Source organism: Lepeophtheirus salmonis, chromosome 12 (genome assembly GCF_016086655.4).
Source record: "Lepeophtheirus salmonis chromosome 12, UVic_Lsal_1.4, whole genome shotgun sequence".
In the NCBI taxonomy this organism is placed as follows: Eukaryota; Metazoa; Arthropoda; class Copepoda; order Siphonostomatoida; family Caligidae; genus Lepeophtheirus; species Lepeophtheirus salmonis.
In genome coordinates, this window is record NC_052142.2 from 2,528,820 (window position 1) to 2,641,030 (window position 112,211).

The window sequence follows — 112,211 nt, forward strand, 5'->3', positions numbered from 1 at the left end:
ATTGAATTAGACATATGTATGTAATAGGTGGAGTTAAATCGTATTAATCGTGTGATATACGTCACCAAAGACATCTAGCGAAAAACGTTCAGAGCTTTCACTTAACCAATATATGTTAACGAGTGGTATTCTAAGAGTGAGATTACTCTTCAAATTTCGAGGGAAACCTTTATTTGGTATGTTAGATTTTTGTATGTTAGTTCCATCGAAAAAGAATATATATTTATTGTTTATATGTAAAAATATAATATGTTAGTTTGTTTATGAGACACATGAGGGTTAGAAGTATATTGTGCGTTTGGTAATTTTTTCCTATACATATTTTCATAGGTCTCTACAGTTTTCTTTTTTCATAAACATGTACCCATGATTCGTTACCAGTTATGACCCTTTTGAGCAAATCAGGATCATCATTGACGTCTATCAACAGCTCATTAGCCATGCTCAAATGACGATTTTTTTATTGTAAAAAATAAGCAGTTTCGGAGCAAACTTCTCTGACAATCTCTTCAAGCCCAAAAGAATTCATGGCACGACCAAACCGATATTTCAATATCCTCAGCGCAACTTCTCTGATAGTCTTTCTACTATTTTTTAAACATCACTGCTTCAACGTTTTCAACGTGCTTGGGCGTCCAGACCGTGGCTCGTCATTGGTATTTTAACAGCCCTCTTGGATGAGTTTATACCACATGTCAACATTGATTTTTAAATCATATACCGTTGTCAATATTTCAAGTGTTTCATTTTTTACACAAAGTTCCTTGCAAATTCTTTGATCCATGTTTTTTTCAATAGCAAAAATCGCTGGACACACAAAATACTTCCAACAATGATACCTTACACAAACAAACTAAACAAGTAATATAGCTTTAAACAATTAATATGTGTTCTTTTTCGAATGTACTAACATCATAAAATCAAAAAATCTAGAATACCCATATATACGTTGTCTGCAAAATTTGAAAAGTCACCTTACTGATGGTATATATATATATATATATATATTATCTAGGATCGACCGGCTATTGAACATCTGTAGATGGATTAAATGAGAATCATTTCTCTGAGCGCGTCGTCCACTGAGCTACGTAGTTCCATTATTTTCAATCTAACTATACGTTATAATTATTGGTTATCAATTAATATAAATAATGGCAACAAGAAGTTCATAAACTGAAATTAAAATAGACAATTCAATTTTGAATAAAAATCAAAAGGCTCTTTTTGATATCGAAATAAAATCACCATCAAGGTCAAGTATGGCTACTTTAAAAATTAGAAGTTACATTAGTTTCATAATATAAACATTTTCTTTCATTTCATCCATAATTCCAGTGTACATTTATGGGTCATTCCATGAGACATTTTCACTAAAAAAAGGATTCGACTAAAATTTGTTCTGTGGTGTTTAAGAGAGTAGATTAGATCAGAATTTAAATTTTGGATTTGTAGTGCAATTCAACTTGGAGTTTTGAAGTTGTATAGATGAAAAAATGAGTATTTTGAGGAATTTTTCATTAGCAATATTTCGTAAATTAAAGCAATGCTAGGCAAGTATGATAAATTGAAAATTTATCAGATAGCTTTACAAAACTTATGTTATTTTGATTTTTTGCTATGAACTAAAGAATTAAACCATGACTTTAAATAAATAAAGTAGAAAAAAAAACATGTTTTATGTATTTTGTGGAGATGTTTTTTTTTGTGCCGTGTAAATTAAATTCGGATTTAGTGAGTTCAAGGAGTATTTTGGTCTTTTTATATGTGTGAATAATGTTTGAAGTGCCAGAAGTCCCTTTTTCTGTGGTTATTTTTTAAATACAGTGTATTGGAGATTAGTTTTTGAGAGTCAACCTTACTTGCTCTACAAAATATAATTTTTAAGTTCAATATTGTAACAATACTTAACAAAAAAATTCAGTCCGGAAGAAAGTATTTCTTGTAGGAGAGGGAATCAGTCTTCCAGAATTGACTTGGCTTTGATTTCTCCTACATTGACTCATATGGTAAAAAAAAGTAATTTATAAACCTGAACCTTCCTCTGATCATAAATCGATTTGGTTGGAATTACACAAACCTTATCAAAAATTTCAATTAAGTATACCAAAATGGTTGATAGAAGACGATAAATACAAAACGAAATTAAAAAAAGAATTAGGGGGTTTTAATGACTCGTTTTCATCCAAGCAAGCGAATTAAAGGCTCATAAAAATAATTCATTCAACGACTTCACGGTTTCTTTAAGAAAATAGGAAAGAAACAGGGTTATACCCCAGTCAAGTGGATAATGTTCTCAATAATGGATAATTTTTTGGACTCCAGTATTTTGTGGCTTCTCTTAATTTTTTTAGAACTGCAGAAATTGATGAGGTCGCAATGAAAGAAAAAGTTGAGTTGGAAGGGTCTGCGTGCAGAAGACTTAAGAAAGACAGATTTTCTGCCCCCGGTGTTAAAAACATTATTCATGAAGAAAAAGTTATAACTAAACCGGTAGATGTGTTAGACTACTTTCATTCCCATTTCCAAAACAATGTTGGCACAAAAATAGGCCACTTTCCGAAAAGTTGATAGGTCATTGTTATTTCATATTTTATTCTTTTTGATAAATAAACGGAATAAAAAGTTGTTCTATACTTATGGTCTGTTTCCAAAAAAGCCAGAAATACAACTTTTGTTGATTCCTCGTTGTATAAATATATACGATTGGCCATGTCATTATTTAAATGAAGTAATTTTGGATATCCCATAGCAATACAAATATATAACTACGCTTTTAGTATAATATTATAACACAGTGTCGAATAAGATACTATGTAGGATTTTAATATATTGAATTAATAAATTTAATTAATTCAAGCTAAATATTGTAGATAAATTAAATGACAATGATAATCTAGGTGTACTTTAGAGATAAAAAACAGTTTGTATGATTGAAATATTTCACTAACTATAAAATGATTTATGGCCTTTTTTTGTTGCTTATTTCCAATTTCATATAATAATATCGTAATCGGGACGATACTATAATATAAACACTATAAATATTATCGTATTTATCCATTGTGAATAATGTTGTAATGCACCATCTTATTTATTAATTTATGTACTTTATTGATTTAAACTTCTATTTTTAATTGTTTCGCATGATATTATTATATTTCATAAAAAGTTTTGATACATTGCAGACTTTTTAATGTAATGTTTAGATTTACGCGATGATTAAAGAGTTAAATCAATTGAAAAATTTAAAGACTCACATCAAAAATACAATTATTTTTTTTGTGCTATAAGCCGTAAATCAATATATATCTATATAATTTGTTTCATATATAAATGAAAGTAAAAAAAGTAGCCCATGCAATCATGAAAAATGTTCAGACGAGGCATACCTTGAATTTTCTAGGAAGATATTAAGAATAATAGTGACACACCTGTACACATTGGCCCCCCTAAACGGTTAAATTAAATTTCACATAACTTGTAAACTTAGTAAGAGAAATAGTGAGGAATTGTATGACCGTAAAGTTCTTTTAACATATGGGAGATTCCAGCAGATTACCAAAAGACCATTACCACCTTTTAGAGAAAGTTAGGGAGATAACAAACCCAACGGAGGTTAAGGGTATAACGTAAATAACCTAGCACATTGAGTTAGTGTCTTTTTTTTTTGGGGGGGGGCACCGATCTAACGCTAAAAGAATGGACAACTAAAATACTCTGACATTTAAAGTGTACTCAAATTTTAGAATACTCTGATATCATAATAACTACCTTTCAAAGGGAGAGGGACTAAAAAATTAGATACAAGGAGTAATCCGCCTTACAAAGACTGACCAAAAGTCGTTTGTCACCGATGTAAACTATGGACAACCATACAGCCATAGGAAGCATAAAGTCCTAACACTCCAGTGTCGCCGTAATCCAGGAATCTGGTTTTTAAAAATGAGATGAGACGAAGCTGCGACCACCACTCTAATCATTATTATCTGTATCAACGAAGTCATAGGAGCGGTAACTACCATTATATAGTAATATAGGACGATCCATGCCTTATGCGATTCCTAAGGATCAGTCTCCCGCCTATGTAGCTCCTCCCTCACGAAACTGAAAAATGAAAAAAAAAAACCAGAAAACTGGGTTTAAAACATCATCCTAATCTAATATGGAAATAATCGGGAAGTTTTAATTTCGTTTAAGATATTTTAAAATAATTGCTGGCACCCATTTTAGTTTTTAGAAATTTAAAGTCACATGTTTGTGATGTCTTCATGCTTCACTTTGGTGCGTCTTCTACTCTTGCATTTGTCCTTAAGGTTGTTCCCCATCAGCCAAACGATTTTTGACCCAACAGACTGTGGCTTTGCGGACGGTTGAGGCGTTCATGATGTCCGAGGTGGTCCTCCTAGCGCGGATTAAATTGCCTATGATGGTTCTTCTTTCTCCATTACGACATCTGGTATGTATAGTATATTTTCAGCAAGTTGTAATATAGCTAATCTGAGTTGTAGATAACTCTGTTTTGTCCTTCATAGAGTTCGATCGTATTCAGGCTACTAATCACTGGCTCAAAGTTACAAAGTAATAATTACTCCCAAAGAAAAATCTTACTAACAACTTTTGGCTTTTGTTGAATATATGTATAATTAAACATAAAATCTCCAAATTCAATAGCCCTAAATTGAGAAGAAAATAAATTCAATATTTTAATATGATTACAAATATATCATATTATTTAACAAGTTCCTTAAGTATTATCACGGCTAACCCAAAAAATACCCTTATTTTTTGTTGTTACTGTCAATTTCTTCATCTAGCTTGATACGTAATAGCTATTTCATAATGTATTCTTTTTGATAAATCAACAAATTAATAAGTTATTCTATAAAGGAATGCAGTTTCTGGTTGATCCCTTGTTGTTTATATAATATATATATTGCCCATTTTATTATTTATATAAAGAAATTTTGACTATCATATAGAAATACAAATTTATAGAAACACTTTTAATAGAATATTACTAAGTAATATTATAATACAGGATCGAATAAAATACTATGTAGATTTTAATATTACGAAATGAATACTTACCTCAAAGGAAGAGAAAGAGTGCGAGAGGAGATACGGTATGGAGCATTCTTATGTTTTTACTTAATTTATATGTATATTATCATTTAGTGCTGTAAATAAGAGTATATATTTGTGAATATATTCAATATTAATAATAATATTGTCTATTACAATTAGACAAGCTAATTTTTATAAAGGTTGAAGAACATTATCAATATTACTAATGAAAAAATAATCCTTATATTTTATATATTGATATCCCACTATTCAATTTTTGAATCCTTTTTTACTATTTAGTTTTTCTATAAATTATCCCTTTGAATATTATCACATACATCAGAAACTAGTTGTTTTGTCATGCACTTGAAAATTTGACCGAAATATAAAATGATCAAATTGATGCTCTTCATCACAGTCAACGTCAATATATATAGCAAATATAAGTATTTGATATTAGTTTTAAAATATTTTATGATTAAATATATTCATTTGGAATTTTTTGTTGAAGATATAACTTTTTTAACTTATGGAAATATTGAACAACAAAACAAAAAGTAATCACAACACTGAACTTTTTTTAGACTTTGATGCCTTGTAACTACTATGGCATTCTGGAACTAAACAAAGACACCTATGAATTAACCTATCACTAATGAGAGTAGTCAACAAAAATCCTACGTTTTTACCACACACCTAGATATTTAGAAGTATATAAGTGTAAATCATAGTAAATTAATTATTTATCAAATATATTTTAAGGATAAACAATTAAGACAAAATAAAAATTTAAATTTAAATCCATGAAGCACATACATAAATACATATTTGCATTATACCATTATTTACAATTGATAAATAAGAAAATACGACTAACTAACTTTTAAAAAGTGTTATACAAAATTCATATTTTCCAATATAACTCTACTAAAGTTATAAGATCACCGATAATTTATTAACATTTATCACGTTAGAGGTCCATGAACTATTGATGTATATACATGTGTAGGTAATAGTAAGGGACTCTTGAATATGTTTTTGGCTTTGCTGATAAAGATATTTAGAAAAGAGGACTACATTAAATTCATGCTTTAGGATGAAGTGTCTAGAATTACGGAAATGATAAAGCCTTATACATGCACTCAGTGTCATAAATATGAGTTGTTTCTTTGTAATGTACATCAATGACACATAAGGGTTCATATCAATCAAAGAGTTTTCTAAGAATATTAAAGGACGAAATAGAGTAGAATTTGGAAGGAGTTTCAATGGAAGAGATGCACATGAAGGAGGATAAGTTTATTTGTTCCTCACTATACTTTTCATTCCAGTTTTAGTCCTCTTGATTAAACATATCCTCAGTTAATATAGAATTATACAACTATTCCATACAAGAAATAGAGGCAGGATGGGTATTTGAACCAATGTATGATGAAGTAACAGATGTTAACGGACATCTGTAAAATGAATAATACTTCCATTAAATGAGATGATACACATCGAGTAAGGCGCAATAAACTTTCCAAAAAGGGATGATATCCCTAAACATGATGGATATCCAAATGTCATAAATAATTAAGAGTTGAATGGAACTTTGAGTTGACTCAGATCCATATATTTGGATGTTCCGTGAAAAAGGTCCATCCAAACAATACTTATTGTCTTATAGGTAATTAATTTGATGACTAAAGTTTATCACAATCAATGTTTTCTCGCGAAAAAGTTCTAAATCATTTTATTATTCCTCCTCACCCGATGAAGTAGTTTATTTGTAGGAGGTTTTGTGACATATCTCATTCTCCCTTGCTATTATTGATAAATGTACGTCATTTTAAAAATGGTTAAAATGTAATATGATGGTAATAGTCTGGGATTACATAACTATAAGATATATAGCAGTTGGTATGATTGGTATATTTGGCTCACTATCACATAATTTCGGGTCGTTTTCTCTTTATTTTCGGATTAAAGGTTGTGTGATACGTTAAAGGTAACGACATGTTATACATACGGATTTACAATATAATACAAATAATTAAACATCATATTATATAAATAAAACATGAATATGGTATAGAACCAATATTATAGAAAAAATTAATTAATTATTCCTCACCACATATAAATATATTGACTATAATTAAGGCTAATTCCAAAAGTATAGACTCAAGAGTACTGAGTGAATTTTTTGTATGATGTGTATTTGTATACCAAGTTGATCAACGCAATTTTTAAGACATGTCTCTTCAAAAATCTAGCTATGACCAAAGTTTGCTCAGATGTATATCCAACAATGACTGTTTATATCGTGCAGTATAGACTGAAATTATGCAATAGATATCTAAATAGATTAGGATTAATTAACAGGAGAAGCTTCAGCTACCATTACAAAATTTAAAAAAAAATACTTATTAGACGATCTTATTTTATTATTTTTTAATTACATCACATAGAATTGAAAATTTTACCTATTAATTTACGGATAAGCTGTAATGACAAAAAAAATCCTAGTTGAGATATCTTAAGAGCATATTCAGCCATCAAGTATGCTTTATGAATAAAGGGTTGTTTTAGTTCCGAAAGAAAAACGAAGAACCATAAAGCTGAAATTGTATTTGCGGGCTTGCTTGCGCAAAACACGATTTCTACAACCGTATCGATAGTATTTTTTATTTTATAATCCCTTCCTTAAATAAAAATAAAGAAAAATGATTATGGCAGCTACAGCTGGTTAGCAAGATTATTCCCTTATCCGTCTAGCGGTTCCAGATCTTGAAGATCTACAACTGGAATCGACAAATTCGATCCAAGGCTGGAATATATCGCCACAATTAGCTTTAGCTTTGTGTCCATAAGCAACAGAGTATTAAATAAATTACCATTCTCTTCACAACTACTGTATCAATATCTAACATCTAGTGGCTCTAAAGACTGCAGGAGAAATTTTAAAATCTCAAATAATGTAAGTAGACTTATAAAAACGAAGGGTCTTCTGCTAATGAAGAAATTATTACAATCGATAAAACAGTAAAGGATGGTATTCTGCAGTATTCAACGCCCGTACACATTGATACGTGGAAGAGGTAATTAGGCTTGCTAGAATTTTCAATTTGATGTATCGTACAGAATGCTGGGCAAGGTAGACAGATCTTGACGTCATAAAAAATAGAAAAGGTACCCAACACAAACTAACAAAAGGCAAACACTAAGAACTGGAACTACGTTGTAGGCCAAGAGAGAGAAGTTTGATATCTTTGGAGTATGATATTATATTTTATTTACATTTTACAATAAATATTTTATATAGTTATCATACTTATTTGCCATTTGGCACAATGAAATGGTCAGTTATGCAGTTGCCGCTTGTGATTTTCATAATAACATGATTTATTATCCTTTTCCAAAGGATTCCTCAAGGAGAAAAAAATGGGAAAGTGCTTCTCATCGAAAGAACCTCTTAGGAAAAAAACCTAGAATTTGTGATAATCATTTTGAGTAAAATGCTGATAAAAGAGATTTAAAATGTGAATGGCTGGGACTACTTTTAAAAAGGAAATTGAATAAGATGCTTTCTCTTACAGAAGTTTTATGCCTGGAGAAGGATTTGAGCAAACTCCAAGGAAAAATAAAAGAATTAGGGTTGTAGACCATTTTGAAGAAGATTCTAATCAGATATGTTTGAAGACATTTGAGAAATCATCCTAAACCAATGTAAAATCAACTCAAATACTCGTGGTTAATGAATCTAGTCAAGCTTGTTTAACTTTGATTATAAAAATTAGTAGGGCTTCTAATACCAGAAAAGATCCACTCATTCAAGAAAATAAATTATTAAAATCTAAATCTAAGTTTAACGAAGCGATGAAAGGATAACTTGAAAAGAGGTTTTCAAAATTTCAAGATAACAAATGTTTTCGTATTACATCCTCAGTGATTGTCTTACAAAAATAATGCATCACAGATGCAAAAGGGAATATCTGATACTTTGTAGACTTTATTTTAGTCTATAGATTTAATGAGTGCTGTTCGATGAATTAAATTATTTATCCCAGCTCAAAATAGAGAATTTAAAAAAAATTGAAATGTTTGAAGTTGTATTCAATAGCCACTGGCAATGCACCAACTGTTTAAAGTGGGAATTGATAGCAATATTCCATGTAATGATGTCTTAAGCTCGATTAATATGGAATATATATAAATGAAGAGACGTTAGTATTTTATTGTAAGCAAAATTTTTGTAGAGTAAAAAATCTATTTTTCATTTAATTGATCTTATACTCTAGGACTGTTTATTTAATTGCAGATCAAATTTGGTTACAGTAATTCATAACTGATGTTTCATTAAGAATAATCCCAATATTATGTTTAATACAAATCGTTTAAAGTACCTGTTTTAAATATTTGTCTCATATTCAATATATTTGATTATTCTCTATATAATTCAGATGTTAGTCATTCACAATAAATTGAAGATAAGGCGTAAACTATAGATATTATTGAATTAGTAATTTGTTATCCGTTTCCCAAGATTAATACCAAATTTGTATTATAGAGTTTGTACAAAGCAAAGAAGATCAAAGCATTTGTACTTTGACAGATTCCTTTAAAGAATCGACAGGAAATTCATAGTAACCCAAACTTGACGGTGCAATTACAAAAGTGGAGTAAGGTCCACCAATGACACTGTACCCATTTCCATTTAATCGAGCCAGTGTCATATCCCATAAAAATAGAAATTACGAGGTTGTACACTTATTATTGCTTATGATGTCCAAAAATTAATTTATATATTTTTAATTAAAAAATAAGACTATTTGTATGATATAATCAATTTGTGTTTTATTGCAATTTAGTAATAAATGTCATTCTTAATATATCCCGTGCCACAGCATATATAAAATCCACGTGATTTCGTCAGCCATTCTTGAATTAGTTAATTTTTATACAAAAAAAAGATTCAATAAATATATATTAGCAGACTTAGGATGAATTCACTATAAAAGAGCATGACTTTGTTGCACTTTTTCTGAGAATAAGGTGATAAAATATGTTTTGACGAATCCGTGTATAACTAGTCTCGAGTTATAAACAAATTAAACAAGTTCACAAGTATCCATTTTTAGAACTCATTGCATCAAGTACAAAATCCTAGAAGAGTAAGAACTAGAAAGAAAAAAAATCATTTAGCGTTTAAGTATGATATACCTAAAGTTGATAATTCTGTGGACAAAAAAACGGGCAAGGAGAACGGGGGTGGGAGAAAGACTTATGGTATCATTGTTCAAAATACTGATGTGATTATCAGCTGTCTGCTTTATTATAATTTCTGAGGGTATAATGAAAGTTTATATTAGCAAAAATGTTTCATGAGGATATACAACGTATAATTGGCTTAGACGTTTTTTTATCCGTTACAGTAGATTTGAAAACGTCACACTCCATGAAATTGTAATTCATTATGAACCATATTCTCAGAATAATAACTAATGAAACGACAAAATAGAGTATTTCAAAATATATTTGAAGTTCCAAGCTTAAAAAAGAAGGCTTAAATTAAAGATAATCTACATACTAAAAAATAAACCATCATACATTTATGTTAAATACACAAAATTAAACAATTGTAATATTTTCTTGTTCTGACACCGGAATCAAGTTAAATATGTCATAACTTTAGGTTGCTAAACAAAAGCCAGACGTAGAGTTTAATAAAAAAGATCATCGCCCTTTTTTCCTAATGTGTAAGTTGCTATATATAATTGTGTACATGATAGATATACCTCAACGGATGAGATCTAAATAATTATTAATAATAAAGTAAATGTCAAAATCATAAAATTACAAAAAAAATGTTGGAATTAAATCCATCGTAAAGATTTAGTGCAAAAGCTAATTATGTAGTAATGTCCGGCGATATTACTCCTTATTCAAAAATGATTTCCCCTCGTTATTTATGCTTGTGTAAAACCTACTATTGTCATGAAGGATACGCACAATTGCTAATTATAATGCTACACCCAATGTAACTACCCCTATTGTTGTGACCATTTAAGCAGTTATTTTTGCCTTTTATGAGTTTTCTGAACACTATTTCTTTCTTATGAACCATATCTAATCCTTAAGTGATAGAAAAGTAATATTTATTGAATATGTAATATTGGAAACCCTAATGATCATAACCAAGTCTTTAAGTGAAGAAACTAGTGTCAGACAAACTAGTTGCTAACCATCCAAAGCTACCACCCCCGTTGTTGTGACTAGTTAAGCAGATATTTTTACCATTTAATGAGTTGTGTATCATAATTCTTGATATTTTTAGTAAAAATAGAATAATATTTTATTGTTAGATTTATAAAAAAAAAGAATACTTACTATTACAAGGTACAAAATTCAGAGTTCCATTTCGAAATGAGTAAATATTTTATACTTTTTACTAATAACTTTGATCGTTATTTGCTGTGGATGACTCAAAACATGCTGAAAATTATCTCAACTTCACAATTTACAATGGGGTATTTCTATAAATGACATCATTACCAACATCCTCCATTAATTTAATGAAGGTTCCTCGGGAAAGGATAGGTTTACCCGTATATTTCCCCATAATTTTTTTAAAAGTAGATGATTAGCAATGGATAAGGGTATATAAATGCAATTAACATCTTTGTGAGATCTAAGTTAAAGTCTGACTTGATGTATTAATCATTAGCTTGATTTTATTTATTTATTTATATTTATATCTAATTGTATTATGGTGATGTAAAAACTGAATGATATGGTTAATCTACTTAGTCCACGGAGTTGACCATGTAGCCATATCCACTTCTCTGATCCCTTTATCACATCACCAGACTATTTAACACTTTCAAACAAGGAAGATTGATATAGAAACAATCAATATATAATACTATTCATTTGATGTGTTAGAATTCTTGGTTTTTAGGCAATATCTGCTTGGTCATTCGACTGAAGCTATACAAAATAAAATACATCACTCCCTTTCTCACTATTTTCATGTTAAGTAGGGACTGATCTTCGAAATCCTGAGTTTACATCCATAGTCCTGCCAAATAGTGATCTGAATAATTTTCCACGCCAGTTTCTGACCTTTACAACACAATCTCCCCTCGATCCAATAACATTCCATCATCATCTCACCTTGCCTCCATTTCTCCTCTTAAGCCGTTAAGGAAATAAACTTCAGTCTCAGCAAATTGGAAGAGCAAGAGCTTCTTCCACTTTTCCAACACGTTAGTTTGGATCAGTGATAAGTAGTTCCTAACCTCTTCATTCTAACCACTAAGAGATAATCTCCTATTGACAATTGCGTTGCTCGAGGAGTGAGATATTTGGATCAAGATCTTTCAAAATAATACGAATATAGTTCATTAATAAATTATTCATGATCATGTAGTTGAGGAAAGGGGCAACATTTCTTCTCATGAAAGTCAAGATAATTTTTATTCTACAATGTTTACTCTCTTGCTCCTTTAAATAAAGACAACATCTATAAACAATTTATCTTCATACAATTTATATAAATCTAAATACTCGTATGTTTATGGGAGCCCTCTGATCTCTTATGCAATAGAAAGAAATCACTATTTTTAATATTTTGTTATACATTTTCCAGCATTTTTGAACTAGATATTCAGGAGTCAGGACTGATACTTATCAATTCAATTTTTCTTTTTCTATGTTAATATCACAATGCAACAGCATTTTAGCTCGCAGGCTGAAAGCCATACTTTTTAATGTTATTTAAGCCGTAGAACACGAATATGACCATTAAAACTTTCAATTCATGATGCTTCGGCTTTTAAAACCTTGTTTTAAAATCAAGTTTTTAGGGTACAACTAAGATTCAGTACCATATTTCAAAATGAAAAAACGATATAAATGAAAATCAAAGTAAATAATAAATTGATAAAAACATTTCAGTATTTAAAAACGAATTATTTATTACGTTATCTTCATTACATATAATAAATAATGTATATAACCACCAAAAAAATTGTGTAAAATGAAGGACCTTAATTAGATGCTAATATCTTTTTTGTATTTTCTTCAAATGCTTTATATCATAGTGGACCTTATAGAATATAACTTATATTTTAGTTTAAAAAAAAATTGTCTTTAAAAAAGGTCAATTTTGATCGATTTATGGTCAATTAAGTTTATAAAATGTATGAAAAAATTTAAATATAATAACCTGGTTAGGTTGTGTGAATATAGACTATAATAATATTCCGACAAAAAAAATTACACACGAGCCTTTTTTTTCTAATAATTTCGCTACAGACATAACAAAATGAATCTGCTTTATTTACAAATTCTAGATACCATGCTTCACTAATATATAATTATTCAGAGTAAGAAAATAATAATAAATTAGTTTGTATATGAAGCATCTATTAACTTGTTTTAATTCCCTTAAATATTAATTATGTAATTAGATAGACTGGTAATATTAGTGTTCTACGGCTTAAATAACATGTATTTAACATGTTAAATAATTGTGGGTTTCAGTCTACGGGCGTTCCAAGATCTTTATTTTGATGCACAGGGTTTTTAATATATACATGATGATATCCATATGGTCCTTTTAAATATATTTTTGTATTCTGAAATACATTTCAATTTTTTTATTTAGTAATTACCTTATAATTGTTTTTATTTAGTTAGGAGTTTAGATGTAATTATTTATTATAGAATCCATTGGCTGTTACTAATATCAAATTATTTGATTTAAATTTATTTCATCCTTTGTTTGAATATTACAATATTATTGAAAATTAATAAGAAATAGTGATTTCCATACTACACATACAATTTCATAATTTAAGAAGAGAAGGACATCAGAAAATTGATGATGAGGTAACACCAGTTCTTTTAAATATTTTCAGAAACAAAATCGGAAGTAGACAGGGAATTGAAATAGTCCAGTATGTTCAATAAAATATCACACTCATTAATATGATTATTGTGAATAATGTTTTTCAGTAGTTGAAATGAAAGTTCCTTGTTCCTGTACCTAAAAAATTGAAACACACATGATTATTATTGTATGTACATTTTAACAGACTAAAATACTAACCACATTCCAATTGATAAGTTTAAATTAACTTTGGCACAAAATCTGATGAAAAATCCATGTGAATTCGAAACATTAAGATTATGAAATATCAATGCCTGATCAATGGAGTCAAAGTGTTCATAAAACCCAAAAATACAATATATATACCTACATCAATCCAAAAATATACATTACGAATATTAAAAATATTCGTTCTAGTATTTGCACGGAAGTTAAATAATAATCAGTAATATTTAATTATTTTATATTTCTTCCCTTACTTCATAAAAAGATTTTCCTCATTATCTGTTGTCCAATTACATTTTGTACATTTGATTTTGCCACTCCACATAGCAGTAATTTCTAATACTTCAGCCACTTGCAGCAATATTTAGGCCTAATACTGCTTTATTCGTGTTGTAAATCAATATAGTGTTTTTGATCGTTTGAATATCCGAATTGGTTCGTTGGGCTACAATTTTTTTCAAAATGAAAAATATTGATTATATTCTTATGTATCAGTTGAGAAAAAGAACTTAAATGAAACTTTTGAAATTCAACAACATAACTTTATATTGAAACTTCTGAATCCCTTTACAAATGGAGAATGTTGTTTAAAAAAAAAGTAAACTCCAAGTGGCCATAGAAGAAAAAACGCTCTTTGAAACTTTACAAACATTACTTTTTCATCAAAATACAACAGGAAATTGAATTAAAGGTCACCCCCCTACTATATACGTTAAAATAAAATATTAAAAGAAGTTTACTTTTTCTGTGACCTCTGACCTTAAAACTATACATTATTAACTTAAAATATTATTAGACTATTGCTTTAAGTATTAATGATCTTTCTTGATAATGACATTTACGAGTTTCTTCTTATTGTTTTAATTTGAAATTCGATTTAAAAAAACGCATTCATGTTTGAAAAAGTAATTTTCGGGGAAGGGGTTGGGTTTTAGTGGCCTTTTTTTTTCTTCTAATAAACAAACATAGTCATTACAAAAGTTTGACTAAAATTAATGTTTTTCATTTTCATTAATATTAAGCAATACCTCAAATATTGTATTTAAAATAAAAGATATACTCTTTCCAAGTCCAGAGTCCTGCACCTTACCTGCTTCCAATAGCTGTTTCACATGCTCTTTCCTCTTGCAAATTTCCTTATGAATTGGAGGATTTGGGTTTATCTGAACTGGGAGAAGCAAAGAGAATATGGAGTGAGGGGATTGTATCACTTTTTAATTTCTTCTTGGCCTTTAAGTGAAGAAGCTCAGCCTGGAGATTCCACTCAAAATTATTGGATGTAAAATGCCTATCACAAATCTTAGTATTCTTAATATTATTTGAATCTTTTCTCCTTCATACTAAGATCCAAAGTCGATGGATCACCAAACTTATCTGAGGAAATACAAAATACTAGGCATCCCGTGGATTGGGACTGCAGTGATTGTCACAAACACGCTTTGAACCTCAAGATGAATTAATCTCTGAATTTTCTACCATCTAACAGTAAGTATTCATTTTTTTAATAAATCTAATCATAAAATATGATTCTAGTTTAGCTAAAATGATCAAGAATTATGACACACAACTCATTAAATGGCAAAAACAAGTGCTTAAATGGTCACAAACAACGGGTAGTAGCTTTGGATTGTTCGCAACTAGTTTGTCTGACATTAGTTTCTTCACTTAAAGACTTGGGTATGATCATTAGGTTTTCCAATATTCCATAATAAATAAATATTACTTTTTTATCACTTAAGGATTAGCTATGGTTGATAAGCCCCTAGAAATGGTGTTCAAAAAACTAATAAAAGGCTAAAAAAAAACTGTTTAAATGGTCACAACAACGGCGTTAGTTACATCGGGTGTAGCATTATAATTAGCAATTGTACGTATCCTTCATGACAATAGTAGGTTTTACACAAGCATAAATAACGAGGGGAAATCATTTTTGAATAAGGAGTAATATCACCGGACATTACTGCATAATTAGCTTTTGCACTAAATCTTTAGGATGGATTTAATTCCAACATTTTTTTTTATTAATATATTTATTGTGTAATTTTATGATTTTGACATTTACTTTATTATTAATAATTATTTAGATTTCATCCGTTGAGGTATATCTATCATTTGCACAATTGTATATCGCAACTTTCACATTAGGAAAAAAGGGCGATTATCTTTTTTATTAAACTCTACGTCTGGCTTTTGTTTAGCAACCTAAAGTTGTGACATATTTAACTGAATTCATGTCAGAAGAGGAAAATATTATTTGGATCAATCTATTATTTACATATTCTGTATTTATAATTTATTGTTATTATTAGTTATATGATTATAATTGTTTAATTTTGTATATTTAAATAAATGTATGTTGTTCTATTTTTTAGTATGTAGATTATATTTAATTTAAGGCTTCTTTTTAAACTTGGAACTTCAAATATATTTCGAAATACTCTACTTTGTCGTTTCATTAGTTATTATTCTGAGAATTTGGTTCATAATAAATTACAATTTCATGGACCTTTTCAAATCTACTGTAACGGATAAAAACATCTAAGTCAATTATACGTAGTATATCTTCATTAAACATTTTGCTAATAAATACTTGCGTTATACCCTCAAAAATCATAATTAATCAGGCATCAGTATTTTAGACAATAATGATACCATAAGTTGTTCTCCCCCCCCCCCTTCTCCTCGCACGCGTTTTTCTCTACAATATTATCAACTATACTGATAAGGCAATCAGTCCTAGGACTGATCCAACACTAATTCAAAAAAAGAAGGAGATTATAAGATATAGACATACATGTAAATCCGGTAAGTTTTTCGGCTGGCTCGTTAATCTGTCATTGGTAGTATGAAGAATGAATTTTATTTTCCTTAGCATTTGTCATTGTTATTCCATTTCTGAGTAGTGAACATTCTTTCCTAAATAGATTCAATTATATTCAAAACCTGTTTTAACGTTCGTGTGTGCTCATAAAAGACGGAGCGTAACCTTGAGGACTTGTTGCCAGATATATTTGTAAGTCCTTTTTTGACTCAGAGTAGAATGTGGATAGACATCGGAGTAATACTAGTAAATGTCATCGTTTATATTCTTTTTCCCTTGCTCTCTTGTCACAGCTGATTGTATGTGATCTAATGAAACGTCATGAGCATTATTCTTTCTCTCCTCCAAGACATTCTTTAAGTTGTTAGGGCTACCATTAAATTTTCAGTTTTTTTTTTAACATGCCCATTCCACACTGGATTTTTACCTTTGGGTATAGAGAAGTAAATGAGGAAAAGCTCAACCAGGGAACACCCGAATGAATATGGAACGCGCTCTTTTTTATTTTATTTTACAAGAGTGCAAAAAGAAATGAATAATTCATTTTTTATATATTCATTCCCAATAATTTTCTATTTTTTTGTGTACTTAGAGACTGGTTGTTAAAGTTGTTAACGTATTTTGTTTTCAAAAATTGTTATATATCTACTTTTATTTGGTAATTATAAATCTTTAGTATAATATACATACAGTGTGTCATTCTAGGGACCTTAATTATATAAAAAAATATATGATATATCTATCACATATATGTATTATATCCTTGCAGGAATTATCTAATTAATTTATTAACAATTTCATCTAATAAATTGATATTTTGTGTTTTTTATTTTAGACAGAATCATTTGCTATTGTCCATATTGTAGGACTGGTTATCTTAAGAAAAGACTCATCAAAATCATAATGAGGAAGAAATTGTTGAAGAAAAATATTATCTTCATAAGTTTTCAAAGGAACTTATTAAAGTATGGGTCAATTCCATCAACAGAAAAAACTAAGAGCTAAATCAATATTCAAAGATCTGTAACAAACATTTTCCTAAATTAGTATTTATTCATGGAAGAACGGATACAAATTCAACTCAGCCAAAAATATATGGTCCACATAAACAATATAAATTTAAATATGATGCTGTTCCAACAGTATTTCCGGATATTCCAAAAAACTTGAGAAAACTCGTACATAAAATTCTATCTGGATGAACTAGGAAATGGATTTTTTTCTAGATATATACTGAATTATTTTTCCACTTCCGAATGAAAAATATTTATGTTATTCGATTCCGTACATACCTTGAAAAAAATTTATAACAACTTTACTAGCAGGCAAAAATTATCATGTCCATCTTTTGAAAATGAGGATCTTATTCTTGAAGCAGAATTGGGGTATGTGAGCCAAATCTACAACATGGAGTTAGGCCAGGGATGGAAATTAGCTCACAAGCTTAATAATAAAGTAATTTCTCCCCAACCAATTGAAAAGTGTAATGTCGATCTTTGTCTAAAGCTTTTTCAGGAGTCCACTCTGAATGCTCTTGACCATTATTTGTCAAAAGATGATCAATTCAGAAGTTTCAAACAAACAACACAAGTTGTGGATATTCTTAAGCGCTTTTCGAATTGCATAAATATGAACTCTAATACTATGTACGTCCAAAAGAGAGAAGATTCATTAAAACCAATTTTTGTAAATGAGCGGGAACAAATTGATTTCTTGATTAAGTTTGCAGAATGGATGAAAAAATGGGAGACCCTTTCCCAGAAATATGGAGGTGGTTTATCTTCCGAGACATGCCATGCCACCTATTAAACAGCCCTAGAACTAGCCCATTTAACTATATATTTACTGGATAAAAATAAAGTAAAGTTTATTTTTCTTCGTAAAATTAATTCGGTCCCAATAGAAATGCGTTTTGGGTGGTATAAACAACTTGCTGGTTGAAATTACTATATCGGTTGTCTACAGTTTTTATAGGGTAAAAAAAATTGTATTAGACTACTTTTAAGATGCATATCACTTGCATCAATTTTAGTCGACACAAAAGAGTATAATTAAACAAGTGAAGAAGATGTTTCTACATTTATCAGCCTTATATCTTCCGATTCTGCAATGGAATTAGATTCACTTAAAGCTGTGGAGCCGCTCATTTATTTTGTATGTGGCAATGTTAGCCATTCTATTTAAAAAAAGTTAAATCGGGTGTGCTGCACCAAGTTCATATATTCGGATGGAGATATATTACTTTCTCAATGGAGGAATGGTGAAAATATCAAGAATTAGACTCCTTTCTTAATGATATTAATAGAGATCATATTTTTTCAAATAAAGAAAGGCAAAATGTTATTTTATCTATGGCTACTCCAAGAAGTTTTTTTGTAAAAGGTACATGAAGATTTTTGACTCCTAATCAAACTACAGCATGGTTTGAAAAATTTTCATGCAATAATAATCATCTTCTCAGCAGTACTTTCTTTAATTAAGTTGCATCAAATGTTTAATGTGTTAGCAAAAACTTTTTTCCTTAAGCAAACAGCCACCTTCATGTGAATAAAAAAAGAAAAAGTGATTACAAAAGTTCTGCTAATACTAAAAAAAATTCAAAGCTGAAATTAGATTGAATAGTTAATTAGCTCCTATTTTTCTTCAATGTCATGTGTATATTTTCTCGATAATTTGGATTCTGATTTTAATTCCAATTCTTTAATATTTTAAATAATCGGAATTAAAATCATAATCCAAATTATCGAGAAAAAGAGGAACACATCCTGATTTTTTTATTTTTCAACATGGGTCTCAGTTTTTTTATATTATATTTGTTTCATTATAAAATTAAGTTCAATTAAAATGATCTGTTAAGTTTTCAAAAAAATAAATAAATTTTTAGTAGTTTTAAAGGACTAAGTTATGACTTATTACCTGTTGAAGTTTTAATTTACTACATTTACTTTATTAATATGATAAATCAATTTGTACTCTAGTAAAAAAAGCGCACACCAATAGAAGATGTCGTTCCATATTCATTTCTTTGTTGCCCGGGTCAACTGCCATGTTAGGGTCAATAATCCTTTCTCGTTTTTTCTTTTTTCTTCTCTAAACCTTATAATCTCATTTCAAAAAAAGTGTACAAAGATAAATACCAACATGCTAGTAGAATCATTCTTAGAATTTTATGGTATTTATTTTTTGTTTTATATAAAGTAATATTTAGTCATTTTAATGTCGAATGGTCGCTACAGACAAGCTCTTATTGTAGCTACCTTTTCATAATACCACGGATTCTATAACAAGGTGATTTACATGTAACTCCAAAGTCCTCAAAATAAAATGGTGGAAAAGGGTAAAAGATGTTCACAATTGTTATAATTACCTTTACCTCAATGAGAAAAGTAATTTACATACTTCAGGGGTTTCAAGGGGAAAATAATTTGTAAAATTAATATTCTAACTCATCACTGCATATTTATGTCTTTTCTTAGGTCATCAGAAATAATGCACATTCAAAAACTTACAAGTTGTCCTTCTTTCAGTTAGTTCCTCATTTATAAATGAGTGAAAAATAGTAATTCTGTGCAATATGAGGGAGCTATATGAAGAATTCTGCCCTAAATAACATCATACTTAAAACACAAATTACTTATATTACAATACTAAAACTATTAGTTCATCATTGCCAAGTTTTTCTTTCAAATTTATGAGGTGAACTGTTTAATAGTAAGCTGCACAATATTATAATCTAATGTCAATTGATCTAGGAGGCTAAATAAAGTCTTCTAAAATTTTACTCTGCTAACTAATTCAGCCATATTAGTTGTGGCCCATAGTTTGAACGGAGTTTGAAGTCTTGTGTCAAAGTTGAAAAAAAAAAATCAAAGGTTAAGAAAAAATATGGAAAACCAAGGAAAACTAATTTTAGAGAGACCTCCCTCCTTTGTTAGGGGAGAACAGAATGAATATAAAGAGAGAAGATCCAATATACTTTTTGATGCATCTTTTTACAGATAATAGGATTGATGACCTAGTATAAAATACAAACCTTTATGCTGCTCCGAAGGGAAAAGACAACTTGGAATTGCTTTCAAAGGAATTCAAAAGATTTCTTGGAATAAATATGCTAATGTCCTATGTTAAATATCCAAGATTAAGGATATGTTGTTAATCTGAGATGGTTTTTTTTTTATCTAATAGCCGATGGAATGACGGTGAACCGATTTCAAATAATTATGTCATACATATACTTTACAGATAATTGCTCCATGGACCACAAAAATAACGATAGATTTACCCTAATCAACTCATTTTTAGACTCAATCAAAGCCATTTTCAGCTCTGAAATTGATACAGTAAAATTTCAGTTGTTCGATGAAATGATGATTCTTTCAAGGGACACCGATATATCAAGTTAAAAATGATTTTAAAAAAATCTTTTTTACATAACTAAGCTGTATAATAACAACTTTGTAAAAATACAGACTGAGTTATTCATAATTCTTGCATAAAAGGGTTAATACTTAACTAATTAAATTAAATAATTTTATTTTATATATTTTATAGACTACATCCATTTGATTTCCATATATCATAAGACATAATAAACCACAGGTGCAATAGGAGTCATTACAGAAATTATCCATATCCTTCTGTCAATTAGTACGTAAATAATCTTAATCATTCACGTATTATATATTTACAAGTAGTCCAATAAACAGACCTATATCCTAGAACGGGTATTTCAAATGAGTAGAAACTAGTGCTAGGATTCTTCTTTGTCTATTGACTAGCTTCAAATGAAATTATATATTTTTTTTATTTCAGCTCAAAATTTTAAATTATTATTATAATAAACATCCTTCAGTTGTTGAAAAATAAAATTTTAGTAATGTATATACTTTTAGTTCAATGGAGACACAAAGTTCAACGGCCGTCTTATAATTCCCTGTAGATACGGCATTACGTATACGTAAAGTTGGATAGCTAGTTTCGATAAACTATATTTTTGAGATTAGAAAAGGAAAGATGGTTGATGCGTGATCATTACGCTTTTATGTCCGTCCATGGCTAAATCAGAATCCAGCAATCCATGTAGAAACTGTTTTTTGAGCTGCAACTCGCTACTATCCTCCTTAGTACCAAGTGCAGTTCCCCAGAGTCCTCGTAAGATACCAAAATATGTAGTTCTTATTAGTTCGTTTTTATTTGGATCCTCTGCCTGAACTCGAACATCCCCTTTTCTCCATTATTGATGCCACTTATTGCTTTATCTAATCTTGACATCAGGTTCGCAAAAGTAGTAATCTTTTCATAGGGTTCTCCATCCGAATTGTCAAAGGTGTAAGCCACGTCCAAAATTATGGATCTAGTGACCTGCTCCGATGGACTTCTCAACGAGTTCATGACCCACTTAATTTTTTGCATGTCCTTCATTTCCAAACCACCCAGAGACATTGTAACCTTAGCCTTCCATGCCTGGAAGTCATAAGTTCCATTATATGTCGGGATAGAATTTTTCATATCCACCATCTCTTTAGGATCAACTGCAGCAATAGTAATAGTTTCTTGATCGGTCATAGTAAAATCTGGTCTCAAAAGAAATAGTAGCACTTACTAAAAAATGCAGACTAGTTTTTATACTATTTAAGATCTTATTCTCCCTAACCTTTCACTATAAACCTCTATATTGTTTCCCTGTATTATATTTTTATAATAAGTATTTATAATTTTCCAAAATACATCTTTGAGAATGTAGCTTAAGTATATATAATGAGATTAGAGGAAAGATTAAATACTAATTATCAAACATGGGGAAATTCACAAATATTTCAATACAAATAAATCAGACTTGGTAACTTAAAACATGAAATTGATTTTTCAATAGTTACATAACATTTAAAACATAAAATTAAAAGGAACTTAAAACCTGAATTTGAATTATTCTTATTATACATCTTTTCTTGAAGTTCTACTTAGTAATTGTACCCATGAGCAGTTAATAAGACGGTACGAATAATAATTATTAATTCTATTCTTGTTCTTGAATTCTTCTGGAATGAAACATAATTTCTTCTTTTCGTTTTATTTATAAAATAAGTATAGACATTAAACATTCTTTACTTTTTCACGCGCCTAGTTTTCTTCTATTGAAGTTGATTCTTTAGTTTATGTGCTCTTCTCATTTGCATGTCATTTAGCTTCAGGAATTGTGGGCGTAATTAATCTTTTTTTCTCTGCTTAAACTCTTGACTCTTTGGAGGCAGATTGCATTGTACTTGATAGCTTGCTCTTAAAAGATTTCGGTTGAGTTTTAGCTAATATAGTTGCCAACTCGTCAAAGGCTTCGTCCATCAAGCTTGTCTTACGTGTATTTGCATTTTGTTCCTCCATCTCTTCCAAATTTTCTTCTGCATCTGCTATTTTTCACTCAAATCGTAGTTGCAGATCCTGTATTCTATCTCTGGGAATGGCGTTGTTGATTCAGGCTTTGCACTTTCCCAGATAATATCATTATCTTTGCTTGTATTCTTCGTTCTTTCTTGTATTACAGGGACATCATTATGAATAACTATAGTTTTTGATTGGTCTTGCATTTGATTACCTTGAGGTTGTTGAACACTTTTACTTTGTACTATAGGCATATGTTTTTGTAGCCTTAACTCTGAGATTGGCCTTCTCAGTTCGAGTAAGAATTCAGCAAACCTACAAAAGATTTTCTATGAACGTTCGTCCGAGGATAAGATTATCATCGAAGAATCCGAGAATTCCTTTACGATCAACTTGTGAACCATAAACTTGACGCATTAACTGTTATGTTCCGATCACCTAAAAGTAATTTACCCCCAAGAGCTCTCATTATACAACTAACTTTATTCTATAATAATACATATGTACATCACAGAATATTTTATATTTATGTGAAGATAATAAATCTTTGATAAACTAGCTCGATACATGTCTAATATCACACCATTAACTGTGCGTATGTACCACACGTATTTTTAGGACCAAGAGGCATCCTAAGAAATTTATATGTTCCATAAGAGGACACAGTGGTTAACTTACTCTGATCTTCTTCTTTAATAGGCACAGCAAAATATGCTCCAGCCATGTCCACTGAAACGAAGTACTTTTATTTCCCTAGTTGTAGGTAAGTTAACAATTCCATAGAGTGTACAACTGAATAAATATCTGATTTCGTTACACTATTGAGCAATCTATAATCTGTCGCATATCTCCATGTTCCATCTTTCTTTTTAACAGGAACTAATGCAGATTCTCCATTCAATTAGACCTGGTTCCACAATTCTCTCATCAATTCACTGATCTAACTGTTCTTTGAAACACTCCTTTACTGTTGGATTCATGGGTCTTACTTTAGCTTTGACCGGCTCATTCTCGCCTGTATGTACTACAAATTTTAAAACACTTTCTTTAGCTACATTGGAGCAATATTTTGATAATACTTTATAAAAATGGTAGAGTAGATCTTTTAAAAGCTTTTGTTCAAAATTACACAAATATACGTTATTACTTATTTCCCACCCAAAAATTTCATTAATTCATGGGGTTGATATTATAATAACAATAATATAAAAAAAATACCAATAAAAATATATACTACATTTGAATATTATTTGAATACAAATTTAAATATAAACATTATTCACAATGATATAATCTTAAAATAATTTATTATTTTAAAGATATAATATTGTACTTCGTATCATATTCTAAATTAGTATAATATCACGAAGTACCCATAAATTAATTACATATATTTAAATGTCATTTTATCGCTTGAGATTTTCCTTCTTCTTCTTGCTATTCGGATGATAGGGTTACCACACTATCACACCATACGTATGAACAAATATTTGGATACACAACATGACTTTTATGTTTATTCGTAAAACAAGATATAACATAACCTAACTTACAACCGCAAAAATCAGAGCCAGAGTTTTCGATTTAAAGAAAATGCATAAACTCTTCAGATATGTTCGCCAATAGTAAGCATCAAAACAGATAGAAGGAATCAAAGGAAGATACTTCTATCTTGATCCTTTATCTCAAGAGATACTTTTATTTGGAACTCCGTATTCCACGGGCAACGATGGGATGAAAGTTCATCAGAGGAAAAACTACCTAACATAAGAGAGCAGAGTCGACTCCTTCATTAGCAAGAAGATTCTAAGATTATCACCATGAAGAGAGCCATTCACGATGAGTAAAGAATTTCAACGAATTTGTAGGAAGCACGGTATTATATTTTAATAGTGACATTGTCCCGTTGTGGTATTAAATATTATTATTTATTACGGGGTATGACGTTATCATTGCTACATTGAAATGGTAAACATTATTAAGATAATGTTGTATATTTTCTTGCACACCCCCATAAAAAATAGGATAACTCAAAAAATACAAAATCGAACCAAAATCCTTGGATATGCAAATTTTTGAAATAGGTATTTGTAAAAATAAAACATGGAGTATTTTTCTATAATATAAGGTATGATATTCCTTTTCACTCTGCATGATTAGTAAGTTATACGTATCTAACCATGAGTATAGTTTTTTTAATCCTTTTTCAGCCTAAAAATGGAAATGTGTCGAGTTTAGAACAAGATATAGAAAAAAAACACATTTTACATCCGTTTTATTCATCGTATTTCAATTTGGTGAATGTATTAATTATGAAAAATGAATCATAAAAAGAATAATACACCCGAATTACTATGATCTCAGATATTTCTGAAACCTGACGTGCTAAATAAAAACTGAGATCAGTTTTGGATTTTGCGCCCAAATATAAATCATATTCTTGTGTTCATTTTATTGGTAAAAATTTCGTGTTCCCATGCTATATTTATGTATGGAAATATTCATAACATTAATAAAACAACTGCTTTTCCAAATTTAGGATTAGCATGTTGCTAAATGTTCATAATCTCCGAGATAAGTTGTTAGAAAGTACAGAAATACGGTCAAGAGCAACCGTCTGAATGGTCTCAAAAGGGCTCAGCTTCAAATGGTGTACAATGTGTTTGTCTAGCATTAGTTTCTTTTCGTAAAGACTCCAGTGTGCTCCATGGATTCGATCATGTTGATGTGCAATTTATTTAAGATAAGTATTAGTCGTTTTAAATGTTGAACACATTAATTTACTTTACCAATGACTTAAGAGGATTGGAAAAAGTGGTATTCTATTTCTAATTATAATTTGTATAGTTGTTTGTGAATAAAAAATTATCATTATTTTTTGAATATATAAAATTTACATTTGTTGCTAATAATTGTTAAATACATTGTAATATTTAATATTTTTTATATGGTATAATTTTTCATTATTAATTTGTTTGATTTTCTGTGTATAACATCTATGAAAATTTGTAATTAAATTTTTTTGTGATAGTTAGTCTATTTTAGTAGTGTTTTTTTAAATTTTAGAATCATATTTTAGAATTAGATTTGAAAAAAATGAAAACTTACTGTTAGATAAAAAAATATCCTTCCCTTCGACTTTTTCTTTGATTTTGGAGATGCCATCATTACTAACATCTCCATTAACTTAATGATGGTTCCTTGGGAAGGACGGATTTACCCGTGTATTTCTCCATAAATTTTTTGAACGTAGAATGATTAACAATGGATAAGGGGATATTGGATGCAATAATCATCTTTGTGAGATCAAAGTTAAAGTCTGACTTGATGTATTCATCATGAACTTGATTTTTTAGATGAATATCCATGCTCTCGATATGAGATGAGGATAATGAGTGGCTTTTAATTCTAGACAGGTGACTAAAGGCACATTTACATCAACAAATCCGACAAGCCATTTGTTTCTCGTCCGGTAAGTATTTTCCAAATTCCTGGGCCTCCATTTCCAGAAATCCAGACAGAAGGTGTTGTTATTTTAGTTATTTTATTCAGTTCTCCATCGACTATCAGCATCTAATATTATATTGAATAATAAAGGCGGGAATTGATAACGTCCTTGATGGCGGAAGATTTTTATTTTTTAATCAATTATACCATAAGTATTTCTTCCCTTTTCCTCGCACGCTTTTGTATCCTTACCAAAATTATCAACCTTCCATATTAGTGACAATAAGGGAATAAATTTCAGAGATCTCAATCTTAATAGACCTAAAGTATAGAAATATGCAAAGTTAATATAAATACTATTTCTATAGTATTTCTTTTAACCTTGGAAATTTGGAAGTTTTTTCATGAATTTCATGAAGCAGATTAAAGGCGCTTTCACTGAAGTGCATACTCACAATTTTTAGTACTTAAGAAAAAATAATTTTAATTTCTGGACAAGCCCCCCTTCCCCTACCCGAAAATTAATTTTCCTTATAAATACTCATTTAATCAAATTTTACTATATGTTTGTGTTTTTTTTCCCGACATTTTTATCAAGTATTTATATTATCGATGTTTTGAGATATAATTTAAAGTACAGGGCCCACCCCACTGCCAGGCCCATAGAGGATATTACCCCTCACTTCTTTTCAATTTAAATTTTAAACGACCATATTTTTGAAGTAGTTAATAGTTATACTTAAATTATTTTTTGGCTTAGACATAGGCTCCAAAAAATATATATATCGCGTTCCTGACGACCACCATGAGTCAACACAATAGCAGACAAAAACATTTTGACCATTGTAGCACCAATATTTTATTCCTGTTTTTAAATAAAAATTAGAAATTAATTTTTATTAATTTTAACAGAATTTAGTGTGATGGTTTACCCTTGTGCCATGAATATGTACCTTTATCTTTTACTTAAGATATACGCGGAACCCAATAAGTTTTGCGTGCATAGTCAATTGAGGGACTAGATTTTCTCCTAATTGATCAAATTGTGACATGTATTATGAGAAACCTATTCAATATAATTTTTCCTAGGATTCGCAACATCCACAAATGTTTGATACAACCAATAAAATAGGTCAATTAGAGGAACTTTATCTTGATTTGAAAATATAAATCATTGAGATATCTTAAACATTTCCCACCCTATTATCTTTTAATTGATTCAAATAGAATAGTAAAGTAATTGCTTTTTTCAAACTAACCAAATGATTTCATCGACAGAGGACATATGTCTTAGGATTTGAAGATTTTGATCTAACAAAAATAAGTTCAGAAATGTATTATATGATTTCTTTGATGAAGTAATGTGAAGTTACGTCATACGAAGTTTAAACTATAATGAAATGACAACTTTTTTAATATTATTACCCATCTACTGGACATAGAAAATTGAATATAAATAATCTGGAACCAATCATTTTGAATCATACCCAAAATTGTTATTTTTACCAAATGGCTAATATTGAACAATTCCATCTTTTAAAATAAAAGTATAGGCTAAATAAGTCAAAATTGATTGTATTATACTATGGAAAGGGGTTTTTGACTACATATCTATGTACATTGTACACCTTTAATCATAATTAGGGATGGGTATCGAGCAAATGCGTGTAAAAAGCGGGAGCAAGACATAAGGTACTGTTGATTAAAGTTACGGTTATGGAGGATAGAATATCACGTGATTCGACTATAGAAATGAGAATCTTCTATATTTAAAATTACACAAGAACAGTTGACATAAGAAGTAGTCGAAATTTTCAAATTCAAGAATACTGGATTTACTTCGTGAAACTTATAAAAATAACTTTCATATTAATATATTATAGATCTATTAACAACGAGATCTCCTAAATGCCTTCCCTTTAAGTCGCTGATATGGTATGTTATACAGTAAGTAATTTAAAACTAATGACTAACACTTAGGAATAAAATAAAAAGTATTATAAAGTATGCTTAGAATAATAAGTTAAATAAGTATGGATAAACTAAAAAAACAATTATATTAATTATGACTAAAAGTCATAAGCAGGGAATCAGAAAATGTAAAAGGACAAATAATCCGATGTAGAAGTTATTAATATAAAATAAAAAAATAGATTTAACAAATTATTAGTGACACTATACATATAAAAAATTGAAATGAGACATTTTTATAAAGAAATAAATATACTTATAAGCAGAATAGAATATAAACTGGCAATAGAGACAAAACTAACTTATATAACCTGCACCCTTGATTTCCTTATTACCTGTGTACCTCTAGAACCACTAGAAGATAATTTTAGACACTTAAAGATAATGTGCTATTCTTTTTTTCGATAGTTTTGTCTGTATTGTCAAAAAACTTAAAGAAACTCCAGAATATACAGAACTCTATATGGAACCATATAGATCATACATCACAAACTCCACCTTATAAATGGAATTGTGATTGAGATAAGTTATTTTTGTGTTATATACATGAAGGAAACTGAAGAACTCTCATAAATGAAATATTTTTCTTAGAGTAAGAGACGAAGCAGAGTTGACTTAAGAACTTCAGAATTTCAATGAAGGAGCAATGGATAGACGATGAAAAGTTTTTCTGTTCCTCACTTGGGCTTTCAGTTGATTATTCTGTCTCTTTTTATGGGACTCATCAGTTCGTACAGTATACGATTATTCCGTAGAAGATTTGGAGGAATTTATGTATTTTTGAAAATAGAAGCAATGATTCACGAGGTCAGAAGTCACTACCACAGACTTTGAAAAGGAAGGGGCATCTGCAAATGAACAAGCCTTCCATTGAAAAAGATGATATCCATTGAGTGAGGAACACCGAGACGTGATCCCTTGAGCAGAACATGAAGAGAGGATCAAAAGTAGTGTTGCTGGGATATCCAAATGGAAAAATATGAGTGCGATGGAAAGTAAATAGATGGAGATCCAATTAAATACAATCCAGGCAGAGGGGGAACTTTATAAGGCATTTTACTAATAAAATTAATTATATTCAACATTACTAGGATAAGCGACAAACTATAGTCTTTATTAAAGGGAAATGTTGTACACAACAAATATTAATAAATAATGAAGGAAAAAAGGAAAATCTACCAGCTGTTTTCCTTTTCTAATCTCAAAACATTAATTTATTTGACCAAACAGCCCATCTTTAATCATCATTAATCTGGATGTCAATTTATATTTACCTAAATCAATCCAAAAATATACATAAGGAATATTAAAAATATTTTTTTTTAAAACTTGCTGGATGGATGTAACAAAAAGCGACAAAAAGCTTCATGTAAGTCCCAGCAAAGAATCATAATTAAATTTCCATAGCTGTAGTAATCAGTAAGGTATTTATTTTTCTATGGCGTAATGGTGGTAATAGCTTTATAACGATATGGTTCAAACTTATGAGTAAATCACACTGATTCGAACATTAAACTGATAAAACCGTTCAATTTTATGCTTATCTTCTCTTTTATCTAGTTGATAACGAATTTGATGTTAGCAATATGCGTAGAATTGCATAATTAATGAAGATAAATTTTATTAGAAAAGTGATGATAAAGATTCTAACAGTTCTTCAAATATTTGATTAAAAATGACTAAAACTTTTTAAACCTAAGATTGAGAGCGACAATAGTGATATATATGATAATAATGTCTAAATATTAAACAATATCATTTTCAAATCTCAAAAGTACAACTTATCGTCAGTTCTTATTACATATCTAACAATCTAAATTTCTTGAACAATTAAACAAAACTTTATGAAAATAATTTTGATTACATAACTGTAAGTAAAAAAACTTAATATAAGAAATCAAATAGCAAAGTATTGTGTATTTATAAAGCTCCTTATACCCGTAAAGATTGAAATAGTATTGTAAAATAATAAATAAATGCAAATTATTTAAGTATGTTTAAATTTAGGAGTTCCGTGTTTATTTATGTATATATTAAGTTGCGTTACATTTTATGCTAAGTCATTTCGTATATATTATCTTGTATATAGTATAATAAAGAAGTAGTTCAATAGGTGAAGAAGTGAAGAATTATTCCTTAGTGCAAGAACTTAATCACTGCAATTAATTACATATCATAAATATACACATCATAATTAAATTTTTCGTAAGCAATATTGTAATGCTTCATTGAATAATAATAGACGCAAAATCCTAAAAAGTATAAAATTAATAATTACCAATTTACTCTTACAAAGAAAAACTATTTTTTGAAGAGGGAACACGCGTATTGCGTTCATCTGTGATTTAAATTGTTTTCTCATCGGTGTTTGAATTTGTCTTTTCGTAGTGTGTCACTATTTCTGAGGAAGTGTCGAACTACTTAGTTTAAGGCCACCATTGGGGGGTTTATCACAGTGATTGATATCCATCCTTGGAAGTTGGGTGACTCCTAGTAAGATAATCTTATATTTACCTTTTTAGGATGGGGGTTTCTTCTAATGGGAATACAACGTCCAATTCTAATTATTTACAAGTTTTAAAAAAAAGCGCTTGGATGCGAAAGGTAATAGAAATAGGTTTATTATAGATGTGAAATCTTTACACGATGGTCAATTTCCTGATATGATTGCTGATGAGGATGTTGAAAACACTATATTTGAAAGCTTGATCAAAGAAATTGTCAGGGAATTCACATTTGTCCGAGATATAACAATATGATAATTGTAGAGCTTAAGGATACTATCAATATTGGAGGAGTGTTAGCTCATGTAGAAGATGACTTTACTATAAGAAGAGCAGAAGGAAACTTGAATGGATTAAGAGGAATGTGAGAGATCTTAAGGCCCAGCAAGGATACAGTGATGGAATTCCTATTATTTTAGAAAAGGGGGTATATACACACTCACTTCATGAAGATGTTTCCTCTAATGGTATTGTAGACATTATCATGAAGTTTGGAGAGGTAGCAGTCCCTGCAAAAGAGTAATGTTTTCCATGATGGAAGACTTAAATTAATCATGTCATATAAATTATATGATTATGACTTTGATATCCGAAATATCTAGTTTTCTTCCTATTAAGGGGTTCAAAACTTGAGTAACGTATGCAGGACAAGAAATAACATTTCCAAAATGCTATAAATCATCCCATTTTGCGAGAGAATGGACCAAGAGTTTGTCAAGTGGCTACATTTCATACAGATAGTCGAAAATATAAACACTACCCTTCATTAATACATACTAGCAAGAACTGTGTATTAAATAAGTCAGAAAATTGTACTGCTGTAGAGGAAAAGGTGTAGAAGCAAAGTGTATGTTCTTTAAGGTTACTGAAGAGGATAATATTAATACAACAGAAAAAGATGTCTCCAATATAGTGTTTAGAGTCTTAGGCAAATGTATCAAATAAAGACGGTAGTTATACGCAATTGAAGGAAAATTATACTTCTGAATGCTCCATTTCAAATTATATCACTCGTACAGATGCTGAAGTGGAAATTTTGCCGTCTAATAGGATTAAAGATGAGGCCGAGAAATTGCCAACCCCCCAAAAAAAAAAAAAACACGTCAAAATAAGTGATTGCATTATTCCTACGTGAAGCAGGTCAGGATCTAATTTTAAGAGGTAAACTCCAAACTCAGGGCTGTCGCCCGATGACAAGGAAACTCTACTCAAATTTTAAAGAATTCAGGATAAGGATTTGGATCCCCTATTATAGATAATGGATACAAGTCTCTGATAAAGTTGTAATTGGACTAGTATGGAGTAGAATTTATGTCACAGGCTGTTATTGTAGAAATTTCGTAGTCTTTAATAATATTTCTCAAAATGAAAAAAAAAAAAAAAAATCAGGTTCGGTATAAATTGAATTATCGTATTCCACCATCATGAGGAAGAGACAGAAAAGTTAGACAAACTCTCATTAAGAAGTTACTTTTCCTAAATTATAATATAGCTGCAGGATATCAGGTCTTCTTGCAAAGAAGTGTGCATGGTGCCCACCCAAAAATAAATTCAAATACTTCACGCGAGACGGCTCAAGAAGGGGTGTGCTTTCATTAATGTCTAAGAAAACTGGGTGTATCGAAAATAATTCACGTCTGTCAGCAATTGGCGTATCATTACTATCTCTCAAGGGGGCGTTTTATTTAATTCATTTAATGCAAACTACCTTAATATAAAAAACTCGTAATATTCTCGTGTATTACTAATAAAAGATCTAAATGTAAATTCGCAAAAAATAGAAACTAAAGCCCTAACCTAAAAGTTGTTCAAAAAATGATTCCAAGGCTAAATATAATGACATTTTTAAAGTGAGGAGGCCAAATTATAGGATATCCTGGAGATCAGGAAAGAAGTCATTAAGAATAGATTTCGCATTACCTTCCCTGGACGTGTTCTTTAGGATATCTAGCGTGGAGTATCAACCCGAAGCCTCCTTTGTGTAATACAATTCATACAATTATTGAATATAATTATATGGCGCATTCGGTTGTTTAAGAAGAAAAGAGCTTGCACCGTGACCCCATAGGTACCGAAGAAATCGATACACACCACAGACCCTGAGATACGCGAGAGGATGCCAGACGAAGAGAAGACCACCAAGTTAGTCACTGTGAAGAGATCCCGAGGTGCCCGGAGAAGATCCTTCAATACACAATCTGAAAATGTAAGAAAATTACTTCGATAAGATAACTCATGTCCGTTTAAAGTCAGTAGGAAATTAGAAGCTATTAAAAAAAAAACAGTTAATATTTATAATGAAAAAAAAAAGAGGAAGTATTTACATTTCTGGATGAAACGTCAGAACAGTATACAAAGGAGGTGGATGAATTGATTTCGATGGAGGACTAGCTTGTCAAAATTGAAGAAAAGTAAAAAATAAATAGTAAAAAGGTGAAAATGGTAGCGTCAAATTACCTACAACCATAATGTATACATATATATCCTGATTTCCTTAACTTTCTTTTAAAAACATTGATAATATAAAGAAAAAAGAAAAACAGCTTTCTAATAAAAATTATTAAATAACTTTCCCCAGTCTTCTTCATCTATAAATCTAAATACATTTCTTAAACGAGTTATAGTCTATTTGTCGATTAAGTGAAAATAATTTCTATTTACGACTATGTCCATAGATCCTTGTGTCGAAGTACAATATGAAGGTACTGTTACTATGAAAAATGGTGATGACGAGAATGATGAAATAAATTATAATTCCTCTTTCTCTAATCTTGAAGAATATAGAGATAAAAAGTCTCTTGAAATAGCCCGAAATATTTCCATTGATGAATTTGATGACAGTAATATTTTTGAAAATAAGTCAGGCTTAGCAGAAGACTTAAGATTTTTAGCATCTATGCCTGAGTTATGTGACGTTACATTTCTAGTTGGGGATACACGGGAACCAGTTTGTGCAGTTAAAGCAGTATTAGCAGCAAGGAGCAGGTAATTCATTTTTGCTAATTTTTCCAATATTTGTAATGTCTAATTTAGAGTGTTTAATAAACTGCTTTGGAAGAATACTCATAGCTGTGGTAACTATTACACAAAAAAAAAAGAAATTTCAAGACAAGAGAAGAGTAAACTTAAGGCATTGATTAAAAGAAGCTCTGAGCCATTTTTGAACATGCAATCCCAAATAGTGAGTACTGCTGAAAATACAATATGTTGTTCTTATAAAATAAATCGATTATAACCATTAGAGTTCTCAAAATCTACATCAAACTTTGATTATCGAAGAATTTGAACCCGACGTATTTCGACAGTTGATTGAGTATATTCATACAGGATGTGTTACTCTACAGCCTAGAACTCTATTGGGTATATTAACTTTATCTCATTGGAAAATACATGTTTGTAATGAAATTATATCAGGTTTAATGAACGCAGCTGACTATTACGGCTTAGAAGAACTGAAGAGAGCGTGTTCTGGTTTTATTCAGTGTTGTGTTAATGTGGATACTGTATGTGCATTACTAGCAACAGCAGAGAGATATATTCAATATAAATGCACAAAATGTCTAGTACAAAAAGTATTAGAGTTTGTTGATGAAAATGGAAATGAAGTTCTCAATTTGGGATCGTTTGCGTTACTACCTCAGCATGTGGTACGTTTAATTATGGCTCGTGAAGAACTTAAAGCTGACGAATTTTCCAAATTTCAAGTAATTTATAATAAATTAATTTGCTACAACAAGAATTATATACTTTAGTAATTTTTTTTTATCGTTCAAAAAAAAATTCACAGTATAAAATTTAATGAGAATTAAATTTTATACTGAAATACTAATACTAATTTCAACGAAATTGAATTCATTAAATTAAGGAAAAATAAGTTTTTCTCTAAAAAGTTAATTTTTTTTTTTTCTTTAATTTATCGTGATACTAAACATATTAAAAGGTGGGCTCATTGACGGGTTTACACACACATACTTCCTCTATTCTATTATTATTACACAAGTAATAATTAGAAGGGGAAATTTTTTCAAATGAATTAAAGATAATAATTGTATTTATGTTTAAGTGCAAAATCCAAAACTGATCTCCGTTTTTCTCCAAGTGGTCTAAATTCTGAAATATATGGGATTATAGACATTTGAGACTATTGTCGTTCAAAGTCATTTTTTACCCCTAGAATAATCACCAAGTTAAATTTTCAATTAATAAAACTTATGCAAAGTGTTTGTTATGACTACAAAAGTGTTTTATTGAATCTGTATCTTGTTCTAAACTTGATAATGAATTTCCTTTTTCTTTTTGCTGAAACATGATGAAAATCAAAACTCTTCTTTAGATTTTTATAAATAATTAATATTATAGATCTTACCTATTAACTCAAAATTTAGTTACTAAAAAGAATTTACGAAATGTCAGACGTTACATCTTTTAACAAATGATAAAATAGATATGTTGATTTGGTAAATGTCAAGTCATAAGTTATTACCATAAAATTACTATAAATATATATATAAAACACACATTTAGAAAATTCAAGCATTCTAAGAAAGACATAAATGATATTTAAATGTGCTCTAAATTTATAGTTGCCAGATCATTCTTTCAATCATTAAGACAGGAACAAGTTGACTTCTATGAGGAATAAAAGGATGAAAACTCATCCAAATAAAACTACCAGACCTCATACGGGAGTAGAGTGGACTCATTCCTTGGGAATGATATACTAATCGAAACAATGAAGATATTTATTGACAATGAGTTAGTAATTTTAATATTTCAAATACAATTTATTATTTTTAATTTTTTATTAGAATTTGTGTAAAGTACAAGGTTATGTTATGATATTTGTTATTATTATTTATAATGGGAAATTACCTCATGCAATTGACATTGAAATTGTAAACAATATTATGATAATGTTGCATTTTTGCTAGTACACTCCCATAAATAATAGAAGCAGTTAAGAAATAAATAATTGAAATTGGAGATAGATATGTTTTAAATAAATCTTTTTTTAAATTAGAGATTGGATATTTTTCTATATTATAAGCTATAATATTACTTATGACTGTTAATGATGAATTAGTTGTAATAATCAAAATAAGAGCGTCGTTTTTCATCATTTTTAAATATAAAAAAGGAAATATATCAAGTTCAGAACACAATACAAAATAAATAAAATCCTTTTTACATAAGTTTTATGAATCGTATCGTGACTTTGAACGATAATAGTCCATAATTAATATGATCGCAGATATTTCTTGAGGGCCTACTGAAGAAATTGGTCTTTTTTAAAATATTTATCCCCCAAAGCAAAAAAAAATGAAAAAACTTATAAAAATAAGTAGAAAGAAGATGTAGACGAAATTGGGCATGAGCGTTGTTTATATTAGTTTGTAAATAAGGCGACAGTGTTTGGTGCCGTATTGTGATAAAATAATACATTTTCCTGAATGATAATTATCATTTTTACGAAGAGGAAAAAAACATCCCTCTCAAGCAGTCCATACTTATATTAGTACATGCTACAGAAAGTCACACCCCTTGCGGAGAATATATATTTTTTTAATTTGCTCATGCCCTATTGGAACGGTTTCAATGTTCAAATCAGTGTGAATCAAAAGTTAGAAACATAAAATTATAAGACATTTCAATTATGTCATATAATATTGAATAGAAACAAAATCATTCCTCGATTTCATTTAATTAAATTATGATTCTTCGTCAGGAATAGAAGGAACCTTTTCGCACTCCTCGTTACATTAATTCAAACAAAATAACTTAGTTCATAATATATTTTCTTAAATTTTCAGATAAACGCAATTGTTGTACTTTATCCCTGTTGAAAATTCATTCAAATATTCTTCATGGAATGAATCATTTGATATTAAAATATTAGACCCTGTTTTTAATAACAAATACAATTCATTATATGAATAAAATTTCTTTTAATACAAGAATATGATTTATTAATTAAAATATAAATTTTTTCGTTATTAAAAAATGTATATAGTTTTTTATTCACTTGTATTGTATATAATTCATATTGAATTAGATGGATATTATTGGAGAAGTACCCCATTTTATGATAACGTTTTACAGTTTATAATATTTTAAGCAATACTTTTTTATGAAATTTTTTCTTTATAATTACTTGATAAATAAAATTGTATAATTTTTTGTAATTAAAAAGATAAATTAATATAACCATGAGTGTCTATTCAAAGATGACTTTTATGTTTTTCCTTAGATAATGACGAAAAGATTCCTTCAAGTCTCGGCGAAGAATCATAATTTAATTTAATATAATCCAGGAATGTTTTTGTTTCCCTTCAATGTTAACTATATGACGTAATTTTAATTAATTCTCTATGATTATATGGTGTAAACACTGATTCGAACTTTCAAAACGTTGAAACCATTTCAATATTATCTGCACCTTCTTTTAACTTCTAATTTTTATTCGCTTTTCATTTTTTTCAATATACAAGAAATTACTGAAATAGAAGAGATTTTGTGCATAGAAGAAGCTATTGTATTAAAATTGGAATGAAGGACTATAATAATAAAAAAAAAGAAAATACGGGCGTGTAAGTATATTCAGCAATTCACCTTCACACATACGATGAGTTGATCTCGGGATTACATTAATTAGGTGTATTAATTTTTATGAATCAATTACTCATAAAAAGATATTAAATCTGTTGTGTATGATATTGAACTACCTTAGTTAACAATAATACGCATAACATATTTTAAAATGTCTAAGATGCTTAAATTCGATAGATATGAACATTCTCAATTGATTAATTATTCATAACCCGTAAAGTAATTTATAACAAAACAATTTTAGCAATTTGTAAAATCTAATTGGTGTATATATCGTGTAAAACTTGAAATTTTGTTCAATTTGTAATTTATTCTTTGATTAAGGCCCTGAGGTTGGTTATGTACTTACACACGCATTTCACACACATATATTGTGAATTAACACGACAGTAAAGTAGATGGATTTTTTCTCAAATTGAGTGTAGGATGAGATGGCATTTTTCAATCATTTATCTTCCATTTCCATTAATACAATATTCTGATTTACCTTGTAGAGTAAAATATCCAAAAGTCTTGAATTTATTTCATATTTCTCTATTTTGGCCCTTTTTTCCGAACAGTTTCCAATATTTGTAATGAGTGCTCTGAATTCCTTCAATTCAATTTCTGCTCCAACCTTTGACACATCTTATTATTTATTATTGAAAGGAATATGAATGACAATCTAGGTATGATACATATGGCTCTTTATTGAAAGAGGAAGACGGCGATTCCTTTGTTCTAAGCATGGAATAAGTATCTAAGTATTTCTTGTTGAAGCTGAGAGAATTTTTCTGCATTCATAATTTTCTTGATGCTCTGAATATTGGATACATCATTAAACTATATATACATGCTCGCACCGGGCGATCAATAATCCACCACGATACATTGGAAAAGATGAAGAGTAGCTTATTGAAGATGAGAGAAAATGGTTACAGTTAGAATCCTTATGTTTAATCTGTATTATAATATTCTTTGCAAGTTACTTTAATACTCATTATTATCTAATATTAATATTAATCTACATCACAGTTGTTCACCATCTTTAATGAATAAATATATACGTTCTAAAAAGAGGGCTTTTGTTTATGTTGAACAAATATCAGGATGTCACCTAAAATGAAATGTCAAATTACCGGTTGCCAAGCGACGATTAAACATGGGTCTAAGGCTGCAGCTATAGTAATGTATAACAGCCACAATGTGAACTACAATCAATTTGGAGGAGAATCTATCAAAACTTGTGTATCACGACTAGAGAGGCCGTCGATAGGTCTACATACGTCGGAAGAAACTTGGATAAGCTTCAATATCGGATGGGATCTGTTAAAGCAAAATACACGATTGAAAAAGAGTGGGATCATTCCAAAATTGTTTCAATGCTGCAAAGAATCACTGGGTGATGTTTTTGCTAAAGAAAGATCCAAAGATTTTGTCACAATGCGAGGATAAAGTTTTAGAATCAATCTGTAAACTAGCTGTAATTCCGGTGTCATTATGTATCAAATGAGCCGGGCTACTGAATATAATTCAATCCACTTGTGAGACGGTCATGAAATTCTTTGACCATAAGTGTCCTTCCTTGCACTTTACTCCCACAACGGCGATCATGTCAGAGTTTAAACTGTCCTGCATGTCCTGTCAATGAATGTGGCAACAAATGCAGCTTTAGGATTGTTTGACTTATTCACAGATATAGGTAGAAATCGAAGTAAGCGACCACATAAAATATGTCTAGAATACTGGCAAAAGGAGGGGACGATGTCAAAGACAGAAAATATAAACACTCCAAACTGATCATCAAATGAGACAAACCCCTTGGTACTGAACATGAGCGTATCGATACTATCATATACTAGTTATAAAATCATCACAGCTTCCATACCACACCTAACATACTCTGGGCACACTTGAAAAAGTGTAAAGCCAGAAAACTATCCTACAGCCACAGTGTCAATATCGAATAAAAAGTAGAAATATGAAGAAATAGAAGCAAAGGATCCTCGAATTTCCCCATTCCCATGTGATAGTGGTGACCGACACAGGGGCTCAGTCTTGTCTTTGGCCAAAAAAAGAATTATTTAGGTCTGGATTCCATGATTCTGACCTCATCACAGTCAAATGTGATACGTTAACCGCAAATGGGAGTAAACTTGAAATAGATGGAACTAGTGCAGTCAATTACATCCTGAGAATGTTACCTTACATTCTTTTGTAATTTTCTATTTTCTAATAGTGAGCCCAGTAAAAGATTTTGATATTATTTTATACTGATCGAACTACTTCTACAAGTAGAGCAATTATGTCTGAATTTGAAGTAATTGGAAAATTACAAATATCATATTTTCTTCATGGACTCCAAGATTTGTTCTTTATCCATTGAGGATGTCTCTGTTATCCGAACTTCTGAAATGTAGACGTCACATTTCGTTATGTGGATGTAGAAGAAGAATGTAGAATTGAAGGCAATCTAGAAAATGGTTGTTCCTGTTCTCTAGGGCCATTTTATCCATTAGAAAATATTAACATATTTTCTTGTCTTCATTGATTTGATTATGAATGTGCTTCTTATCGCCCAGATCAATGCATAGAAATGTCTTCAATTTCTCCATTCAGTCATGAAGCCATTGTGTTTGGACTTTTTGGTGTTCTGGATAGCAAAGATAAAAAAAAAGCAAAATTAATTGATGGAGAGTTTGTCTCACAACTTTATATATATATGTATTTCATAATATTAAAATCTTATTTTGTATTTTTTCGATACTGTATGTTAAAATTTAAATATCTTTTTTTTAACTGAGTAAAATGATCATTCCTTTTTACGAAAATAAAAAAGAAAGAACAAGAAAATGAATACAATAATTAATATCATTTATACAAGCCGAACTCCTATACTACTCTAGATCATACCAGCTGTTTTAAGTCTTGATAAAACCACGTTGAACGTTTTCCAATGCTCATCTATCGACTCTGAAGCGGCAAGGATATCATCAAAGTACACTAAACTTTTGGAATTCCTAGAGAATTGAATCAATGAGTCTCTGAAATGTCTGAGTAGCATTTTTAAGACCAAAAGGCATATTCAAATATTCATATAAACCAAATTATAGATCTGCTATTCATAGGTATTTGGTTATACGCTCTGTGTAAATCCATGTTACTAAAAACAGTCATACTTTTTAGATTAGCCACCAAATCTCTTAGATTTGGGAGGGAATACAGATCAAGGTCTGTCATCCTATTTAATTGACTATAGTCGCCGCACATTCGCCAGCTTCTTGTGGGGTTTGGAACGAAGTGAATAGAGGAAGAAAAGTTAGAAGAAGACGTTTGTAGGATTCTGTTCTTCAACAATTCGTTATTTTGGTCTTGCATAAATCCAACTAATCCAACTTGCGTAATTTTGTAAAGCAAGAAGGACTTTTCTTCTCGATATGGTGTTCAACTTCGTGAGCTGGATTTGTTTCAGTTAATCTTTAATTATCAAAGAAACCATTATACTTCGATTTGATTTATTGAGTCTTTGATAGTTCTGTAATGAAGCACGGTTAATCTTGGAATAACTTTTTATTGAAGATATCAATTCTAAATCTGAAATTATATAAAAAATCTACACTCTAAATTGGACGATCACTTTGTACCACAATAAATTTCCATTGGAAATATCCTAGATTTTTTAGATTGAGAGTTAAAGTTGTTATACAAATAACATCAATGAGGCTCCTCTATATCCAATAATAGGGGAGAGTTTTTCTCGAATACGACTTATATTTTGTAAATGGCATAACTGAGACTTGGGCTTATGAATCTACCAGAAAGTTAATCAAATTTGAATTCTCTTTGATGAAAAAGAAGTTTGATGGTTTATTTACAACCTCAGTCCCGTGCAACCGAGGGAAATTTTGTTTTTTGAAACAAGTATGTAAAATTCAACTTGTTCCTGAACTAGTAGTTGCGTTCATTCCAAATTTAGAATGATAATAGCAGATATCTTTTTTTTTCCATAGATTTAGTAAATTTGGACGTATTATGAAGAGGTTTTTTGAAACATGATTGATAGGAGGCGAAGTGGACGACTCTTCAAGAATGGAAATATGTGTATCGTTAAATTGTTTGGCTGCAAAACTAATTTACTTCAACTCTTCAATCGAATAGCACTGTGCTCTAAAGTATCCTTGCTGGCCTTTACGTACATTTGTGATGAGGGCCTCCCTAAGTAAAGATGACGCAAATCATGGATGTATTCCTCATTAAAGAGACGCTCAACTTTACTTATAACTTCCCCAGGAGAAAATCCCGATGAATTGCACAGAATTTCAGAATTTTTTTAAATTCTGTTTAATGGAGAGAGACTATATTTCTGTAAAATTGCCTTTTTTGCACCATCATACATGATACCTTCCTTCTTTATAAGGATAGACTTAAAAACTACACCAGGTAATGCTGAAGTTATTAAACAAAATTAGGTTGGATCTTGATTGATCTTCCTCATAAAAAAATCCAGCGTAATTCTTCGAAACCAATTTTTCGGATCCATCACTGAGAATTTTGGAAGACGTAATTCTGCAACAGCAAGAGTTAAATTGTTGATCTCTTCTGCCACGTACTTTTGTTCGATCAGAGGGACATTGTCCGAATGGTTTTGACCATCAGAATGAGATTTTTTAGGAGGCAGGATATGACGCCTGGTTCCCCAATGTTAAGATTTAAATATCTTTACTTAAACTGAGTAAAATGATCATTCCTTTTTACGAAAATCAAAAGGAAAAACAAGAAAAGGAATACAACGTACTATGAAGAATAATTAATATCATCTATACAAGTCGAATTCCTACATGTATTATAATATTGCTTCGTAATATATTATTAGAAGCGTATGATAATACAACGAATGATTAACAAGTAATTGTATTTTTGGAAACGGAGCATAAGTATTGTTTATCTTATTATTTCGTTTATTTATCAAGAAGAAAAAATTATTTAATAGCTATGATGTATCAATTTAGAGCAGGGAATCGATAGCTAACAACAAAATACAAAAGGTATTTTTGTGTTAGTGAGGTTTTCTTTGATATGTCCTTGCACACTTTTCTTAAAAGGAGATTACAAGGTTTAGAGGGGGGGGAGGGGATATTCAAGCGCCCACCATTGAACTTTTGTTCGCCCAACCATATCATACCATAAACCTGTAAGCAAAGGTTTAAGTAAGCTCGCTACCAATGGTGTAAATAAACTGAGAAATTACTACAATGCCATAATTTAAGTTTAAAAGGCAATTTGTCGATTATTTGTCATATTTATTAGATTTAAACATCACACATATACCTATATAAAAAATTAGGCCTCTGAAAATAATAGATTCCAGTTTTTATGAAATTATTTAGTTCCAATATCAAGCCTATGACATGGCTCCTTTTTAGGTATAGATAGTTAATTAGATATTATAACAAAAAACATGATTGAAATGTTAACATCTTCAATTTAATAAGCTACGAACTCATGGTTTGATTGAATGATATATCCAAAATCTTATTTTTGAGTAGTACTTATATCTAACACAAATATGAAATAAGTCTGACTTTTTTTTAAAATTGATCATTGAATGACGCTAAGTTTTTTTAATTAGAATTTGTATCCATAACATAACAGCTATCGATTCCCTGCTCTAAATTGATACATCATAGCTATTAAATAATTTTTTCTTCTTGATAAATAAACGAAATAAGTTACACTTTAACATCCAATTCGAAAAATTAAATTGAACATTCTCTAGGCAATATGTTTGATGATTAGTTGGAACTTAAATTGATTATGTCCTTAAGTTGTTATCATATATATTAGTATTCAAATTTACCTAATGTATAACAAAAATTCATATTCTTTTTGTAAAATGAAATCAATCAACATGCGTGGATATCTTTTCTTATATATTATCTGATTAAAATGCATAATTATTCATGTAAATATTGGTTATATAGGCAGTCTTGATGTGGAGTAAAAAGTATTGTGATTCTGCAAATTCAAAACTTTCTGAAGTTTTAGGAACTTTTCTGGAGTATATCAATTTCCATATGATTCCTGCTAACGTGCTGATGAAAGAAATTCATCCTTTAGGAATAATCCCGTATCATATCATCATGAATGCCCTAGCATATCAGGTACAAGTATATGTTATTTCATTATTTTGTAATACAATTTTTGTTCAATGTGAAATATTTGTTGTACAGATTACAGTTTTTTTATTTAAAATTTATAAACCTTCAAGTAAGCGCTTGAAGTTTAATACTCAGCTATTTTTTAATACAAAAATGAAATGATAAAAAAATTGGGCATTTACTCAACTACCGTGAACTATCATAATACCGTCAAATAATAATATGTAAACATAATAAGAAACAATGACTGCAAGGTTGTGCCATTACCGGTCTAGCAGTTCAGGTTCTTCAACTGCTAGAACCGGAACTGACAAAGTGGAACCGATATTGCAATATATTACTTATCGTCCTCGGTTCTTGTGCTTTGTTCCTATATAGAATATAAATAGAAAATATAATATATATTATAAAAAATAAATTAGTTTTAATAAAAAAGTCAATTTTCTGATTTTTTTATTGTTGGTGATACAGTTGTATCTGAGTTTCAAAAGACTAAGGGATATAAAAAAGTGGTTTTAGGCACCAGGCGGTGTAAATAATAGAGGGAAAAGGTAGGGTAGATTATGGATCCAGACCCGCCACTAAGCTTGTTAGTGTCCTATAATATTTCCTAAGTCAGGGTTTCTCAAACTTTACTATGCTAAGGACCCCTACACTAATACATCTTTAGTCGAGGCCCCCTTTAAATGAAACATGTGTACTATGTATGTGTTAAATGAAAGCAATCCTCAATTCTCCATCTACGTGTGTATCCCTCACGAGCCTCCACTCATGGCCTCACTTTGATTTTGTTTTGTTTTAAGCAACATTATTTTTCGGTTCCCCTGCTGGAACTTGGGTACTACGTATAAGGTAGCTACGGCCCTGTTCGTATATTATAATATTTCTTGGCCCCAAATGTTCTAGCGACGCCCCTTGCTTTTAGTGCCTGCTACCAAACTGAGCATGTGTAAAAAAGAACCGAGACCGAAGACCGGAACGGAGACGATAAAGCTGAAACAAGATAGAAACTGTTGAATTGAAAGAACCGGGACCGATAGAACCACTGAACCAGACACAACCTTGCTAATGAGTTTTACTAATTTGTAGATTGAAACAAGGCGCAGTAACTCAATCTCATATAATATGAATGATTTTTTTTCTGCTTGAAATCCAAATTGGGAAAGCTAAGTGAGTTTGTGCAAATTTTCATCTTGTTTCAATTATTATAGAATCTAGATAAAGTCACATTCTAAAATGAATGCCTGTTCCATCTGAACAACATTGTTCAAATGAGAAATAAAAGATTTTGCATAAAATATTTTTTTAAGTAAGTGTTTAGACGGGAGGACTCTTCATAATTTCCTTTAAATAATATAATTAAAAAAAGTAAAAAATAAGTTTACCGTTTAAAAAAATAAATGGTTAATGAATGCTCTTTCTTCTTTTCTGTACATTATTTAATAAGTCATGAGTGAATTAACATCTACCACTAAAAAAAAAAAATATATCTATTTTTAGTGTAAATTGATTTAAAGACAAAGATAAATTCAAATATAATTATAATATTTTTCATGTACTAATACTATTTTAAATGTATAAGATTCTACGCCTTAAAATAGTAATTTATATCTTGCTCATAAATAATGTAACAGAAAGGTGATATCAACTATGGTCTTAATTCGTAATACCTTATGTGTTACTTCCGCCTTCTTCTTGAGCTCATATTAACATCTCATTATTGTATAAGTCCATTACAAAAAAGTTAGCAAAAATTGAATTTGTAATCTTTAAGTTAGGGATCATCTTTTTATAAGAATGTATAATGTGACAGAATATAATAGAAACAAAGTTATTAAAAATTATTTTGTTTAAGTGCCTACTTATAACTTTATTTTATTTATAATATATTATTAGTTATTTGTAGATATGTAAAAAAAAATTTTCCTCCTAATGCGTGTAAAATAATAATAAAAAATTAAGTTGGAAACTGCATAATACCCTCACTCATACAATGTTATTTTAATCCCTGGCACCAATATTTTTATCGTCTGTACGCTTTTTTGTAAAATCATTACGTCTAAAAAAAATAGTCAACTCAATTTTAAACAATTAACAAATTATAGAACACCAAACAATGTTTATTAAGAACTGAATATTAATAAATAATAACCATCAAGTTTAAGAGCCAGAACTATAAATAGCAAAATAGCATTTGTTGAGGTTAAAAAGTAGTGATGTGCGACGAGCAAAACTTGTAAATTGTTACTCGAGTTTTATGAAGTAAATAAAAAACAACAGAGAAATAGACCAATAGAAATACGACAAACTTGGTTCCAGTTTGCAAAAATGTATGTATCTCTATGTATGAGAGACGGTTTGCTATTAAACATAAATGTTCATGTTCAAATTTTTATTTTCAATCTTATGACTACTAATTCATTTGAGATTTAACATTAAGCATAATCTCTATTCCTTCAGCACTTAAATCATTTCAGTAGTAAAGTATAACTTAGTGCTATAATTATCTTCTTAGTTTAAGTAGTAGTTACAACTTGAATATTTGACGGTTTCCAAGCTTTTATCGAGTTCCAAGTAACACTCAGCTTTTTATGGCCACCAGCCGAGTTTTTTATTTACTTCATAAAACTCGAGTAGGAACTCAACTTGTATGCCTCTTTTGTCATTAGAAAACAAGTGGAAGATGATTCTAGACTTTTAAAGATAATGTGCCGCTCTTTTCTCAATTGTTTTGTCTGCAATGTATATCGTGGCACATAACTACTATTTAACTTCAACAAATGGTATTTTGCAATTTATAGTTATGTCTCATAAACCTTTTAAGCCTAAGACATCCCCCCACCCCCATTTTGGATGCTGGCCGCCTTTGCAAGCCCAGTAGGAAGTCAAATGGATCATATAAATAAAATTTTTAATTGTACTCAAGAAGTCATATAAAAAAACAGTAAATTGGTGTTGGTTTATGAGCCCACTACATGCCCCACTGGTATATTGCAGAACTTGTGGGCAAAAAAAGTAAATAGAGACTAGAATAATGAGTTCCTTTGCCAATTATAAGGTATGAAGTCACTATAATAGACCTTGATGTTTGTGGTAATCAGTACAATGAAGGATCCTTTTATTAAATGAGATGGAATGCACTGAGTGAGGCACAAATAGGTGGGATCCCTTTGAAAAAACATAAAGTTTAAGAGAGGATCAGAAGGAGTGTGGCTAAGCTATCCAAATCGAAAATTATGTAGTCCTAGTCACAATAGATAGATGCACATCTATTAATTGTAATCCAGGCGTAAGGGTAACTGCTTTAAGGCATTTAATAATAACATGAATTAAATTCAATATTCCACTAAAGTAAGCAACAAATTTGCTACAGTATTTATAATAGAGGGAATGTTATCACAGCAATGATTAACCAAATAATGAATAAAAGAGAAGAAAGAGCAGACGCGGACAAAAGTAATTTGGTGTTAATAGTACAATGTTTATATTTCAACAGAACATATAAAAGGGGCAAAACTTATGTTTCCTTAAAAAACATGTTTGTAAAAAACTCTCCTACGTAAAGTAGGGAAAACAAAAAAGGATAAAAACCTCCGCAGGAAATAAGGAGAAAAAAATGCAACTGTAATAAAACAACGGAAATACCCACTCTTTTCAGGGCGGGAAAACTATGTGCATGAATCACTCACATTCATGATTCGATGCATTTTTGGATATGGGAGTGTGCCAGATTCCAACAAAACCCCAGAAAATGGCGCTTCTGAAGGAACACGACATTTTCTGCCTCTGGTGATCCTGCATATCTAACGCAATTTCAACTGGAATTAAGAAACTCCCAGGTTGTGAAGTTAAATATCCTCCCATGAAGCCTAACTAATTGAGTAAAGTGTGATTTATTGTTATTGCCAAACTAATAATACAAAACTAATCAACTGAATAACTGTACGACATACCAAAACTAATGAATTGCATCATATATACCTGTGTTTCTCATGTGCTCCTCTGCTTAGAACTCCATTGCTGACACTGATTTATCCTCAGGTTCATGTGGACTTATCAATATGATATGAACTATAGACATCTGTATATTGAGTACTTCAGGAGTTATTTTTATTTACAGAATTAACATTACATAAATCAATCAAATTTTTGCCTTTCCTCACACTGGACTTATATTTTTGAGAGGTGAAGGCCGTAGCTATTGATGTTCATATTTATTCACTCTTTATCGTTGCCATTTTAGCAAAATCTACGTGTTTATTATCATATTTCCTCTTTAATGATCTTTTAGTGGTGTTGTTGTCATTGGCTGATATTTTATTGCTCAAGGGTCTTGCCCGGGACTTATTTTTTAGTCACGCCAGGGGTAAATGATCAGAACTGTCGTAGATTTAACACTGCATAGATGACCCATGCTTTATGACTTTAAGCATTTTAAACATACATTTTTGGACCGACATAAATTTGCACCTCTTTATATGTTATGGCTAGTGCTTCCAGTCATCTCCATGTGATGTGATCATTCTCGCATAAAGAGAAAAATGGTTCCCTTCTTTCTGCTATTACGAAGATGTTAGCCGTAGCTATCTTTTCACTCATGTCTGTGCAGGGGATCTGAACTTTATACAATCTAAGCCAGTTATTGAAGGACTCCAAATTTTCAATCCTTCCAGTGGCCCCCGGGGCCTTGGGATGCTCCATTTTTAAACTTATTTTATATTGGAGTATATAATTTTGCTTTGCTTTAAATTTATGTCCTTCCCAGTCCGCACGCATTTTGGGCGAGATTGCTGCATAGAATGTGTGTATCAAAGCAAACTCGAACATGTAAACTCCTTGATTACTGAGCTGCTCTTTTATAACTTTAAGAGCTTGCGATGATTTTAAGATGGAGACTTCCATTGATTCTTCATTCTGTGATGGACATATTGGCTTTTTAAGGTAGGAATTTGATAACTTAATAGGATCCTGGTATGACTCCGTCAAGCATACATTGCTTCTACATAGACCGTAGGGGATGACGTTGAGAAAATAGATACCAGGGACAATGCATGGAAATGAAGATCTTTTCTATTCAGGAATAATTACTTTGTAGCTCCTACACAAAAACAGCAACAACATTTATCAATAATTTTTTTCAAGTATTTTATTTTAATCTAAATACTGAAATTATTGAACAAGGAGAGGTTTTGTCAAAAGCTCCTGAAAAAAATAAGAGGAGCTATCGCAGTAAAGATTGTCTGAAGGATAGTTATAATGAAAAATGAGAAATCATGCGTGCTAAATATGACCAAAGCACTTCCGTGAACTCATCTTAACTAAGCCAAGCAACTAAGATAAAATCTTTGTCTCCTCTATATTTTTCTGTATCTTTGTAAGTCACATCTTCTTATTACTTATTCATCATTATTAGCACAATTCAAAAAAATTTTACTTGTTTTTAATCTTTTAAATTCCATTTCTGATTCTACTAGTAGTTATTGCGCTGATAACAAATCTGTAATTAGTTTTTTTATATCAAATATGGTTTTCAAGAGTTTTCCTTTGGAATGATGATTTTCGGCACTTCAAAACTTTTTATACTTTTCAGCCAAGTTTTGAGGAAAAAAATCAATAATTACGCAAATTGAATGGTAGTATTTGAAAAGAAATAACGCCTTGGTTTTTAAATTGTTCTTATACAAAGAAGTTTAATGGAAGCGTGTATCATAAAAAATTCATTTACAAAAAATTGTTTGGTTCTTAAAGTTTTAGTTTAGTTGCAATAATGGTTTATTTTTTAATTAAAATTACTGATTTATTTTCATTTTTATTGTGGAAAATAATATTAAAAGGTTGTTACTATAGTCATAATAAATAAATTATCCATTGTTTCATTGAATAAAATATACTTTTGTAAATGAAGTCCCAAATTATTTATAATTTAAATGAATTCTTTTGCTGTTAAAGCAATTGAACAACTGCAAAGTGACTCATTTTTAAACAAAACCCTTAATATATGTGTGGTGATGACATAAAAGGAAGTTGGGATTTTTTTTTTTGATGAGAATGAAAAAGTGCATTTTAAGTTTTTACTTCAATGAGAAACAGAAGATGATTTTTTAAAGAGTCAAATACAATATGAAACCCCTAAAAAACTGTCTAACTAGTTATTAATATTTTTTAAAATATTTACATGAACATATTATATACAAGTTCAGTTAATTTGATCGTGCGGTATTTGAACTTTAAATTGAATTTTGACATCATCAACATAATCATCAGTAAGTGAAGCTTGTTTTTAATCAGATAATCCCTTTCTTCTGTTCGTTATTCTCGCAACGTGAATACTTATACACTTCTCATTAGAAAAATTTTTCTCATCATGGTGCTTCAGTATCTTTTATGATCAAAACGACCGAATTATCCTTTTTTATAAGGTTCAGTTAACCTTAAAAACCGCAGTTCCGAAAGACTTAATCACTTCTTTGAATTAATATAAATGATAGTTCTCATATCAACGGATACTTTTATCATACAATATTGAGAAAAATTATCCCAGCTTGCTTTTATGTTATCCCCACAGATATGTTAATATTTTAAGCTTTTTATTTGAATTAGTTAGTGCAAATATTTTTTCAAGGGACACAATCCAATAACGTTCATTTTCTCCCTGAAACCATTATCCATTTGATAATATGGAAAATAGTAATATACTAAGGAATAAAAAGCATAATTTGCAGAGCAATGACTGTTATTTATTATTTTTTAACAATAATTTTATTAAATAACAGCATATTTTATTCAGCAGAAGTTATCAGAATCGTAATGTTGTATTTACTTGACACTCAATGTGATTTTGCACACTTCTTCTACTGCACAATTTATTTGAAGTCAGGCTCTGCGATGGAAAAGTCGATCTAAAGGGCCTCTGTTGTGTGAAGTAGCCTCAATCGGTTAAAGCTGCTACAATTTTTTTTAAATCGAGATTGCAGATAATGCTGCTTCCCAATGGTATGTGGAAGGAAACATTGAGATGATTAATCTCAGCAGTATCAATATATTTGGTAGATGCTGTACCATTTTCCAAAAGTCAACGACATTTGAAACTTACAGGGAACTTCATCTCCATTTGAAATTTCATAAGTACAAGCTGGTTGCTTATTTCCTTTATTTTATTATCTGAATCAGGAGTGGATATTTCGCAAGTACAAAAATATTGGTTATAGATTTGAAAGATAGTTTCTTTGAACTCAGTAAGCACAAAATAATGATTGAAAGGGCAAAAGAGCATCTCCATTAAATATGACATTGAACGGGTGCAAGATTTTGCTTTAAGGGAATGATCCTATCAAAAAAATGATCATTCTAAATATAGTGCGACCAAGGTTAATAGAACTACAAGGTTAGACCATCATGTAATTGGGCATTCTAGAATTTTCAATCGTATGTATTGTGCCGACTAAGGGTCAGGAAAAAAAGATTTGGACAAAACCCGCAACCACTCATCTACTATGACGACAATTGTAAAAACGTGGTGGAAGTCAAACATAAGTTTTAAACGCGTTATGGTATAACCTTGCATTTCCATTAATCTTAGGTGTTACTAAATAATCTCCTTTTTTTTCAAAATGCAATAAAAACAAGTTTGATAAAACAGAAAAGTTTCAGGGGCATCCTCAGCCCCCCCCAAAAGGAATTTTTACTTTTTCCTATAATTTTTTTTGTTATGATGAAAAAATTTTACACACAAAATTAGGTTTTTTTTCAATAGCTACGCAATTTCAACAAAAAAAATTTTTCATAAATATGCAGTTTTAAATTTTTTGAGAGTAGCTATGGATTTTTGAAATATTTTTCAAAAAAAAAAAATTTTTTTCTACAAAAAACCTAAGCCAACCCAAAAAGTATATAATTCTGCGGTCACCCATGTAGTACACATTTAATATTTTGTTTTACACTGTTTTGAATGATATGTGACAACACTTAGTGTCTAAACATTGAATAAACTAAATTTTGGTATCTTAATACCCATTGATTTTATAATTTATCTATATACATTTACATTTCATTCGGAACTTTTTGAGGAATAATTATAAATTCTTAAATTTACTTAACAACATATCTTATTTTTTGACTATGGATGATTAATTTACTAAATATTTAGGTATGGCTGATTACACAAAGGTATTATTATTTTTTTTTCTATAATAAATCTAGTTCTAACTAACCGATTTAGACAACTTTTAACAATTTATAATTCTTACATAATACCAGATATGATAATACAATGACATATATATACACATGGACTTGAACTAGTTTTTATAGGAAAGGAAAGTTTACATCGGTGGGGATAAGTTAGAGAAGAAACAGCTGCATCATTCATCAGTAGTATTTTGAATTCCCCTCTTTTGAATACTTAATTAGCGGAAATATTGATTCTGGTATCCTCTTGAGTCTGCTGGTGTAATATGCAAAATGTGCTGTGTCCCTGGATGTAGAACCGGATATAAGAATGAAGGGAAGGATCCAGGAGTTATATTTTATGTATTCCCGAGGAAAGAAGATCTTCGTCATGAATGGACTCAAGCAATTCCACAATCAGGGCATCAATTCGAGGCTGAAGAATTCTTTCTACCCTCGACTCTAAGAAAGACTTAAATCTGATACAATACCATTCAATTTTCTATGTTTGAATTTAGAATAGATATATATTCGACTATATCTAGGGAATGACTCCATTTTCCATCTATATGGGATACTAAAAACATTTATGTATTTCTTCATCTATTCAATCTAGGGGACAAACACATAAAAACAAAAGGATAGAATTAATGCTTGCTTATGCAACTCCATTCTGTTTTTTTAAATTCTTAACTCAACCCTTCGGTTCTACTATTACATTTTTTTGCCCACCTCCTTGAGTTTACCAAAGCATTATTCCAGGAATGTTCCCAAAGAGAGCTCAACTAGTACGAGTTGTATGGTCCAATATGAAGCTGAAGCTAATGGGCTAGAAAATTGGAAATCCGTTTTTTTTTTAAAGAGACAATCCAAACCATTTCACAGTTAAAAAATCATATTGATATTTACCTTTTGATGTACTGATTCAATGGAAAGAACAATCCGTCTTGTTCTATGCCCTTGCGATTTCCCGTTATCCTCATTTGAACTTCTGTCGTTTAGTTAAATCATTTATAACCTTTGAAGTGCATGTTAATGGAGGTCATATGGCAATGAGACATTTATCTAAGTTGGCTCCATGGGCTATCATTATGTCAACGAGTCAGTTATGTAATTTGATCTCTGAGACTAACTCAACAGTATTGTGAAAAATATCAATAGAAGCTTAAAACCATCGTTACTTTTTTTAATTGAGCAACTGGAATTTTGTAAATCCAAAAAAGGACCTAAGAAATACTCCCAAGGCACGCTTGGTAAATATAGTTGTTAATTTAATGCATAAATTTAAAGTGACGCTTTTAATTTTCAGCAATGGCTCTTATTTGGAAAATAACATCGACATCTTTGTATAAACTTTCATTGAGGGAAGGAATACTTAAATTACCATCTATTCAGTGGTTAAAAAGGCTCTCAAGCTGCTTTACAGGCGATACAGGACTTATTCATCAAACTATAAAAAATTTAGAATAAAGAATCTCAACAATAGAGAAAGAACTGTAACAATTATTATGGATAAAGTATATCGGTAAGCTGTAAGAAATTCTAGCCACTTTTATACGAAATTAATAGCTTTTTCATTCAGTGTAAAAGTTTGTGAGTATACAGGATGTAAGGTTAATAGAAATACAAGGTTATACCATAATGCGTCTAAGACTAATCTTTCATTTCCACCATACTTTTATTATTGACATTATAGTAGATGAGGGGTTGCTTGTTTTGTCAAAATCTGCCTGTCTTGCCTAGCAGTCTGTACAATACATCAGATTGAAAATTCTTGCAAGTCCGATTATATGACGGTCTAACCTTTTATTTCTATTAACCTTGATACAAGGGAAATTTTATGACCTTGAACATGGAGGGGATGCACCAACCAAGACTTTGTTTTGAGTGAAGATTAAGAGCTTACCTAATAAATATTAAGACACTATTGCAATGGTTCCTTTAACAAAATTAGATTCAAAAATTCTAAGAAGCTTAGTCTACCCAGTTGTTAAAAAAATTATACCTGTTGGTTTTGAGCCAGTTTCATCAATGGTTGATTAATATTCAGCAAACCGAAAACTCTACACTCAAGAGCTATGCAACAGCCGATTGTATATGCATATTGTCAATCTTTGTGATAATGAAAAAAATTATTTTTGTTATTTGATTCAGTGCATATATTTATAAGCATATAAAACAGCTTATTGGTATGAAAGTTTTTAAAATATCCTTCGTTTGATGGTGAAGAAAAGTTATTCATATAAAAAAGTTATATTATCTCGAGAAAATAAAACCTTTGAAGTATGTACACAAATTGAATGACAAAGTTCTTAGCCCTCATCCGATTAAAAAAAAACCAACGTCAAGCTAGCAGATGCTTTGTTCCATTTATTGTCTTGTATTTTATTCAAAGAATGGTTAGCCTGAATTCCAAAAAACTGTAAAATTCTTTTTTTAAATTTGTCGCTGGAGGAATTTATTCAACGTTAAACCTTCAATTACAGGCCTAAAAAAGAAAGATCCGAATCGTGAAACCATAACACAATTTAATTTTTAATGGAAAAATGTTTTTTGCAAAAAATTAAAAATTGGTTGGAGAATTTTCGAATAAACTCATCAAAAGAAAATTGTTTTAGTACAGATACATTATTAACATTAATCCTAAAAGCCTCTGCTATGATTAATTTGATTTTTATGTATCCATTTTTCAATCCATTAAACATGAAATAATACGTTTAAATCAATCAAATCCATAAAATCTTTTTGTCGAAAGCTTCATTCAGTACATAAAAAATGAGTTTAGTTTTTTGCTTGACTGACAATGTGAAAATAGTAATCCGATCGAAAAATGTATGAGCAAAAATTTCGTTCAATAAATTAATAACCGAATTATTGAAAAACACACATTATACATAATACATTCAAAAACGGGGGGGAAAAAATATTTTGGATAAGGTAAGGAAGTTGAGATCTGAGAAGAAAGGAGCTCTATGATACTAATTTGGCTTTGAAGTATATAAATATTTATTTAATGGTAACTGATTGTATGATTTATTATTTCTTAATAAGTCGTGAATTTAAGTGCACAGCTTGATGTCCATATACTTAATATTTTCATACTTGTAACTAATTTATATTTATTTTATTATAATGTAGATAAAATGAGTGATATTCAGACCTATTTATACTAATAACTAGCTATAGGAGTCGTCCCCCTTATGTACAAGTTATATTAGTTTTAAGTCCATTTATATATAGTAGTAATTGGATAATATTAATTTTAGCTATAGTGTCATTACCCATGGAGTTATTTGCCTTCAAAGCATTTTGCAAATTTCAAATAAATTGAAAAAATAGGTTTTTGTATTTTAGAAATTGAAATAATGAACTGATTTTCATTAGTCGCAGCAATAAAACCTAAAAAGCTCAATTACAATTAGTTTAATTTGATAAAATATTCGGTTAAGGCATTTGTGACAAAATTTATTTTTGAGGGCAAAAGCTCGTTTATAACTACTCTATACCATTATTGTGACAGACTGTATTTCCAAGCAAAATTCTGAATTTCGCTTCTAGTATAAAATCACACTCATTCCACTTCTACTCAGATAGGCTGATTGCCAGGCATCATAAAAAATGAAATTATCTTGCACAGCCTGTATAAGTAATTAATTTAAAGAAATTGAATGACTTTTTATTTTTTTTATATTCTTTTTATAAAAATAAATTTAGAAAATCTGTGCCTTTATTTCCACAAATTTCAAAATTACTCACACTAAAACTGGTCCTGATTGTATATATTCGAACAAATATTATGATTATATGTTTAATGTAAGTAGACTTAGAACCTAACTAAAAATCTTTTGAATAACAAATATATAAAAACGGAATACTATATGAATAAAAATTGACGTTAAATGAAATCTAATATTTCAAAATTAAAGCTGTTGATCTGGATATATTAATTATAGGACATTCAAGATAAAAATAAATTTCATTTTTTTCATAAATTTTATTTAGGCGGATCCAAATTCTGTTGACCCACTTAAGCTGTCACCTGTTAAGGTATGTATTATCAGGAACGTCCGCAGGATTTTGAGTTTTAGAGTTATTTTGTGCCGAGCTTGAATTGAAAAAAAATTACCTTTTTGGAATATAAAAAAAACACGATAAGTTTTGGTTGGCAAAGACAAATTCTATAGGGAGGACTCCAGCTAATACCACCTACCCTTGCAGACGTCCCTAGTTCTATTTTATAATTTTTGATTAATTTGTATAATTTTTTTAGACAACAAAAAAATCTAATGGACGCTCTATGTCAGTACAAAGTGGGGGTTTAGATCCATACGGATCAATAACTACTTTGTCATCATCTACTTCATCTGCTGGATTTGAAAAGGAAACACTATCTGTTGATGGAAGATCAAACACATCTAGACACTCACCCTCCCGTTGTTCGTCTATTAGTCGTTACTCAAATTAATCAATAACATCATATTCAATATTTTTTAAGTAACTATGTTAGTTAATATTAAGCATCATCAAAATTATCGACTCTCCGACGCTGAACCATCCCTAATTACTTAATAGTTCTTATTTTTACAATTCCTTTTCACAAAATCTGCAATTTATCAAAAAAAAAATTCTTAGTGATAAGGATTCAAAAGAATATCTCAAAATAAGACTAACCTGAATTTATAGAATAATTATAAGTAATTAATATTTCTTCTTTGAATTTTTAGATATTTTTGTCACATAATGCAAATGTGTACACGCTACTATGTGTTTGGGAATAGAAAAGTTATTTCTAGGAACTTTACAAATTATTATCTTCAAATCTCAAAAACTCTCCCTTTTCAAAGGTATGAGGTTATGTAAATTATAAACGTTCCTTGTTTTTAAGAGAAGAAATGCCATGAAAAAATACATTTCTAAACACTTTTGTAACTTTAGTGCTCGCAAAATAGCATGTATGGTTATGATTTAAGTACCATGTAGGTATTGTAGTACTACCTCCCTAAGTTATACATAATATTTTCATTCTTATAATCTAAAGTTAGTAGAAATATAAGGTTATGCCATCATGTAGTTGGGCTTGCCATAATTTTCAATTTGATGTACCGAACCGACTACTGGTAAATACATGCAGATTTTGACGTCATAGAGTATAACAGCAGTACTCTAACAGTAACAGTCAAGGTAAACGATAAATAGCTACTCTTGGTAAGAGGTATACTCTTTGACGTCATTATTAAAAAGCGTAGTAGATGTCACACATCAGGGGAAAGCGTTATATTATTAACTTGTATTTCTATTAACCTTGTTATAAACAAGAAACGTTTTAAATCATAGAACCTCTAAGATTTTAAAAATCATAATCGTTCGTTGAGGTTTGAAGATTATAGTATATTGAGTTCTTAGAAATAAATTACCCTTGGGTCCGTTCCAAAATTATACATGCCGTAACGTGTACTCGTCAAATATATATTTTGAAATTCCCCTTCAGATTATTTATTAACCTCAGGAATAATGTTTCTGAAACTAATTGGTGACTCAATCGCTTAAATAAACGCATATATTCTAAGAGGCATAGCCCCACAGATCCTGAACGTAGATAATTTCAAATAAAGTTACCAGTGTAATAAAAAAAATATATAAGCTATATTTGCATAAAGTTACAGTTAAATTATTTTTTCTCCCCATAAGCAATACAATTATTATTGATATAAATTTCTCAAATATCAAAATTTAATTATATAAATATAAGGAATGAGCTGCTGGTGCATTTCTCTCCCTTTTCAATAATAGAAATGTAAAAGAAGGAAATAAATAAACTCCTTTCTTTTCTTCAAGAAACATGTGTCTTCTCCTTCAATGCATCGGCGCTCCCAACGCCCTTGAATATAAAAAAAATTCTAAATTATAAGTTATAGTTAATAATACATGTATTTAATAATTTAGTGTTAAATAAATTTAATTGTAAATAGTACTTCAGATATTGTTATGGCTAATTTATTGATTGCTTCTGCCAAAAATTTAGGGTAAAAAATAATTTACAATCGGTTTGCGTCTTTTTATTAGATAATATTTAAGCGCTTTCAGTTTGTTAAAATAAACCCTTCTTCTTGATGATATTAAAAGCAATATGGTAGCCATCGAAGTCCGTTTATTCGTTGTTGACGTCATATGTAACGTAATGTTGGTAATTGCCTCATAATGATATGGTTCGAACCTGTGAGTAAATCACACCGATTCGAATATTAAATACAATAAACCTTTCAAATTTGATCAGCGCCTTCTCTTTTTTTAAAATTTCCATTATTATTTTTTTTTCTTGAAGGAGAAGAAATCATAAAAAAATACTGGAATGTATTAAAAAAGGAGAGGTTTTGTCAAAATGTCCTAAATAAATTAGCTAAGGCTGTGAAGATAGACTCCATGATAGTAGTAATAATGACGAAGAAGAATTGGATCCTAAATTGTACGTCAGAATTAATATAATGTTTTCCTATATCAGAATTTCAGCATCATTTACCTTCAGGATATGAAGTTTATTATTTCATCATCCTCTAACTGAAATTTTTTAATATAAAAACCAAGAAATTTCAATTAATTTTCTACTGGATCGGGTTCAAGTAGGGGATACTTAATTGTTATTTCAAGGAAAATTTAAAATGTTTCCTGTGTTGAAGAATTTTCTAACAAAAACTATAAGCATTTTAATTCGAATCCTTAAATTGGATGAGTTTTAGTTTAATTAATGCCCATGGGACGAATGAAAAACGTACCTCCTTTATTACAGGAACTAAAAAGAAAAAAAAAATCACGTAATCCATTTAATTCTGGAAGATAGCTTCTCTAGGAAGAATGGTGTAATAATGGATTTAAAGTTTTCAAATTAAGCGACAACATATTTTAAGTTACATGATTATACAGAAAATAATATACATTTGTAAATAGTTGTTTACGTGGAAGTTATATATTATTTATATTAAACCAACTCTATTCCTTCTAGTGTAAATATAAAAATAAATAAAAAGTAATATTAAGTTAAAAAGTAATGATAAAGTATACTCTATCATTTGGAATGACATGGAGATCTATTCTTCTATTACATACATTCGAAGTCTGCCCTTTGATTTTTTTTCTTTACTTTTGCTAGCAACTATTATGAACTGCTTATTCCTCCAATTTACATTTCCGTTTACTATATAAATGTAATATGTTTGTTGCTTCCGTGAAATTACATGTTTATTAACAGAAATGCACGCTTATCTAATGTGGCGACCAGTTTATGTACTCGGTAGCGCCCTCTCTACAGATAACGAATAACTAATCCTATGTTTATATATATATTAAGATAAACTAATTTATAGTAGCAGATATTAGAATATACTTTTCCAGTAGTGTAGATATCCCTAAATTAGTGATCCCGAATGGTAGAATATCGAGGAGGGAGATCGACAATAAAACAACACAAATCGTCAGTGCACTGTCTGTTAAACTTCCAACGTTTTATACCAACCAACCTTCGTTATGGTTTGCCCAAGCTGAACGCCAGTTTTGGCTCAGGGGTATAACACAAGAGGAAACAAAATGTGACTACGTCTGCTTGTCACTGGACGATATGCCAGTTTCTTGAGTGGCACCACCGATAGAGAATCCACCCAAATGTCCACCTGAATAAATATAAGCCTGCGAACTGCGAGAAGTTTGAGGCTTTTTTGAATATCTCAATTTCATCGAACATATTACAATGATGGATTCAATGTTCTTCTAATTAACTCACTATATATTTTATATTTTCGGTGTATGGCAGGTATGGCTGAGAGAAGTAGCGATGTCATGATATCTGAAGATGATGACACAAGCGTTAGCAAAGAAAATAGTGAAAAGTAATTTCTAACAAATACGAATGAAATAAGTCAACCAAATCAGACAATTACATAAAGAAAAAAGAATAAAAAGGAAACCTTGAAGTTAATGCCCCTTCCGAGTCGGAAGACATAAAACTAGATGCAAATTGTAGTATTAAATCAGTTTATGGACCACAAAATAACCAATCACAATTAATTTCCGACGACGAGGATCCTAAGAATAAATCAGAATAAAAGGAAACTAAACATATCTGTAGGAAAAATTATGAAAATCCCACCAGTGTACAAGAAACTCAAAAATTGTTGTATCATCACATTTAGTTTAATAAATGATTATGAAAGTATTTTCTTCAATATAAAAATCAACTAATTAATTAAAAAATTCAAATGAATAAAAAACAATACTTCTTCTAAAAGAAAAAAATCAAAACTGACGGGTTTTATTAGTAAACTAAACTATCTTGATAATGTTTGTATGTATGATCTACAAATTAGTAAGTTAATGAAGTTGTCATTTGTAAAAAGGTGGTGTTATATTTATTGTTTGAATGCAAATGGGGTTTTAAAACTTAATATACGTAACAAAAAAAAAACAGTACAACAACTGAACTAATTATAAAAGGATAGTTCAATCCGTATTTTATTTCCTATACTTCTTATTGGGTTGGGGAATCTTCAAAGATAAAGCAGTGTATCTGGCTGCAGCTGATATCAAGATAGTCCTTCGATTTCGTCCTTCAATAACCCGTTCTTCTGTGAGTTGTTGAGCAATAACCACTTTATATTTACTGATAGACGAACCAATAGCTTTTTCCTCCTCTGAACTCTGATTCCTGTTATATGGAATACAAAATAGCACAAACGCTTTCCAATATCTTATAGGTATGTTATAAAAGAGGGAATGCTCTAATCTTTTTCTCCCCACGAATTAAGTTACTCGAACAGTTGATCAATAAGAAGTTTTGTGACGCATAAAACGACATAAATCTTTTAAATCATAAATTTGATAACTTGTTTTTAAAGACATTACAAAAAAAAATTACCTTGATAATGTACTAGAGGGCTTAAATTATATTAACATTTCAAAAATTGAAAGAAAACTTGCAATATATAGCTTCATTTAATAGCTTAAAATTACCTCTTAATTGGCTTCGACGTTGTGGGACAATAATTAATTCTAATTAATAGAGAATTTTTTTAAACTTTAGGAAGCTGAACATTTTATGAACGAAAAAAATATAATATTTATTGAGAGTATCACTTTTTATGAGATGGAATATCTTGTAGTAGCCAATGAATAGAGGACTACAGATTTGCTTGGCAGTTTGGGGCAAAACATCACCCCTTCTAGTTCACAAAAAAATATTTTAAAAAACACTTAACGAAGCTCGAATATTTATCCATTCATTAGTGAAAAAAATATAAAGATTGAATGACGGAATCTATTTTTATGAGATTAAGAAGTTGTTGTCGCTAATAAATAATAGGACTATTTCTTTATCTTTAAATTGGCTTCAACGTTTAGGACCAAACATAATACTTCTAATTAATATACATTTTTTTTTAAATGCAAGAAAGCTTAATATTTTTCTATTCATTTGTGAAAAAAAATATAAAAATTGATTGAGAGCATCAGTTCTTATAATAATTTGAAATTAGTAGGCGCTTATAAATTATAAATTTTTTCATACTTTTTAAGATACCTATATCTTGGCTCAAAATCTACAATATACTTGGAATTAAGTAATATAAAATTTTTTATAATTTTCAGAAATGGACAGCAAAGAAGAGAGTATTAAATATCGTTTTATATTCGTCAAGAGTATTTACAATATAGTGAAAAACTAAGCAAACAAGTCTATTTATGAAATTGGGAGGTTAACTTCCAGTCATCATTCATGCGTTTCAATGAACGCATAATAATCCTATCCCATGTTTGAGGAAGATCTAAGCTCCTTCTATATTTCTTAGTGATAAGATATGCAACAGTAGATTTCAAAACTTCAGAATTAAATTTTAGATACCAAGAGAGAAAGATGTCACTTTGCTGATTTCGGAAGAGCGGAGTAGAATCTTCCAGTAATAAGAATCGATTTCATCTAATAGTTTTTCCCTTTCCCTGACAAAAGGAGGTGGTGTTGTAGAAATGAGTCAAAATATTTTTTTTCATATTATCATTGACTGAAAAGCTTCCTTTTTTTTTTTAATACCTAATGTTTAAATTTTTCCCCCTTTTTGTGGTTGAATTACTGCTATTTAGGCTTTCTGGGAATCCAATTCCGTGCATGTCTCTCTCCAGTGATTACGTATTTCTAGTTCTATAACTCTTCTATACTCTCTTTTAGAACTATAGTAAACTTCCCTATCAGTTGCTAATTGTGTCTTTTTTACTTTTCTTGACCATTCTCCTCAAGTTACTTAACTCCTAGGTCCACTATAGTAAAGCTTTGCGTTGAAATTTCTCTTTCAAAGGCGCTACTGTTTCAAATACAATATTTAAGGAATTTATAAGGTCATAAGAGAGCATTTCAATTTCTTCCAAATTAAGTTCACTTTCCTGACCAGTTATGCCAGAATCTCTTAGAGGACTTAGTTTCTGACTATTTAACAACTTTCAAATTTCTCAAGAGTATAGACTAATTTTGTTAGTCCAATTGAAACATAAGTTATCCGTGCTTAGACATTGTAGGTTTATGAGATACTCTCCATTGTGATACAGATGGGAACATTATGCCATTTGCAAAGGTTATGTCAATTATGGATGATCTTACTCCGCCTACGAATGTTGACCTTTTCGTCTGACTACAGATATTCATTTGTTGTATAGCACACATCTTCTCGATTTGTTACCTTTTTTGTTCGTGTTATCGGACCCCCATAAATAATTATGGACATTTGTGGGAAGTGGTACATATTCCTTTACGGGGTTTTATTAGTAATTTACTCAGTGGACTTTCTTAATTGTTTTGATCCGTAAAGATTGATTCATGTTCATTGCTTCTTCTATCATTGCTCTTTCTTTGATACCACCAATACACAGAGGCAATCCCAATTTGGTATGAAAATATGTTTCAAATTGCTCATATCTTATTTTATTTGTGGCCGGGCACTTTGCCTTTGTGTGGTCCAATTTTAAACATTAAAAGCACTGTGTCATTTGCATAACAGATATTAACTCTGTCTTTCATCCCATAACAGGTATTATAGCTGGGAGTTTCCTCCTTAGTTTTATTCTTAATTTGAGTTTTCCAGGCATAAAACTGAGGAATCTTTTTGAATGTTGAAGCTCCTCGTCATTCTCTTGCTCCAGCACGTGGGAAACATCTTTAACTTCTCCTACAATTTCTCCAAATTCCTTCATAATCTCCTTTGGATAAGGCAAATTCCGGTTTCCGTGACCCATGGAGGGTGCCTTGTATTTTTTCTCCTTTGGAAATAACAACGAAAAAAAGATTCTATTTGTGATCCATATCATGAAAGGTTAGAACGTCCTCGTTATTGGCAATCGTTTTTAGCCTTCTCAGTTGTTTTTGCAGGTTATTAAGGAATGGTTTCTCCTTGTTTGCATTTTGGCGGATGACATCTATTGTGCTATTGGAATCAAGGACCAGTGATTTACTCCTTATATTTTTTTGCACAGCTCCATAGTCCATGGAGTGCTTGACTACTGCATGGAATATATTTATATTGTCAGGTCCAAAAGCTTTGTTATCTTTTAAAAACTTATTGATATAGTAGATTATATTTTCATATGTAAAGATAGAACAAGATTATACTTTTTTTAATCTAGAAAATCACTCCGACAGCATCCCAAAATTCCTAGACAACTATCACGAAACACACTGCGAATTGATTTCAGATTTGTAATGACTTCATTATTCAAAATATTTTTTTTTAATGTTCCTTTAATTGGTTAGATGGAGTTACACTGATTAAGTATAAGTAAACATTGTAGTATTAAAATTAATCCATTTAACCTAGAAATCTTTTGGTGAAATCCATATACATATAGTACATTTCTTTCTCTAGGAATCACCGGGTCAGGAACGTACACACATCAAATTCAAGAATATTTTTTTCAATTCTTTTAGGATATATTTTTATTTCATCAACACATGTTTTAATCTTTTATGAGGATTTCTTTCGTCATTGACTTTCTACTTCATCTCTTCTTCAGCAATCCCAAATGTATTTATATTTTCTGAAGTTAGCATACGGACAAATAAGGATCCTTTATTCATTATTTGATTGATGTCTTCCTCTAATTGCTTAACTTTTTTCTTTTTCTTATTGATAGTTTCTGAAATTATTTATTGAAGACACTTAATAGTCTGTTTCAAGGGTATGATTGTAGGAAATTCTCAATCTATAATATAATTTTCATTCTTCAAAATAAATGAGCCAATTAGGAATCCTAAAATTTTGTTCTGGAGAGGTGAGGAAAATTATAAATCCACCATTATACTGATAAGAAGAAGGTTCGAATCGGTATCGCGTTTTTTTAGTATAAAAACATTATCATGGAGATATCAAAGTTCGATCTATCCTTGATTCCCATTCCTCCAACAGAAAATATGATTACCATTATTTAATGCCTTTATGATGTCAACTAGATTCTATTCATGAATTAATTTTTTGAGCATAGCAGTATTCGGATTTACATAAGGTTTTTTATCAATATCAACAATGAGGTTTCCAATTTAAAAATACAAATTCACTATATCATATTTGGTTTTGCTGTCACTCACTCTTATTGGATTATTCCATAAAAAGATTATCCTTCGAAGTGAGCTGAATCCAGTGTAGTATATTTTATAATTGGAGGGAGGCATTATGGACATGAACTTAAACAAGAGAAAGACACTTTAGATAGTAAATCTTATAAGCATGTTACGACTGGTTGTAGAGGGATAATACTTTTCATCTTAGAATGACTACTTCTCCGTTCTCTCTCTCTTCTCTGATGTTTAATGAAACTATTCTTTTCATACCCATATTTCTTTTCGGGTCATTTGCATACGGTCTATAGAATGTAGTAACCTATTGTCATTTGAATTGAGTGATCATCATTTTTATTATAACGTATCATGTTAGAAAAAATAAATGATAAAGAAACGATATAACTAGCTATTATTAACTTTAGGGGTGTTTTTTTATTTATTGTACGTGATAACCCTGAGTCAGGTGTTGATATTTTAAGAATCGATCTATTTGTCTATCTTAATGATATTATATATAAAATAATATTTGCTAGCTTTTTGTACTTCTATAGTTTTGTCGACATTTTTACCGCCATTACCTCTATTTCTGAAAAAGACTTTTCTTGAAACGGATTAACATCATTTATTTGTGATGACTCTATCCCTTTTTGAATCCGAGGATTGTTTTCAAGGCATTAACAAAAGTTCCAGACAATGGTGGTGAAGGGGACATCCCTGAGATGCAATATCTCAAGAAAAATAGCCCAAGTTGCAATCGGGAATTCAATTTTAAGGAAGTCCATTGGCGGAGTAATGTTTAAGATTGGTACGATTTTTGTTTGGTACTTGTGTTATAGTTTGTGACAATATAAAAATATGAGTATTACTGCTTATAATATTATCTAAAACTGAACTTGTTTTTTATCGGTGCAGCCAGTTTTTCTTTTTTTACTGCGTCAGATTATTTATATTATTATTGTTATACTTATACTTTATCATTATTATTAAAGTTAAGCCCTTATCAGTCTTGCAGTTCTAGTGGTTCAACCGGTTCCGGTTCTTTCAACACTAGAATCGGAACCGACAAAGTCGAACCGAGACCGAAATATATTGCTTATCGGTCAGGGTTCTTGTGTTTTTGTTTTTACATATTAAGAAAATACTGTATATGTAAAAATATAAATTACCTTTAATCAATAAGTCAATTTTCTAATTTCTTTTGTACAATTGCAGCATTTTCCAATGACTTTTTACATCGCCGGGGTAATATAATTATATCTGAGTTCCAAATAGCTAAGGGCTTCTTAGGGATCTGGAAAAATGGTTTTGGGGACCAGACAGTGTAAATAAAAGAGGGAAAGAGTAGGGTAGATTATGGATCCAGGTCAACTACTAAGCTTGTCGGGGACCTATAATATTAATATTTTTAAGCAAGGGTTTCTCATCCTTTACTATACCAAGGCCTCGCTACACTAACAAATTTTTAACCGAGGCCCCCTTTATACGAAACATGGGTACTATGTATGTGTACACTAAAAGCAATCTTCAATGTTCCGTCTTCCTTCGCCCTTCCTTAGCTTCCTCTGAGCGCCCAGTTTTGAAAACTATTGTGTTAAGGAATCCTAGTTTTTGGAATCCCTGTTGAAACTTGGCCCACTACGCACTCTACGTATAAGGTTACTACAGTCCTGTTTGTATTAAATATTATTTCATGGGCCCGAATTTTCTAGCCTTACCCATTGTTTTCAGTTCCGGTTACCAAACTGAGTCTGTATAAAAAAGAACTGAGACCGTTAAAATTAAAAAACCGATAGAGGTACTGATAGAACGCTGAACCTGAACCGGGTACAACCTTCCTTATTAGTATAAGTGAATCGTTTATACTCGTATTTTTCGTAATTAAATTTTATGCATTAATAAATATTCTACTTTATGGGTTATGTTTTTTAGCCACTGCTCTATTGTTTGGTAGAGCACATTTTCAGTCTCCATATCTTTCATGTATGGATAGCAAAATACTTTCTTTTTGTTCAAGGTATAAAAATCTATACATCTTCTTTACAATGCACTTTTACCATGAAGCGATATCGTAAACATTTGGTAGAGGCGTATATAAAAAAACCTGGGGGACTATTAAAAAAAACCGTTGATTGTTTGTTTTTTAGGTGGAGACGTCAAAGTGTTAAAACAACCATTTTATTAAAAAATTGAGATAACACTTTTGAAAAATTACATATTAATTAAATATTGTTATCTATTATAATTAAAAAAAATTAAGTTATGATTTTTATAAATCCCGCGATTACTCCTAATTCCATAACTTTACTATTCCAAACTTTTTTTAAAGATTTATAAATATTTTATCATTATATGGTTAAAAATTTTGAAAAGTCCAATGGTACCAACCTTGAAAAACTTGAGGGGAAAAATTAAGGTAATGGTTAACTTTTAAAAAAATACTTGATCGATAATTCATTATGCTTTCCTATCATTTCTTTTGTTTATAATATATCACAAATCTATCATTCATCAAAAATGCTGATTTCTTTATGTTTAAAGCCTCGGAACTCAGTGTTGGATTTCACTTAGGGATCCAATATTTTATTTTTGAGCATGTCTACTATTAATGATATAATATAGCAAATTTGAATGAACCCGTTTTCTGATTCAATTATAAAACTTCAACGTCTTATTGTAACTTTTTATCCCTCCTTTGCAAATGTGGAATGTTAAATAAAACATCAACAATACTCAAAAAATATAAACTACAAGTAAAATAAATTTTTAGCAATATTTTTTAGTTAAAAAAAATCAAAATTATTATTCAAAGAAGATGTAGATAATTTCTTTAATAATTAAATATTTTGTGATACCCACCACTAAATTAATCTAATAAATACTATCATTATTATTATTTTTAAATAACCGCCATTACCAATAGTCTGACCGTTGTCACTTCTAAGTGAGAGCTTTTTGAAAAACAAGTAAATGTGGTTTTTTTTCAAAATATTTTTCTGATCTACTATTAATTCCTTAAATTTGTGTCGTCAAGTTTTCGAAGAGTTTCAAAATATTTTATGAATATTCTAAGCTTTAGCAAATCTTTTTTTCAACAAGTTACTTATTATAATAATATTAGAACTGTTTAACGGAAATCAATTCCAAATAATACTTGATTTATTCGAATTAAGATTTTAGATCTCTCTTGATTTGAATTACAGCCATAAAAAAGTTTATTCGACCACGAAGAAGTTAAGAGGTATTCTCAAGATTCCTTAAAATATAAAAATGAACATACCTGTAAATCTGGTTTGTTTTTTAGCTGGCCCGATAATTTGTAATTGTTAGTATAAAGAATGAATTTTAATTTTCTAAGAAGTTGTCATTATTATTTAATTACTAAATAGTGAATGTCCTTTCCTAAATAGATTTTTATATTCAAAACCTGTTTGAACGTTCGTGTGTGCTCATAAAAGACGGAGCGTAACTCTGAGGAATTGTTGCAGAGTTATCATGGTAAGTCCTTGTTCGACTCAGAGTACAATTGGGAATCGACATCAGAGTTTATATAGCAAACGTCCTTGTTTATAACCTTTTTTTCTTCCTCTTTGTCACAGCTAATTGTAGCTGATCTAATGAAAACGTCATGAGCATTATTCTTTCATGACATTCTTCAAATTGTTACGTTTGCCATGTTGATTTTCAGTTTCTTTTTGTAACATACCCATTCCACACTGGGTTCTCACCTTTGTTAATGAATCATGTTAGATATTTCTGTGTGAACTGATGATAAAATAGAAATAATAAATCAAATCATTTGTTTGAGTCATTCACGCCATTATCTTTATTGTATTGCAAAAACCTTTTTTACGAAAAGAAACAGAAGTTATGATCAAAGTCAATTGTTATTAGACAATTCGTTGAAACTATGGAATTATTATTTAATAATTGTTAAGAAGTGTTTACAGCTTAAGAAGGACCAATTCTAATTCAACCAAACAACATTCAAAATACTGATTAGGAGAAAAGAAGCTCTGATAACAAAATATACTTTATATTTTTGTGAAACACTGAAGCTGAAACACACAATTAGCTCAAAAAAATTTCGACCAATTTTATTTATGTAAAATATTTTTTAATCGTAAAAGTATTAGATTTAGATACATGTTCTTGTTGAATTTTGTATACGAATCTAGCTTATTATCTTTTCAAACTGACATTTTATCATTTTCAGAAAATTCATTTTTGATTTTACAACATTTATTGTTATAACATAAACTGGGAAAGTAAAAATAGCCTTGATTTTTATAATTTTCTAGATAAATTCATATACGTAATCATGAACAAAGTATGATGTAATAATTATTTTATATTAAGGCACGCTTTTTACAGGATTAAAATAGAAAAAGCTTTCAAAATATATAGAAATTATAACAGTTTTCAGTAGATATCATACATTCCATACAGTGATATTAAAAAACATACTTTAATAACTATTTAATAAATAAAAAATATTTGAACCTTAATTTTGGTAATAAAAGTTAGTATTTTTATACTTGAGCTGTTATTTTTGTTATTTCTTTAATCGAAATATTTATTTATTTTGTTATTTTTACATTTTAAAATCTTTTGCTGTGTATTTTTGTTAAATATTATTTTTACCTGTTCTTTAACTGTATGTGATAGAACGATGCTATAGATCTTAAATTTTGACTCCATATTTATTTAATTTGTAGATTATATTTGATTAAATATATAATACTTCTAGCTCATTCAAATAATTTCATCCTTATTTCAATTTACCTTATATTAATTTTTTAGTGTATAATTTTCAAAAAATAGCTATATGTAGTTTCAAAATATTGTACTTATATTTTTTCTAACAACAAACTTCATTCAAATTCATATCAAGGACATAGAAAAAGCATCAGAATTGCATGTTTATTTATTTTTCATTATACAAATTAAAACCAAAAATCACTTATTAACTTCAACCTTCACTTAAAAAATAATTGAATAAAGGTAATATAAATGCAAAACAAATACAATTTATTCTTCACGTCGACTTTAAAATCAACTTTGTTTATATTTAAAACAATTTTTAAATATTTTGCATATATATGTACAATGCTAGATTTATTGATATAAAATTTTAAAAGGTGAAAATAATATCGAGAGTAAAGAGACATTTTTCGCGTATATAATCTTAAGGAATGCTACTGAAATGATGAACCGAAGAATTGACTTTGTGGTTCAGTAATGGAACAGGAATCTCATAAAAGCGAGGTATATTTTTTTGAATTCGTAGGAGAGCATAATCAAAGACCAAACTGAAACAACCCTCCCATATGGCAATTCCTCCGTCAACCATGACCTTAGAATCTTTAAAAAATAATAATATTAGAAATACAATTTTGCAAAGGGCAAAATCTTTGATAGTCGCAGGGTGGATAGAAAAACTTGGAGGATCTCATGGGAAAACTTGTAAATTTATGGGCAAAACAAATATGCTGAATCCATTAATAAATTTCGAAATGAAATGGTTACAGTATCGAATGTCCACCTCCTGATTAAAATTAAAGGTATTCGGGAGGTCGAAGAGAAGAACATTTTCGTAGAGTATGGATGAAGTTAGACATCTTAGACGGGTTCATCACGACGTCGATACAGTGCTCAGATGAAAGAGAAATAGAAACTTTTCATTTTGAGCGTCCTCCTGTGACGTAGTGAAAATCGCCATAGACGCCATGACAATTTTGAGAAACATATGGAGCAGTGGGTCTGAACAGAGATGTGGATAAAAGAAAGGATAAATAAATGTAAATTTATTTTTAATTAATAATTTTTAGTTTTATTTACAAAGTCAACATAATACATATGATCTATCAGACATTTAATTCACTCTCCTTTTATCACGTCCTTACCTGTATTGAATCACACAACCTTTATTCCAAAAAGAAACAGGAAAAAGACAAGAAATCATCTGATAGTTAGCCAAATAAGTCAGTAATACCAATTCCTATTTATCTCTTAAATACAACTAAACTACCACTGTCACATTATTTATCCACAATTTTTAAAATGAATTGCATAAATTCATAATATTAAAATCCTAAAAAGTATTTCATTCGTTACTCTATTATAATATTGTTCATTAATATTTTATTTTAAGCGTACCTATACATTTCTACTTGTATATGATACCCAAAATTTATTTGTAGAATGAATAAAATGGCTAATATATATATATACAACTATGAGGGATGAACAAGAAAATGTATTTCTATCCTTTTGGAGACAAAGAATATGTATTATAATACATTACTTCGTTTATTTATCAAAAAATAATAAATTATAAAATAGCCATTACGTTCTTAGTAAGACGAGGGAATCTACAGCTGGCAACAAAATACATAGTGTAATTTTGTGTTGGCGAGGTAACGCCGTATTATCCTTAGCTTTACATTATTTTCGTATTTTTTGTCATTTTATTTTTTGTTCCCCTAAGAACACACAAGTTCAATAGAAATACAAGGTTATACCAGGTGTACGACTGATGTTTAACTTCCCCCATGCTTTTCAATATTGATTGGTTGCGTGTTTTGTCAAAATCTGTCTTTCTTGCCAAACAGTCGGTACGATACATCAATTTGAAAATTCTAGCAAGCCCGATTACAAAATTACAATATTTCACACGCCCACGACGTTTTATTTAAGAAAATAGTAAAAATCTTACAAAATAATATATTTTTTCATTATTGCATATACAAATAATTAATAAATAATAACATTAGATTTCATATTTATAAATTATATTATTTTTTCATCTTATTGATTCTTTTGACTATATTTACAAAAGACAATAAATAAATAAGGTTAATTCTGCTACAAATGGTACAAAATGTTTTGCTATGTGCAAACTTATAATATTTTATTGAGTACGATTTTTCATTACTCTAAGTCCAATCCTTATACTTTTCTCTACGAGACAAGTTTACCTATTCTAATAAACTTATACTGGAATATCTGAATGTCATTACAACTCCCAAACTTATAGAATCTTTTCGTATTTACTCATTATTATTTGGATAATATTAAATAATTTCTTAATAAATTATATATAGTCATGTTCCTGATCTTTACTTTGGTTATATGTTTTAAAGAAAACTACATTTGGATTAGATATATATTTTATAGTACATTTTATTAATCAAATAAATATTTACTGAATTTGGTTCAAATTTTGCATTCATCTATGAAAAAACATTATTCATGTATAACAAATATTTACAATTTTTAACTCATTCGAGAGATTTGGTAATTTCTTCATATGAAAACATCATAGACTTCTTCAATTGTAAATTAAAAAAACGCATTTTTCACTGTAATTATTGAGTCAATATGGAAATTTCTTAAAGTAAACATAAAGCAAGATTGAATTTATTTATTGTAAACTCTCCTTCTACTGTATTCCTATTTAATGGAGGGTTTCGACCATTATTTCTCTTCTAATAGTCGGAAATTCAGAACTACATCCTGTGTCAATAGCCATCGTTCTAAAGGTCGAGGACCAAACATATTCTCTTTAAAGTAAGCCTGAAACAAGTATTTTTGTTATTCAATAAATATTGAATTTAACAGAAATCGTTAGGTGCAAAGACTTAAATGATTGGTAGGAGTTCAATTAGGACGTCGAGGGACCTGTTAGGTTATCCAGAAAACATAAATTGTGGCTTATCAGAAAATGTTAAAGTAAACTTGGAGATACTAGTCATTCGATACCTAACTATATGTAGAATCTGGAGAAAGATTTAACCATGAGTCATATATTGGAGTAATGAATACTTAACTCAAAGGAAGAAGAGTACGAGAGAGATAGAATATTGTGTATATTTATGTTTTTAATTCATTGATAGGATTATTATTTGAAACAGGACTAGATTGTAGTGAATTTATTCAATATTAATAATAATATTCTACAATACAATTAGACAAACGAAAATTTTATAAAGGTTGAATACCATTATGAATATTCCTAATCAAATAAATCATCATTATATCTCCACTATTCAACGCACCAAAAGAATGATGAGTTGCACATCTAGAGTACAAGGGCACGCAGAAGCTGTGTCATCTCTTGCAACAAACACAGAAATGACATCTTTAACATTGACCGGGTGAAGGCCTTGGTACCTACAAATATTCCCCTGGTCAATATCTACAATAAGGAGTTCAAAGACTCTAGAAGAAGTACTCCATGAAGACAATGTCTAGCCGCACCACCATGATCAGGACAATGGGGAAAAAAGCTGGGAGTTTATGTACTAAATCAAGAAGGAGCTGAAGGATAAGTTATTTTTCGTGTTCATTGATGAATGGAAGGACATTCTGCGTAGGCCATGTTTAGTGCTAGAAACCCCTTTGGATGGAGCACCCTCAAGAGGTTATACTTGATTAACATGGTAAACCTGGGCACAACCAACAACTGTGATGTACAGCAAGGCATCAACTCTTTTCTGTTCGGGCTCCTTGAAAATGACCTGGACTACGATAAGGTGTTATTGCTCGTTACAGACGGTGCTACTTAATTTGCCAAGTCCGGCCAGGGCTTGAAAATGATGTAACCAAACCTAATGCACTGTATCTTTCTCATCCACAGTCTCAACTGTATTGCAAAACTAGTGAGATACTCTTTCCCAAATGTGGACCACCTCATTGCTCAGGTAAAGAAGATCTTCATTAAGTATGCCCGCTGCAGGTTGGATTTTGCTGCCTCTTTCAATGTTCCCACCCTCCAAACCCAGCTCTTACAAGGAAGGGAACATGGTTTGAGGCAGCCTGTTACTAATGCCAAAACTTATATACCGATAAGGAGTTTATTCAGCAAATGCCTAACAACCAAAGCAGCACCATTGAGGAGTCAAAGAAGCTTTTGATAATGCTTCTGTTGCCCAAGACCTCACGTTAATAATATTATACTTCAAGGTCTTCAAGGCGAGCATCATCAACTTCAGGACAGATTATCTTTTGTCCAGACTTTATCCATCACTAAGAAGAGCCTGACCCAACCCAAAATTTCCCAAAGCTAAAGGAGATTCTCAAAAAGAACCCAGCATTTGAGAATATGGTTAACAATGGTTTAGTCAGGAGGGATTTAGTTTTTTTCCACAACGTAATTTGATCGAATGATCTCTTTTTTTGGAAAATAAATCCTTAAAATAAATATTTTTGAGGGACGGGGGGCTAGTCTTTTTAATTATTTTTTAAAATTGGTATATTTTATATATATATATTGATTTGGGGGGGAACTACAGTCCCTCCAGCCCCCCTCTGCGGACGTCCCTTTTAGTACTCTCCGGTGTAACACCAAATGTAATAAAATAACATATTAGTTATTATCAGACCATAAATATAATATATAAACTATAATCATAAAGCTTATATATGTTTTAAAAATAAATCATAAAACATTTGAGAAAATGTTTGACTAAGTTTGAGTTTTAAAGTAGATCGATTTTCGTTAATAAAGGACGGAAATACTCTCATGTTCTCTACGAATTAGGACAAAAGAAGATATCCAAAAACGTTATCTTGAACATTGACGTTTGAATTTCGATATCATCGGGAATGACGTGATGGAAATTTATACGTAGAAGAAAAACAAACCAAGCTAAACCTCATACGAGAGTAGAATTGACTCCTTTCTGGAGTGGAAATCTGTCCATCCATATATAAAAATGAATTCAAGGATTGCAAGTATAAAGTGATCCATTCGAGATCATATTCACATAAAAGGCTCTTAATGTGAAATATAAAATAAGGATTATTAATTAGGCTAATATGTTAATTGATAATTAGGTTCTAATACAATTTGAAGTTATGACCTCAAAACTTAAATAGATCACCATTTGTAATTTAGATTCCTTTTATTTTGACTACATCTTAGATTGTTGTCTTGGTAATAGGACATTCTTTCACCAATAAGGTGGATAAAGGACTTAGAACCTCTTTTTTCCAGTAATTATTTCCGGACAAGCTCTATTAGTGAATTATTTTAAAGTATAAAAACATATTAATTGCCTTTATTGGTTTTAATGGTGTGCCAGTTATCATTAATCTAAATTCATCTGCATATAATAAATATTTTACATTAGAAGTAAAAGATTTAAAATCAATATTTTTTTCATTTTGATAAATATCATGTATTAAGTGGTCAAAACATAGAATGAAGAGTAGTGCAGACGAAATGAACCCCTCTTTAAAAAAATAACTCCAAAATTTTTAGTTTTAGTTTTCAATACAATCACGTCATCCAAACGAATAATATAATCTTCAAAAACGTTTCGTTGCAGATTCAGAATAATATAACTGTGGGACAAAGTATGAAATTGTTTTTTAAAGTTGATTGATATTAGCAACACACTTTCGTTTGACTCTAAAATTTTTTGTAGATATATTGTCTATTATGTCATTAATTGAGAACCGTACACTCTTATTTAAAACTATATTTAATCTATTGGCAAGACCATAAGAAACAAAATATATTCAAAGAATTCTGCCTTGTATATGGACACAGATTCTTGAGATAATTTGGATACTTATTATTTAAAATATATATATAAAACAATGCTCCCATCACACACAAATCCAAGGATCGATATCATAATACCTTCACATAAAAACTTTACAACATGTTACGTAAGTGATTCACATATTTCTTACAAAATTTGAAGCCTAAACCAGATGGTCTTAGTGCTTTATTTAGCTTGGCCCGATTTTTTAATGGATTTTTCAATTTTCGATATGACTTGCAATGATATCTCCAATCACATCTATTTCATCTGCAATAGTATACAAATTTTTATTTATATTCTTGTTCTTTTCCCCCAAGTTTTAAACAGTTCATCTATCGTATTCATTTTGAGTTTTACTTCATTAAATAGGTCAGCCCCTTGGTATAATTGTTCTAGTTTATTTTATTTTATGCATTTTGTTATCTTTTTATTTCGGATATTTTCAATTATAGCTATCCTTTTAAGTCATTCTTCAGCTTGTCTATTATTTTAAACTTTTTTTATAGAGAGACATATCCATATGTCATTACAATCCTCGATGATCAAAGAGTTTAGTGTCATTTACTTTATATAATTTAACTTCTATCGGAAAACCTTTCAATAAGAATGTATATGTTCGCGATGGCACATGTCTAAATAGCTTATTCGTCGCAAAAAAGTGTGAAAATAATGATTCGTGTCTAAAGCACCGTAAAAATCATAGGAAGTTATGATATACTAGATAAATTATGAGAGGATGGTAATAAAAATAAATTCCACTCTATATCTAGCCAAAACATAAACATAGATCCCTCCAATTTCGACTTGGATATTAAGTACTGTAAAAACGCTTAAACTTACATAGTTCATAAAGTTTTGGAGATATCTTTGTAAAAAATTACATTTTTTTTGCAGTATAAATTTATTCTGGTACTCAAAGTATCAAAAATAATTCTACTCAAGATATCTTCTAATGGAGTATATTCTCCCATGACTAGTTCTCAATTATAGAAAGTGGCAACCACTTTATTAAGGAGGGAGCTCTAATATTTGAGTCTCGACTGCGTATGAGGTTGCCGAAAAGTGCCGGCGCTGTGTAGTTGAGACATTTCATTATGAATAATTGAATGTCATTAAATGTAGATTTTAAATAAAAAATAAATTATGGTTCTATCCCATCTAGTTCTTTCGTAATAAGCCTACAAAAGATTTTCCCAATTTATCAGGACTACCCTGTATGAGTTTTGTTTTTTTTTATTCACCGCATTCCTACAGCTGTATATTATAAAAATTCTGTTCCATGCTAATTCCATATTCCTGACTTCCTCTGACATTAGTTTCCCCATATCTTTACGAAATGTGAAATTGGAGATCACTATTCTCATATCCTCACGGCATTCTTCATCTTGTAGGACTGATAAACAAAAGAATAATCTCATTTTCTGTTTTACATTGTATATTGATTCGATCTTAGCTAGAATAGACAGATGGTCATAAACAAGCATGTAAGTGTTCTGAATTTTTGGGCTTCCATTAATTTTTTTAGAGTTCTGTTCAGCGTTCAATTAATAAAGAAGGAAAAATGAATTTGTGTTACAAGCTATATGTAAGGCTGAATTGTTAGGTTGAAAGTTGAGATATGATCATTTATAGATTTATAGAAGATCGTGAAATAAATATAAGTAGGTGATGATAAGTTTTATGTTAGGAATAGTCATAGTTTGTAACAAATTTGGATCCATCCAAACAAACCACTTCAGTGAATCCACCTTTTGAAGTTTTATAAACACTAGTGTTGGCTTGGTCCAAGGGTTTTATTCCTAATCAGCCTTTCTTCCTCTTTGCTTCTTTTCTATAATCTGTCTTATCTTCTTCAACATTACGACCGATTAGTGAGGCCTTTAGTTCTAGCCTCACTTTTGTCTTGACTACTACATAGAATTAAAGAAAATAAAAATTAGAAGAAAATGTAAAATAGTTATAAATTTTAATATTCAGCATTATATTTTGTACCCAATACCTCCAACTTTAAACTTAAGGTATGCAAATCCCGGAACTCTTTTATCCCTAAATGATAACTTAGTGTGTCCAACGTTTAACATTAGAAACTCTGTTGTATAGCTCCCTCTAACTATAAAGAACTAGTTAGCTAATATATGGAAGTATATTGAGGTATAGATCCTAAATCTTCGGAAGAATGATATCCAAACACGTTTATGTTTATGAACATACTTATCACGTTAGAGTTCCCATGAACTGTTTCTGCATATATGTAGGAATAAAATGTTTGGAACTTTGTTGATAAATATATCTAGGACATCAATGACACTTAAGGATACCTAAAATAGGATAAGAAATGAAGTATACATTGAAAGGACAGAGTTTCAATAAAAGAGCTGCGAATGAAGGATGAGAACTCTCTTTGCTCCTCACTGAGTATTTCCTTCGAGTATTTTTTCTCTCTGTCTAACTCCTTAGTTCTAATAGAAGTATACAATCAATCTATACAAGATATAAAGCGATGGATGTGTGTTTGAGCCAATGGATGATAAAGTAACATATTTTGACGTTAAATGACATTTGTACTATGAATGGTACTTTCATTAAAGGAGATGAGATCCACCGAGTGAGACACTAGAACCTCTTCTATCTTTGAGCATCAAATATATCCGGATGTCATAAAAAAGACTGATTCAAGTGTACTATAAGTGAACTCAGATACATATATCGGGATGTTCTGCGAAAAAGTTCAAACCAAACTATCCTTATTGTCTAAAGTAATGAATTGTATCATTATTCTGACTAAAGTTTATCACTCGATAAGATTTTATTTATTTATTCCTCTTTTACCAAATGAATTATTTTGAATGTTAAAGATTTCGTATTCTTCTTATTTTCTCTTACTTAGCTATTAATGTTCTAATATATCCAAAGAAGTCTGATTGAATGGGTGTGGTTTTACAATGAGTCTTTTAAACTTTAAAGACCACGAGTATGGTTTTACAATTGAGCTCATAGACTTTAAAGACTACGATTTTCAATCATATCAATGTATCCAAATTGCAGTAAATCAGATGAATCCCTGAATGTTTCGAGAAACCACGATCCAACTCACGTTTGAGATACGCCTCGAAAAAAAAGTCAGGATTTCGGCAACTATCATACCTAAATCTTCCTAGGGTGTTTAAGGCAGTTATTTTAATTTGTTGTATAGATAACACGATTAAGTCTATTAGTGAACTCTGAACAATAATAGTCCCCAGTCACTATAAAAAACCTGAGGTGCCAGGAAAAAAAACTGAATGGAAGTTATAAGTTATGCGTTCAAAAATAAATTTATTTATTGATTTAATTGGTTTGTTGCAAATTTCGAATTCTTAAAGTAATGTATGTAAGTGTCGCTACCTAACATATAAACTTACTTAACAAAATCTATCTAATGAAAAAAATTAAATTTTAAAATATAAATAATGATTGATCTTTTTTTAATTCTGATTTGAATTTTTTTAGAATATTTGATTGTTAGTCTAATAAATTTCAATAAAAGTTGTATAATTATGTGTGTGAAATTTTTTATGTAAAAATGTAAGTGTTTTTGAAGATATATATATTTAAAACCCTTTTATTTCTAGATATTTGTTTAAATTTTATAACATATAGATATGTTTTTTCTTGACAGGTTTTCAAAGGATACAAATTTTGATTGGTCCCATCATCGTCTTTTATTGTTTTTCTTCCAAACATATATAAGAAAACCTTAGTTATAAACTTATATAATCAATACATAATTATGTACAACTCAATGGTGTATACATGGATAAAAATAACATTTTTTTTCAAGATGATAAGTTCGTTTGATTATGGTTATTTTACATGTAGTTTTAAGTTAATTTATAAATGCAATATTATACATTTTATAAACATATTTAATAATGATAAGTAAATGTAAGTCTAAATCAGGGATGGGCAACTGGCAGCCCCGGAACCGCACAGTTCCCTCGTCCACACTCAGTGCAGCCTGCAAATTGAACAAAATAATTTACTATAATATAATATTATAGTTGTATGAATGTCACGTTGATCAGCAAGTTTGTTTGGGTATAAAATATATAAAACGTGTACAACCTATGTACTATAATATTATTTTATAGTAGTAAATGTATGTATGCATATTAAATACGATTTAAAAAAAGGGAATTAGGAAGAGGATTAGCAAGTTTATTTTAGTATCTATTAATAAAATAATTTGAAATAAAATAAATAATACGGGTAGTTCTAGTCTAATATATGCTAATCTAAAAAAAAAAAGCAAAAAATAGCAGGGCCCAGATTACCTTTCGCTTTAGAGAAGAAAAATTAAACAGCTATGGCCACTAGCAGCGGCAAAAAGAGAAAACTTGACCGAGAAAATTTCACTTATTTGCCAAAATTGGAAGAAGAGTATCTTTTAACCAATTTCAAATGGAAACCAATGTGTCTAATTTGCTTGAAGACATTATCTGCCCAAAAAGATTACCATAAAGTAGTCATTGTGGGATTGGAGAAGTGTTTAATAAGAGTACAATGAAAATGAACAAAGCATTTGGTGACAATAACAGGGCTAAAAACTTTGAAACTGTGTCTTTGTCCAGACGCACAGTAACACTGAGGATTTTTGTCATCCACGATCATGTCGAGGAAAAACTGAAACAAGTCATGCCGGACTTCAAGTCTTCTCATTAGCTTTAAATGTGAGTACAGATATGATGGATGTTAGCCAACTACTGGTTTTTGTACGAACGTTTGATGATGCATTTGTCTGCACGAGAAGTTATTGAAATTGGCATCTTTGCACGTCACCACTAAAGGCAGCGATATATTCAGCGCCGTTACCAGTGTTGTGAGTGAATATTGTGGCTTGAAAAAGCTGTCTACTGTTGTTACGGATAGGTCACCTGCAATGCAGGGAAGATAAAGGAGTTTCGCTGGGATAATCAGGCAGACCGGTGTAAACTGCCCTATACTGGATTGTATCATCCATAAGGTGAGTAGCGTCATATTAATTGTGAGATGTACTGTAGACCTGGTGTGCCGTGGTTACACAAATATAGAAAGACATACAAACATTATATTTTCTAACTGCAACTATTTTTTTCTAATCTTTCCAGGAAGCCCTCTACACAAAGTCGCTGAAATTGGGCCATGTCATAGATTTGGTTACAAAAGTCACCCTTATAATCTGAAGAGGGAACAGATCTTTATCTCCCAGTAGGTTAATTCTCTTTTGGATGAAGTGAATGCCTAATATTGTTACTTAAAACTGCATACAGATATCAGGTGGATGATTAAAGAAAAGTGTTGAGAGAGGTTTTTTCACTACGCTCGGAAATGCCATTTTTCTTGTTGAACAGCTTTTAGTTGTGATACATGGGCATAATGTGGACATGTCAAAGATACAAAATTGCGTTGTGACATGGCCCTTCTGAAAAAAATCACTGTGCATCTCAATTACCTCAACACACTCTCGCAGATGAGAAATCAAATAGGGTGTGACGTCTATTTTCACATGAATACATTTCAGCACAAACTCAGGCTGTTCATCAAAGGCCTTTCTTTCCCCCGTACTAATTTGGCACATTTCTCGGCGTACGCTGAGATTCGCAAAGAGAGTCCCAAGTGCAAAAAAAAAAATCCAGAAATACAAAGCAGACCTCTAAAAATTATAGGGGCAATTACGATCGTTTCCAAGATTTCCACGAAATGGAACCACAAATTGTGCTATTCATAGATCTCTTATCTGCTGTGGTCAGCACAAAACCATCCAAGCTACATCTTGAACTCTACAAGCCGACCCATTTTTTCAATGAAAGCGTAACAAGAGTGGAATTTCATTTTGGAGACTTTCATTTTCCATATCTTAGAGATTTTCCCTCTCAATTGCCAGCATGTTTGGGAGCACTTACATTTGGGTGAGCAGTTTTTCCACCATGAAGCCCATAAAATCCAAAGAGAGAAACAGACTCCCCGATAATACTCCATTTTATTTATGCAGATTGGAAAGACAAGAATTGACAACTACTCCATTGTGAGCCAGCAGGCCAAACCACAGATCTATCAGTAGATTCAATTAATATTGCTAGTATAGAATGTGAGGTAATTGTACATATGAAGGAGTTATAATTCCTTTCTCCACTTTTTTTAAGCAAATGTTTTATATTGTTGCTTATTAAGGATATGTAAAGATGCATTTATATTTAGGAAATAGCTGTATGTTGGTGCAATAAACATACAGATATAAATACATATAATATGTGTTCCTTTTGAGAATCGTTTGTAGCGTCAGTCATATCTACTTATTTGAAGTGTGTGGTCATGTGCCCTCCAATAATAGTTCTGAATTTTGTTTGGCCCTCTTTATCATGGAAGTTGCCCATCCCTGGTGTAAATGATGTCTATTGAAATTAGAAATTATACTGTCGCAACTTATATTATGATGATAAATCCTGGCAAGATAGAGTGACACAGCTGAATAGACGTCATACTCGTGAAAAAGATTTATCTCGAACCTAACTTTATATTTATTTATACTTAACCAACGTAACTCCACTCGACCAATTAAAGAAACATTTAAACAAATGGAAACTCTTGCATGTGAAAAAAACACGCTTGATATAATACTATCAAAAATACTGTATCTCTGAAACAACATATCTGCTATCCAAGATAATTATAGTGCTACTTTGTCTACTGATACATATCAATTTTCAAAATGTGAAAATATTGCAAAATTAGAAGTAATTATATTGATATTCCCGGAAAAATCTTACTTTGAGAGACTCTATATCTTTTTGTCGACTTTTGCCCACAATTGACTACAGATGTCCCAAAACAATTTAGTAGAGATATTCCAATTTGGGCTATAAGGAGGCCGAAATTATTTTGGACAAAAATCCATATTTGATTCCAGACAGATTTGAGTCTTTTTCCCGTGATGGCAAAGAGCTTCAACTTGTTGAAAATGCAAGTTTTCGATTTCTAACTTTGTATTTCTGGTATTAAGGAAGGACCAAATGTTATAAAATTTCGATGATTTAGCCATTTGCGAATTTCCCATTGTTCTATACTTTACTCTTTAAAAAAAGAGACATTATCTTGATTTTCTTTTCCAATTACTTTTCCGATGTTTACCCAGCCCTAATGGTAACATCATCAGCATAAAGATCATTCCCCTCATATATTCAATAAGAATTCCCAACCCACTTTATAGTTTTAATATAGAAACGGTCATAATTTCTATTGGAGCCACAAATTCTTTTAAAGAAACCAGACACTCCCTATCTACAACTTCTTCGTATTAGGTATAATAGGAGTGCTCATTCTTTCTTCAATCTCAGTTATAGAATCTCAATAAAAAGGATGAGCTCGAAGAAGGTTGAAGAGTATTTTTGGTAGTAATTTCTTGGATGCCCTAAGTTCATAATTATAGGTAAACTAATATTTTTGACAATGCATCTAAGTTACAAATACATTGTTGAAATCGATTGCGTTGATAGCTTATGAAGGTTTTCTTCTTTTAATTGTTTCAATATCAACCCAAATGTTTCCCAAGATGTCGATAATATCTTTTTTTTTTTAAACTGCATATATTTGTGGGTTTTTTTTTTTTTAATTTATTCTATAATTATTCACAAATGACTTTGTAGATTAAAAAAACCCTCACTTTACAAGTAAGAACATTATTCTTCTTTTTCTTTTTTGCACATAAAATAAACCTTAACTAACTATTTAAAAGCATACCCAGTTATTTCAAAATATAAGCACGTCAGCACTTCGGGGAACTCACTATGAGAAATTTATTGAAAATGGCATTTAATAATAATTGTAGATGGGTTTGATTTATTTATAAAGAATATTGAAAGTAATAAAAATAATATTGTTTCTTGGTGAGTAAAGCTATGCTGTATCAGCTCGTTTTATTCTACCATATAACTCCGTTGTAATAAATATCTGAGGATATTGATATAGTCTATTTGAGAGGTCATAATGGGGACAATTAAAGTAACATTAAACAATTGAAGGCCCTAAGTTATACACGGTTGCCAATATAAATCCGGACAAAATTCAAAATTGTCTTTCTAAAATGGTAGGCTATATAGAGATATAAGCAATACAACAACAAATATTTGTTTGACATTTATGTATTATTTTATTCAATTTAACTGCCCTCAGTGGCAATCTCTTTCTCGATCCTGGCCCTGAAGCTCTTGCAGGCATTTTCCACATCTGTAGCAGAAGTCTTTGCCTACTCCTTCTTCATGGTTACCTTCAGGCTGTCCATACTGTTGGGGTACTTTTAGCAGATCTCCCTTTCCAACTTTTCATAGAAGAAGCATTCCAACGGATTGCAATCGGGAAAGTAGTAGGGACAGGGCTTAGGGGTCAGAAATCTTAAAAGTTGATCCTGATGGACTCTTGGCTGACATTTTGTACGTGTTGCTTGCACCCACGGAGGCACAGTGGACCTCAAGTCTCCACATACACTGTAGAATTGACCTTTCCTCCCTTATTGAAGAAGAATAGTGCCATGACCCTTTCCTGTGCTGGTGATGGAACTCAAGATCATGATGGAGTTGGAGTTCTTGGACTTGTCATCATAGGGGACAGTGTCCTTGGACAGAAAGAGCCATCTCTCATTTTCAGAGTTTCTTTTGCTTTCAATAGTGAATATTTTCTCATCTGAGAAAATGATGGTGTAACCTGCATTGTACGCCTTGACCCTATAGAACAGAGTCTTACAGTGGGCCAACCTGACTTCCTTCTGTTTTTCAGTCAACAGATAACTTGTAGGATGGCATACCCAGCTCTCCAATGCCTTTTAGATGGTGCTGCGAGCCTAACTCTACCTCCTGGACAATGTTGTCTGATTCAAGGATGGATCAGCCGTCACGGTCCTCTTCAGGGCTATGTGGGGATTTTCCCTACTTTTCCTCATATTTGAACCTGGTGTAGATGTTGTGGACAGTGCTCCTGGTGTCTCCCGGGATCTTAGCAATAGCTAATGCTCCATGCCCTGCACGAGCGAGTTCGAAAGCAGTCGATATTTTGGTTTATTCCGTGACTCTTAGTGTTGAATTTGATACAAAAACGGAAGAATATTATGCACAAGACTCCAGCCTCTTAATTGAGACACTCTTATGTGAACTCAGTGCAAGCATACCTATCTTATTATCGATTGAATTTTGTCCAGATTTATCTAGGCAGCCCTGTAGCTGGTATTTTTTAATATCTCATCCCATCCTACAAATTTGAACATAAACCCCATAATGGACCAAATATGTCTATAGAATTTCACTATTATATTTATTAAATAAATAAATAAAAGGGGAATTTCTCAATAACTTGATTTTATTTAAGCGTCCTTTTTAGTTTGCTCACCGATATATTATTTTACACATTTCAAAATATTATAGATATAACTTAATGTATTTTATTGAAATTGACTTAAAAACTATTCAATATAAAAAGACTCTTTTTAAGAACATTTATAATCTTTAAGTTTTATTTTATACGAGCTTGCGTCATTTTAAAACTAAACATAAAATTTACAAATTTTGAAAGACAAAGCTTAAAATTGAATCAATACAAAGTAATAAGTACAATTAAATAACTTATTTATTTCAACACTGATTTAAATATAACTTTTTGGATACTATCTGGTGATTATTTTTTCATTGTTTTAACCATTATATCAAAATTATTATTATTATCTTCAATCTCAGTGATAGGGGTCTTAAGCTTGATTAGAAATAATATATGATTTAGATAATTTAATTCCTCATTATTCCTGGGAGTGTATTTTGAATAAAAATAAATGTAATTTGACAATAATAATTTTCTTTGTTCATTGGAGGACTCTGACAGAAATAAACTAATCATTATAATCAATAATCATGTAATTACAAATGATCTTCTTCTTGAATATTAAAAATAGTCTTACCTTGAATCCATTTGCTTAGGAATGACATTGATTACTTTTTTCACTAATAGAAGATACACAAATATCGAAATAATAACTACTAGGAATTGGAAGTGAGTATTGAAGTGTAATGGATGTGTAATTATGCATAAGGACGCTGTGCAATAATCAAGCTTTATAAATAGACTTAATACCATTCTTCAATTTGTTAGATCTAAGTAATATTTTTGTTATTTATGTCAATGACACTCAAAGACTCAAATCGATCAAATAGGTTTTTTTTATTGTCGAATACAATGTAGTATTAACCTTAGGAGGAATAAATTCAAAAGTTCCAATGAAGTAGCTGGAGAATGGGAACTCCCTTTGTTTTTCACTGAGCTAGTTAAGAATTTATTGTTCTTTACCATAGTACATAAATGCATTACAAAACAGTACAAATATACATACATTACAAATCTATAAATACACACGAAAAAAAACACGATCATACAATGGGGTATATGTGCTACTACAGCAGAAATTGACATTAAGACCAACTTATTTTTATAGTTATAATCAATAATTTCTTTATTTTTTGTACATTTCATAAATTTAAAATTACAAAGATTTTCCTCGTCTCTTTGCATTTCTTGGTATCTCTCATATGAAAGCGATGTACATATGTTAATAGAGAATTCTGGAACAAAACATGGATGTAAATGATTAGTAGTTCAAATGCATGCTCTTGGTTTTGAAACATTGTTTGCAATGCATAGTATACCCATTTAGAGCGAGACTTTTAGTTGAGCTATTACTGGTGTATAGCTCTGTTATTCAGGCTATTTGAGATTTTCTGAGTTTTAATTCAGAGTTAGCTGTTTTGTAGTGTTGGGTGTTGATATAAGAGCAGCTAATCATTTTGTTTTCTTTTGTTTGGCTTTATCCAATAATAGGATTTCGGCAGTCAAATCGAAGGACAAATCTATTTTGGACTGTTTTTTGCCATCAGAATGTTTTCAATACATATTTGAATTTTTTCCAGTCTTTCACACCTTTTGCTTGATTTAGAAGGTCTTCTCCTTGCTCATCGGGCATTACGTAGTCCTCAGTAGCAGTTTCTCTGACACTGTCAGTTTTCTAGGCCTTTGGAGTATCTTTACAATTATTTTTATTAGTCCAAGCATCAACGCCGGTATTTACGATTTCCTCCGTGCAACTACTTGTACTATTATAAACAATTGTAGTTATTTGGTGTTGGTTAGACTTATCAAAACAGGGTTCACAATTTTGATCTTGGTCTATCACCTTTTCCGCAGTTTCCTCACTTTCTTGTGAGGGTCCTGAATGGCCGCCTTTCCTGCAGGAATCTAATTTTAAGGTGATGTCAAAAGCTTGCAGATCTTCAAATGCTGCTTAATCTAGGTGTAGGAATTTTCCTAACTGTGTTACTTCAGATTTGGTCAGTTCGATCTTAACTCTAACGCAAAGGTAGTTACATTGCTATGCAATGATCTAATGTGTTCCTAGGATATTCAAAAGGAAATATATTAACTCGTAGGAACAATTGGTCCGTGAAAATCCATATATCCTATCGAAAAAATCAATCTAAATAAAATCAAATCGGGGGATATCAATCACGAGAATCGAAATTTGAAACCTTCTTCAATTCCAAAACTTTTTCCAAATGTTCCTAAGTACTTGTCTAATTACAAACATTCGAGAACAACTAAAAAAACCACTTCATCAACAAGGTTTGTTAACTGGAAATCTCAATATTTTACAAGATGAAGACACTTTTTGGAAAATGGGCTCTGTGGGAGACTATGAGGATTTATGTTCAAAAGTTACAAGTGAAATACATCCAGCTAATATCTATTATACAAAAAAAATTGTATTTTTATTTATTGCTTGGAAGACTCAAAATAAAGGTTCCTTGAAAAATCATTCACTTTTTCTATTCAAATAAATCGGACATTTTTACTCTTCTATAAGAATATCAAAGTGCATCATATTCTTATTCAACACATAACAATTGTAGAGAAGAGCACTTCTGTCAGTAAGCTTCAAAATATATTAGCCTATATAAAATCTTTTAATTCTCCGTCAATGCAAGATACCATTTGCAATGCTGTGAACTATTTTAATTAGCTTATTAAAAATTCTTCATTGGATTTTGACTCTCATCAGTGAAAAAAAAAAGATATGTATCTGTGAACAACTCACTCTTCTTAACTCTCCTGAAACCCTTAGACGCTATTCCCCAGGCTTTTTGGGATTTGCTTATTCATCCAAATAAACTTTTTTCTTCATTTACAATGAATGTGGAGTTATCATTTTCATTCAGAGAATACTTGTCTGCATGTAGATGATTATCAGATTTCCAGGAAAAAGTTGTTCTCTTAGGGAAGGAAGTTTATACTGCTCAAAGGGTCGAGTTTTTAAGGAAAAATTGACGGAACAGGAGGGAGGTAAGATAAGAAGAACTCTGCTGGGATTCTTAATAAAATAAATATGTTCAAATTATCGAGACACTGTCACACTTTATCCAATTGTTAACCTCAACTGAGAAACGCTATATGATTTAATGCTGCAAATAAACTCTGAGCTCTTTAAAATCGGATTTAATGTTATAGATATTTCGATGAACAATACAAGTCCCATCAGGAAATGCTACTTAAAGAAATTCTATAAAAAATGTTGAAAACCAAGTATAGCAAATCGAGCTGATGCAGATTTCCCTCTCTTTCGTATCTTTGATAGTACCCACAACTTCTTAAACTTGTACAATTGTTTCGGTGATAATGACCTCTCATCTACAAATTTTCAATACGTCATTGACTTGTATGAGATTTAAAAACATAAGGCCGTATAAACTACTCACAATTTAACCTCAAGATTACTATATCCAACACCTATTGAAAAAACAAACATTTTACTGGCTGAAGGCATTTTTCATGAGAGCACCATTGCTGCTTTTCAATATTACTCCTCATCACACCCTACATGGAAAATAACTGAAAACTTTTTTTCTGTTGTAAGAAATTGTTGGCACTTCGTATATTGCAAGACACCTTCAACGGGGATTGGAAAAAGAGATACTTCTAAAGAATTGCTTAGTTCAGAACATGGCAATTTGGAGTATCTTGAGAAGTTTAATACCTGGGCGAAGCTTTCGCATGAGGAAGCACAAAATCACAAAATGAGTCTCACAATAGAAACGCTCACTCCAGTGATATAGTCTGCTAGTGTAGTGGAATACCTATTAACAAGGTGTGACTTTCAGTACGTTTTTCTTGGGCAAGTACAGAGCGATTTTATTGAATCAAGGTTTAACTGGTTCCGTCAGCTCTTTTGGACCACTTTTTATGTTTCTGTAAACATAAAAAAATTGTAAAAAGCTAAAAAAAATCAAAAATCTCTTATAATCAATAAAATGTATACTAATATAAGATGCTTATTTTTATATATTGTTTATAAATTATATAGAAGGTTGATTGTACTCATATATAAATTATTGCTCACTTCTGAGGAAAGAAAAGAAAATTTTCTACCCATACTGCAATGTGAAAAAAAAAGTGTAAGCCTTCCATGTGTCCAGGATTCCGTGGATAAGAGTAAGGAATTATCTTCCATCAATAATATAATTTATCCATACGACAGATTAAATTCCCTGCGAGATGTAGCACTGACTTCTATTAAGATAAATATCCTTTTTGTTATATATGCTGATATCAACAGTTGAAATATAGCTTAAAATCAGCTGATATTATCTGTCTATCGATATGATAATCGTACTTAACAAATAATGTAATATTTTATTTTATTTCCTATTCTGCAACACGTTGGATACAAGAATATGAGCAACTTTTATTCCGAGATAAATAGTTTTTGGTAGTACCTATTTGATTTAAATACAACTATGGCTTTTTAAGGCCTAATTCAATTGAATATGAATAATAATATAAACACAACAACATATTTCAAGAGTATCAATTTTCTTTTGGATTCTAATTATCTGTATATTTTACTTTTTCATTACTGAACAGGCTATTTCTTTAATTAATTTGAGAAATTCAACTATTTTTTGCAATAATTTAAAAAAAAATCTTATAAATAATTTTGTTAAAATAGATGCTCTGTATGATTTTTCATTGAGTTTTTTTACAACTATAAGATATGTAAACATAAAAACGTTTTTGGTAATTGACAATTTATTTCTATCGACTCCACATATTGGAATCTTCAAACCTCAATATTTCTCCGTGTCAATGTGAAGAGGTTATATGACACCAAAAATTATTTAGTTTGATTGTATATATATATATTTTATATTCTCCAAATAATATACATTTTAAATCACAGAAATAATTATCATAACAATTCATAGTGTCCATTGAAATCGAAAATTTAAACTTAAGGTCATAGCTATTGCTGAGTAGTACTCAAGATGTATTTCAATTTTTTTTTGTCTGTTTATGTAAAAATATATGTTTTTTTAATAATTAAAACACATATGTAAGGATGAATATTGACATAATTATGGGGAGCGTAAAACCATCCCTGGGTAAATTTCATAAAAATATGTTAACTTTGAAAGATGACATATCTGCTGACATAGACTCTTATAGACTATAGTGTTTTTTGCTTGCTGATACGTTAGAATTTTCAAAATAGTGGAGAAATAATTAATAAGAATATTCATTCTTTGTTCTTACCAACTTTTATACATATTTTTTTAATTTACGCTTACGGGAATTTAGCCAATATTTACATCCCTACTTATGAGGATGCAATCCAAATAATATTAAGATATGGTATAAGGAGATTCTATATTTAAATACTACTAATATGATGTTTTGAAAACTTAGCTTATAATATATATATATATATATTTTATGTTTTTTAATTGGTTAGATGGAGTTGCACTGAGTAATACTTATTATATTTTTTAAAGGTACATCTACAAATCAAAAAACTCAAGATTTTTTAAAATATGATTTTACATCCAATGAACGAAATATTGAATTGGATCTTTATGAACAATTACCTATAGAAAAAATACGTGAAAAAGCATATATGACAAATAACTCAAATTTCCATCTCAAACCACAGTCCAGAACACGTCATAAGTTCACTACGTTACCATTTTTGGATTCAAGCATTAATTTTGACTATACTGAATCATTCCGTCCATATTATTCGAAAAAAAAATTCCAAAAGACAACAACACCAATATTAATTATTGGTCAGAGGAATAATAATTCTTCAACTGCAAATTATAAATCAAAAGCGAAACTTACATTTACTCGAAAATCACAATTAACCTATAAAAAATTCAAAAAACTTCCTGAAATAACAGCACCAAAAATTGCATCTATATTAGAGAATAAATATATCACTACACCGCTCACAGCGGTTACATTCTTACCAACCACTCTTTTACAACCAATAGATCTGCAAGAGAAATTGAAAATTATTTATCAAATGCAAAATGGACAAGAAAGAGAAGAGACTCATGATGAGAAAGATTTAGATGATTATTATTACTATTACTACTATGATATTGATCAGCATGACATCACTTACTTAAAAACTACTATTTCTACTATTTCACAATTCATCCCAACATCCATAACCAAATTGCCAAATCAAAAAACTATTTCAAAAGAAATAACTTCAAATAAGAACTTTACTATATTAAATGAGAATTATTTTACATTTAAGAACGAAGTAAATAATAATATCTGTCTATCAGAAAATGGCTTTTGTGAAGCAAGTGACAAGAACTATCCTATGTAAGTCAATTGAATGTAACAATAAAAATATATAATGTTTATTTAACTTTAGACAGACTGTAGAGCAAGTTATGTTATCCGAGGGTTCAACTTTTCGAACGAAATATCAAGATTTTTTTTTAAATATTAGTAGGCAATTACGTCATCGTAAAAAGATATTCATAGATAATGCTTGCAATGTTCACGAATCTATTCTTGAACCGGGTTGGGCTAAAAACATTGAAAAAGATTGGCTCGTTGTGATAAATACTCATAAATATCATCAAAAAATTAAAATTACTCATTGTTAGTAAGTTTAAAAATAAATATTTTTTTGGTTCTTTTATTTTTATTTTTCTATGATAGTCATCTCAGTACTAATGTATCTTGCACCAAAACAGACAGTGGTTCATGTCTTCAAGAATACACAAGAAAGAAGTAAGTAAAATAGATATATATATATATATATTGCATGGACGCAGTTTGCAGGTAGGAGGGGGGCATGGAAGAGATGTCACTCCCTCAGATTTACAGTAATACTATTTGACGGAATTAATTATCTAATATATATGTATGTATTTTAAACTTTTTTATTACAAGATGTAATTATATTAATATTGTAATTTTATTACAAGATGTAATAAAAAAGTTTTAAAATTAAGGTGGGTTACCATATCTATCATGCCTGTACACATATACATTTCGAAAAACATATTTTTTGGAACTTTGCATATTATAATCTTCTGACCTTGTAAAGTAGTGAGGTCCTGTCATTTAAAATCTGTCTTGTTTATCGGAGTGAAAATGTTATGATAAATTAAATTTTAGAAGTATGAAAATGACTAACGTTGAATTTTCTCTCCAAAACAAACCAAAAACATTCTAAATAACGTAATATCTTCATATTGAAAGGGATAATTGTTAAGGTCTGAAAATTTTAATATGCAAAGTTTTTAGAAGTATGTTGCATGAATACGTATGATAGATGTATTTACCCCCTTTAAGAAAGGGGTAGAGGAGGTTGAGGTGTTGAAAACTTATGGGATACATTTAGGTGATGTGTAATTTACACAAGTAATGTTTACGTGTTATAGTTATAGATTAATAAATTGCATCATTACTTATAAGAGCTATAAAAAGATCACGGGATTCTAAATATTTAAAAGATTTAATATTGTGAATAGTATATAAATCATATGCTCAATAAATTTTTCAATCAACTTTAATCAATTATTCTAAAAGTATTAGATCTCTAACTTTTGTTGTGAGATCTCAAAACATATGTCAACATTTAATATAAAGTTGAATGTTTGACAAATCTGAGATTTGTAATACATTTAAAGAATAACGACTAATAGTTTTGTTATGATACAACAATCATGAAATAATATTGACATTTACTTAAGCAGTCAACCAAGTATAGCATTGCGACCGTTAGCTTGATCAAATAGTATGGTCAACAAGTTTAATACTTTGTCCTTCTGCTTTTTATCTTAGTTTTCAACATTTTGAACAGAGATGTTCTTCCCAAGAACATGGCCAAATGCCAAAAGTATCTAAAGCCCGATGCCGTTCTATTCATATCCTCTGAGTTTAAACCGGAACCTGATCATATCTATGGCATGGAAGTAGAGGCCGATACATGTTTGAGGGAAGCATGGTATGTTGTTGAGTTCAAAAGAAAGATGCAGTCAATGGTTAAGAACAACCAATAGGCAGCTGGAGAGGAACATTGATAATGAAAGCAAGGCTAGACAAAGACTATAAGACTGCCCTAACCTCCAAAAGATATTCTTTGGATGCGAGTGGGAACTTAATTGATGCCACATAAATATCTAAGGGCATAAAGGGCTTCCAAAAGAATAACCTGAACAAAAGAAGCAGAGAGAAAAGATTGAAGCCGAATCTTCGTCAGCGACCAGGAAGATACTTTCATGAACTTTATAAGCCGTCAATCCGATTATCATCTTAGTGTCTGAGTGACTTAAAATGGTAGTACAATTAAAGAGACTCGTACTCTCCTATACTCCGGAAATTCGATCCATATTTAAAAATTCATACTGATTCTTCAACGTCCGGATTTGGAATCTCTTTTTCAAGAATTTGATTAGTGGTGTACATGAAGTTTCCCCCATAGGCAATATTTTTCCTTGAAAAATTTACCTTAAATGTAGTCCTATAGCAAGAGGTCACGATACATAATGTGACCGTATAATGTTTTTATATAAATTCCAAATATATAGAGTAAATAGTGATGAACAAGATATCCAATTTAATAACAACTAAAGGAGCACAGCATTAACAACAAACCACTTTAGAAATAAATTAAAATTGCCAATGGTCTTCCAAAAAAAAATGAATCTAAAACTAAAGAATAAATAACAACTTTTCTCCAAACAATTTGGAAAGAAGGTAAACAAATTCAAGCATAATTTATATATATTTAACCATCTTCTGAGATTAACTCTGAATACTTAATAAATTCCGAATTCAATAAATCCCTCTTCTGTAGCCTACTCTTACCTCTTGGAGGTCCCATCAATCTCTATTGCATGTAGTCCAGGGATGCTATTTACCCTCTTTTTCGTCTGAAAAAAACTAGCATTCCCTTCACAAACCAGTATTGAGTTGTCTCAACTTCCGATTTAATCTCAGGAATTTCCATCAATTTCTCCAACTCCAGAGGGACACAACAAATTCTTGCATGAAGGATTTAAAGATAGAGCTTTGAGGTATGAAGCTGAAGGAGGAAGAGTTACTTTCTTAATAAAGCCCAGAGTCTCTTCTGAGAAAGAAACCGCCGATTATTGGCCCAAATAGAATTGAAATAATCTTGTGAAGGCCTATGTTTCTTAGGAGGAGAGTGTCCCATACCTTTTTGGGCGTTCAAAACACAACTTTCGAAGGAAACGAGACAAAACTCCTTCCTGAACTTGATTGTCTAAACTCAATTAAGCCTCCTATGGGACTTTCTCGTGAATTTTAGAATGTCGTTTTTCTATGACGTCACTCTACATTTTATCTTAGTTTTCAACGTTTTGAACAAGAAATATTAGACATCTGAAAGAAATGATATTATTCAAGAAATTATCATAAAACTTGATATTAGTGTTGCTTCGACTTAACTTCCCTTGTTAAATTTTATGAATTGATTTTAAAATGGAACAAAATCTTAATCGACTTAATTTTTTAATTACTCAACTTCATAAAATAATATTAATATTCTCTGAAAGTTGATTTCCTATTGTTCAAATTTTATTTTCTAATCCTTCATAAATCATTAAGATTGAACCTTATCACCTTTGTTAAAATTGAAATTCTTAATATTTTGCCATTAATTTTTGTTTTCTTTTATTCATAACGTGTATAATGTCATAAATGATAATAGGCATTGCCAATATAATATTACCAAGACTAGGTTTTGGAACTAAATAGATAATATAGATAAAAGTCCCATTCTAGGATTTGAAAATAATTAAGTGTCTTTTCCAACTCTTCGACTTTTTAAAGCAGAAATTATGAATAAACAATATTAACCCAATAGTTTCCAATACTTATTTCCATTTTTATGAAACTTAACTATATCCTTGCTTGATATTTTATAAAATAATAAAATCAATTTCAGAAATAGTTATTTAAAAAGACTAACATTAATTTGGATAGAGTATATATTAATAATAATGATTTATCGGTATGTAAGCTTATATTGATAGGTTTTATGAATAGTATCTAATTTGTCATTTTATTACTTAAAATAAGAGTGGTGAATAAAAGAATTGTAATATGTAAAAATTACAGCATATATATTTTTTGACACACATAAATGAATAATGATTATTAATTTGTAAATTGACCAATCTGTCTAAGATTTCTCAGATTAACACTTGTGTTCTTCAGTTTTAGCTTTTTATTAAGGTTATTTACTTTCATTGTTGTCCTTGTTTTCACAAAGGATATGATGACTTCTTTTGGCCCGTTAGGATATAATTAAATTTGATTATTATGCAGCCTTTCAAATACGTTTGGGTTTTCTTCAATTGCGTCTTCACGTTTACAATGAAAAGCTTTGAAATGTTTTTACATCCTCTAATATGTATCCTCGATCAAAATTCTTTAAGGGATCTATAATTCTTATTACCAGGATTTTGGAGTAGCTCTTTTCTAGGTTGATCCTTATTAAATTTTGTTTAAACTTATTTGAGTTTAGTAACTTAAACTTGGTTTTCTTTCGACATAATTCCCTGTTAGAAAAAAAAGAGTTCTTTTTGCAATATTTTGCATTTGCTTCCTCACACTGGACTCCTTTTTTGAATTTGTAGACGTGATTGGGTTACATCTTGTTCCAAGCCTCTTGTTGGGACTCAGTGATCCTGCAACAAATTTAAATGATCCCCTCAGTCTCTGTTTCCGAGTCCATACTGGTTTCCTGGTCCTTACTTGCTTCCAATAGTTGTTTCACAAACTTTTTCCTTTAGGGAGTTTCCTTACGAATATTTCTGGAAGATTTGGGTTTTTCTGAACTAGGAGAAGTAAAGGGAATAAGGAATGAGAGGACTACATTTCTTCCGGGCTTTTAAGTCAAGAAGTTCAGCACGGAGATTCCGCTCAAAATTATTGGATATAAAATACTATCACAAATCTTGGCATTTTTAATATTAAACGGGTTTTTTTTCTCTTGCAAACTGAGATCCAAAGATACAGGAGCATCAAATTTTTCGGAGGAAAAATAAAATAGTGGGCATATTGTTGATTCGGACAGCAGGTCATGGCACACGCTTTGAGCCTCGAGATTTTGCCATTTTTGCTACACAAATCCAAAATAGTGCACTTCACTTCAATGAAATTATCTTAACTACCCCAACAGTGACGTTAATACATCAGGTGAGTCAGCTAACGCTAACCAGATTGCCTTAGAAGATCTTGTTTGCCTCACCTTTATATATAGTAACCTACGTTATGCGTTTCTAATGTTCGATTAATTCATATGCGTGTGCCTCTAAAAAAAACTATGAACATATTTTGTAAGGTCAGTTCTAGTTTTCCTTCTGCCAAAAATCGCTAAATCAATCACTTAAGTAAATAAGTAGTAGGAGAAGATACTGGGCTAATTTTAAACAAGTTTTTGGTGATCAACTGGAAAGGTGTGTTTATCATACGGGAAGCACAATATACAATGGTCAAGTTTGAACCGATTTCAAAAAGTTCGTTTCCTATTCATTAATTAATACAGAATTTGGAATGAGGGATCTGATTAATAACAATCTCCAATCTATGATGATAGAAGATAGGGTTCAGCTACGGCAAGCCTCTTTAATAATGAACACGGTATTTTCTCCTACATCTTATTTACTTAGATGATAGATTGAGCGATTTTTACCATAAGGAAAAAATGAAAAAAGAATGAATCTGTCCCAAAAATGTTAATATACAATTTAAAGCAAAGATTGGTATTTCTCACATTTTTTTTATTACAAATAATAATATTAACATTTATTATAATAAATAACTCGGAGCAAAAATAATAAATATATTCAAAGCACTTTCTGACACTTATTTTTTACATTCTCTTTTAGACATTGATTCTTTTGAATTTGTTGGCGACTTTGCAACAACATACAGTTCTTAATTTCTTTGTCTAATTTTTGTGGCAGATATAGAACAATCTTCTCATAAAAGATTTGAAAACATCTTTAAACATATGACCATAAAAACATTTACTTGGTAGGAAACTAAAAAAACTAGAATCTTTGACTAAAGGGCTACTAAAAGTAAGATCTGATGGAGTGTGTAACCTGCTTCGATTGACCAAATCCAGAAAATTATATCTTCTTTTGTTGAGTCCATCACAAGTTGAAGTTTCAGCTAATGTAGTACATATATACTAAAATTGGATTTTTGAAAAATATAATGCGGGCACTTTTCATTTTTTTTCAAATAACTTCTTTTTTTTTCTTTTTTTGTAGAAACGAAATAATTTTGGAGCAATATTTTTTTGTAAAAATTTTAATGATATTTATTTAATGACGTTGGTTTTAGAAAATAATATTCCTTTCTATTTAAAAAAAAAATTCTAAGTTAATCCCTTTTTCTTTTTTAATCATAGTGTTCATATTTTTATTTTTATAAAATAATATCCAGATCAGGCCTTGTGCAAGTGCCCCCCTTCAAACCGACCCTGCTAAGTTGCCACATTAGAAGAGTAGGTTAGAGATAGGCAAATAATCAAAACTTCGCCCAGCTTCTAGCGACGTTTGGAGACTAACAGAACCAGAAGATTGTCACTCAGGTTTTTTCTCGATTTCTCTCTTAATCAGTCACACCTTGAGAGCCTCTAGTATTTGGATCCATGCTCGTTTTGTTTTTCTGATCTATCTCATAGTAATGATTCACTTTGTAGTGATAAAGTTCTCAGATTGGAAACCAAAAAATGCAATCAGCTATCTTTTTTAAACGATTCTAGAGTTATTTTAGCATTTGGTCTTTACTCTTGAAAAGATTATTAAATTTACTGGCTCATAATCACCTAGAAGTGGAAGTGCCCAACCAGAAATGGTTTTTTTTCGTGAGTTGAATATAAATGAGTTATAATTGATCCTTCAAATAATACAATTTCACATTTGTGAAAACCTCATTGGATCTCCATTAGAGCCAAAATATATCGGTCTCTATAAAATAATACAACAATCAGATTGATTTTATGATATAGATTTTGGAAAGAAGATCTACACTGTATCAAAAGACAGATTGAAGTTTACTTCCATATCAAATTAGGTTTTTAGTGGTTTTGCAAATCCTAGAAGTACAAAACAAAATGTATCCTCTTATCTTAAACAAATTTCCAGTATATTATCTATAAATATGTATCATGGTTGTCTATATTCATTAAACAAAGTTTGTCTGTCTGTCTTCAAGGCGTCTGCAGGGGGTTGGCTGAAGGTGATGTACCCCCTTATCCCTGAAATTAAAGATTTTTTTTGTTTATGATAAACACATTTTACATGGAAATTAGTATAAAAATGATTTTTCAAAAATTTATTATCTTACAAAAAGGTCATTCGGGCAGATTATGCAGCAGAGCAAAGAATTCAATATTGGACATTTAATTAAGTTTTTGTGAATACCTGTGATTTTTCGAAATTTTTTGGAAAAAAAATTGCTTTTTTGACTTGTTCAAAAAAAAAAAAAAAAATGCAGAGACCAACCCCCCTCGCCGAATAAATAATATATATATATATAAAATCCGGTGGATTCCCCTGATAATTATTTTATCCTTGAGGAGATAACACATATGAACTGATGTAAGTATTGAGTAGTTACCTGGGAGTGTGCTACTTACAAATAAGGGAGTGACACGGATGATTACTTGGAGAGTGGTCTTCTATATTATTAAAACAAAATTTGTCTTTTAACGACGCCTATTTACTAAGACGTTATTACTAGTTGAGTAATTTAATATCATTGATGGGTGTCTAAATATGTACCACCCAGTATATTTAAAGTGAAGATAAGTGGAGACGTGATTGTGAAGTTATTTATTATTATTTTGACTCACTACACTTTGTTTTGTGTAGGAAATTAATTTTAAGCTAAAATATCTACAGTAACACATTGCCATACGAGTTTAATTCCTTCTTGGACGGAGCTCGTAATTTAATACAACTTATCCCATAATAAATAATTTAAAAACAAAATAGCTTGAAGGTGTTCTTATTTCCCGTCAAGAATTCCCCCCCTCGCTCGTATTTGAAGAAAAAATCGTTTGTCGAAGCAGATTTCTGTTCATAATCCAACTTGTATCTATAAAGAAAAGTCGTTGGTCGAGGCACTTGTATCTCAAAGAAACACTAATTAACCAAACATAAGCCTGCTTAATAAATATGATCTCCGAAATGAACTACGGCGATATCGCTTATTTCTATAGAAAAATTAAAGATATTAATTACTAAAAATACTATATAATTTCCATGATATATTTTAAAGTATAAAACTAAAAACACATGAATAGATAATAGTATCCCATAAAGTTTTCTTTACCAGGAAATTTAGTGATACAGAAGTCAACACTATCACAAGCATATTGCCTTTCATGACAAACTAAAGAATTTTCATTCTTGTCCTAATTGATTAGAGTTTAATTTGCGCATTTCCATCAAAATAACTTATTCAAAAATGTAGCAATACAACAATTAAATTATCTACGCTCAGTCCGTCTTCAATGGCTGTATTACAGTGCAATGGATTGACGACTAATAGTCAAGGCCATTGACAGTCTCTCAACGGTCATATTACGAAATTGTATTTTTTTTTAAATTCCATTTATCATCTTAATTGGAAATTGTTAATTAGTTAATTTACATTTAGGGATCTATTATTATTCAAACATATTCTTCTAACCATAATTTTTAATTGATTATGTTTTATTTCAAGTTAACAAAGGTGTGAAGCTGGAAAGAGAAATATAAAAAGAGTTTAGATAGATTAGAATTAATGTTAATTAACTGTTAATCTCCCTCCTATTATGCTACTTTTTTTCTTTCTTTTTAAAATAAAGTATTAAAAATAATAATAATAGTGTTCGAATTTTACATTGCTTCTTGATGGTAAAAAAATACCGTCTAAGCTAAGCAATGGATTGAAAAGTGTTACAGGGGCTCTGTAAATTGAATAAAATAATAATAATCTAAAATGCAAAAACAATTTTGAGCAAGAACAAAACGTGACTTTGTTAAGGCCAGAACTTGTCGGCCTATTTGTTATATTAGCCATTTTTTCAATATTCATTAGAAATAGTTTGTTTTATTTTGTATATAGAATCTTTACTTTTGATTTTGTTTTAGTGTACACAATGTTATTTTCAGACTCTTGGTAATAGACCCTAATAATCTGGAAAAGGGGATCTATTTCTCCGAATTTGATGTCCCAGAAAATTGTACTTGTCCAAGTAAAAAAAAAAATATGACGGATCTATTTATACAAAGTGGTAAAGATGTTTTAATCGAAGAAGGTAACAATTATTTAAATTTAAAATGTTAAAAATTTAGTATTTATTACCATTTTCTGATGGAATATTTAATGTCATAGGTATAAAAAAGAACAATGTAAGTTTACTAAACAACAAAACTCTTCTATACCCATATGATAAGTATGTGAGAGGAAAATTCAAAACTGAACGTAATACAACTCAAACACGACAAGATTATTTCGAAAATTTATCATCCAAAAAAATTAATGACATAATGTTTTCAGGAAACTATTTAAAGGTTGATTTATAATACCCTACTTGCAGTAGCAGAGCTAGCGAGGGGGGGGGAGAGAGAGAGTGTATATTAACGTTAAACAATTTTAATTCCTTGCTATAGAAAATTGATTGTCATTATTAAAAATATTTAACAAATCTCAGGTCTTGGTATACCCGTAGGCTGAAACTCATACTTGTTTTCTTTTATATAAGCTAGTGAGTTACGAAAATGACCATTAAAGCCTTCAAAAGACGTTTTTTTTTTTTTTAGTTTTGGATTTTAATTACCATTCAAAGCCACATTTTGACGTGAAAAAAATTAATATAAACAAAGGAATCGTTCAAACAAGTTTTGAGCGGGAGCGCGACCATAATTTTAGTAGGCCGAAAAATCTCACTAATTTTTGCTCATTTATATAAATGTAAAAACTTTTTCAGTTTTTACCTCTTATGAGTTAACATCGAAACAATTTGAGAGATAGTGAATAATTTTAAAGATTGTAAGAATAGACGGCTGAAGTTATGTCTCAAGATAAGCTAGAATCATTTTTTTAATGCTGTATCTCTAACTCTCTGCTATGTTGGTTGACAAGTTTGGCTCTCATGTAGCTGGCCATTGTAAGAAAACTCAGATATTGGGCTCTTCAGAGACACCGGCAGCTCCTTCTTCTGTGGAGATACCGTTGGAAAATAGATCTTTATTTTACGTAGACGAATTTTTTCAACTTAAATATAATTTTCTTATATTTTTATGGAGTAAATTGACATAAGATCGCAAAATCTCACACAAACATCACCTCAAAAACTTAACAACCCTTTGTTTATGCTCAAGCTAATTATCAGGCTTAACTGGATGATAGTGCATAAAATGTCGTAAATAAATATCTCCTAAGACAGTTGTTTTCAAAAAAAATTGTGCCCAAGGTACACTAAAAGACAAATAAAAATTTATTGACACATCTATTTTAATTCAACCCTATCATTTGGATTATTATAAGGGATTGAAAATAATGTATTGTTGTCACAAATCGAACAGCACACATGAACTTGCAATATATTGAATTTAATTGCAATCAAATTTGTCAAATTCAAATACACCTGTACGAGTAAAAATGAGCACCGCTCATTTTTATTAGAGTGGGAGTGCGCTCAGGATTTATTGAACGGACCAATACTCTGAATATAAATGAAAAGCAGAGATAATAAATACACTTGATAAAAAATAGTGCACAATTTGAAAGATTAATTATTTATTACGTTATCCTAATTACAATTCCTAAAAATGTATCTAATACAAAACAATTGAGGAAAATGAATAAAGTTATTTGGGAGCTAATATATTTGTTTTCAACTGCTTTATAATATGTCAATTATTTAAGGAAGACACTACTTAATGTCAAAATACATAACGTCTGAATCATTCTTTCATTATGCTAATTTTGGTGTATGTTGATATCTAATTAAAATAAGAAAGCATACGAGTTTTAGACTCATTCCAATAAATGGTTGTACATATAAAAGTTTTTTTAATTAAGCCCCGTCATTTGGATTGTTTCTCCCACATTTCTGTTTTTAGGGGTGAGTTTATGACAGAAGGCTCATTTCAAATATGAATTTTTCAATAAAAAGAAAAGACTGAAATTAATGTTATTTAATCCATGTTTAATGCAGGATTTAAAAATAGACATAAAAACGTCACAAAACTAAGGTAATTCTTGATATTTTACAATCCATCTTTTTCGAACGTACATTAACTCACAAATAAAAATACACTCTTTTTTACTTTTTTTACAAACATAATGGTAATCATTCTTGTTAAAACTTGAAAACTGCAGAAATGATAAATTTGTTTTTATTAAAAAATTATACATACAATTTTGAGGGAATTTTTCTAATATTTTAAATCGCAAAATTATTTTAGTTTTAGCTATAAAGCTTAATGCAAAAATAGCAGTAATCAATAATAATATTACAATAGGCCCACTACATGGCTTTGCCCCTCCCTGTTACTTGACCCTAGCTCCGCCACTGTCTACTTAATCAATATAATGTTAAATATTTTAAGAATTTCAGCCAAAGATATATCAGTACCAAACCGTCAATGCTAAATCACACAGTTTTAAGTACACCGATGACAGTAACAATGACTAATTTCAAACCAAATAATTTAGAAGAAAAAAAGAACAATTTAAAAGTATTATCGGAATTCAATGACACAGCTCAAAATAAGAGCAATTTAAGCCATAAAAGATATGGAGATCAGACACAACTACACAGATTACAAGATAAATATAGAAGTCAATTGTTAAAAGCTAATAATTTAAATTTATTTAAAAATACTGAAACTATCCATAGTATTAAAAAATATTATGAAGATGAAATCATTAGAACACAAATAAAATCAGCAAAAAACAGTCATGATAAAAAAACGAAGTATATTCCGTTTAAAATAAATAAAACGAATTTATCTTCTTTTCTAAAAAATGAAAATGATCCTACAGAAATACGAAGAATTATAGATGTCTACAAGTCGAATTTAGAGAGAAAAAGAGAGAGAAAGAAGGTATATGGCTTTATTGATGCAAAAATAAACCTGTTAAATTTTAACAAAAGTGAAGCTAACATTAATGATTTTAATGTAAGTCATATAGAAACAGACACTGCAACTGATCAAGTATTAAAAGATAGAAGAAAGGAAAAAATGGAAATACACGACAGTAAAATATACAGGCATAAGAATGAGACGGACTTTAGAATATCCGATTCAGAATTCAACACTACCAAAGTATTGTTTACAATTCAAAAAAAATATGCCTATAACACTAACAATAAATCATTATATTCAATGAATAGAAATTCCAATAAAAAAAAGATAACAAGATTGCCTTTTGTACCAACAGCCAGTCTTCATGCAAATATAGAGCATGAATTTATAACACAGATTAATAAAAGTGCAGAAAATGATCTTATTTTTAATGACTCTGACTTTGAAAATGATCAATTCTTTACAAATAGTGGTTACTTAAAATACGAAAAGGATTTGAATTTTATTACGAGTATTTTTGAAACTAAAGCTAGTGTCCCTGAAGATAGTATTATGACAATAAAACAGCCTATAAGGCATGCAATAAATGCTTTTGAAGAATTGCATTTGTCATTCGGCGAATTTTGAACAAAATTAAATGTGTTTTTATATAATAATGATTCTTTATCATTCTTTTGAATAATTAACAGGTCTAAGCTGTTTACTTTATTTATATCTTAAGTTTTAAAAAAAATACAAATCAATAAAATATAATTAATGAATGTCTATACTTTAATACATCATATAAATTTTTAATAATTATTGCATATAATTTGTTTTTATAATTTAATTATTGCCTTGGACATATTAAAATATAAAATGGGGATAAAATATATATATTTTTTCTTAAAATTACTAATCTTATTTGGATAATTGAAATACGGTCATCGTATTATATAATCTTTCTGGGACACATCTCATTGTAGATTTCTTAGTTTACAATTCTTGTATCTTTTTTTCCGTATACAATTATCTCCTTCTTTACATAATCATCGAAAATCTTTTAGTTTTCCAGTCGCCTAAATTAGTTATACTCTTAATATTTGACAACTTCTGTCTTTTTCAGGATCCTATGATTTTTACTTGAAATAATATCCTGTATCCCAGACAGCAAATATATCTAATGTAATCCGTATTTATCTTTTCTTCCAGGATTATAAGATACCATTGTTTTATTATTTTAGTTATGATGAAGTTAGTAATAATAACGGTATTCCCATAAATCTTGTTTTGACCTGAGATTTGAATCTACTCCTATTGAATTTATAAATATTATAATTAATACTTTGTACTTTTCCAAAATATGCTATTATATTTATGTGTAGCCATTTTTGAGCTCTAAAATATAGTTCTAGCTTTCTAATTTCAATTCATTAATATTATTATTCTTTTATTGATTAACAATTATAAACTTTAAAATTCAAAGTTGGCAATTTTTTAATGTTTTATGAATTACTTTATCATTTTAAATAATAAATTTCTCATAAGGGCAAATTCGGAAGTTAAGAATATGATTTTTTTTCCTCTTAAATACCTTACAAATGAATATTGGATCTTTCATTTTTTTTTCCTTATTTACTAACCGCGTTGTAAAAAGGGTTTTTACCAGCGGAGGGGTAAAACCTTTAACTTAATTTCCAGAAATGTAACGATGTGAGACGAATTCTTTCAAATATTACGAATATATTAACATCTTAATGTTTTTAAAGAAAGTTTACTGGTCAATATCCTAAAAAATATTAATTTAGGATTTATTTCTTTGATATCCATTTGTAACGTTGTCATCTGCATGATTCTTAATAAAAATAATCAAACAAAAATTAATCTATTTCGAGTATATGGTTAATGAGAGAAAAGGATCTTAAGACTTTATAGTCAAAGTCAAAGTTAATTTTTCACTTATTAATGATGTCATTAGAACTAGATTCCACACTATCTGGAGAATTATCAATAATTAAAAATAATATCATCCCAATTACCAAGGCCATTACAACTTTAGTAGGGAGACTCCCTTTGTTTCTAAGCTTGATTATTGTAGATCATTTACAAACGCTATGAAGCTAGATACATTCAAAACCAAACTGATTACATTTTTAGAAGAAAATCCAGCGTACAAAGACTTGCAAGACCAAGCAAATTCTGAGGAGACAATTTACAGGAACCCACCTACTGTAAAGTATAACTTTCAGAGGATTTTCAGCATAGTAAGTTTATGACTATCAGTAAATAGTGTCAAGGACATGCTAATTATGAAAGGGAATGGTGAAATAATGGATTCGTAAATGTAAGTATTTATCAAATATCTTTTTTCCAAAAATTACATTTATTCATAAATATATTAATATATTTAAGAACAAGTGCCTGAATGGTTTCATAAGGGATCTTATGTTCTAATGATGTACAAGTAGTTTTTATAACATCGGGTTCTCCAGCTAAAGACTTGGGTAAATTATTATTGAAGCATTCAAATATTCATAAATTTAATTAAACAATTACTTTTCAAATTTAGGAGTGGCATATTGCTAAATATTTATAATTTCCAAGATAAGGTGTTAGAAAGCTACCTTAATATGGGCAAGAACAACTGACAGAGTAGGCTCCAATACTTAGCTTCAAATAGTGCGAAATAGTCTATCATCAGTTTCTTTGGGTATATACATAGGTATGCTTCATGGATTCGAATATATTAATATGTATTTATTTAAGATAAGTATTAAGTCGTTTTAAATACTGAACACATTAATTTACTTTTCTTTTTTAGCTTTACAAATAACATACATAACAAAGAATGATTCTACAACGAGTTTGAAGTATGATAGAAAGAAGAGATATTTAATTTTACTCATAATTAGTATATGTATTTCTATTTAAAAATGTCTCGTTATATTTTGTATATATATAAATTATACTTGTTGCTAATAATTCGTTGAATCCATTTGAAATATTTATTATTAATAACTTGAATTTTGTTTCATTTGTCTTTATTGCTTTGTTTGAATATCTGTGTATAACTTCAATTAAAATTTGTAATTAATATTTTTTGTAATAGTTATTCGTTGTTTTAGTTGTGTTTTTAATTTTTATTTTACCCATACTCGTTTAACTTAATGTCTTTAATATCCGTTACAATGCTTTAATTTATATATTTAACAGTAATCTACTGTTGCAAGTAAAGTGATAAACATAAGTTTTGGATTACTCATTGTATAACATATTATATAAGCGACTTTAATAAACTTTATATTTATAATATATATAATTATGGAAGATTTTTATGAGTTTCACTAATTAAATCAAATATTCCTGAATTTTAAAATTTAAACTATTTTTCATATTAACAATCTTCATTGCAGTTGAATTACTTTGTAATAGTAAAATAAGATCCTTAATAAACAGTGATAACAACGAAGGGTCGTCTCTTGTTGTTTAGTAAAAGATTGGAAAGACTGGACTTGAAAGTAATGGTAAAGGGTTCAAACCCTAAAACAATACTTAAAAACAACTCAACTGATTCCTATCAAAAATGGTTAAAATACCGATTGTTCACCTCTTATCTATTTAGTAATAGGTCAAAACAAAATGTTTAGTCAAGACCAATGGTTCTTAAACTTAATGGAGGTACTGAGCCCTGCAAGCTTCACCAGACCAGTTCATGATAGGGGAAAAAATTATTATTTCTTACGAACATAAGTATATATTTTTTTAATGTAGAAAAGGAACCATGTATCAGTTGCAATCAAAAACCACTGTGTTCAAGGAACAAAACGAACATAACATGAATTTCACACAAAAACATAACTAAATGAATATTTCCTGCAAATCCATATCTTTTGGTTTTGGCTTTCAGACACAAGTTCAGAAATGCGTGGCTTCACCTTGGCAAGTACCACTCTCATATCATTTCCTAAAAAAGGATTTCTCAAAAAAATATGTTATTAAAAACGGTATGAGTATCTCCAGGGCTTTCTTTGTAATATGAGTGTATGGTACGATTTAGTGACATCAAAACGTTGACACTGTTGTTGTTCTGAAGAGTTGTTGTTGAAGCTGGCTTTGCTCAAGATAATTGATTTCATGGAGATATTTATTGTTAACGTCTACTGCCGCAATATTAAACGTAAAAGGATGTCTCATCCGTTCTGAATTTGAACTTGTGGTAGGGAAGTATCTCTTGAGAGACTTTGCATCCTCTTCTAAGTGCATGGAAATTGCTTGTTTCAACTCCCCAGGTACAGAAATTTCTCCAATTCTAGCCACATCTTCAATCTTACTAACACAGTCATCCAACAGGGGAACGTTTGCAAAGTTATAATTCTCTGTTCGTCGTTTCCATAAATTTTTTTTTTTTTAAATACCTCTAAGTTTTCTTGGGATTCAATAATATTGAGTCCCCCGCGCTGCATCTGTCGATTGAGATGATTGAAAGCATCGAAAATATATGCCATGTACACCAAAGTGAGAATGAACTCAGAATTTTTGAAGTAATCTGCGTGACCATGTCTGTTCTTTCGCAAAACCAGGCTAATTCTACAAGCTTCGCAAAATAACGATTCAGCACCTTTTCACTGGATAACCACTCAACGTTAGAATGGTACATAAGTATCTAGAATTACAAACCCATTTCCTTACACATTCTGAAGGTGCAGTGCTTTTTAACACTTATCAATGTAGCATAATCACTTGCAGCCAATAATGGACTAGTTGAGATTTACGGCACAAATAACACGAAAGAGCTGTATTTATTTTGTGTGACACATTTTTACTAAGAAACAACTATTTTAATCTAACATAAGTCCACCCGCGTTGTTCTTTCATCATGGTATCCCCCTGCTCTGAGTGATACAACGCTGTTGCGGTACACTCACACTGAAATCAGGATGCTCCTACCGACAGTCGCATCATTGGATGCAGAACCCCTGGAATTCGATCGAACTTGGGTTAAGAAATACTGGTCTAGATTGTGCTACTTTTTTGAAAGAAAACATCAACACCTCTTTCTATTTTTTTTAAATTTTTGCCCAAATGTGGGTCTCATCGTTAAAATGGAGGATTGTATTATCTGTGAAAAGTACGGTCAATAATTCAGTACTTTGGATTCGATAATAGCAACTTCATGAAAATGCTAAGAAAACATGAATATGGAATATATAATTTCATAAGTTCAAGAAATAATATATAGTGTAAAAAACAACAAAAAAAAATTCTTGCATACTCCAACAAAGATAAAAGAGTCTGATTACTTTTTTAGCAGCAAAAATATTAGGGTGAGTAACGAGTATTCAGGGAAGTAACGGGTAAAGTTCTTAATTCCTAAAGTGTACATTTTATAAACTCGAAAATACTCATGCAGCAAAACTCAGCTCGTGGCACATCACTATAAATATTATTTACATTAAATAAAGGAAGGCGATTTATTTTATCAATTCTAATTTCTCGATATTTATAGTAAAATGGTATTTTTTAACTATTATTTAAATATTTAAGAATTGGAATGGGCATCGGGATTTTTTTACTAGAATTGCATGGTGATTTTTTTTGGAATCGTCCCATCACTACAAATTACAAAGCAGATAACATTACAGAATATAATATACATATATATATATAGTATTTATATGGAAATTATACATGTGGGATGAACACAAGAAAAGATATATTTTTTTTATATTATATATTTCCCTAAAAATAAACCAAGGACAGTTTTATATTCATTGTTTATTGCTCTACAATTTTTATAAGATAAATTTGAAACTATTCCTATTAAATTTACAAGAATTATAATTTAAAATTTTGTAGTTTTTCCAAATATGCTAAATTTACGTTAGCCATTACTTACTTCTAAAATATAATTTAACTTTCCGAGTTCAATTCTTGTATATTTTTGTCTTCCATATGTTATATATTAATTTTTAAATAGATAGTTGTAAATAAAATTTTGTAATGTTTGATGAATTGATTTTTAACAACAACGAGATCCTAATTAGGTATGAATTTTGACTAATTGCAAATTTTGAAACTCAGAAAATGATTTTTTTTTCCTTTACATATCTTACAAATTAACAATTTATATTTAATCTGTTTAATGTCTTACTTTTTTGAAATACAAATTTACTGACCTACCACATCAAGACTGTTAATTAAACTTGTATTATATAATTGCAGTATATATTAGTTAAATGGGAGGATCCCATTGCTGAAGGATTGGGAATATTAGAAGTAGATAGTCTTATAATTTCAAATGAAAAAGTTATCAATCTTATAGATTAAGATGTACTTTTAGTTTAAATAATAAGATATTTATTATATACACTATGATATTCAGTATTTAATTGATTTAGCTGTTTGCTTGAAAAAGATAATTATTCTATTATTATCAATTAGTTAATAAAGAATTTTGGCTCTATTTTAAAAGTGGTCACGTTTGAGTTCGATTTACAAGATTAAATATTATGGAATTAAATGCAATAAATAAGAATTGTTAGTTCAAATTTTCTAGACTTTTTATGTATAGAAATAAATTAATTTAGACTAAAATTATTTATTTACATCTCAGTATATATAATATAGTAACATAAAAAAAAATTATTCATAAATTTCATAATAAACAAAAATCAATATTTGGTCTATTAACAACTATAATTAATTGTACGAGTATAACCTAAAAATAAACATATACTATTATAATGGGTTCTTATCCATTGCCAATTAATATAAAAGCAGGGGGTAGACCACAACAAAAACCTCAAACAAGAATAATCTTCTAATTCGTAGTATAGATTATTACTTGTATTTTGTACAAAAAGATTTCTTGCACGATTTTTTAATGCTTTTTTATGCAATTTGTGCAATATCTACATTTTTAATCTCCTTTTTCAGATATTTACTGTACAAATTACATCCGTCACACGAAAAGCATTTCTTTTTTCCCCTCGTGATTGAAAAACATCTGGAAGTTCTCGATCCCGATCAAAAAATGTAGTTAAATCTGTGTTTGTGCTACCATCGTTACATTATGTGCCTTATAATAGGAACTAAGTAGATTAAAATTAAAAAATAAAGCAACGGAAAATGATAAGTTATACTTTCTAATAAAGTACTCAAAGAGGATGAGGAAGTATCTTGTACCAAATAATTAATTGATAAATATAAAATTGATTGATTTTCGGTTAAATTGATACATGTTGTAGGAGAAGAAGTTGACGGAGGAATGAAATCGTTCTGGTTAGAAGTTGATGGAAACACAAAATTGTTATCTTGAGAAGAAGGAATATTAACTAATTTTGTGTCGGATAAGTTAGATTCATTTTTATATACTTAAAGAAAAACTTCTTTTTTTTTCATTTTGTCAAGATACCAAATACAACACTTCATATTAGAAATAAAACAATCTTAAAAAGAAAAAGAAAAAAAACCCTCACCAATAAAACATAATAATAATAATATATTTATATATTATTATTATTATATATTATGTTATAAAACATAATAATAATAATAAAAAATAGCAACGGACAAATTTGTAAATAAATGTTTAATTAAATATTTAATCACAACACGCATGATCAAAAGCGAAATTCATTAAGAGCAGCGTAGGCTATATTTTTGGGAAGTTTAGTCTTTTCATAATTGGACCTAGCAATCATACTTTGCAATGGATTTGAATCCAATTATGAAAGGAAGAGCCATGTCGTTAAAGCCATAAATTTTTGCTCTTGGGTGGGCCCTCTCCCTAGGTAGTGAGTGAGTCGTTTAGCCATTATAAACCATATTCTTTTAGATATTCACAGTCACGAAAAACATGGGCGAGTGTTTTATTTTTGTTACAGTCTTTGCTCTCTATATAATACACTCCAAATGTGACCCGGTAATTCCTTCCATGGAGATGATGTAGGCGTATTTGCGATTGTCCTTCTGCATACTTCCATGGATATTCAACAAGATGTGCTCTCTTGTTCCAAGAGAAAATCAAAATTTTATAGTTTAACTCTAGCTCCATCATTCCGAGCCCCCCTCTAGCCTAGGGTCAGAAAAGTCTCCCATGACTGATTTATTTTGGAGTGCTAACACAATCTTTCTCTTCCAATACTGGGCCTTCAATTTATCAGAAGGGGTGCATCGAAAAATCTGGTTAATTCCTGAAAGTATTGTCATATTCCAACATTTTATTTCATCAAGAACCCCAAGTTTGTGCTTCTGGACTTCTATTATTGAGTGACATATTTTCTCATCTATCCGATGTATGTTCTGGGATCTCCAGTCCTCTATTGAAACCACATTGGCAAGGACAAATGCTTTTTGAACGAGATAAGTAGGGCTAGTTTTGTTTATTTTTTCCCTTAACTTTGTCAATGTCTGTGTTTTCTTATCATAAATTACTAAACCTTACTCTCTTCCATTTTCTTTCAGGAGCGTATCCAGGCTATCTCTTTCTTCCTCAAATTTGTCACCTCTTAGTATGACTGTGCAATCGTCTGCAAAAAAACAGGTTGGTTAATTTCCCGTTCCCCCCAGACCATTCCCTCTAATGCCAGGTCAATTTTTCTTTGTAGGGTTCACACTGCCAATGAAAAGAGACTAGGACTTATGGGATCCCCTTGAAACATTCCTCTTTGCAATTTTACCACTGGGTCTCCTTCATTATTAATGGTTGATGTTGCGTTGGACGTTATATTTTTAATTACATTGCAATATAATTGTGGAAATCCTATATTTTTCGTCTCACCCTACAGAAAGGAATGTTCTAAAGAATCGAAAGTTTTTTTAAAATCCAAGAAGAGAAAATCAAAACTTTGGATTCTCTGCTTCGAGAATTCAACAATTGGTTGAATAGACATTACTACATTTCTGCTTGCCTGCTCTTTCTAAAGTTAAACTGAGTATCTGGGAGCACTCTTTCCCTTGTTGGTTTCATACATTCCGTCAGACATCCACTTTTAAATTGTATATTCTATTTCCAATAAAGTTAATGCCCTCCAGTTTTCTATTTTTTGAACATTTTTTCCTTTCATAGGAAAAAGAGTTATGATTCCTCCTTTTTTTGCTATTTCTGGTATCCCTTTGTAGAACTCAGGAGTAAGTCCTGAAGGTCCTAATGCTTTATCATTTTTCTACTTATTCTTAATATATGTGTGGACTTCGTAATCAGTGAATATTTTGTTTAATTATTTTTCTTCCTTAGGTGGGATAATATTTTCTGGTACTTTTTCATTTATGAGCGGTTTCTTTGATTGGTAGAGTTCTTGGTAGTAATCTTGTACATATTCTGCAATCTTCAGCGGCGATGTTATCTTCCATCCATTCACTAGTATTTCGTTCATCTTCTTTCTTCCATCGTTTTTCTCAAGGAGTTTTAAAAGATATAAATTATTG

The 112,211-nt window shown here is 30.0% G+C and overlaps 2 protein-coding genes and 1 long non-coding RNA gene across 35 annotated transcripts; 2 read left to right on the forward strand and 1 right to left on the reverse strand.

Annotated features, from left to right (window-relative positions):
• Positions 1-13,806: 13,806 nt before the first annotated feature.
• On the reverse strand, positions 13,807-34,088 carry LOC121127216 (uncharacterized). Of its 18 annotated transcripts, none has more exons than XR_011782311.1 (9): positions 33,746-33,812; positions 33,613-33,675; positions 33,209-33,486; positions 27,195-27,678; positions 27,021-27,134; positions 26,475-26,939; positions 14,425-14,615; positions 14,165-14,358; positions 13,807-14,101 (listed from the first exon to the last, which is right to left on the reverse strand). It is a non-coding gene; the product is annotated as an uncharacterized lncRNA (long non-coding RNA). The 18 variants fall into 18 exon arrangements; XR_011782315.1 differs by having other exon boundaries at positions 33,613-33,679; positions 33,746-33,807; XR_011782305.1 differs by having other exon boundaries at positions 26,475-27,134.
• gprs (speckle type BTB/POZ protein) lies at positions 33,863-88,789 on the forward strand. 9 transcript variants are annotated; one of them, XR_011782294.1, is made up of 9 exons: positions 33,954-34,273; positions 34,322-34,469; positions 34,531-34,648; positions 34,703-34,992; positions 43,855-44,034; positions 52,342-53,450; positions 53,507-53,722; positions 56,200-56,244; positions 56,468-58,168. XR_011782294.1 is itself a non-coding variant. In XM_071891855.1 (8 exons), exons 1-8 carry the CDS (start codon positions 33,954-33,956, stop codon positions 56,660-56,662), a joined length of 1,221 nt encoding a protein of 406 aa, XP_071747956.1. In that variant the 5' UTR covers positions 33,877-33,953; the 3' UTR covers positions 56,663-58,168. The 9 variants fall into 9 exon arrangements, 5 of the variants coding, with proteins under 5 accessions (XP_071747954.1, XP_071747956.1, XP_071747955.1 ...); XM_071891855.1 differs by lacking the exons at positions 52,342-53,450; positions 53,507-53,722 and having other exon boundaries at positions 33,877-33,990; positions 34,066-34,273; XR_011782296.1 differs by lacking the exon at positions 56,468-58,168 and having other exon boundaries at positions 47,690-53,450.
• On the forward strand, positions 69,194-105,806 carry LOC121127214 (uncharacterized). Of its 8 annotated transcripts, none has more exons than XM_071891849.1 (8): positions 69,194-69,296; positions 90,201-91,041; positions 91,094-91,330; positions 91,387-91,458; positions 99,858-100,024; positions 100,102-100,280; positions 102,332-105,286; positions 105,352-105,806. In XM_071891849.1, exons 2-7 carry the CDS (start codon positions 90,323-90,325, stop codon positions 102,407-102,409), a joined length of 1,452 nt encoding a protein of 483 aa, XP_071747950.1. In that variant the 5' UTR covers positions 69,194-69,296; positions 90,201-90,322; the 3' UTR covers positions 102,410-105,286; positions 105,352-105,806. The 8 variants fall into 8 exon arrangements, with proteins under 8 accessions (XP_071747950.1, XP_071747947.1, XP_071747951.1 ...); XM_071891846.1 differs by having other exon boundaries at positions 69,197-69,296; positions 99,879-100,024; positions 102,324-105,286; XM_071891850.1 differs by having other exon boundaries at positions 69,197-69,296; positions 99,879-100,024.
• Positions 105,807-112,211: the final 6,405 nt, after the last annotated feature.

What these genes read in the sequence shown, in the direction of transcription:
- gprs (XM_071891853.1), top strand. Translation starts at nt 33,954, where the DNA reads ATGTCCATAGATCCTTGTGTCGAAGTACAATATGAAGGTACTGTTACT. An exon ending in ACAGCCTAGAACTCTATTGG is followed by an intron (nt 34,649 to 34,702) that starts GTATATTAACTT and finishes AAATTATATCAG; the next exon opens with GTTTAATGAACGCAGCTGAC. An exon ending in TTAAGCTGTCACCTGTTAAG is followed by an intron (nt 56,245 to 56,467) that starts GTATGTATTATC and finishes TAATTTTTTTAG; the next exon opens with ACAACAAAAAAATCTAATGG.
- LOC121127214 (XM_071891848.1), top strand. Translation starts at nt 79,100, where the DNA reads ATGTACAACTCAATGGTGTATACATGGATAAAAATAACATTTTTTTTC. An exon ending in CAAGAATACACAAGAAAGAA is followed by an intron (nt 91,459 to 99,857) that starts GTAAGTAAAATA and finishes ATTTTGTTTTAG; the next exon opens with TGTACACAATGTTATTTTCA. An exon ending in AGATGTTTTAATCGAAGAAG is followed by an intron (nt 100,025 to 100,101) that starts GTAACAATTATT and finishes TTAATGTCATAG; the next exon opens with GTATAAAAAAGAACAATGTA.